Genomic DNA, 134,742 nt, shown 5'->3' with positions numbered 1-134,742 from the left:
TTTTCAGCACATTTAAATTTTTGGGGTAACTGTTCCTTTAATGACATTTACATTCCACTCCACTGATCTGAAATGAACACAGATACAAGCACGTCAGGAGGAGTTAAATGCTCTTCTCTTGAAACGTCTCATTGGTTATAGTCACTTGTAAGGGTTGATCTTTCAATCGACTGTCTAAACTGTTCTGATTGGAGGATTGAGAAGAAGCGTCAGATAAGCTCCGCCCACACTGGTTTGATTGGCAGGTGTCCAGGCAGCTCTCAGGTGGATATAGAACCGTCTGTGAGATATTCATCGCTTCCTTCAGCTCTCTGGAGATGATGGAGGACACCTGCGCTCCCTCTCCGTCCATGCAGTGGAAGCTGTTCTGTCCCTGCGGCATCTGAGAGCCAATCTTACAGAAGAGACACTCGATGTTCTCGATCACCTTCGAGAGAACCGCTTTACGCAGCAGGATGTAGATCCAGGGATCTAGAATGGGGTTGGTCGAGGCAAATCGGATCGCCAGCAGATCTGGATTTTTATCTAAACGTTTCTCCACTGGCGTCTTGTAAAGTTGGTTGAGAAACACCTGGACCTAAAAAATGAGATGATTTGGTTACCAACTTTACATGCACTTGACAAAATAAGATGCTCTTCAAAAAAATTTCAATCTTTCTATTTCAAAATACAAATCTAAGGAAAGCATTTATTGCCTTTTTGTAAATATTTGTGAACTTTACTAGCAATTTCTGAGTAAAACAATTTTCTACACCATTTTTATTTAAGTGCAATACTAAGAAATCTGTGCACATTTTTAATGAAACATTACTTTGCTAATATAATTAAGAGTTATTATACGTGTTACATGTTCATAGCTTTTTGTGATTTTCATTTCATTAAAATAAACATTAAATTTTCTATAAAATGTACTCAAATTTTTTTTATTTACAACTTCAATCATCAAAACAAATCAAATCATTCAAACAATTTTTTACAGTGTTGCCAAGTGGATTTTATTTATTTCTGGTAGATGTTCTTCAGGTTTGTACTGGACACTAAACTAATCTGATCCATTTTTAATGACATTCAATTATGACTCCCATTTTTGCACTAATTTGGTCAAAAAACAAACAAACATATTAATATGCAAATTAGATACAGTTTATAGATACATTGTATATAATGGGAAAACGCATTTGTGGCCAGTTTACACACATTTAGCATAAAGAAAAATGTTTTTTTTTTTTTTAAATATCTTTCATAAAATAATTGAAAATCATCTTTATATAAAGTTTGGTATGAAAAATAAAAATTGGTTTGTGATTAAAAAAAAATTAATAAATAAAAATCCCGCTGTTTTTGCTTATTGTTTAAAAACTAGCTCTTAAGACAAGAGTCTTAACATGGTGACTAATTATGCAACTAGCCTCAGATATGTCTGTAGAGGACATAGCATAATAATATATGAATAAAACAGTTTTTGATTATTTTTTTTTGCAGTCTAAACAATGTAATGGCATGAAGAAAACAAAAAAGAAAAAAAAACTTTTTTTTTTTTTTTAATCACAAGAACTCACAACGAGCGGAATGGAGCAGATGAGCACGACGGCGGAGGTGGCGATGAGCAGAATCACCATCTGGATCTCCGCGCCAGCGAGGCGGCTAAAGCTGCGGCTCCTGCCGGGATCAGACGCTCTGCCCGGGTCTGTACCGAGCGACGTGCGCCTGACGAACCCCCGGTGCATCCGGATGAGCGCGGCGCACACCAGCACGTTACACACCACCGTCACCAGGATCAGCAGCGAGCTGCAGCCCGCGTACATGAAGGAAAACGCGGCGTGCGTGCTCACGTTGGTCCGCCACTCGATGAAGCACCAGGTTTGAGGGTACTGCATCTTCACCTCTCCAAACCCCGCGCTCGGGAGCGCGCAGAACAGTATGTTAGACGCGTAAATAGCGAGCAGCGTGACTCCCGCGAGCTTCTGATCCACGTGCTCGTTGTAGAAGTACGCGTGATTGATGGCGATGTATCTCTCGATGGACATGGCGCAGATGATGCTCAGTCCCGCGAGGGAGAAGAAGAGCAGAACGAAGCCGAAGTACTGGCACAGGGGGTCTCCATCCGGCCACGCGCCCTTCACATAAGTGGCGATGGTCACCGGACTGGCGAGGACGGTTCCCAGGAGATCCGTGACCGCCAGACCGCAGACCAGCGTGTAGAAGGTGGTCTCCTTCTGCTCCCTCCTGGACTTGCAGAGCACCACGATGGCGATCAGGTTGCTGATGACTCCAAAGATGAACATGATGGCCGGGATGGTGGGCTCCATCCTGCGCGCCGCGGTAATGTTGTCCATCTTCAACTTCTCCAAGTGTCATTTTGCAGGAGTTGCTTCCCTAAATCCTGCTGTGAAGCGAATAAAGTGATGACTGAGTGATCCGCCCCTTCTGCCTCACACGTGTCCCTGCAGCACAGAAGCAGTCATCAGGAGCACAGATGTATATTTGTAGAAATAGACAACAATACACTGTATGAGTCACAATTATACATTTCTCTTTTATGCCAAAAATCATTAGGATATTAAGATAAGATCATGTTCATGAAGATATTTAGTAAATCTCCTACCGTAAATATATCAGAACTTAATGTTTGATTAGTAATATGCATGGCTAAGAACTTCATTTGAACAACTTTAAAGGCAATTTTTGTAATATTTTGGAATTTTTTTATTTTTTTATTTTTTGGCTGAACAGACCATACATCAATGGAAACCTTATTATGATGCATAAATCTACATTAAAAAAAAAATTAACTTATGACGGGTGTTGTGGTCATTTATATATGTGACACCAAATCTGAAAGAATAAATCATCTCTCCAGTGATGTCTGGTTTGTTAGGAGGACAATATTTGAAAATCTGGAATCTGAAGGAGCAAAAAAAAAAAAATCTTTAAAGTTGTTCAAATGAAGTTCTTAGCAATGCATATAACTAATCAAAAATATACCTGTGCTACTGATGATGACTGCTTTTGTGCTGCAGGGTCATACATATGTCAAGTCACCTTTATTTATATAGCGCTTTAAACAAAATACATTGCGTCAAAGCAACTGAACAACATTCATAAGGAAAACCGTGTCAATAATGCAAAAATGAGAGTTAAAGGCAGTTCATCATTGGATTCAGTGATGTCATCTCTGTTCAGTTAAATAGTGTCCGTGCATTTATTTGCAATCAAGTCAACGATATCGCTGTAGATGAAGTGACCCCAACTAAGCAAGCCAGAGGCGACAGCGGCAAGGAACCGAAACCCCATCGGTGACAAAATGGAGAAAAAAACCTTGGGAGAAACCAGGCTCAGTTGGGGGGGCCAGTTCTCCTCTGACCAGACGAAACCAGTAGTTCAATTCCAGGCTGCAGCAAAGTCAGATTGTGCAGAAGAATCATCTGTTTCCTGTGGTCTTGTCCTGGTGCTCCTCTGAGACAAGGTCTTTACAGGGGATCTGTATCTGGGGCTCTAGTTGTCCTGGTCTCCGCTGTCTTTCAGGGATGTAGAGGTCCTTTCTAGGTGCTGATCCAGCATCTGGTCTGGATACGTACTGGATCCGGGTGACTGCAGTGACCCTCTGATCTGGACACAGACTGGATCTGGTGGCCACGGTGACCTCGGAACAAGAGAGAAACAGACAAATATTAGCGTAGATGCCATTCTTCTAATGATGTAGCAAGTACATAGGTTGTTATGGGAAGTGTTCCCGGTTCCGGTTTACCTAATTAATGCAGTCTAAAAATCCTTTAACGGATTTGGATATTAAAAGCATATTAGTATGTTATGTGTAAGCCAGGTTTAAGAGATGGGTCTTTAATCTAGATTTAAACTGCAAGAGTGTGTCTGCCTCCCGAACAATGTTAGGTAGGTTATTCCAGAGTTTAGGCGCCAAATAGGAATTTAATATATTAATACATTTAATATATTGATATTCTAGGTATTATCTGAGTTTTGAGAACGCAGTGGACGTGGAGGATTATAATGTAAAAGGAGCTCATTGAAATACTGAGGTGCTAAACCATTCAGGGCTTTATAAGTAATAAGCAATATTTTAAAATCTATACGATGCTTGATAGGGAGCCAGTGCAGTGTTGACAGGACCGGGCTAATATGGTCATACTTCCTGGTTTATTCAATCAATTCTTTCAAAAGTGGTTTTTATGAGTGGTTCACAGGAACACTGACTCAAAAACGCAAATTCATTCATGAAGGAAACATTTGTTCTAATGTTTAATTTGTATGTACTTTGGCTTTAAACATGCACAAGTAAATCAATAATGTATAACAAATGCATGTTTATCAGATATCATTTTACCAAAATGCTGAAGACTGCTTTACACAGATACATGCTTAGTGTACAAGTTTATACTTGTGTAACCTCAAAGATAATATTCAAATTAATAAAGTACCTCTATAATGTGGTGAGTTTAGATATGAATGTGTGATCATAAGCCAATCTCGACTGCACGCTGAGGTTTTGGCTCATCCCTCGAGTTCTTGTTTTTATTTCTAAACAACATCTACCTTACAGTAACAGCACAATCCCCTTTACAGCAGGAACAAGCAGAGACTCGCCTGTTCGCCAGTGAACCAGCCGAAAATCACTCTTTCTTTCCAAGCGTTTGTAGCTTCACATTTATTTTGAGATACATTTTTAACCGATGCTGCATTATATTTAAGATTAATATTCTATGCATAAGAGATAAATAGTAAAAACTAAGTAGTTTAACGTTAGCTAAAACCAAAAAAAAAAAAACTTTTGTTAATTTAAATAAAATTAACTTAAACTGAAATACAATTGTACACTTATTGCCAATGCATCATTTCTAATTTTCATTGAATTTAACTGGAAGTACTAAAATAACTATAACTTTAATAAAAAAAAATATGTAAAAAAATATATATTAAAAAAGAAATGCAAAAAATAAATGATCAAACCACTAAATTGAATATGAAAATAGAATATTTAAAAAATAATTCAAAATATTATTAAAAACAATAAGTGTCTCAATGCTTGAAAAAAAATTATTTAATCTAGTTGCCAAGGCAACATTTCTAATTGTTAGTAACTTTAAAATGACTAAAACTAAAATTAAAATAAAAATGAATAAAAATAGACATATTAAACAAAACAATAAAAATTACAAAACTACACAACAAAATTATTATAATTCAGATTAAAACAGAAAATGTTAAACTATATAAAACTAATTCAAAACATCCATAAAACTATAACAGTATCTAAATAATACTAACATTATGTTACTTGAAATAAAATAAAGTTGCTAAACAAACAAAATAAGTAAAACGGAAATAAAAATATAAACAAACATAAAAAAAATAAAAAAAACACAAAACACAACAAAAAATACTCAAACAACTAAAAATAACATGAAAATAGAACATTTAAAAACTGATTCAAATTATTATTCAAAACAATAATAGTATCTCAATGATGCTTGAAATAAAATAAACAGAAATAAAAAATAAAACCTAAAACTTATTTTATTTAATCTAGTTTCTAAGGCAACATTTCTCATTTTATTAACTTTAAAATGACTAAAACTAAAATAAAAAATAAACATTTATTAAAATTAAAACTGATAAAAAAGACAAAACTACACAACAAAATTACCATTTTTTTTACCATAATTAAAATTAAAACAGAAAATGTTAAATAATTAATACTAAAATTTTGTTACTTGAAATTCTAACTAAAAATAAAAAGAAAACATGATATAAAAATATAATTGTGTCTGATGTGTAAAATAAAATAAACAGAAATAAATAAAAATAAAACCTTAAACTTATTTTATTTAATCTAGTTGCCAAGGCAACATTTCTCATTTTTATTAACTTCAAAATGACTAAAACTAAAATAAAAAATAAACATGCAAAAAAATGACAAAAATACACAACAAAATTATTACAATCAAAATTAAAACAGAAAATGTTAAATAAATAATACTAAAATGTTGTTACTTAAAATAAAAATAAAATATTATATAAAAAAACTAATTCAAAATATTAATAAAAACAATAATAGTTTCTGATGTGTAAAATAAAATAAACAGAAATAAATAAAAATAAAATCTTAAAATTATTTTATTTAATCTAGTTGCCAAGGCAACATTTCTAATTTTTATTAACTTTAAAATTACTAAATATAAAAAATAAAAAAATAAACATAAAAATGAATACAAAATTATTAAAATTAAAAAAGAAAATGTTAAACTATATTAAAACTAATCCAAAACATCCATAATAATATCTAAATAATACCAACTTTTTGTTACTTCAAATAAAATAAACAAAATAACTAAAGCTGTAGCAAAATAAATAAAACGAAAACAATAATCTTAAAATATTAACAAAAATTATAATAGTATCTGTTTTCTGGGGATTTCTTCTATGATTGTTAATGTTAAAAGTGTGATGTGAGGTCATACTGTACATCCATCTATGATTCACAAATGATCTTTCTATCTGCGGAGGACAGGATTTGCTCATGATAACAGTGAAGGCTCTTAAACAAAAGCATCTCAGTGTTGTCTGGATGAGAAGTAAACTGTTTAGATTGGCAGAGGCTCAATATCTCAGCCAAAACACAGAAATCATCACACATCAACAAAACACTGCCATTTATCCAATTCAAAGAACAAAAACCACAAGTCATGGAGATTTTAAAAGCTCTTATTTGAAGACACGGTCTAATGTAGGGTTGGGTTAGCAATGCATCTTATTAAAAAAGGATGAAAATATGATTAGAATAAACCTCAGATGAAAACCTAAACAGCGTTTGATTGCCAGAAACACAATTCAATTAACATTCAGTCCTGTGCTGCATCATAATACGATTAGTGCATAAAAAGGCCCAGAATACATTCGATTGGTTTAGTAGCCGTCACTTACAGACGGGACATTTGTGATGAAATGACACATGAAACCACTTCCCGAGATATTAAATCTGACATGTCACCAATTACACAAATCAGATTTGGTGGAAAAAATTACCTCTGATTAACGTCAACTCCAGCCACGAAATATGATTGATGATCCACATTCCCGTTTCCAAAATCAAATCAAGAACAATCCTAAAAATCTGTTCAGGCATAGCCACAAAAAATGCATGACAATTAATGAAGGAACAATAAGGATGATTCAATATAATGCTGATACATAAGACTTATTTAATTATAGCAATGCACATGAAATCAAAAACATCACTTATTTTATCGGCTGATGACTGATATGGTATCCATTATTAATTCATATATATTCACAGCACGCTTGCTTATATTGTCATATATATAGCTTTTTTTCTATGTGTATATATATGTTATTTATAACTGTGATCAAAGCTTAATTTGTTTGAAATAGAAAGCTTTTGTAACATTATGAATGTCTTAACTGTTACTTTTGATCAATTTAGTGCATTGCATTAATGCATTTTTTATTTTTTTAAAGTACTCAACCCAAACGTTTGAATATTTGTTTATCAGTGTCATATGAAGATCATGTGACACTGAAGACTGGAGGAATGATGCTGAAAATACAGCGGAGCATCACAGAAATAAATTACACTTTAACAGATATTCACACAGAAAACAGATGTTTAAAACTGTAAAATATTTCAAAATTTTTACTGTATTTTTACTCAAATAAATGCAGCCTCTGTGACTTCTTTTAATTATTCCAACTTTGCTCCTGAACACCATCAAGTAGTCAGGTTCAGGTCGGATGTAGAAAGGATTGGGAAACGTGCAGCACAATGTGTTTATGAAGGAATGTTTGTGTGTTGCCAGAATGAATGCAGAAGACTTTGAATAGAGGAAGATTGGAGGAGATTGTGGTTTCATTTAACAGACCATAAACACACACACATTATTCCAGAGATGCTGATTTACAGGAAAAGAACAGGCTGAAATCACACCAATTTTAGAGCTTGTTTTCAGCAGGGCAAAAGTTCAAGAATTCGAAACAGTCACAGAATTCCTGAAAGCACCTTCAGACGCCTGGTTTTGGCCCTTTTGTCTGAGTCTCCTGATAAGCAGCGACACTCACAGAATGTGTTTTGTGCCGGGGATTGTGGGATTGTGCGAGCGCAGTCGGAAACGCTGATGCCTTGAAGAACCGTTTAAGATGTCGATGCGTAATGATCGCGGTCTGTTTGAGCTGGAAGTGGATCAGTAACAGTGTTACGGTGTAATTCATGAGATGAAACAAAGACACACACAAACACAGAGATGAGATGATGATGACGGAGAAACTGACGGGTGTGACCAATAAGAAAAAAGTACAAGTGCTGGTCAAAAGATATATAACAGTAAATACAGTAAAAATAGTGAAATATTATTCTAATGTATAATACCTGTTTTCTGTGTGAATCTGTGTTAAAGTGTAATTTATTTCTGTGATGCTCCGCTGTATTTTCAGCATCATTCCTCCAGTCTTCAGTGTCACATGATCTTCAGAAATCATGAAAATATGATGATTTACTGCTCGAGAAACATGTCGTGCCGCACAATATTTTTGTTGAAACTGTCGTACATTTCATTTCACGATTCACAGATGAACAGAAAATCAAATAGAACAGCATTTATCTGAAATCAGTTTTGATCAACTTAATGCATCCCTACTGAATAAAAGATTTTTTTAAAAGCCTTTCATACTCTAATCTTTGATAATAATCTGAAAATATGTTCATGATTTCTGAAGATCATGTGACGCTGAAGACTGGAGGAATGATGCTGAAAATACAGCGGAGCATCACAGAAATAAATTACACTTTAACACAGATTCACACAGAAAACAGATGTTTTACATTACAATAATATTTCACAATTTTTACTGTATTTTTTAATCATATCAAAGCAGATTTGGCAAGCAGAAGAGACTTTACAAACTGTGTAAATCCTGTTATTCCACTGCATACAGTATGAAAGGGCCGAGACTAAATATAAGAGTATTTTCAATGTTTATTTATACTGTTCAGATTTACAGGGCGTTGAAAAAGAATCCAAATAATATTAACACACAACCCCTCTCTCAATCAGCCCAACCAAAGACAATAAACACGACAAACAATGCTGTGTGTGTCTGGAGGACAGCGGTCACAGTTTGCTCTTCTGGTTCTTCTCTCTCGTCTCTCTTTCTCTCTGAATGAGCTGCTGGCGCTCTGCCTCCCAGACGCTCACCGTCTGCTGATATTCAGCTATATCTGCGCCTTCACAGACCGCCAGCGTCTGCTGCGTCAGAGCCGACACCAGAGACTCCAGGCTCCTCGAGTCGATCCTGTCCTGGGACACGAGTCGCTCCTTCAGCTCCTAACAAAACATCCAGCTCACAAATCAACCCTGTAAAGCCTGACATATAGTATCTACAGCTGAAATGGAACAGAAACAGATCGAGAGGTTCATGCATCATCTAAATAAATCATCTTTTCATTGATGTGTGGTTTGTTAGGAGGACAATATTTGAAAATCTGGAATCTGGAATCGAAAATCATCTTTAAAGTTGTTCAGATGAAGTTCTTAGCAATGCATATTACTAATCAAACATGAAGTTTTGTGATCAAGTTTAAAAGGCGTTTATATAAATGCATGAATGTTTAGTGCATGTAAAGTAAGAAGAACTAACGTTGAAGCGGCTGATGTACTCTGGTAGTTTCTGTGTCTCCAGCTCATCTTCGTCCTCCAGCGGCGTGTCAGAGACGTTCGGTCCATCAGCGTTCACTGACAGATCCTGCAGGATCTTCTCCACGTGATCCAGCTGGAAGACACAGACATGCTTCAGCCATCAACAACTCAATCACACCGCATTACACTTATTTATTTAGCGCTAAATCAAAACGACTCAGTGCATTCAATATAAATGAGATGCAGTCACTGTATTAGTAGCAACATGCTCTTCTAGTTTTCAAAACATTTTGTAGAAATGCAGCATTGCATCAGTGTCTCAGCAATGAATGATCCATAATAACACTTCCTCCAGTGGAAAAGTGCATCTGCTGTTGTCTCTCACAGCTGTTTAAACGCTGCTTGATCTGTGCAGATTTCTCTCCTGATTCAGACCAGAACACTTTTTCACTGGAGGAAGTGTTATTATGGATTATAGACTCTATGTGTTTGAGTTAAAAACATCTTAATGCTGGATGTGTTTCAGGTTTTGTCTTCTCCAGATGTTCACTGATGGACTGGAGTGCTGTGGATTATTGTGATGTTTTTATCAGACTCTCATTCTGACGGCACCCATTCACTGCAGAGCATCCATTGATGAGACACTGATGCAGTGCTACATTTCTACAAACCTGATGAAGAAACACACTCCTCCTGATCTCAGATGAACTGAGGGTGAGCACTTTTTTTGGGGGGAGGGGTGAATTATTATTTTAAACATTTTCCTTCAGTATCTCAGTCGTTTTATAACGTCAGTGCAGTGATCTCAAAGATTTACTTCAAAAACATTATTCATGTTGTTTTTCTTTAAACTTTTCCCTCAGATGAGATAAATCCGTACCATGTTAAGACCTCATTATGGTCAATTAGTTATCTCTGTAAATACTCACAACTTCCTCCGATAACTTGACGTCTCTGAAGTCACACACAGTGTTCATGACGGCGAGGGCTCGCCCAAGATAACCAGAGGTCCAGATCAGGGGCATCTCGTGAAACACGGCGTGAATCCCTCTGGACAGCTCGACTTTACCTGGAGACACGATCGGGAGATGAGACTATCGGACATTCAGACAGAGAACTCTAGGACGTGCAAAGCGACATATTTGCAAAATAGTGCATGAGTTTCCTGAACAGCTAGTTAACAAATCTGGAGCAAAGAGGCTAGGTGCATTTAGACTGGTTTAGAAGTGTTTTTATAGTTGACTAAAACTGAACATAAAAAATGAAAACCATTAACATTTCTTTTTTTTTTTGTAACTTGAAATAAAATAAAAACAAAGTTAGTTGCAAGGCAATAAAAAAAAAAGTAACTAAAATTAAAATAGCAACAATTGAAAAGGAAAACAAAAAATATCCAAATATTAACATTTTATTAAAGGGGTCATGAACTGAGAGACCAAAATTCCTTTGATCTTCTGACATATAGGAAGGCACTGTACTATAAAATCATCCTGTAAGCCTCAAACGTTCCTGTTAGTCTAAAAACAGCTTATATTGAAGTCAGTCTGTCGAAGCTACAGCTTGAGGAAATGTCAGGATGCATCACTAAGAACTTGATCCTTTGTTCACTTCATTTTACCGCAGATTAGTTTACAAATAAGGCACAATTCGTCATGGGTTTTTCTGAAAGACTGAAACTAAAAGATGATGCTGTACGAATAAACTGGATCTGACAGTAATCTCACAACACTAGTGTGAGTAAATGTTTTTATTGCATGATCACGATTGAGTATTTATGCATTTTAAAGATGCTGTATGTAGGATTGACACCGAGTGGTTGAACTTGGTATTGAAGTCCAACTTCAAAATATTGGAGAGGGGTTTTTTCACCCAGCTCCTCCTGAGGCGTTTTTTTTAAATTACGAGATTAAAGTCGTAATACATAGAGAATAAAGTCTAAATGTTTCGAGAATAAAGTCGGAATATTACGAGAATAAAGTCTAAATGTTTAGAGAATAAAGTCGGAATATTACGAGAATAAAGTCGTAATATTAAGAGAAAAAAGTCAAAATATTAAGAGAATAAAGTCGAAATATTACGAGAATAAAGTCGAAATGTTTCGAGAATAAAGTCGTAATATTACGAGAATTAAGTCAAAATAATTCGAGAATAAAGTCAGAATATTACGAGAATGAAGTCGAAATGTTTCGAGAATAAAGTCGTAATAGAATAAAGTCGTAATATTAAGAGAATAAAGTCGTAATATTACCAGAATAAAGTCGTAATGTTTCGAGAATAAAGTCGTAATATTACGAGAATAAAGTCGAAATGTTTCGAGAATAAAGTCGTAATAGAATAAAGTCGTAATATTACCAGAATAAAGTCGTAATGTTTCGAGAATAAAGTCGTAATATTAAGAGAATAAAGTCAAAATATTATCAGAATAAATTCGAAATATTACCAGAATAAAGTCGAAATATTACCAGAATAAAGTTGTAATATTACGAGAATAAAGTCGAAATGTTTAGAAAGTTGTATTATTTTGAGAGTATAGCCTTAATTGTGCATAAATGTCCCGGATTGAGAGCACCAGGAGAAGGTGCAGGCCACCGGGATTGATTCGAATATTTTTGCAGATCGCTGTATTTATGTGAAACAATTCACAAAATTAAACTATTTTCTTTGTGAAAATTCGAAACATTCCGACTTTATTCTCGTAGCATTACGACTTTATTCTCGTAGCATTACGACTTTATTCTCGTAGCATTACGACTTTATTCTCGTAGCATTACGACTTTATTCTCGTAGCATTACGACTTTATCCTCGTAGCATTACGACTTTATCCTCGTAGCATTACGACTTTATTCTCGTAGCATTATGACTTTATTCTCGTAGCATTACGACTTTATCCTCGTAGCATTACGACTTTATTCTCGTAGCATTACGACTTTATTCTCGTAGCATTACGACTTTATTCTCGTAGCATTACGACTTTATTCTCGTAGCATTACGACTTTATTCTCGTAGCATTACGACTTTATTCTCGTAGCATTACGACTTTATTCTCGTAGCATTACGACTTTATTCTCGTAGCATTACGACTTTATTCTCGTAGCATTACGACTTTATCCTCGTAGCATTACGACTTTATTCTCGTAGCATTACGACTTTATTCTCGTAGCATTACGACTTTATTCTCGTAGCATTACGACTTTATTCTCGTAGCATTACGACTTTATTCTCGTAGCATTACGACTTTATCCTCGTAGCATTACGACTTTATCCTCGTAGCATTACGACGTAAATCTCATAATCTTAGAAAAAAAAAACATTTTTCAACGTGGCAATAAAACAATTTGAATCAGTGAATTATTTAGCAAAGGAATCGACTCAGTTGATTCAAAGTTTAATAAAGCTTAGTTTCTCCCATCACTGAGGCATACACACCAATAAGAGCCAATCCCAGAAGCCGAGCGCTGAATCCGACGGAGTTCTCCAGCTTCAGTCCAGCCAGCATCAGAGACGCTCCCATGCTCCTCTCCTCCTGCCACTGAACAAACACAGCACAAACACTTCACTAATACAACCCTGACAGGATCTATCAGCACATCCACACACTGATCTACTCACACTGAGCTCAGGCTTGGTCGCCAGATATCTACTGAGGGCATAAAGGGACAGAATCTGTGTGGAGATTCGCTCAAACGACTCCTGAAGCATCACTTCCTCCACCACCGAACAAGCTCCTGGATTGAACACATCAGAGACTCCTCATCACTGTGTTTGTCTTGAGCAGATGTCTAGTCAGCCACAGCATTACAAACCTTTAAAGTCCTCATCTTTTATAAAGGAGTCCATCAGAAGATTGAAGGTGAAGTCATCAGGAAACATGCCAAACTGAACCTACGGGCAAATAAAGGGTTTAATATGAAAAACGGCTCTCAAGGATTTTAATGTTGTTGTTTTTTTTGTCTTCTGCTCATCGAGACTGCATTTATTTAATCAAAAGTACAGAAAAAATTTAAAATATTATTAGAATCCAAAAACGCCTTTCTGTGTAAATATCTATTAAACTGCAATTTATTTCTGAGATGCACAGATGTATTTTCAGCATCATTCCTCCAGTCTTCAGTGTCACGTGATCTTATGACGCTCATAAACAATCATTTAAAAGTTTGGGCGAATCAGTTTAAAATAATAATACTTTATACACGTTTAACGCACATGAAAGTGACACTAAAGACATTTATAATGTTAAAATAGATTTCTATTTCAAATAAATGCTGTTCTTTTCAGCTTTCTGTTGATCACTTAATCCTGAAAAATAAAATGCATCAGTTTCCACAAAAGTATGAACCGATTTCAACACTGATAATAATCATCATATTTTCATGATTTCTGAAGATCATGTGACACTGAAAACTGGAGGAATGATGCTGAAAATACATTGGAGCATCACAGAAATAAATTACACTTTAACACAGATTCACACAGAAAACAGCTGATTTAAATAGTAATAATATATCACTATTTTTACTGTATTTTTAATCAAATAAATGCAGGGTGAGCAGAAGCGAGAAAGCATAATCTGCCATCATCCAGACCTTGTTCTTCAGCGAGTAAAGGGCTTTATCTCTGGCACCGTATTTAAGACAGTGTCGGATCCAGCTGTGGATGGTCCAGTCCCGAAGATACCAGCAGTTAGGACTGTGACGAAACCTGCGGAGACCAACACATCAACAAACCCCACAGATGCACTATATAACTCAATCAATAACCTTATTAAAGAGTCCTGTAGTGATACTCACTTATATAGATAATACTGTGCTTGATCCACTTCCTCTTTTGATGATAAGTTATCTATGAACTAAACAAAATGCATGCATTAAATCATCTCTCAATGGATGTCTGGTTTGTGAGGAGGACAATATTTGAAAATCTAGAATCTGAAAGTGCAACAAAAAATCTAAATATTGAGAAAATCATCTTTAAAGTTTTTCAAATTAAATTCTTAGCAATGCACATTACTAGTTTTGATATATTTACGGTAGGAAATTTACTTAAGGAACATGATCTTTACTTAATATCCGAATGATTTTTGTCATAAAAGAGAAAAGTATAATTGTGACTCATACAATGTATTGTTGTCTATTTCTACAAATATACATCTGTGATACTGATGACTGCTTCTGTGCTGCAGGGGGACACATGTGTTTTGTGTTTATAATGTAATGTTTGTGTGTATAATGTAATGTTAGATGATGTCTCACCCTGGCGATGAGCAGAGAGCTGACCGGAAGTTTCCTCGCATATGTTCTGTCCATCAGAGAGGCCAACTGACCTGCAGAGCACAGGTTTTATAATAAACCCAGACAGAAAGAGAAATAAAGACAGACGAGCAGGTGTCTCACCCAGGTCCTGTACGTCTCCCGGTCTCTGCTCCCAGACAGTAGAGTCTGTGTACGCCGAGGACAGCAGACATCTCCTGACTGACACACAACATTCATTAACTGTTAATTAATCTTTACAATTAGTCATTTAGCAGATGCTTTTATCCAAAGCCACTTACGCGATTTATTAAATCGGTCACTTACAACGATTGTATTGTCAGTATAATCACTTGAACTGTCAGATAACGTATTTATATAATTCATATAATATTTATTTAAAAAAAAAAAACTACTAATTTGAGGGGAAAAACGCAGGTAACTTCAAACGAACGGACGCGTCTCGCGATTCACCTTCATTCCCCTCCTCACACGGCTCCAGCACAAACCACACCCGTACGCTTATATATTCATCCTGATCTGAATTTAGTGTGTATGTGTAACTATGATCAATAAATGTTGACACTCACCGATCGATGTGTAACTGACGCATTTAGTAAACGTTTTTACGGGAGACAGACAACGCTGCAGGATGGAAGCCGCCATCTTTAGAATGAACCATTCGGCGCGAAGAGGGAGGTTCGCAGAACTCCCGCGATTTGGAATCGCTTGGATGTATAACATTTAGAAATACTTTATTATTACTAACACTTATAGATGGATAGACAGGATTTGTTAGCTATATCAAAGGTATACACCTTGTATTTTATAGTACATTGGTATTTAATCAACCAACCCTGCGCATCGGCAATGGTATGGTCTACTCTGAAGATAGCGCGTTAAACGGTTAAAATTGTTTTAATTATTTTTAATAAATTAACTATTGAATTGAAAACCAAGGGTTGTTTTTGAATACTATATAAGCGCAATTCTAATATTAGTATTATTTATAACGCCCCTGGTAGTCACGTGGTGCGATGTAGGTGTGTCCGATAGAGGACGCTCTAATCTCATAATCTCCGCGGATTTGAAAACGATTTAAAAATACACCTCAGAAACACACATACATAACAAAATACACTTTCTAAACATCCGACTGATTTTACAATCGACAGAAACCAAAGACACTCACAATTTACATGAACTGAGCTCTGTGTATTAAAACTCTTTCCCTTCACTGCAGTCATTCATCTAAAACTGTTTTAGAGACCTGAAAGATGACCGAAGAAACCCAAAATATGACCTCAATATCTTTTAAATACATGCTGTAAACAGCAAAGTAAAAAAAGATAAAAAAATATTGAAATTGAAAATATATTTAGTTTCAACCATTTATTTTTTAATGTATTTTAGAGACAAGAAAACACATAAAAGTATCCTTTGTGTTATAATTTCACAAAGTGTTTTTGTGAAAGGTATTTAATTTTTATATTTTCTGCTTCCGTGTTAACTTTAGTTGAAGCCTTTTAGTTGTGTACTTTTGTCATTTTTAGTAGGTAGAATTTTAATTAACAGTTATTATTAATTTATATTTAGGTTTTAGTTGGAAAATTAGAAATGCTGCATTGGAAACAAGCTACAATAAAATAAGTTAAAGTTTTTGTATTTTATTTCAGGTATCAAACATGACTTTATCTAGGCCTGTTTATTTTATTTTATTTTTAAAAAATATGTTTTTGGATTTATTTAACCATTAGAATCCTGATGTTAATGTATTTTCTCTGATTGAAATATATACAGGGTAAAAAAAAAATATATTTAAAATAATACAAAAAAATAGCCTTAAAATTTTAGATACAATTTTTTTATGTGAACATATTTTAAAATATGTTTTTGCAAATATTTTCAAATTTATTATGATTTTTTTTTTGCCTGGAAAATGTTCTTTTAAAGGCTGCGTGAGTCTGTTCTGAAGTGTACCTGTGTCAGGGTCGGGTCATTAACCGCAGGCTCTGGTCACACAGAAGTAGAAGTGAACAGAAAATCTGTTTTTTTTTTTTGTTTTTTTTCTCTGTGTTTACAGAAGCCCCTTTGTCCTGATTCATCCAGGACTTTCAGTTCAGCAGCGACGGTTCACAGTACCTGATTCTGTGTGTTTTCATAGGCTTCAAATGAAACATTGAGGTGATCGGAAGACAGGAAGAGGATCTGAGCACTTCCTCTTTGCTCTCAGAGTTTCATCAGGACAAATCCTCAGAAGGTGTGGTGCCTAAAAAAGGCCTGAGAGTTGAATATTCTCTCACAGGGATTTGAAAACGGTCTCTTCTACTCAAAAGACTGCTTTTATTTGATTAAAATACAGTAAAAATAGTTATATATTATTACTATTTAAAACAGATGTTCTCTATGTGTGTATCTTTTAAAATGTAATTTATTTCTGTGATGCACAGCTGAAATTTCAGCATCATTAATCCAGTGTCACATGATCTTCAGAAATCATTCTTGAATTTAATTTATTTCTCAACTTATTCCACTGTTTCTACTATCAGAAAAAAAATGCATTGGATGTCTTTCAGAGATGTTCAGAAACTATAATTATGTGTGTATATGTGCTGGATGCTTTTCTCTTTTTCTATTTGCGAACTGAAAGTGTGCAACCACATTTTTTGTTGTTGTTGTAAAAATCAGATTGGTTTTTGTTCTTTTTCTTGGAAACAATAGGCATCCACAATGAGAAGTGCGTTAAAGGGCTTGGACTCGGCTTATTCTCCAACACTTCCGTTTCTTTGCTGAGGAAGTGTGTTCCTCTTTTTAAGGAAGAAAACCTGTCCAAAAGGTTGTAGAGTAAAAATAGACCACAGCTAAGTTTACTTAAGAATGTATTTTGCTTGGCTGGCTGCTCTGATATTTTACTGTAACAGTATATACTAGTCTTAAAGTTGCAAAAATTGTATTTTTGTCTCATTTTCCAGGTTCAAATGAGACTCAGAATGACTAAAGATATTACATTTTGTTTTCTGAAATATGTATTTGAATTAATTGAGTTTATGATTTTAAAAAATCTGCCAATTGGGACAGAAAAAAATATTTATTTTTATTATATTCCCTTTGAATTTTGAAGTTAGTCTTTCTCATATTTTTAGGTATAAACAATGCAAAAAAAAAAAAAAAAATATATATATATATATCCTACTCAGTATTTTTTAATTGTTACTTATTAGAAATATCCATGTACTTGAGAAGCAACTTGATTTCTTATTTTCTAAAAGAATGAATTAAATTAAGAATTAAAAAAAGAAACATACCTGTCAAAAAAGTGAGAAAAAAATTAATAAATATTTTAATTTAGAGTAAATTGTTTTATTGCACTGGATTTTTTTTCTATCTTTCTTTCTGTTTTTAAGCAAAAACGAATAAAATGTTGATAATTTCTTCCAATAATGAGACTTGTCAAGCCGTTTTGCTTCTCAATTAAATTTTTCTTTATTTAAGATTAGTTCGATATTTATACTGGCAAGAGAAGTAAAAAATAAAATAAAATAAATAAATAAATAAGTAACTAAATAATAGTAATAAAAAAAATTGATTTTTTTTTGCATTAAACTAAAAAAAAAAAAAAAAAAAAAAAAAAAAAAAAAATGATCCAAGAACCTATATTATATATATAAAATGTATTTATTTATTTATTTATTTTTTGCCGGGAACATTTCTTTTTAGTATTGTTTAAACAGTAAGATCTTCATGATGATCGCTTTATAATATATTTTCCCCCTTATATGATTCTGTGCTGTTGTCATTGCATTTAAAAGTCAAAAGTGTAATCTTAAAATGAATTTATTATACTTAAAGATTGATCAGCGTTCACACTGCAGTTGATTCAGATGCAAATAAAATCATCGATGCATTCACGAAACTATCAAAAATCATAAATCTGTCAGTTCTGCGTCAAACCATTCATCATTAATTGATCAAAGTCAGAACATTTTAGAGCAAGAACACCTCCATTGAAGGCAATTAGCAATAATGGTCAGAAATATATCAGTTTTCTTCTCTCAATTATATTAATTTCATTAAACATTATGAGATATTACCAAAGTAAACTAAACATGCTACACGTCTTCTGTAAATCAAGATACTTTCACTGCAAAAAAAAAAAATGATGTTTTGTTTCCTTTTCCAGTAAATATTCATAAATCAAGATGCATTTACACTGCAAAAAAATCATTTTCTTACTTGTTTGTTTGTGTCTTGGTTTCTGTTAAAGATATATATATATATACATTTTGTTAGTTTTTACTTAAAACAAGCAAAAATATCTGCCAATGGGGCAAGAAAAATTATATTGTTTAGCCTTTAAATTAACTTATTATTATCTTTCTTGCCCTATTGGCAGATATTTTTGCTTGGTTTAAGTAAAAGCTAGCGACATTTAGATTTTTTTTTTTTTTTAGAAAACAATAATATCTCAAATCATGCAATAATCCTAATTCAATACTTTTTAGGTATTTATACTAGAAAACAAGACACAAACATTTTTTGCAATGTCAAAATTTAACTTAAAGCAAGAATGATATCTTCCAATGGGGCAATAAAAATAAACTCGTTTCCTTTAGAATTAAGTTTATTTTTCTGAATCCAATGGTAGATATTTTGTCTAGTTCTAAGCATAAACTCATTTACTTCTGCACACGTTTCAAGACTAAAAAACTCCTCGATTCAAGAACATTTAGATATTTTCTATTAGAAAAATCATTTTTTGTCAGTGTTTGTAGATTTCTGTACATTTTTGACATGTGTCTGTGAGTCTGTGTCTCGTGCTCCCTCAGAAGTGCTCCTCTTTATCTCTGAAGAAGTGCGTGTCGTCTGGTTTCTTCTTCTCGTCCTCCTCGTCTTCTTCTGGGGTCTTGTAGAGGTCAGGACTGTCCTGGCTCATTCGGTACAGACTGTCCTCATCTTCTTCTCGGCCCGAGCTCCCGCCGTCAGACTGAGACTTCTGGGACAGATCGAAGGGCTCTTCCTGACCGATGCGGGACAGGACTCGCAGAGGAGCAGAGAGACACAGCCGTCCTCGTCTCCTGAAGACTGAGAGCATCCAGAGACACCGTCAACATCATACAAGACCAACAACAGCTTCAGAAGAGCCACAGATCTGTGTCCCTGCAGCACACAAGCAGTCCTCAGTAGCTCAGGTGTATTAGACAACTGTACATTTCAGATTTTAAGCATATTAAGATCATGTTCCATGAAGCTATTTTGTAAGTTCTCTATTGTAAATACATGTTTGATTAGTAATATGCATTGCTAAGAATGTAATTTGAACAACTTTAAAGATACGAGAACACCAGACACAAACCCTGTTCTGGCGTGTAAAGCTTCTCACCGCGAGCGTCCAGGCCTTGGTCCATGATGCCGTGTTTGACCTTCATGTGGCGCGTCAGGTTTCCCTTCAGGGTGAACTTGCTGGAGCAGTAAAGACACTTGAAGGGTTTGCTGTCAGAATGCAAGTGCATGTGGCCCATCAGATTATGCATTCTGTTAAACTCCTTCCCACACAGCTGTAAAGAGAGTAACTCTTCAGAGATCTTTCTCTCCAAGCTCTGTCAGACTCACAAATGAAACAGAAACACTTTACTGTAAGGTGTCCGAGTTACTATTATAATAACTATAAATTATTGCATGCAAGTAACCCTGAGCCAAACCATAACCGTAAAGTAAGTACATGCAGTTTATTAATATTACTCAGTAATTAAATGTATAATTGCACTGTAAGAAGGACACCTTAAAATAAAGTTTAACCGAAGCTTGTCATAAAATAAAACAATAAAAAAGGTAATTGCAACTTTGTCAGAATGCTGATTTTCTGAGTTCATATATATATATATATATTTTTTTTTCCATCACAATTCTTAAGAAAATCAGGATTGTGAGATATAAATTCAGAACTGCAAAAAAAAAAAGAAAAAAAAAAAAGTAAAAATTTACATAAGAAGAGATAAAAAGTTGCAATTACTTTATTGTTATTTATTTTTATTTTTTTATTATTTTCTTCTGAGACATAACAAAAAAATCCAAAACTGGATTTTGGGATGCAAACTTATATTTCTGAGACCACACAAAAATAAAGTTAAAATAAAATAACGGGTGTATCATATGTGACCCGGAGCTCAAAACCAGTCATAAAGATCAATTTTGGGAAATTGAGATGTATACATAATCTGAATAAATCATCTCTCCATTGATGTCTGGTTTGTGAGGAGGACAATATTTGAAAATCTGGAATCTGAGCGAGCAGAAAAAATCTAAATATTGAGAAAATCATCTTTAAAGACGTTCAGATGAAGCTCTTAGCAATGCATATTACTAATCAAACATGAAGTTTTGAGATATTTACAGTAGGAAGTTTAATAAATATCTTCATGATAATATGAAATAGATAATATCATATCTATGAAGCTAATGCAGTGACTGGTTGTCATTGAATAAAAGCTTTATCTCGTATATCTGAAAGCATTTGAAAGAGGAAAGAGAGACTGAATCATGACAGTCGTGAGTTTCAGGAATATGAAGGAGTTCCTCTCTGCTCTTTTATTTAATTAGGGTGGTCCTTTCCTTTCCTTCAGGAGGATAGAGGGACTGTAAACTGTCCGAACGGACCGTGAGAAAACAGGAAGTGCTCCTGTGCACAAGAGAAAGCGAGATGAAATCTATTTGTGGGGCTTGTTCTCGGGAGACGAGAGAGCCATTGTTACACAGTCAGTTTGTGCAGCGATATCCTTCCTATAGACGAGGAGACACTCAACTGCCAAAAACATATCTAGTCATCACACGCATGCCAAAACAACGCATGTGCATCCTTATCACGCTTTACATTCAGAATCACAATTAGCTTTATTCACACACGAGGAATACGTTGTGTGGTTCTTTTTAGGACCTCTTGGTATCTAATCCATTTATAGAAGCAGCTTTGCATTATAAATCCCAACTTTGGTTCTAGTTATTCAGGGTTTCTGCAGATCAATAGTTTTTTTTCTACTTATTAAATCAGAGGAGAAAGTCTTGCATTTTAAAGACATGGCATTAAATGTTGCATGCAATTCAAAGAAAAAAGAAGAATGTCTTTCTCAGTATTTGTGTCTTGGTTTCTAGTACGAACATTTACACATCCTTAAATCAAGAGACATTTACTGGATGAGCCAAATGAAGATGTGAAGTCTAGTTTTCTGAGAAATCAAACAAAATAGAGCTAGTTTGTGCTCAAAACAAGAACCTGTGGACGGTTTCGACATAAAACAGGCCAAAAATAAAAAAGTAAGTGTGTCTTGATTTAAGGATCTTCGGACATTTGCACTGGAAAACCAGATGAAACTACTTCTTTGCAGCATGATCAAAAAGGTGAAGTACATTGCTGGATTCTTTTTTAGGAAATTATTTCAAAAGTAATGGAGATCTGTTGGAAGTTGTAGTGCATTTTCAAAAATCTGAAGCATTTGAGGAAATGATATGGAAATGTGACCCTGGACCACAAAAGCAGATTTATACATCATAAATGCATTTTACATTGATGTCTGGTTTGTTAGGAGGACGATATTTGAAAATCTGGAATCTGAGGGAGCAAAAAAAATCTAAATATTAAGAAAATCATCTTTAAAGTTGTTCAAATGAAGTTCTTAGCAATGCATATTACTAATCAAACATGAAGTTTTGATATATTTACGGTAGGAGATTTACTTAATGGAACATGATCTTTACTTAATATCCTAATGATTTTTGTCATAAAAGAGAAATGAATAATTGTGACTCATACAATGCATTGTTGTCTATTTCTACAAATATACATCTGTGACACTGATGACTGCTTCTGTGCTGCAGGGACACATTACATTCTCTTTACATGGTCTTAAACTGGCCTTCATCAGACTGCAGAGAGCCTGGATGAATGGCGTAGAGTCGTGACGCACCTTGCACTTGTAGGGCTTGATGTCGGAGTGGACGATCATGTGAGCCTTGAGCGTCTGCTTCTGGACGAAGCTCTTGTAGCACAGCTGGCACTGATACGCTCGGATGTTGGTGTGAATCAGAACGTGTCTCTTCATGTTCGCCAGCAGCGTGAACTCACGGCCACAGATTCGACACTTGTGCTCCTTCACTCCCTGAAAGATGAGGAGGAACAGTCCATGAGAAACCCATGCATTTAGCAGACGCTTTTATCCAACGCAACATAGATTGCATTTAAAGTTTACATTTGATGAATTCCTGGGAATCGAACCCATGACCTTGGTGTTGCGAGCGGCATGATTAGGGTGTTTGAGCTACAGGAATATGAGGTTATAAAGCAATAAGTCCAATGAAGCCGTGGTTTACTACAAAGTGGTTGCCGAGCAACACACAGAAGTAAACAAAGGTGTTTGTTACATTGTAGAGTCATTTAGAACAGCTTAGAACACGGCTCAGCCAATCAGAATCAAGGACTGAACTATCTGTAAATGTGTGCTTCTAGTTTTGCTTCTATATTGTATCAAGTAATGACACATTCTTGTTTCAAAAGATGTAAAAATATATCAATCTGTTCATGCATCATTAGTCTATTTTGACTACTGCACCATGTGACTTTGAATATAAATTAGATTGATGCCACCTTTAACATTAGCAACAGGAGAAATGGGAAGTGTTTTCTTCTTCCTTTTCAAAGTAAGTCTCCATTTACCAATTCATGGTTAGTTGCATTGATGTTTCTTTACATTGTTTTGTTTTTTCACTGCTGTTTAGGAGTCGAAAACCTCTTCACATCCTCAGTATTTTTATATTGTTTTCCAGTCCAAATATATAAACATAATTAAATCAAGATACATTTACATTTATGCATTTAGCAGATGCTTTTATCTTCGATAATACCATTCATACACAGTTGTAATATACAATGCCAAGTTTATGAGACTTTTTTTTTTTTTACTTGAGAAGCAACATGACATAAGTCTTGTTTTGTTTAAAAAAATCAAAATGAATTGAGTTTATGATTAGAAAAGATAAATATTTGATTTTTGAAAACACAATATTTTAAGTAATTTTGCTTTTTAAATAAATGCATGTTGATTTATGCGTGATTAGATATTTTTACTGGAAAATGAGACAAAAAAACTGATGAATATTATTTTTTGCAGTGTAGTTACAGTAGTTAAATTTTAAAAATTTTGCATCACAATTTAGATGGATTTTATGTGAACTGCATTGAAAAAAAGTTGGTGTAAATCTAATTTTCATTAGATTTTGTTCTTTTGAAAACGACTGAAATTGTATTTTCTTGTAAAATGAATGAAAATGAACGATGATCTTCAAAAAACTTTACAGGGTTGTTTATATTTTTATTTTATGTTTTTATTTTAATATTTGTTAAAGTTTTCGTAATTTATTTTCTCCCATTTTTATTCGTTTTCATTCTGTTTAAATATTAAAGTCAGAAATTGTATTTTCTTGTAAAATGTACTGCAGTAATCTTCAAAAAATATTTTTACAGTGTATTTTTTTCCATTCTCAAATTAAAGTTAAAGTTTTAGTAATTTCTTTGCTATTTTTCCTTGTTTTCTTTTAAATATTCAAGACTCAAGTTGTGTTCCCTTTCATAGGTCACTTCGATGCTGCGGTGACGTCACCACGTATGGGAACACCTTCGGTGTGACGAATGTCTGAAGCCCTATACCATCCCGCCAATCTTATTGGCCAAATAGCGCGTGGCACCACCCAGCATGCGTAAGCATATATATACCTGGTGCCGCGCGCCATTTACCTCAGATTTCATTCCTTCAGTACGAAGCGAATCTTCTGTGCCCTATTATCTCGCGTTCTCAGCGATCATCTACGAGCAGTATACTCCTCTCCGCGGACGCGATGAGTCAACGAAAGGTAGGAGCCGTATGATGGGTTATCACGAGGAGGCACTTATGAGAGGTTCGTTGCAGCCTCTCTACAGGTTCTCTCCTTGATAGCCTATGGCTACAGTAAAATATGCATACACTTCCCCTGTGCACTAACGCCATTAGGAAGTATCCGCGCTCTGGAGTGTATTTCTTAAGTCGCCTCGCGTCTAACCCCCACCGTTTCGCTTCTGCGGTCGCCGAGGCCCCGCACGAGGTGTTGGTTAGGGGCGATATGTGCGGCTTGAATATGAATACAGTGATGCACTGGAGTTCCATGTGCTCGCTCTCCCCCACTCGAGCGCGTTAATCAACAGTTTTGCTCTTCAAATGGTGGATTACGGCTCACACAGCCGCCGCGTTTTCGCTAGCGGCTTGGCCCGATGTTATCTTGTTGGATTGAATCCTGCCGTGGATACGCTTCAGGATTATATACAACGAAACGCAGCGAGTTTGACGCACACGCTTTTCTTCATGTTAATATGCCAGGGACTATGCCCTTCACTGAGAGTGCTGTTAGACTGCTAATGCACATCTACCCTCTCACTGCAGTCCCCATACTCTAACTTTGACTGTCTCGCAGCAAGGGCACCTCGAGCGTCATTGAACTGAGCTATCATTCGCGCGCCCCCTCAGACACTCTGCACAATCCAGTCTTCAGAGTTTGAGGGACGGCACGGAGGCTGGCAAAGATGGCCAGCGTATGACGGTTCACACAGCCACCGCGTTCTCGCTAGCGGCGTGGCCCGATGTTTATCTTGTTGGATTAAATCCTGCCGTGGATACGCTTCAGGATTGTACACAACGAAACGCAGCGAATGTGACGCATGCGTTTTTCCTTCATGTTTGCTTAGGACTGTGCCCGCCTCCAGAGAGTGCTGTTGGACTGCTAATGCACATCTAAGCCTCTCACTGCAGTTTCCACACTCTAACATTTGACTGTCTCACAGCAAAGGCTCCTCGAGCGTCATTTAACTGAGCTATCATTCGCGCGCCCCCTCAGACACTCTGCACAATCCAGTCTTCAGAGTTTGAGGGACGGCGCGGAGGCTGGCAAAGATGGCCAGTGTATACGGTTCACACAGCCGCCGCGTTCTCGCTAGCGGCGTGGCCCGATGTTCATCTTGTTGGATTAAATCCTGCCGTGGATACGCTTCAGGATTATACACAACGAAACGCAGCGAGTTTGATACATGCGTTCCCTTCATGTTTGCTTAGGACTGTGCCCGCCTCCAGAGAGCGCTGTTGGACTGCTAATGCACATCTAAGCCTCTCACTGCAGTTTCCACACTCTAACATTTGACTGTCTCACAGCAAAGGCTCCTCGAGCGTCATTTAACTGAGCTATCATTCGCGCGCCCCCTCAGACACTCTGCACAATCCAGTCTTCAGAGTTTGAGGGACGGCGCGGAGGCTGGCAAAGATGGCCAGTGTATACGGTTCACACAGCCGCCGCGTTCTCGCTAGCGGCGTGGCCCGATGTTCATCTTGTTGGATTAAATCCTGCCGTGGATACGCTTCAGGATTATACACAACGAAACGCAGCGAGTTTGATACATGCGTTCCCTTCATGTTTGCTTAGGACTGTGCCCGCCTCCAGAGAGCGCTGTTGGACTGCTAATGCACATCTAAGCCTCTCACTGCAGTTTCCACACTCTAACATTTGACTGTCTCACAGCAAAGGCTCCTCGAGCGTCATTTAACTGAGCTATCATTCGCGCGCCCCCTCAGACACTCTGCACAATCCAGTCTTCAGAGTTTGAGGGACGGCGCGGAGGCTGGCAAAGATGGCCAGTGTATACGGTTCACACAGCCGCCGCGTTCTCGCTAGCGGCGTGGCCCGATGTTCATCTTGTTGGATTGAATCCTGCCGTGGATACGCTTCAGGATTATATACAACGAAACGCAGCGAGTTTGACGCACACGCTTTTCTTCATGTTAATATGCCAGGGACTATGCCCTTCACTGAGAGTGCTGTTAGACTGCTAATGCACATCTACCCTCTCACTGCAGTCCCCATACTCTAACTTTGACTGTCTCGCAGCAAGGGCACCTCGAGCGTCATTGGACTGAGCTATCATTCGCGCGCCCCCTCAGACACTCTGCACAATCCAGTCTTCAGAGTTTGAGGGACGGCACGGAGGCTGGCAAAGATGGCCAGCGTATGACGGTTCACACAGCCACCGCGTTCTCGCTAGCGGCGTGGCCCGATGTTTATCTTGTTGGATTAAATCCTGCCGTGGATACGCTTCAGGATTGTACACAACGAAACGCAGCGAATGTGACGCATGCGTTTTTCCTTCATGTTTGCTTAGGACTGTGCCCGCCTCCAGAGAGTGCTGTTGGACTGCTAATGCACATCTAAGCCTCTCACTGCAGTTTCCACACTCTAACATTTGACTGTCTCACAGCAAAGGCTCCTCGAGCGTCATTTAACTGAGCTATCATTCGCGCGCCCCCTCAGACACTCTGCACAATCCAGTCTTCAGAGTTTGAGGGACGGCGCGGAGGCTGGCAAAGATGGCCAGTGTATACGGTTCACACAGCCGCCGCGTTCTCGCTAGCGGCGTGGCCCGATGTTCATCTTGTTGGATTAAATCCTGCCGTGGATACGCTTCAGGATTATACACAACGAAACGCAGCGAGTTTGATGCATGCGTTTCCTTCATGTTCTCTAACATTGACTGTCTCGCAGCAAAGGCACCTAGAGCGTCATTGAACGGAGCTATCATTCGCGCGCCCCCTCAGACACTCTGCACAATCCAGTCTTCAGAGTTTGAGGGACGGCGCGGAGGCTGGCAAAGATGGCCAGTGTATACGGTTCACACAGCCGCCGCGTTCTCGCTAGCGGCGTGGCCCGATGTTCATCTTGTTGGATTAAATCCTGCCGTGGATACGCTTCAGGATTATACACAACGAAACGCAGCGAGTTTGATGCATGCGTTTCCTTCATGTTCTCTAACATTGACTGTCTCGCAGCAAAGGCACCTCGAGCGTCATTGAACGGAGCTATCATTCGCGCGCCCCCTCAGACACTCTGCACAATCCAGCCTTCAGAGTTTGAGGGACGGCGCGGAGGCTGGCAAAGATGGCCAGTGTATACGGTTCACACAGCCGCCGCGTTCTCGCTAGCGGCGTGGCCCGATGTTCATCTTGTTGGATTAAATCCTGCCGTGGATACGCTTCAGGATTATACACAACGAAACGCAGCGAGTTTGATGCATGCGTTTCCTTCATGTTCTCTAACATTGACTGTCTCGCAGCAAAGGCACCTAGAGCGTCATTGAACTGAGCTCTCATTCGCGCGCCCCCTCAGACACTCTGCACAATCCAGCCTTCAGAGTTTGAGGGACGGCGCGGAGGCTGGCAAAGATGGCCAGTGTATGACGGCTCGCACAGCTGCCGCGTTCTCGCTAGCAGCGTGGCCCAATGTTTATCTTGTTGGATTAAATCCTGCCGTGGATACGCTTCAGGATTATACACAACGAAACGCAGCGAGTTTGATGCATGCGTTTTCCTTCATGTTCTCTAACATTGACTGTCTCGCAGCAAAGGCACCTCGAGCGTCATTGAACTGAGCTCTCATTCGCGCGCCCCCTCAGACACTCTGCACAATCCAGCCTTCAGAGTTTGAGGGACGGCGCGGAGGCTGGCAAAGATGGCCAGTGTATGACGGCTCGCACAGCTGCCGCGTTCTCGCTAGCAGCGTGGCCCAATGTTTATCTTGTTGGATTAAATCCTGCCGTGGATACGCTTCAGGATTATACACAACGAAACGCAGCGAGTTTGACGCATGCGTTTTCCTTAATGCTTGCCAGGGACTGTGCCCTCCAACAGAGAGTGCTGTTGGATTGCTATGCACATCTAACCCTCTCACTGCAGTCCCCACATTCTACATTGTCTGCCTCGCAGCAAACGGTGCTTCGAGCAGCATTGGATTGAGCTGTAATGCCAAACGTTCCCTCAGACACTCTGCGCAATCCAGCTTTCAGAATTCGAGGGGCGATTCAAGGGTCCTGCACAGACGACCCATTTATGACGGCTCGCACAGCCGCCGTTTTTCGCTAGCGGCAAAGCCCGATGTTCAATCTGTTGGCCTAATTCCTGCCGTGGACACGTTTCAGGATTATACACAACGAGACGCAACGGCTCTTATACATACACTTCCCCTGTGCACGAACGCCACAAGCTTTTCGTGCCCGGATATTTTAACATGTATGACAGCGTTGCAGGAAGCGGAAATTTTGAGACCGCTAGTATGGTCTCGGCCGTGTGTGAACGCTTGCCCGACATTTCTCTATGGGTGTTACGCACGATTTGTCATGGATACACCATTCAGTTTCAATAAGGCCCGCCTCCTTTCCGCAGAATTCTTTCCACGGTGGCGAAGCCGATGGAAATAGCGGTGCTGCGACAGGAGATGTCAACTCTGCTGAGCAAAGGGGCTATAGAGGAAGTACACCCCTCTCAGATGGAGGCGGGGTTTTTTACAGCCGTCATTTTGTGGTAAAAAAAAAAAAAAAAAAAAAAACACTGACAGATTACGACCCATTCTGGGTTTACACCATCTGAATCTTGCACTCAGGAAGTTCCTCAGATTCGCTTTAGAGAGCAAAGCGTATCAGTATTTCTCAAAATGCATGGATGGATTTCTGGCCCCGTTGCGGCACCAGGGCGTTCGTGTTTGAACTATTTTAGGCAATTAGCTGGTGTTTAGCGCAATCGCAGACTCAAGCACACTCTCATGGGGATCTTGTGCTGAATCATTTAACAGCCTGGGCTTACGTATGGAATGTTTCACCCCGTTGTCTCCGCATCGGACGATTCCGGTGACACGGCGATGTGTGATGTCGCTTAAAAATATGTATGTCAACCGAATTCTCCTGACTGAATTCTCCTGACCGGAGTCCGGCTGGGGATTTGCGCTTCCCGAGAGACTGTCACGACGGATGCGTCTTTGACCGACTGGGGAGCTGTTTGTCAAGGGAGTTGGCACATAAACAGGTTGAAATTACTGGCTGTTTTTCTGGCTCTCCAGTATTTCTCGAATCTGCTGATCGGCCGTCATGTGCTGCTCAGATCAGACAACACAGCGGTTGTGTCATACCTGAATCATCAGAGAGGATTATTCTCTCGCCCCCTGTGCAGGCTGGCGAAACATGTTCTTTGTTTTCAGAACTAAATTCTATCGATCCGAGCTGTTCATGTCCCCGGACGTTGGACTTTGGAGCGAATTTGCTATCCAGGCAGACTCTGGAGCAAGCGGAGTGGGGATTGCACCCCCAATCGGTGAGTCTCCTATGGCAGATTTTCGGGGAAGCGAAGTGGAATTGTTTGCGTCAAACACGACTGCGCATTACCCGCTTTGGTTCTCCCTATGCCCTCCAGCACCCCTGGGCTTAGATGCATTAGCCCACAACTGGCCCAGGACCAGTTTGTATGCGTTTTCCCCCAATCTGTCTGATTTCGGCGATATTACGCAGAATACGGGTGGACAGGGTGGAACAGCTGCTGCTGGTGGCTCCGCGGTGGCACACACACAGCCGTGGTTTGTGGATCTGATCAATCTGTTAGCGGGCTCTCCATGGGAGATTCCCCTCAGACAGGATTTATTATCACAAGCACAGGGACTGATTTGGCACCCGAGGCCAGATCTATGGGATCTGTGGGCATGGCCTCTGAGCGGAGTGAGTTCATATGTCCCGGTCTTTCTGCTGAAACTACCGAGACTATACTGAATTCTAGAGCAGCTTCTACGAGACGCTTATATGCTTTCAAGTGGAGACTGTTTACGGCCTGGTGTGAAACTCATAAAATGGATCCAGTTTACTGCCCAGTGGCGTCAGTACTGGAGTTCCTTCAGGAACGTTTTTTGGATGGAGTGACACCAGCTACCCTAAGGTTTACGTGGCAGCCATTCAGCTTACCACGAATATATAAATGGTGCCTCAGTGGGCCGTCATCCACTATTTCTCCTTCATACAGGGTGCGCGACGGCTGAGGCCTTTCCGCCCCGTGCGGGTCCCTTCATGGGTTTTTCCATTGTGTTGCATGGTTTATCAGGGCATCTGTTTGAGCCCTTGGAATTGTTCCGGATAAATCCTGACTTTTACAGCACAGACTCTGTGGAAGTGTTGTTGCGACCAAGGCCTAATTATGTCCCTAGGTCGCATCTATCCCTTTCGCTTTCAGCAGGTGGTCCTGGAGGCTTTTCTCCTGCTGCGGCGGAGTCTGGGGATCTAAGTCTTTGCCCTGTGAGAGCGTTAAAGACTTATGTGGATCGTACTGCCCCATGGCGTGAGTCTGACCAGCTGTTTGTCTGTTTTGGACATAAGAATAAGGCCATGCAGTTACGAAACAGTGCATGTCCCATTGGCTGGTGCAGGTTATTTCCTTGGCCTATGAGGCGCGCAAGCTCGCTTCGCCCTTAGGAGTAAAAGGTCATTCCACGAGAGCAGTGGCTTCTTCTCAAGCCTTTCTCAGTGGATCTTCTATGGATGATATCTGTGCTGCGGCAGGCTGGTCCTCACCGAGCACTTTTATCAGGTCTTACAGTCTGGATGTGAGGATGGCTTCTGGCTCCCGGGTTCTCTCCGCTTGAGCAGATGCTTCCTTGGATCCAAGCTATCAGGTACGTCAGGCGTGATGGTATAGCGTTCCCATACGTGGTGACGTCACCGCAGCATCGAAGTGACCTATGAAAGGGAACATCTCGGTTACGTATGTAACCTTGGTTCCCTGAATAGGGAACGAGATGCTGCGGTTCTGGCCGTGCCGTACCTTGATAGCTTTCTTCTTCGTCATGAAATCTGAGGTAAATGGCGCGCGGCACCAGGTATATATATGCTTACGCATGCTGGGCGGTGCCACGCGCTATTTGGCCAATAAGATTGGCGGGATGGTATAGGGCTTCAGACATTCGTCACACCGAAGGTGTTCCCATACGTGGTGACGTCACCGCAGCATCTCGTTCCCTATTCAGGGAACCAAGGTTACATACGTAACCGAGATGTTTTGCAATGTAATAATCTTCAGAAAATATTTTTTTGTGTATGCAATTTTTATTTTTATGTGTTCCATTCTAATTTCTATTTAAGTTACAGTTTCAGTAATTTTGTTGTGCTTTTTCCATTTTTATTACTTTTTGTTATTTTTAATATTAAAGACTGAAGTTGTATTTTCTACTGTAATTATCTTCAATAATTACAGTGTAGTTTTTATTTTTAAATTTTCCATTCTCATAATTTTAGTTAAGTAGTTTAGTAATTTTTGCTGTTTTTTGTCATTTTATAAATTTTTTTACTAAGAGTAAAGTTGTGTTTTCTACTGTAATAATCTTTAAAAATTACAATGCAATGTTTTTATTTTTACATTTTAAATTCTAATAATGATTTAAGTTAATTAAAGGTTTAGTAACCTTTTGTTGTGTTTGTTGTGTTGTGTTTTGATTTTTCTTTTTTCCTTAAAATATTCAAGACTAAATTTGTGTTTCGCAGTGTAATAATATTCAGAAAATAGTTAGTGTGTGATATTTTTATTTTTATGTTTTCCATTTTCATTTCTATTTTAGTTACAGTTTCAGTAATTTTGTTACGCTTTGGCCGTTTTTATTAGTTTTTGTTCTTTTTAAATATTAAAGTCTGAAATTGTATTTGGTTGAAAAAATTTACTGCAGTAATCTTTTTTATTTTTTAATTGTCCATTGTAATTATAATTTTAGTTCTAGTTTTAGTAATTTTGTTGTGTTTTGCCATTTTTATTAGTTTTTGTTCATTTTAAAAATTAAAGTTGTATATTCTACTGTAATAATCTTTAAAAATTACAGTGAAGTTTTTATTTTTACCTTTTCCATTCTCATTATAATTTTAGTTCAGGTTTTGGTAATTTTGTTGTGTTTTGACATTTTTATTGTATTTTTTTATTCTTTTAAATATTAAAGGCTGAAACTGAACTTCCATTTCTCCCCATGCAGCGTGCGTCACCTGCGCGTACCTTGTGCGTGAGCGCGTGCTGCTTGAGATGGTGTGACTGGACGAACTCCATCCCGCACTCGCTGCAGATGAACGGCCGGATGTCCTTGTGCTTCATCATGTGGTTCTGCAGCTGGCTGGGATACTGGAAGCTCTTGCCGCATTCGCCGCAGTCGTACTGCACGGGGCCGCGGTGCGCTGTCAGGTGGCGTTTGAGCTGCGCCAGTGTGGGGAAGTCGAGCCCGCACTCCACGCACACGTTCTCCTGACCGCGCTCGTGCTTGAGCTCGTGCGCGCGCAGCTCGCTGGGATACGCGAAGCCCCGGCTACAGACGCCGCAGCTGTAGGGCTTGACCTCGCTGTGCTGCATCATGTGTCTCTTCAGGTGGCTGGTCTGCGTGAAGGCTTTGTGGCACACCTGTAGACAAGGTTGGGCAAAGATACATCTAAATGTATTTTAAATACATAAATAATCACTGTTTGTGAAAACAGTTGCCAGCGATGGCCAACGTTTTTGCAGATTTTCACTAAAATTTCATGTCCCCTAGAATATATCTGAACATTCAATACATCAAAATGAAGATCAGGGCCCATTTATTTATTTATTTTTTGTGAAATGGTCTTTTGTGCTATCATCTTTCAAAGTTGGTGCAATAAAGTAACATCATAGTCTGTTTTGGAATATCTGAAGGCCACGTGTCATAGTTCTTAACTGAAGCATTTGTTATAATGAGACTATTAATCATTACCAGGCAAATCATTATTTTTTTATTAAATATAGCATTTGATATAAAGAAACAACCACCTGCACATGCCACATTCTGTTCCCATAACAGAGTATCTAATATTAATTCTACAAGCCAGACTAAGTTTTACATAAGAAATAAATTAAACTTGTCATTGAAAAAGTCATATGTGACCCTTGAGCAAAAAACAAACAAACAAAAAACAAGTCAAAAGGGTCAATTTTTGGAAATTGAGATGTATACATCATCTGAAAGCTGAATAAATCATCTCTCCATTGATGTGTGGTTTGTGAGGAGGACAATATTTGAAAATCTGGAATCTGAGGGAGCAAAAAAAAATCGAAATATTGAGAAAATCAAATGAAGGTTCTAAAAGTTCAAAAAAGTTTAAATGTCATTTAAAGTTCAAAATGAAGTTCTTGGCAATGCATATCACCAGTTTTGGGGGTAACACATTACAAGTTTTTTCAAGTAACTAGTAAAGTAACGCATTACTTTTTTGTTTTTCAGTAGAAGTAACATAACGCATTACTTTCCATAAAAAGGTAATTAGTTACTAGGAGTAACACAATACTGTAATGAATTACTTTTAAAAGTAACTTTCCTCAATAATGCATATTACTAATCAAAAGTTATGTTTTGATATATTTACGGTTGGAAATTTAATAATATCCTTATGATTTTTGGCATAAAAGAGAAATGTATAATTGTGACTCATACAATAGCTGCTAATACACCTGTGCTACTGAAGACTGCTTCTGTGCTGCAGGGACACAGATGGCATGACTGAATAGCAGCACATATGTCTACACACCTGGCACTTGTGTGGTCGTGTGCCCTTGTGCGTCAGCATGTGTGTGTGCAGGTGGCTCAGCTGCTTGAAGAGTTTCCCGCAGAGGTTGCATTCGTGCGGCTTGATGCCACTGTGGCCCAGGATGTGTGTGATCAGGTTGTATTTGGAGGTGTAGGATTTCTCGCACATGCGGCACTTCCAGCGCTTCTGATCGCCGCCCACATCCACGTAGTAGCTGTCATCCACGTGCAGGTTCAGCTTCTCCGGTTTGCTGGCTTCTTGGCTCCTGCGGCGAAACCGTGTGGCTTCGGTGGTGTAGAAGGGGTTCGAAGAGAACTGGAGGAATGGGAACGGGACCAGACTGGGATGGAAAGATGGGAAGTATGGAGCAGGAGAGCGCAGGAGTAATGGAGGCGATGGAGGCCACAGCGGCAGAGGCTTCACCGTCTCCTGCTTCACCTTGATCACGCGATGAAGACGCAACCGGTTCAGGTCGATCATATCTGGGACGAATCGGTGAGGCTGAGGGACGACAGGGTAGAAGGGGAGAAGAGAGAGGTCAACGCTTCTGCTGGAGAAGTCCTCTGGACGCTTGCGTTCGCTCTCGGTCGGATCCATGCTGGAGGTTTCTACACGCTCAGATCTCGAGTGTGAGAATCATCCTGCGAAAACACGTCGATGGGTTACTGCTTTCATGCATTTGGCAGATGCTTTTATGCAAAGTCATGTGCATTGCATTCATGTTTGATCGGTTCATGCATCCCATCAAACACTTGACCTTGGCGATACAAGCGCCACTGCAAAAAAATTATGTTCTTACTCCAGTGTTTTTGTCTTGTTTTCCAGTACTAATATCTAAACATCCTTAAATCAAGATGCATTTACTTAAATAACAAAACAGAGTTTACATTTATGCGTAAAACAAGAAAAAAAAACCTTTTTATTAAGATGATTTTTAAGCATGAACTCACTAACCTTCAGATTTTTCATTTATTTTGTTAAGTACATGTTTCTTGGTTTAAGAATGTTTTGTACTGGATAATCATTTTTGCAGCTAAAGGAGGGCATACACTGCAAACAAGTGATTCTTTTACTCAGTGTTTGTGTCTTGTTTTCTAGTATAACTATATCTAAACATCCTTAAATCAAGATACATTTACTTGAGAAGCAATATGACTTCAGTCTGAAAAATGCATCAGAATTAAGCGAGTTTATGCATAAAACAAGAATAAATGAAATAACAGAGATAATGAATTTGAATCAAGATTATATTTATGAGCCCACTGGCAGATATCCCTTTTCAAGCAAACTCAACTTTGTATTTGTATTGGAAAACACAAGACAGCAATTTGCAGCTACATGAAGGCATTGTGACTGACTTTGTTGTAAATTAATACTACAAATCCCATTTATTGCATTCATGCATTTGGTAGAGGCTCTTATCCAAAGTGATTTGCATTGCATTCAAGTTTGATCAGTTCATGCATTCCCTGGGAATCGAACCCCTGATCTTAGTGTCGCAAACACCATACACTGCAAACAAATAATTCTCTTACTCAGTATTTCTGTGTCACTTTCTAGCACAAATATCTAAACATTCTTAAATCAAGTAAAAAATGAATAAAAATTGACTTTGTGCTTAAAACAAGAAAAAATCTGCAAAAGGTGGTCAAAAAATAATCTTGTTTTCCCTTTGAATTTCATTTTCATTCCTTGACTCCACTAGCAAATATTTTTATGTTTTAAGCATAAACTTTGATGCTCATTTTGCTTCTCAAGTAAATGCATTCAAGAATGTTTTTCTGCTGAAAGATCTTCACTGGCTTTGCTGTTAACTAGAACTAGAAATCCTGTTGTGTTCCTGTCACAAAGACTGATTCACACTGCTCCAGAAAACAGCTGATTTGTTGGTTTCATCGGATTTGTCAGTGTTTGTTGGAATAGTGTTAACCAAATCAGTCAGATAGATCCTCTCTTCCTCTCTGCTGTTCCTCTGTGTTTCACTTTCACTGCGTTTGGACTGGAACTTCTCCTTTTCATTACAAGCCATTATCTGGTGCTGTCATTCGAGCAGATTACAATCAAACAGACCAACTAATGCAAACTACACCAAACACTTCTGCTTTAAACAGATGAATGACACAAACACTGACAGAAACTATCCTCAAACTCAAACACTACATGCACTAAACACAAAGTGGTTTCCTTTGCATATTACACACATGCAATTTGCATATTAAAACATATTTGCATAAAAAAATAAATGCAGTTTAATATAAAATCAAAGAATATTTGGTGGAAATATCTAAACATCTCTCAATTAAGATGCATTGATTTAAGAAGCACAATATATTTTCTGAAAAATGTAGCAAAATGAAGAGAGTTTATGCTTAAAACAAACCAAATATCTGTCAAAGGGCTCAGACAAATCACCTGAATTCAAAGAGAAAACAGAGTTTCTTTTTCTGTCCACATTGACACATATTTGTTTTAAGCTTGTTTAAAGCACAAGTTAAGTTCATTTTGATCCTTTTTCCCGATGTTACTTATGCAAAATGTAATCTCAAATAATTATCTCTTAATTTCAGAAAAGCAAACAAAAATTCTGAAGAAGAAAATCATTTTTGCAGCATGTAGTCCATATACACTGAAAATGGATTAAATTCAGGAAATATAAAATACAAGTATATTTTATACATGTATACAGATAACTATATCATCTGAAAAACACAAATATTTGAGTTGTTATGGAGGTTACTTTTTAAATACAGGCATATTTTGAAGTCAGTTTTCAGCATGTGAGCATTTGATTATTACAGAATCCATATTGATCCATAACTGAACACCTGTAAAGCGCATCGATGTGTGTGTGTGTGTGTGTGGTCTCTTACCTGTCTCCTGCTCTGCTCTCCTCACAATGAGCTCCAGCCGCACAAACAGCATTTGAAGTGACTTAAGAAAGAGAACAGGAACAATCACTTTGTTCTCATTTTCACCTTCGCAGAGAAGGAAGGAAGGGAGGGAGAGGAAGTCAACAAGCCTGTGCTTTCCTGCTCAAAAATAAGGAAACACTAGATACACATCTCCATTCCTCTCCGAATCGCTCATCTACGCTCAGAGCAAACCACCCTGACTGATGACCTTTGACCCCTACCCATAATTCTACACGGCTGTCCTGTTTAAACGTCATCGTGTTTTATTAAGAGCAACATCAGCTCATCGTGTCTGATTAATGCATTTTAGCATGTTCTTCAACGAGAGAAGACGAGCAGCTTCAGCCTCCAGTGACCTTCTGTTTCTCTGCTTAATTACAGTCTGATTAGTGTTAATTAACACAGACGAATCTGTTCATCAGGTGAGAATATAAAACCTCTGATTGGGCCATGCAGAGACCTTTGGAGGAGCAGGTGCTCAAGTATAAAAGGGGCACATGGAACAAGGCTTTAAATAGCGCTGTTCAGAATATCAATACAGCAATATATTGTGATGCATTCCTTGCTGATTCGCGTATCGATATGGATGATCATGTATTGATACGGCAGCTAATAATAGCTCTGGGATTAGAAACTGAAAAGTCTTAAATTGTCCCAACCTGATGGCTTTTTCTTCTCTGTTCTACAGAATAAATAAGAACAGCTGTTATAGTAAAAACTGTGGAAAACACTTGTGCCTCTACATTTTCCTCTTTCTCACCAGCCTTTGTCTCCTGGCTTGCTGTTACCTGCTCTCTTTCTGTCACTTATGCCTCTACATTTCCCTCTTTTTCTTCCTCTATCTCCATCTCCTCATTTGATCTATTACTTTCCACTCTCTGTCCATCTAGGAACAAGGCTCAATTTACTATTTCAGCACTAATCGATTATTTTAACCATCACTACTACTCTTGCACCTAATCAATAAGTCCACCTTAAATATTGATACAAAACATTAAACTGATACACTGGAATATAGTGATTAATATTATTATTACTGTTGTAGTTGTTGTTGTCTAAAATTTAACACCTTTGCAATGTAAACAAATGACAGGCTACATTTGTTATTCATATCCTTCACACTGCACTTTGATGTCAGGTATATTATGCATTTTTTATTGACATTGATATTTTTACATTTATTTCCAGAGAGATATTGAGTTTACAGGCTAAAGTGGTCTTGCTGTTGAAAACACTGTTGCTATTGTAGAAAAAATATATATTTGTGTCACATTTAAAATATAATTATATTTTAATTCATTTCTGAATTTTTTTATTTTCATAATGATAATTCAGAGAATGAGAAAATCTGAATAAGCCTTAACAGTGTTTTGATAATTATTGTTAAGGCACTCTACGTGTTAAAAACAAATAAATACTGTAATATAATAATAGTTTAGTCAAATAACATAAAACGACCAGACCCCTCGATCAGGGGCGTCATGCAGTCGTGATTTTTGAGGGGGAACATTTCATCCAGAATGCAGCAGCGAGGGTTGTCTTCAATGAGCCAAAAACAGCTCACGTTACTCCTCTCCTCATCAGGTTACACTGGCTACCAGTAGCTGCTCGCATCAAATTCAAGGTACTGATGCTAGCCTACAAGACGACCACTGGCACGGCTCCAACTTACCTAAACTCATTGGTTAAATCTTATGTGCCCTCCAGAAGTTTGCGCTCTGCAAGTGATCGACGCCTTGTGGTACCATCCCAAAGAAGTTCAAAATCACTCTCACGGACCTTTTCCTGGACTGTCCCCAGCTGGTGGAATGACCTCCCAATCTCAATTCGTACAGCTGAGTCTTTACTCATTTTCAAGAAACAGCTAAAGACTCATCTTTTTCGCCTGCACTTAACCAACTAACACTAGCACTTGGCACTTGTATACTGTTGTTGTTCTCTTGTTGACCTGACTGCTTCTATTGTTCTCATTTGTAAGTCGCTTTGGATAAAAGTGTCTGCTAAATGATTACATGTAAATGTAAATATGTGTGTGAGTGTGTGTGTGTGTGTGTGTGTGTTCCAGCTGTCCTGTAGGGGGCAACCAAGTTCTCAGAAACCCTCTGACCCTCAACAGTAAGTCCAGCTCAACAACCCAGAAGATATTTATATGATGCTTTCATAATTAAACACAAAGAATTTCATCTGTTCACAACACTAAAAGATGCTAAATATTCCTTATGTAGAATTTTAGGTCAAAGGTCATAAACGGCCACATTGTGTCCTAAGCTTGGTTATTATTCTAAAACAATTACCTGAAATAAATGTTAACTGGGAAAAACAATTCAGGTATTAACTAAGGCAACATTTCATGTATCTGTACTGAAGTACCTACAATTGAAAAAGTAAAAAATAAAAACACATTTAAAATATTAATAAAAATTGTTATCATAAACGTATGAGCGTATGACTCGGGTGAGATCAAAGAACAGTGGTTTATAGCGTCTCTGATACTGCAGCGTTTAATCTGATGAGACTCATCGTGCTGTGATGTGTTTAGGTTACGGTGATGATGATGATGATGATGAAGAGCGGCAGCAACCATTCAACCATGATTGGCTGAAGAACAGAAACATCCTGCAGCTCAACAGAATCCACCAATGAGATGAGCAGGACAGACGAAGCTCCGCCTCTATGCAAATCATCATCAATACTCAATAAACTCATTTTGATTACTTGAAATAAACATTATCTGAAATAAAATAAGATATAAACTTGTTTTATTTCAGCTACTTGCCAAGGCAACTTATCTTATTTTTGAGTTTTACTTATAATATAAAATTTATAAAACTGTTTTAAAACATTTTAAAAGAAAAGCTAATAAATCTGACAAAAAAGTAAAATGTTAACTGAAATAACATCCTAAAATTGTATAACTATTTTATTTCAGCTTAATGCTCAGTCAGCAGAAAGTACTAAAATAACCGAAATAATAATTCATATAAATATATATATACATATACATACACGCACACACACACACATTTAAAAAATAAATAAAAGGCCTGACAAAAACAGAAACAAAATTAAAAATTAAAAAGAAAACATTCTAAATAATACTGTTTTATTATTATAGTTAATAGTTCAGTTATTATAGTGTATCTCTAAATAAATTATTAAATTAAAGACAATAAAATAATATTTGTATCTTTTCTCCTAAAATCGAATAAATCCCTAATGATTCGAAAACGACAGGGTCACAATCTTTTGCGTCTAATGATAGCACAGCACTAGCAGATAATAAAGTAAATAAAGTATGTCACTGTGTAGAATTTCAGATGAGGGTCAAAGGTCATCGAGGTGGTTTGTACGTCACATGGCATCCTAAGAAGGGATATTATCATCAACTAAAAGCATTAATAAAATAGAGATGATCTGTAATCAAATATTGTTTTACAGTTGACATCAGACAGGTTTTAACAGATAAGCTGTGTGAAAGGTGGTTTATGGTTGATGTGTTTGCGCGGTGTTATCTGATAATCACTCAGCTCTGAAAGATGCAGTCCAGAGTACACATGAAGTCACAGCAGCTGACCTGAGCGCTGTTCGTGATGCTGGTAATGAGACACAGAGACGCTCAGAAATCAGTTCAGTGCTTATAGATCAAGCTTACCATGCATTTGTGCCACTCTGTATTTCATCTGATGTGGCCTGAAGGTTTTGTCCTGTGGAAAATCCCACATGCCTGATTTCTGATCCGTATCAAAGGGCGTTTGACGTGCCGTTAATTATCGAAGCGGCCTCAGAAATGCTGCTCTGTGCTACTAATCACTATTTTATCAGATTCATGACAGATTCATGATCTGCAGAAAGCACAGGCATTAGTGCACGAGCATGACAGATACTTATATGTGTCACTAAAAATAAAAGAAAAAGAAAAAACATTCAATGTTATGTAATTTTTTTATATGTATATATACAAATTTTATTTCAGCTAGTTGGCACACCAACATTTCTAATTTTTTATTGAGAATTATCTTTTCATTTTGAACTCGAAATGCTAGCCTAATTTAAACTACAACTAAAATTGAATTAAAATAGTACAACTATATAGACAAAAAAAAAACCTGGTAAAACACAAAAATTAAATAAATGTTAACGGAAATAAAATTACTTATAATTTTTGTTAACTTAATAAATTTTTTGCCAGATGCCAAGCCAACATTTCTGATTAAAATGATTGATTGGTTTAATTTTAAGTTCTAAAATAATTCAGCAAACTAAGCCTGATGAAACTGGCAAAACACAATATGTTAACTGAAATAAAATAAAAAATGTAAACTCATTTTAACTAGGCAACATTACTTATTTTCATTTAGTTCAATTTGAAGTACTAAAACAGATCAAACTAAATAAATACATTAATAAAAATGAATAAAACAATATAAAAAATACAGACAAATGAACAAAAAATAGAAATGACAAAAGCACACAACAGAAGCACTAAAACTTCCACTAAAATTTAAGTGAAAGCAGAAAATATTAAAATAATAACCTAACTGAAAATATTACAAACTACAATAGTGTTTCACTGACAATAGATTGCCCTGGTGATGATGTCATGCTGATGAGGGCAAAGGTGAAGGCCAGGATCCGATCAAACCTAACCTTTTATAGTTCTGTGCCCATTCACCCCATGTGACATTTAACCTGATTTCACAGTAATCGGCCAATCAGATTTATCCAGTCCGATTAATGATTCTTCATCTGCGTGTTTGAAGATATAAAAGCATCTCTTAGACTCTCTGGACTTACTCTACATTCACTGGTCAGCATGTCGTTCGGTGGCAAATATCAGCTGGAGAGTCAGGAGGGATTTGTGGAGTTCATGAAGGCAGTCGGTGAGTGCAAAACTAAACTGAATGCTGGATGCTAATGAACTGCTGATAAAATGCCCAGCTGCATATTGCATTGAGTATTTCATGCATTGCATTGAGTGTTTCATGTATTGCAGAGTTTGTTTTATGTATTGCACTGATTATTTAATATTATGAATTATTTGTGTTATATATAATACATTCAGTGTTTTATGTATTGCATTGAGTGTTTCATGTATTGTATCGATTATTTCGTATTATTCATTATTTGTTTCATGTATTGCATTGAGTGTTTTATGTATTTCATAGAGTTTTTTATGTATTGCATTAATTGTTTTATGTATTGCATTGCTTATTTCATATTATGCATTAATTGTTTTATGTATTGCATTGCTTATTTCATATTATGCATTATTTGTTTCATGTATTGTATTGCTTATTTCATATTATGCATTATTTGTTTCATGTATTGCATTGCTTATTTCATATTATGCATTATTTGTTTCATGTATTGCATTGCTTATTTCATATTATGCATTATTTGTTTCATGTATTGCATTGCTTATTTCATATTATGCATTATTTATTTCATGTATTGCATTGCTTATTTCATATTATGCATTATTTGTTTCATGTATTGCATTGCTTATTTCATATTATGCATTAATTGTTTTATGTATTCCATTGAGTGTTTCATGTATTGCATTAATTTTTTTATGTATTGCATTGCTTATTTCATATTATGCATTAATTGTTTTATGTATTTCATTGAGTGTTTCATGTATTGCATTAATTTTTTTATGTATGGCATTGCTTATTTCATATTATGCATTATTTGTTTCATGTATTGCATTGCTTATTTCATATTATGCATTATTTGTTTCATGTATTGCATTGCTTATTTCATATTATGCATTATTTGTTTCATGTATTGCATTGCTTATTTCATATTATGCATTATTTGTTTCATGTATTGCATTGCTTATTTCATATTATGCATTATTTGTTTCATGTATTGCATTGCTTATTTCATATTATGCATTATTTGTTTCATGTATTGCATTGGGTGTTTTATGTATTGCATTGAGTGTTTCATATTTTGCATTATTTGTTTCATGTATTGCATTGAGTGTTTCATGTATTGCATTGATTATTTCATATTATGCCTTATTAGTTTCATGTATTGCATTGAATGTTTCATGCATAGCATTGCTCATCACTTGATTATGGTTTCAGGTCTTCCTGATGATCTGATTGAGAAAGGCAAAGATATCAAGAGCGTGACTGAGATCGAGGAGAATGGAGATCAGTTCAAAGTGACCGTCACCACCGGAGCCAAAGTCATGATCAACAGCTTCACCCTCGGACAGGAGGCTGAGATCGAATCCCTGACCGGAGAGAAAATCAAGGTGATGCGGCACTCAAAGACCTGCATGCAGAAGTGTACAAGCATCTCATTGCATTGAAGATAATGCTGTCGTTTGTGTTCTAGGCTGTTGTGAATAAAGAGGGAAACAAGCTTAAGTCCGTCCTGAACAAAGTCACGTCCGTCACAGAGCTGCTGGATGGAAACACACTGGTCGATGTGAGTTAGAACAGTGTTTATCATCAGCACATGTGATGTTTTCTAGAGTTTTCTAGAGTTAAACTCATGTGATTGCTGCTGTGTTTCAGACTCTGACTCTCGGCAGCCTCGTCTACAAGAGGAGCAGCAAACGCATGGCCTAAAAAGAGACCCCACTTGACAAAAAGAATAACATAATGGGATGTTTTTATTAAAGATCTCTCAAAATCAGATTTGTGTGTTTATCTGTATTATTTGAAAGAGAAGGTTTGTGTTGTGCATGTGTTCATCTACAAATAAAACGATATAATGTAATTTTCCTTATTAGAAATAAAATAAATATTAAATGAAATAAAAGGTAAAAAGTAAACTTATTTTATTTCAGCTGAAAAAACTTAAACTAATTAAACTAAAGCCAATGAATTAAATTTAATAAATACTATATAGATCTACTTAAAATAACTAATAAAAAAATTGCTAAAACTTTTACATTAACGTGAAAAAAAATACATATATATAACAAATATATGCAAACATGTCAGTGTGAAGTAATTTCTCATCAAATGATTCTAGTTCTGATTTCTGAACGATGGATAGTGATGGATATTTGAGGAGAAACTATAAAAGAAAATCTCTTTAAAATTAAAACACAAACATCATACTTCAAACCTGATGAAATTTTAATTACAAAAAACTTTAATGACACTCAAAAACATAGAAGAGTTTTAAAAAAATCTTAGAGTTGTCACACAGTCATCACGTAGAGAAATGAATCTAGAAAATGCTGAATCTGTAACTGGAGCAGCTCTGTGTGAGATTTGCTTCCTAATCTAGATGTCTAACTTTACATACACTCGTAAAAATAAAAAAAGATGCCTTAGAAGAATCATTTTTGCTTCCACAAAGAACCATTCAGTCAAAGAATCGTATCTTTCTTAACTTTTAAAAATGTGAAGAACCTTCTTTCGCCACACAGAAACTCTTCATGAAACCATTTAGACAAAAAAAGGTTCTTCTATGGCATCGTGAAGCACCTTTATTTTTAAGAGTGTATGTTCTGAATATTGCTGCTTTTGTTACTCTTTCTGATTAAAAGCGTCTGCATAGCGTCGACGTGAGTGTGTTTGTCACAGCGGAGCGCGTCGTTGTGGTTCACTTTCTACGAAACAGGTTCTTGATGCTCTCGGTGACCGGTTCTGCCATCATCCTCATGGGCTGGTTCTGCAGTGCCGCCTCACGCATGGTGTGATAGATGTACTCGTTCTGCTTGAACATGCGCAGCTCCATCTCCGTCTGCATGCGCATGGCCTGATGGGACGACACAGACATGTTCAAATGCATGTCCTTCTAAACACACATGCTGTTATTTTTTGGGGTGACACACGCTCAACAAGTCCTTTTTGGAGTTGAAAAGTCATGCATATGTTGCTTTCAAATGCACTTATGAAGCTTGTACTGTGTATCAGAGTCATGCATTGGAATAATCTTTGCATCATGTTTTCTTATATTTTATGTTTTATTCATAAAAACGGCATTATGCATTTAATATGACATTGTTGTTATACATATTCAAATTTCTATAACTTATATGCATTGTATCTCACAAAATCATCTATTTTGCATCATGCATTTTTAAAAATATATATATATATTTAATATTATTATATTTGTATATATCTTCAGTTTTTGTTACGTATTTATGCATGGCATCTAATAAAATCACTCATTGAATAAAGTAATGTGTTTTGTAAAAAGTAATGCATGCATTATTTTATACATTTTTTATTATTAAGAATATAAATATGTACATTTACTTCTTTATGCATGGTAATTTATTGTAATGCATTGTACAGAAAGTAATTAATATGGAGTATAACGCATAATTTATGACATGCTTTCAAGTTGAAAAAATATTTTATATCATCAAAAATACTGTATATTCATATTTAACATATTATAATAATATATAACAATTTACCTCCAGGTCTTTGGTGATGGGGTGTGTCGGGCCATGGGTGATCATCAGGATGGCGTAGGCTTTGCAGATCATGCCATGAGCGATCTCGATGAAGCCACCCTGCCAGTGTGTCACGCCGGCCCTCATCGTGGCCATTCCCAGCTGAGCGTTATTGGGATGGTAGAGCTTCCTAATTCAACAGACGCACACATTAGTGTGTTGAAATTAATTGTTGCATCATTGCAGTAATAGACCGTAATCAATTATAGCCTGCTGACATCATTACCAGTATTAAATAAATGCACCCACTATTTTTTAAATCCGAGATCTTTGCACATTTGGGGAAAAAATACAAGTAGCAGAAGGCTTTATTAGACAGAATGTGTGTATGCATTGCTTGACCTTCATGCATTTCAGTGTTTGACTTTAGATATACTTAATTTCTGTTGCTTTGGAGAGCAGTACGTATTAGATGCACAAAACTCACGCACCGTTAACGTGAACTTTATGCACTAATGTGCATGCCTGTTTGTTGCACTTGCATCTACTTTTAAGATACGAAATTGATGTAAACAATCAGTTATGTTTTCAGAACAAGACAAAGCATCTGATATGTCGAAATAGATCTGTGCATTAAAGCTGCCAGTGTCTCTGATCTCATCAGTAATAATCAATCAGCAATAATGCTGATGAAAAGAGAAAAACCCATAATTATGAATGTCTGCAAACTTTCAGATACTTAAGCACTCTTAGAATCACTTTTAATTACCCCCCCTCCCTTTAATATTTTATATTTGCTTGTATGTTTTGAAGCTGTATTTAGTTGGTTAACAACTTTTTTTTATTATTATTAATTTGCAAATATTTAAAAAAGCATATAATTTGATCAAATAAAAATCACAAAATACATTTGATATAATTGTGATGCATTGTGATATCGAATTGAATCAAATCGTTGACATGATACTCGTAATCTAACCGAATTGTGAAACCAGTGATGATTCACACCCCTAACACACATAAGGGTGTTTTTAAGCATGCATGACTGAATGAAGCACTCTCTCACTCATGCATGCATGCACACACACTCACACACACACACACACACACACACTCACACTCACATGTATCCCTCCTTCATCTTGCACACAAAGGGGTTTTTAAGCATGCATGACTGAATGAAGCTCTTCCTCTCTCTCATGCATGCACACACACTCACACACACACACACACACACACACACTCACAGGTATTCCTCCACCATCTTGCACACATACAAAGGGTTTTTTAAGCATGCATGACTGAATGAAGCTCTTCCTCTCTCTCATGCATGCACACACACTCACACACACACACACTCACAGGTATTCCTCCACCATCTTGCACACATACAAAGGGGTTTTTAAGCATGCATGACTGAATGAAGCTCTTCCTCTCTCTCATGCATGCACACACACTCACATGTATCTCTCCTTCATCTTGCACACATATAAAGTTGTTTTTAAGCATGCATGACTGATTGAAGCTCTTCCTCTCTCTCATGCATGCACACACACTCACATGTATCCCTCCTTCATCTTGCACACATACAAAGGGGTTTTTAAGCATGCATGACTGAATGAAGCTCGTCCTCTCTCTCATGCATGCACACACACTCACATTTATCCCTCCTTCATCTTGCACACATATAAAGTTGTTTTTAAGCATGCATGACTGAATGAAGCACTCTCTCACTCATGCATGCATGCACACACACACATACACACACACACTCACATGTATCCCTCCTTCATCTTGCACACATACAAAGGGGTTTTTAAGCATGCATGACTGAATGAAGCACTCTCTCACTCATGCATGCATGCACACACACACACACACTCACAGGTATCCCTCCACCATCTTGCGCGCGTAAGTCGCCGCATCCTCGAAGAACTGCAGGTAGGACAGCACCTCGCTGAGCGTGCTCCACATGCGCAGCTGATAGATGTGTGTGTCGGCGAGAACGTTCTCCTGCTTCTCCACACACTCACGGCAGATCTTCACCACCTGCGCACACACACTCACATCAAACACCTGCGCTTTCATCTCCAGCGGCGCAGCTCGTCTGTATCAAACTCATCAGTACCTCGTTGTAGTTGGCTTCTATCCGGGCCTTTTCCATCTTTTCCAGCATCGTCCGGCTGTATTCTGTCACTTCTTTCACCGTTTCTTCTGGCACCTGCAGAGCAGAAGATAAAATTCAACATTAAACCTGATTTTGGCTAATAGTTCTTATGCAAACAAACCCTTTTGACATCATTTGAAAAGTTTTTTCATTTTTAAAAGTTGTTAGTCTGCAACTCATTAAATAAACTCATTAACCTAAAGAAGGCAATATACTACAAATATTTTGCCAACAGTATAGCACAAAACAATGGGAATCTCAATTATGTTGTTTACGAATCATTTTTTTGTTTTTTTTGTCACTTATTTATTCATGTTATCTAAGAAAATAATTAATTTTGCATTATGCAAAGCATAAAATAACTTTACGTTTATTGTTTATAGACACTTTTGTACTTATTACTGTGATTTAAACAAACATTTTTATCCTCTTTTGCAAAATCGATTATGTTGAGGTTATTACACCAAAAAGTTAAAATAAATGTATAATAATTAAACTAAAAAGAAATTAGCAAATTAACGGATCGATTAAGTCATTCATACTTTCCCATTATTTACAGTAATTTGATAAGCAGTAATTTACATTAAATGCATATATATTAATTTAATACAAATAAACAACACCATTATTAATGTAACTAAATGAACAGCAGCACAAACACACACAAGTCCTCCAGATGATGGAAGTCCTTCACTCTTTTATAATGAGGGTCAGTAATACGAGCCTGTGTCTCAGACTGGAATTCTGCTCCTTATCTCGTGTTCTGACTGAAGGACTGCTATATTTAACCGCACTAATCTCTCCAGAACGGCAGACAGACGTGTGAGCGCTGGAAACTCATCTGTTGTGCTTCACTCACTGCACACATGACACTACACTATTCTCCTTCATGATGTGACTCAAACCAGCTTTAATGATGCTTTCACAGGACGTTCTGGTTGTTTTTATTTTTGGTCACTGTCTGCTTTCACTGCATTTAAAAAAAATCGTCTTTCTGTGTTCTGTGTATTTTTGTGGCAGGGATGCATGCTGAATCTTATTTCTGTCACACAATAAAAACATTCAGAAAATAGTGAATTTAATCTTAGAATTCAGAGAAAAAAGGTCTGTTTAGATATCTTCTGAGGAAAAAAAAAAAGTCAGAAATGTAAGATTCATTCAAAGTGGAAAACTGTTTATTCTTTTCGTTTAAAAAAATGTTTTTAATTTAAATATATATATTAAATATGATAATATTATGTAACATGAGCTATGCATGGAATCTTATAAAATTATACATTTTGCATCAAGTAATTTCCATACCCTGTCAATAAGCATATTTCTTGCTAAAACTAAAAAATAAAACCATTAAAAAAAATTGTTACTTGAAAGCAACAAAGCATCTGTTACTGGAGTAAAATAATAATAATAATAAATATTTTTTCATCAAACTTTTTTTTTTATATATATATATATATATTTAAACATATATTTAAAATGTTTTAGGAAAAACTATTTAAAATGACAAAAACACAAGACATTTATTAAAAATTTAACAAAAAATGAAAAGGGATTAATAACTAATAAAAGTTATTACATCTTGCAATTCTTAGTTTTTTCTTCTTCTCAGAATTCTGAGTCTCCTCTGAGAGAAAAAAAATCTGAATAGCAGGATTTAACCTCAGAATTCAGGAAAAGAATTGCTAGAATTGAGAGATTTGGATTCAGAACTCAGAACGTTTTTATTCTTGTACTGCATGCCAGAAACAAGCATTACCATTCACATTTAGCAGAAGCTTTTATCCAAAGTGACTTACAAATGAGCAAGCAATCAATATAGCGAGTGATACACAAGTGCTATAACAAATCTCAGTTAGTCTACACGAAGCAAGGCTGCTTTTGTTAATTGCATGATAAATAAATGGATAGAACACAAACAGATTAGAGCTTCCACGCTTGTGTGATGTTAGTGCACATGTGACCTGTACTCAGAGAGACTGGATTCACCTTCTCTCCCTCCAGAAGCGCTCCGGCCATCTTCAGGTCGTCGTTGGTTTTGTTGGTGCAGTGTTCGCAGGTGCAGTCGAAGAAATACTGCTGCTTCAGCAAACGCCTGCGATCTTCAGACAGGTTCAGATAGTCCACATACGACACGGTCACTTCTTCTCCAGGGCTGATCTTTCCCAGCGCTCGCAGCTCAATTCTGCGACAGTGGGAGTGTGATGATTAGAAACAGATCCAGAACTCAGAAGCCCTGCAGATCAAGTAAGTTAACATGAAGAAACACTAACTACTGAGTCGTATAGATCATATACAACATCTTCACTTGATCTGACAGCAGACACAGAAACAATGGGTCTTTTTCACTTTCTCGTGATTGTGTGGATCGTTCAGATTCATATTCATACGCAAAGACGACACATTTCACAACACACAGATTCATTTTTACAAATTTAGAAACTCTCTGCAAATGTGATGTTCACTGAAGACACGCCGCAAGACGTTTGTCGTCCTCAAAACCATCTCAAACTCAATAAAACCCTTTAAATACAGGTCACTGCTTACATTTAAAATAACACACATTTTCATGAATACTGCATGTGGTTGACGTGTATCAGTGGTTTTAGTTGTTCTCACATTTACTACATTTAGAATAACATTTCAGAATTGTTTTTACTTGTTCGTGAAGCGCAGGTTTCACACACAAATTCGCTGCACAAATATCTTTTACTTTGTATTTTTTTGTCTTGTTTTCATTAAAACTACCTAAAAATACCTAAAAAAAAAATGAGGATGCATTTACTTGCCAACCAAGAAAGGGGTCATAAAAAATAAACTTAGTAAAAAAAAAAAGAAAAAAAAAATGTATTTATTTTTTTGACGCCACAAAATTTTTTCCACCTTGTTTTAAGCATAAACTCTTTTTTTATTATTATTATTATAAAAAAAAAACAAGACTTACGATCATGAGTCATTTTATTTCTCAATTAAACATATTTTTTAAAAAATCTGAAAAATGCATCAAAAAGAAAAATATCAAACGGTGGGCTCAGAAAAACTAACTTGTCTCCCTTTGAATTAAGTTAATTTTTCCGTCCCCACAGCAGATATTAGTTCTTTTTCAAGCTTAAACTCACTTCATTTTGATGCATTTTTTAATTAAAAAAGACATTTTGCTTCTCAAGTAAATGTGTCTTGATTTATGAATGCGTAGATATTTCACTAGTAAACAAGACAAAAATATTTAACATAATTCAATGCAATTTTTTGATTTAGATAAATTAATAAATGCATGTAAAGTATGATTTAAGATCATTAATTTAGATTTTATATATATTTCTGCAGTGTTTGCATGCTAAGTGAATGAGACCCAATGCCACACAGACACACAGACAAACCTGACAAATGTGGTTTGAGACGAGTGCAGGAAGTCGTAAACTCACAAGTATTTGCATATTAAAGAGTGATTAGTTGTGGCAGCTGTCAAGACAGAAATGTGTCGGAAGAATCTTCCATTAGGTGTGAAAGAGATTAGAAGAGAATGAAGACAAAAGGACCAACCACCCATCAGCATTCGCCTTACAAACACCAGGGAAGAAAATCTTTTGCACTTTTTTGCACTTTTGTATTTGCAGTGTACATAGTATGAAATAAATGTATTTTTCGTCTATCTATCTTTGACTCTGTGGTGTGTTTTGGCTGTGTTTGGGTAGTTGGAGTGCTGGATGTGATGACAGAAAGCGGAGAGATGAAGATCTGATGAAGATTTAGAGGTAGAGCTGAACAGACCCACCTCTTCTGAGAGTGAAACATAGAATCAACAGCCGACTGACTGAAACACAAAGCAAGAAGCCACTGAATCTCAGGATACTGTTCTCAATCAAGTCCTGTTCTGGTTTTCACATTAAACAACTGCATTTTAATTCATTGCATTTAATCATGCACATTACGCCTCTGAAAGTTGATTTTATTATAAATACAGTAAATACACTAACACTTTTTTAATGCTCAACGAGGATGCATTTATTCGATTAAAAATACAGTAAAAATGTGAAATATTATTCTGATTTAAAACATCTGTTTTCTATGTGAATATCTGTTAAAGTGTAATTTATTTCTGTGATGCTCCGCTGTATTTTCAGCATCATTCCTCCAGTCTTCAGTGTATATAAATATAAATATACCGATTGCAGAAAACACTTCTGAAATGGAAATCTTTAGTGACTGTCTGTACTGACACTTTTGATCAATTTAATGCATCCCTTTTTTTTTTTTTTTTTATAAACTCAAATAAATCTGAGCGCGAATCTTTTGCATGCTAGATGCCACGCATGTGAGTGATTTAAAGGTAAATTAGAAGACATCATGAGTTGAATGTGACATTGGCTTTTCATGGAAACCTGCATCACATGAGCCGCAGGGTTATTCCCTTCCTGACTCTTTCAGTTCAGACTCTCACTTCCTCTGCCATCTTCTCTCTGATTCCTCTCCCACCCACCGTACTTTCACCTGTCTGCTCTCACGCTCCTCCAGAGGATGTGAAGACCGGGGTTTCTGCACTTACTTGCCGTTGTTGAGGATGACGGTGCAGTTGGGCCAGCAGTCGTGATTGACCAGACACAGGTTCGGGAACAAACCCACGCCGACGGCCTGCAGCCCTCGCTGATCGCTCACCATAAACCCGTTACAGTTGATCTGACACACATGAGAGAAGAGCTGAACAGAGCTGGGCCATTGCACTGGAACATTTGCAAGTTTAATTAAGAGGATGCTATTTGAATCATGTTTTAAACAAGCATCCAACACGAGGAGTGTAATACACGTACCACTCCGAGGATGTGGGAGACGCTGTCCACTGTGTGTGGTTTACTGGAGCGAGGCCAGAAGTCTAGGAAGTTGTGTATGTCCACTTTGAAGTCCTTGAGGTCGTCTTCGGAGATGTCATAGAGGTGGTCCTCCAGCTCCTCCAGCGTGGTCAGCTGTGTGTCCGAGACCACGCTGCCCTCCTTATCCTGACGCCACAAGATACGAGCGGCGAGACTAACACACACAACATCATGTGTGTCACATATGAGCATGAACATGTGCAGACTGTTAATCCATGACATAAAAATAGATTGAAAACACCAGCGTAAATGTGCATGCGCTGCACAAAATGAACAGGTTTTGTGTTTGTGTTTCAAGCTGATTGATTGTAGGCTTCATTGATCTGAGTTCATGCACCTCAGTTTTTTTATTTTTAGTTGAAAAGCATTTTTTGATAATTTTGGCTCAATAACTGAGGTTTAATGAGGCCTACGATCAGTCAGCTCAAAAATAAGACACACAAAACCTGTGCTAAATGAAAGAAAACAGGATTATATAAAGATTAAAGACAGTATTTGGATAGACCAGTCCTTTTAAAATGTAACAAGGTAGGGGAAAAAAAACAAAACAAAAGCATAAAGTTATAAAAAATTGTTTGTGAAGTTGTTTTATGCAGCATGTGAGCAAAGTCAGTATGTTTTAGTATGATTATTAGTCCAACAAGGATTTTGGGAATAATGAAAGCATTAACTATCGATAGTTTTGGCAATATTCACTCAAAACCCGAGGTTAATGAGTTAATGAAAACAGCACAAATGAAACTACACTCTTGAAAATAAAGGTGTTTGAAAGGTTTTTCACAGCGATGCCAAAGAAGAACCATTTTTGGTTCCACAAAGAACCATTCAGTCAAAGAACCATATCTTTGTGAAACAGACGTTAAAGGATCTTTATAGAACCATTTAGACATCAAAGGCTCTTGGCATCGTGAAGCACCTTTATTTTTAAGAGTGAAGGTTATCAAAAATTGTTTGTGAAGTTGTGTGAGCAAAGGAATGTGTCACACACACACACACACACACACACACACACACACACACTCACACACACACACACACACACACACACACAAGACCAAATGACCCAAAAACAACCTTTTAATGGTAAACTTTTTTTGTTATTTTTTTTATTTGATTTATTTCTGATTCTGGTCAGCCACTGAAGCTTTAAGTCATGAGCATCTTGAAGATGCATGTGTAAGACAAGCTTGGTGAAGCGTTTCTTACCGGACGTTTTCATTGGGCGCTTTGCCGTAGCTCTTGATAGCAGCACACTCCTGCTTGTGCTCTTCCCAAGCGGCACGCTGACAGGTTCTGTCACAGTACTGAGCAAACCTGCACTGACCGCAGCGCTGCAGCTTCTCCTGCCGCCGGAAACAGCTGTGACAGATGCTGGAGGCGTGACTGCAGCACACAGAGCAGATTCACATTCACTTCTGACTGATGTCTTTCATGATCATCTCTCTCATGCAATGCTATTTTTATACAGAAAGTTTAAATGGAAAAACCGATTCTTCATGGAGAGACAGTGACTTTCTGAGTTGCTTGAATCTAATCTGGATTTTACAGGCTGTTTTTAGACCGTTTTGGGTCTGGAACTGCTTCACTGATTATCTTTTAGTTATATATAGATCATCAGCAGCCACAGAGCATAGGACACGACTGAACTGACCCCAGCGATCACTTAAACATCAATCCCAGTCAGTGCATCACTGATAGATAGTAGAAATTGATTTTAGAAACGATTTATTTTATTATTCATTAATTTTCACTAAGAAATTGCTTGTAAGTTTCACAATTACAAAGAAACACATTGAATTAAATGTGGATTTTTCAAGTAGAAAAAATACAATGTTACTTTCTTGTAAAATGCACAAAATCTTTGTTTCTTTTACAACTTCCAAAATAAAAATATTTAATTTATTAATTTAATTTAATTAATTTTTTTTATTTAATTAAGGTTTTAAGAAATGTTGCGTATTTTTAAAAATATTTTATTTATTTATTTATATAAATTCTTAAGTTCAGTTCCCGTTCTAGTTATTTTTCTAGGTATAAACATTAATTTAAGAAAAAATAAAATAGACATATTGTTTTGGCAACAAGATAAAATAAGTTAAAGTTTTAAACTTTTTTTTTCCAGTTCAAATTTTCTTGATTCCATTTAACGATTTAATGATTTTTTTAAGGTTTTAGTTTAGTTTTTTTTTTAGTTTTTTTTATTATTATTTCAAATAATATAAATATTTATTAATTTTTTTAAACATTTAAACATTTATTTTAATTATTTCAAGTAACAAAAATCTTCACAGTTTTAGTTTTAGATAATAATATTATGATCATAATACAACTTCGACTCTCTTTAATTTTCTTGAAGAACTTATTTCAGTTTATTTCATCTCCATATCTGAAATCTGATTATTTTTCTTGCCCCATTGTCAGATATTTCTGCTTGTTTTACGCAAAAACTCACTTAACTTTGATGCATTTTTACAGAAAACAAGACTTAATATCTTAAATAATTAAATTTTCAATGCATCTTGATTCATGAATGTTTAGATATTTATACTAGAAAACAATTCACTAAGTAACAAAATCATTTTTTTGCAGTGAACTCTTACCTGTCAAACACGACTGAAGCGAAAGGCGGTTCAGCGAACAGAACGTCTCCGGCCCAAACCTCTTTGATGGCCCGCAGACCCCTGCCTTTCCCCGGAGAGTCAAACACTTCCACAAACTCCATGTCTGCCGTCTTCCCCGATGCCGATGAGCTTCTGTATGGCAGCTGGGATTCACCAGCTCTTACTAAAATAGCCCAAGCCTCAGCTGTACCATGTTGGGGGTTCACAGGGGGTCCGAGGCGTCGATGCACGACTACAGACGGGATGCATCTCAATCAAACCCAGAGCTTTGAGAAGAGAGCAGAAAGTATTGCATGCAACAGTTAAATCTGGAGAAGATTCAGCACTCATATAGCTATCAAACATTTGCATGCTTCTCATATAAATGTGACTTTTACCTCGACGTAAAAGCCTCGTTCAGGATCCAGCAGGATATTTTTGGCCCTCAGTTGGAGCCGCCAATCAAGAGAGGAGAAGAGACAGCTGGACGCATGTGTTCTAGCACTTTCCTCAACCCTGACACATTCTGGTGCCTTCGGACACAAATCCAGAACAATGCTAAAGAAGAAAAATATTACCCTGCTTATTTGTAGCAATAGCCAACAATACATTGTATGGGTCAAAATGATCAATTTTTCTTTTATGCCAAAAATCATTAGGATATTAAGTAAAGATCATGTTTCATTAGGAACTTAATGTTTGATTAGTAATATGCATTGCTAAGAACTGCATTTGAACAACTTTAAAGATGATTTTCTTAATATTTAGATTTTTTCACTCCCTCAGATTCCAGATTTCCAAATATTGTCCTCCTCACAAACCACACATCAATGCCAAAATTATTTATTCAGATGAGGCATAAATCTAAAAAAAATTCAAAAAACTGAAAGTTATGTCTGTTTTTGTGCTCCAGGGTCACAAATGTGAAAAAGCACAATCAATTCACAAACACTGGGATGAAATAACCTGATTTTGTTACTTGATCTGAGCTTAATTTACACAACTAATCAAACTGGACACATCTGCTCAGTAATGACTGCTAACAGAAAATTAAACTGATTACTGTAAAGCACTAATGAAGGTTTGGAATCATGTCGTTATCACGTGACACGAAGAAAAACTCTCTTATATCTGAGGTTCTTCGTTTAGATCGCAGCTCTGCTCAGTCTGGATGAATGCTCATTAAAATTAAACTGTGTGTGTGCGAGTGTGTGTGTGTGTGTGTGTGTGTGTGTGTCATACTTGGCCTAAAGCACATTTTTCTAGTCATCTGACCAAACATTTTTCTAGTGCACTCCAAAACAAATCCAGAAAATTGAATTTGTTTCCCGCTGTATTTGGAATTCTGCATTGCATTATTTAAAGGTTAAAAGAAAGCAAATTTTTTAAACAATAAAAAAAATCTTCCTATGGATTAATATTATTTCTCTAAAACCGAATGACCGACTGGAATTGTGTTGCATGTGTCATCTGTTTTTTAATTCACAGATTGATATGTGACAACATCACGTGACAGGAAGACCATCACTTACTGACCGTATCTTGTCCTCCTGACCATCTCATGAGAACACATGGACATCTGCTGCTCTGACGATTAGTGATGGACATTAAATACTGTATTTGACACACACAGCCGTCTTAAACAGATGATGTATTTCATATATCATAATTAATATACAGTAGTTCTGCTTGTGTAACCAATGAAAGAGAATCTCTTTTCTGTCCTGTTCCGCATTTACACTTCTGCTCTGGATGTTATTCTGCTTCACTCTTTTTGTGGGTTCCTGTATAATAAAATGCTTGTCGTTCTCGTTTGAAAGAGTTTCAGATGAAACTCGGTGGTTTTAAACAAATTACACTGCTAGTTAAAAGTTTGGAGTAGTTATGATTTATTTAATGTCTTGCAATAAGTCTCTTCTGCTCACGGAGGCTGCATTTATTGGAACAAAAATACAGTAAAAATGTAAAATATTATTCTAATTTAAATCAGCTGTTTTCTGTGTGAATCTGTGTTAAAGTGTAATTTATTTCTGTGATGCTCCGCTGTATTTTCAGCATCATTCCTCCAGTCTTCAGTGTCACATGATCTTCAGAAATCATGAAAATATGATCAGAAGTGTTTCTTGAGCAGTAAATCATCATATTTTCATGATTTCTGAAGATCATGTGACACTGAACACTGATGCTGATGCTGCATCACAGAAATAAATTACATTTAAAATGTATTACAATAGCAAACTATGGAAGCTTGTTTCTTTCTAAAACAATAAAAAAATCCTAATTTGTTCCATCTCTAGGCCATACACCACATGCTGTACTCTTCTATCACACAGAACTCATTGTATTTTACGGACTCATGCATGATTAAACAGCATTGACTCTGTTTTTATGAATGATCTTTTGTGACTCAGTGGATGAAATGCATTCGTTCCTCTCAGTGTCACTTGATATAAAGCACACATGCTTCTGAGATGCATCAACACCCAACATCCAGCGTCTCTGAAGCTTTCCGCAGCATCCCCACATGGAAGACGAGATCATTTCAGAGTCCAGGGATCTGGGCAGAGCTCTGTGCATCATCACAGGAGCGTCGAAAGGCTTCGGCCGGACGCTTGCGTTTCAGCTCAGCTGCCTGCTGAAGCCCAGATCCATCCTGATGCTGGTCGCTCGAACCGCAGAGCAGCTCAACCAGCTGAAGGAGGACATCATAACCCTGTACGGTGGACAGAACCAACTGGACGTCCGCTGTGTGCAAGCTGATCTGGAGAAGAAGGACGGCGTGGAAAAAACAGTTCAGGCAGCTAAAGAGACTTCAGTGTCAGAAATGGACCACATACTCCTGATCAACAATGCAGGTGCGCTGGAGTGTCATTCCACTGTAAAACAAAATTTGATTAATAATATTTATTTATTTATTTATTTATTTTTACAAATATCTAAACAAAAATATTAAAAAATAAATCAATAATAATAATAATACAAAAAGTACTGTATTGGTAGATGTATTATATATTAATTTATTTCAATCTACCTTATTTTTATTTAGCATAAACTTAATTACTTAAAATTAAAATCATATGTCACAATGTAAATTTAAATTGATGACAAGAAAATAAAACAAAACGAAAAAACTGTAAAATAACAATAAAAAATAAAATTCTATAAATTATTTCTATAAATTAAATCCTTAAAATTTCAAACTAAGTTCTAACTTAATAAAAATAAAGTCATTAAAAGATAAAAAAAATAATAATAGTATTTTTGTCTTGTTTTCCAGTCCTAATACTGAACCATTATTAAATCAATATTTTTTTTTACATTAAATTTGTGTCCTGTACTTTATTATTTATTCATTTAAATCTAATTATAATTTATTTTATAACGTAATTCTTTAAAAAATATTTTATTTAGATTTTTATATAAATAATTGTTTTTTTAATAAAAATATGTATTTATAAATATATTATACAATTATAAAAATAATGTAAATATATTTATATTATAGTATATTATACTATTTTTTTATATTTTTATTGATTTATGTACACTGCAAAATATGATTTTCTTATTCATTATTTTTCATTCTTCATTCATTCTTCTTTTCCAGTAAAAATATTTACATTTCAAGTTTGTTTTCTGAAAAATTAAGTCAGTTTATGCTTAAAACAAACAAACAAACAAAAACCTACTGTCAGAAATGTGTGTCCAACTAGGTCTTTAAAATAATTTTGATTTAAAGATATTTAGATATTTGCACTAGAAAACAAGACAGAAATCCTGGGTCGTAGCTTGCATTCACTGAAAGCTGAATGTGAAGAACATGATGATAGTTTGTCCTCTTTGGTTTCAGCGTCTCTGGGTGACGTGTCTCGCTTCGCTGTGACGTTCACGGATCCGGCGGAGGTCAACCGGTATCTGTCTCTGAACGTCAGCGGAGCGCTGAGTCTGACGGCCGGCGTCCTGCAAGCGTTTCCTCGCTGTCTGGGTCTGCGGCGGTCGGTGGTCAACATCAGCTCTCTGTGTGCGCTGAAGCCCTTCCCGTCGTGGGCTCTGTACTGCACCGGGAAAGCCGCCCGCGACATGATGTTCCGCGTGTTAGCTGCAGAGGAGCCGGATGTAAGAGTGCTCAGTTACGCACCCGGTGAGTGCCGTGGATCGCACACGCGCTAATTATCACACGTTATTCAAGAAAGGAACACTGTTTCTGTCGGGTTCCCCAAATCAGGGTTCATCAGCTGATAATGATTCAATTCATACAAATGAATAAATAAGTAAATAAACAATTAAAATAAAACATTTACTGAAAATTAAATCACAAAAATGTGAAATTAAATAATTTCAAAATAATTTTAAAAAGTCTAATTAAATAGGCTAATTAATTTAAACCAATTTGAAAATCAAATATTAAATCGTAAATTTACAATTTATAAATACATTCTTATAAAATAAAATAAGACAAATGGAATCATAAAAAAGTTGAACATCAAAAATGATAAATGAACTCATAAAATGTAAAAAAAAATTTTTTTTTAAACTATTAAAATAAAAACAGCAAACATATATGTGAAATTAAAAGATGAAAATGTCAAATTAAAATTGCTATTTTATTTAAATAAAAGCAACCAAAACAAAACACACGTAAAAAAAAAACTATTAATATAAAAGGCTTACTAAAAATTTTATCAAAAAGATGTAAAAATCTAAATAACTGATTTTAAAACAAAAACAAGTATTGTAATACACAATAGTGTAAAATATCTAATTTAAAAACGTAATAAAAATAAAAATTTAAAATAAATGTAAAATTACATTTAATACAATTAAAATGAACACTTAAATTAAATCAAATACTTAATTTTTAAATTAAAGGTACATCTCAAAAAACATCCCAAGGGACTTTTTAAGACTATTTTAGCTCAGATGTGTTTGGTTTGGGGGACAGTGAGACAATAGGAAAACACACAGCTGAGGACAGACAGATAACAAGCAGACGTGTCAGTGATCTCTACACTGAGTCAGTCAGCTTTCATGAGATCAGTGTGTGGTGTTCTGCAGGTCCTCTGGACACAGACATGCAGCTGCAGGCGCGCCGTTCCTCCGGAGATCTGCAGCTGCGGCGTTCCTTCTCCTGCATGTTCTCCGAGGGCCAGCTGCTCTCCTGCGAGGAGTCCGGAGCCAAACTCATCAAGCTCCTGCTGGACAACGACTTCCAGTCCGGTGCGCATCTGGACTTCTATGAGCTCTGATGCTCACAGCTCTCATACTGTACATACTGTGCACAGAGGTGTATAATCTTATTGATTGATTTGTATTCTTTTTAGATCTGTTTAGAAATGCTGTGTTTTTATAAAAGGAATAAATGAGTGAATGTTCAGGTATTCACTGTGTTTTACTGTGGCTGCTGTGGAGTTCTATAAAGCAGCTGAGGACATCTAGTGGGGTTCCTGCACAAATACACAGAGAGACATAGGAAATAATTTAGTTTTTCAATTTACATGATTTGGGTAGATTCTAGTGGTGTCAAAGAATGTAACTTTTATTTTGGATGACAGCACTAGTTGATGCAGATAATATAATTGATTAATTTGGGTGTCCACCTGATTATGATATAATAATCTAATAAAAAAACATTCTTATAAAAATGTTAATGTACAGTCGTGGCCAAAACTTTTGAGAATTATATAAATATTGGAAATTGGAAAAGTTGCTGCATAAGTTTTTATAATAGCAATTTGCATATACTCCAGAATGTTATGAAGAGTGATCAGATGAATTGCATAGTCCTTCTTTGCCATGAACATTAACTTAATCCCAAAAAAACCTTTCCACTGCATTTCATTGCTGTCATTAAAGGACCTGCTGAGATCATTTCAGTAATCGTCTTGTTAACTCAGGTGAGAATGTTGTCGAGCACAAGGCTGGAGATCATTATGTCAGGCTGATTGGGTTAGAATGGCAGACTTGACATGTTAAAAGGAGAGTGATGCTTGAAATCATTGTTCTTCCATTGTTAACCATGGTGACCTGCAAAGAAACGCGTGCAGCCATCATTGCGTTGCATAAAAATGGCTTCACAGGCAAGGATATTGTGGCTACTAAGATTGCACCTAAATCAACAATTTATAGGATCATCAAGAACTTCAAGGAAAGAGGTTCAATTCTTGTAAAGAAGGCTTCAGGGCGTCCAAGGATGGTCTCCTAAAGAGGATTGAGCTGCGGGATCGGAGTGCCACCAGTGCAGAGTTTGCTCAGGAATGGCAGCAGGCAGGTGTGAGCGCATCTGCACGCACAGTGAGGACAAGACTTCTGGAAGATGGCCTGCTGTCAAGAAGGGCAGCAAAGAAGCCACTTCTCTCCAAAAAAAACATCAGGGACAGATTGATCTTCTGCAGAAAGTATAGTGAATGGACTGCTGAGGACTGGGGCAAAGTCATATTCTCCGATGAAGCCCCTTTCCGATTGTTTGGGGCATCTGGAAAAAGGCTTGTCCGGAGAAGAAAAGGTGAGCGCTACCATCAGTCCTGTGTCATGCCAACAGTAAAGCATCCTGACACCATTCATGTGTGGGGTTGCTTCTCATCCAAGGGAGTGGGCTCACTCACAATTCTGCCCAAAAACACAGCCATGAATAAAGAATGGTACCAAAACACCCTCCAACAGCAACTTCTTCCAACAATCCAACAACAGTTTGGTGAAGAACAATGCATTTTCCAGCACGATGGAGCACCGTGCCATAAGGCAAAAGTGATAACTAAGTGGCTCGGGGACCAGAATGTTGAAATTTTGGGTCCATGGGCTGGAAACTCCCCAGAACTTAATCCCATTGAGAACTTGTGGTCAATCCTCAAGAGGCGGGTGGACAAACAAAAACCCACTAATTCTGACAAACTCCAAGAAGTGATTATGAAAGAATGGGTTGCTATCAGTCAGGATTTGGCCCAGAAGTTGATTGAGAACATGCCCAGTCGAATTGCAGAGGTCCTGAAAAAGAAGGGCCAACACTGCAAATACTGACTCTTTGCATAAATGTCATGTAATTGTCGATAAAAGCCTTTGAAACGTATGAAGTGCTCGTAATTATATTTCAGTACATCACAGAAACAACTGAAACAAAGATCTAAAAGCAGTTTAGCAGCAAACTTTTTGAAAACTAATATTTATGTAATTCTCAAAACTTTTGGCCACGACTGTAATAATATTAATTAATTAATAACCAAAAAACAGTACACAGAATCTAGTAGACGTAGATGTACTATTCCTCTTCAGTCAAAAATCTGGGTGTTATATTGGACAGCAACTTGTCTTTTGAAAATCATATTTCCAATGTTACAAAAACTGCATTCTTCCATTTTAGAAACATTGCCAAGCTACGAAACATGTTATCTGTTTCTGATGCAGAAAAGCTAGTTCATGCTTTCATGACCTCTAGACTGGACTATTGTAATGCACTTCTAGGTGGTTGTCCTGCTTCGTCAATAAACAAGCTACAGGTCGTCCAAAATGCAGCAGCTAGAGTCCTTACCAGGTCAAGAAAATATGATCATATTACCCCAATTTTACAGTCTCTGCACTGGCTACCTATTAAGTTCCGTATCAGTTACAAATTATCATTACTTACCTATAAGGCCCTAAATGGTTTAGCTCCTGCGTACCTAACTAGCCTTCTACCACGCTACAATCCATCACGCTCCCTAAGGTCACAAAACACTGGACTTTTGGTAGTTCCTAGGATAGCAAAGTCCACTAAAGGAGGTAGAGCTTTTTTACATTTGGCTCCCAAACTCTGGAATAGCCTTCCTGATAATGTTCAGGGTTCAGACACACTCTCTCTGTTTAAATCTAGATTAAAAACGCATCTCTTTCGCAAAGCATTCGAATAAGTCATCTCATAATTTGTAACTGCATTTATATCAGATCAAAATGTGCATTCTTATTCTTTAGCTTGGGTTAAACTAATTAATTTCACTTACAGAGTTCACAAATTTTGTTATAAGTTTGATTGCATCATATAATAATTACTGTTAATAGTGTTCATTGTCTGTTTGATTATGCCTTTAATAGATGTTTCGTACATTTCTGTCATATGCAACTAAACTAATCGTCACAAATGATAAGTGACTACTAAATATTATAGAAACGTAATTTTCTGTAAAGTTGCTTTACAATGATTTGTATCGTAAAAAGCGCGATACAAATAAACTTGAATTAATTATGTAAACAAAAACTTTTATTTTGGATGCGATTAATCACGATTAATCGTTTGACAGCACTCCTACAATACAGTTTAAAGTGGCTTCATAAATTAATTTAAAAATACAAAAATTAATGAATTTTTCAAGAACGACCCATCACTATTCTGTATTGGAATTAGTTTACCTGTTTCAAGTATCCGGGTTTTTCCGAGTTAAAATGAAAATGACTCAAAAAAAGATTCATTAATTTTGCTCAACAAGACTCAAAAGCCCGAGTCCGTAAAATGAGCCGAACTTCCCATTACTAGAATAAACCTGACAGGAAGGTGTGGCTAGAAGGGGTACATTATTTTCAGAAAGGGCTAATCTGGCCCATGTACCCGTTAATTTCCGACTCATGTCCTATGTATTTCACTCCGCTTCGACTCTTTCTGTAAGTTACGTCATTCCGCCACTAGCGGCGACAAGCGACTGTCTCGCATTTCATGAGTCATTTGAATCATTTACACCGAATCATTCCAAACTACCGATTTATTCAGAAACATAACTACTGTGTGGAAAAACCCAAATTTGCCACTTTCATTTATTTATCTAAATATTAGCGGTGACGAATCGCCCTCATTAAGAGCTCTGTTTTGAACAATAGCTACATCAACTAATTATTAAAGACTATAAAATATTACGATTATTTTGAACCCCTTTTATAAAGACTTGGGGTAGGCTATCGAAACAACAATTATTAAATTCTAAAAACCTAAACAACATATGTTGAGGAAACACATAAATATTCTTACTGATGGTTACTGATGATTTTGCAGCTCCCTCTGGAGGATCACGCAGTACGCATGCGCGTAGTACAAACGCCTGACTGAATAGAGTGCTATATACTACGCGCATGCGTAGTGTCGTCGGCGTATGGGGGGCGTTTCTGGCGAGCGGCAGAGGGGCGGGGCGAATGTGGGTGTGTGGCTCAGCTGATGCTGACTATCATCATCATCCTCCTCATCATCACCACCCGAGACCTGTTCCTGTCAAGATACACTCCGCTCGGTTTTATGGACGCGACGCGACCGGCTCGGTGAATGAACGCGGCTGACGCGACGCGCGTCGCTGTCCGCGGTGCTGAAACAGTGAGTACGATCGCACTCATGTGGATGTCATACGCGAAACGACAACGATTATAGAAGGATATATATAAAGAGAGAGAGAGAAACCCCACTATCACTGCGACTCACTCGACTGGAAGTAAACCAGTGAACGGATCTCCATTCTCTCTCGCAGATAAAGCAGCGAGGACGCATTATGTAATGCACTGATAGTGGGAAGAAGGGGAAAAAAACAACCCATCTCCTGGTTTCCATCTTCATGGTGCGTCTTTGTTTGTGTGGAGAGCAGAAAATGGAGAGTGTGTCTGTATTAAGATGCAGTGTTTTGATGCTCAAAGGGATCCGCGCTGTCAGAAGGGGCTGCAAATGTCCATTCAGATGTGCGATAACAACAGCGCGTGCAATCTTTTGTGCAGATGCACAGGCTCAGGGTTTGGAGAGAGTTGTTCGTCTGAGGTTTCAGATGATTGTGCAACTTGTTGTGCATTCGTTTGCGTGAAGGTTAGTGGCCTTGTGGAGCCAATAAAAGTTTAACTATATCTTACCTTACACACAAAGACACACACATTAATCTCGTGGCCCATAACAAGCCGAGGTGCCAATGCAAATGTGCGTGAGATGTGTAAGTGCGAGAACAGATGAGGTAATGACAAAGCACTGGAGTGTGAACCCTCTGTTGGCCGCTCATGGTGCTGCAGCTCGTTGTGAGATCAAACAGCTTCTGTCTTTCATGGTGTGTTTTCATGCACATGGTGTCACGTTACCCGTGTCAAACACAAGCCTGGATCAATCTGGCTGCTGCTCACATGACGCTGATGCTTGTATACGGTTGCTGTAACACGTTTTAGTAAGTGCATTTGTTTATGTTGTGGATCATGCAAAAATGCACAATTGTTAATGCACTGAAGCTTTCCATTGTTTTGCTGTTGTCTCATCTATATCTCTTAAACCTTTCTCAACAATTTATGATGTTACTACCTGTGTTTATGAATGCAAAGTTGATAATCAAATAATTCCTATTACTATCAAACTACTTTCATATTTGCACAGTAATATTTAAGGTTTGGGATTGATGCTTTCAATATTTGTGAAATAATTCTCTTCTGCTGATAAAGGCTACAGTTATTTATTCCTGTGATCAAATCTGAATTTTCAACATTAATAGAAATAGGGTTAGTAAGATTTAAAAAGAAAAAAATAACCAAATTGATATTTGTATGATGCAAAGATGCAGGATCAAAAGTTAAAGACATAATGTTGCAAAAGATTTCTATTCCAAATAAATGCTGAAAACAAATGTATCACTGTTTCTACAAAAATATTGTGCAGCACAACTGTTTTCAACATTGATGATAATCAGAAATGTTTCTTGAGCAGTAAATCATCATATTTTCATGATTTCTGAAGATCATGTGACACTGAAGACTGGGGGAATGATGCTGAAAATACAGCGGAGCATCACAGAAATAAATTACACTTTAACACAGATTCACATAGAAAACAGATGAATTAAATTACAATAATATTTCAGTTTTTTAATCAAACAAATGCAGACTTTTTGAGCAGAAGACACTTCACGGATGAGAAAACTTTCACAGTTCTTTGTACTGTAGCACACAGCCTCAAACTAGTAATCGTTGAATTGATTTGTAGCCATACTGTATTTGTGTAGAACTGTGAGTCGACTATCTAGGTGAGGCAGAGAAAGTCTTTTGTCAGAAAACAAAGAAACTGCTATAGTATAACAAATAAGGATATTACTAATACTGTAATGCAGCTTGGCAGAGGATGCTGTATTTATTTATCTATTTATGTGTTTACAGTAATTTACAGTACAGTATATTGCAATGTGTGTTTACTTTATATTCTGTTGTTTGGTTTTGATCTTCACTTCTAGTGTTTCATCTACTTCAGAGGAGTGAAATTAAAGTAAAGTTTATTGGTGGGTTTTACTGTATCTGTACCGCTCCATTTATGCTGCATACTGTAACAGACACCAACTAGCAAAAGGATTAATATTTTCCAAAAAAAAGTAGGTTTCTGTAACAGTGTTTTGGATTGATCCCACTAGTGTTTTCTAGGCAGGAAAAAAGTCTGTGTATCTGTCAGGTTTGTGTGTCATTAAGGTCAAAGAGAGAATGTGTTTTTGATTGAAGTGTTTGATTTGGAAGTTTAAAGCTTGCACAAGTTGGTGTGTATATTTGAGATCGTGTGAGAAAATGGTGAATTGTGTGTTAGCAATCGAGAAAACTTGTAATATGCACAAATCTCCATTCTCTGACTGCAGTGTGTGTCTGGAGGTCGGGCAGCTGTGACGGCCCATGTGGAGGCTTTCGACGCTGAGTGACGCTCTGGTTCCCCAGCATGGGCAGTGTAGGCAGCGGGGTGGCCGGTGAGCAGGAGTTTGCCATGAAGAGCGTGGGCACTCGCACCACCCTCCCTCGTGGCCCTCCTCTGTCCCATCTCCACGCTCCTCCCTCCGCTTTGAACGGCTCCAGCGACAGCACTGCCACAGATCGAGGCCAGCTCAACATCGCCTCGTCTCGGCCCAGCAACGGGGACAAGGCCGCACACAGAACCGGAGGAGTGTCTCTGGATGCTTGCGGTAACGTGGTGGGTCACGGCGCAGAGAAGAACCATGAGGTAAAGAGCAGAGATGTGAACAACAGCAAGAGAGACAGTCGCACGCCACCCAAGATCCTCACTGTGTCCGGCAAACTCGAGCAGGTACGACTGACGCAGCTCGGCTAATGTTACTGCATTAAAGCGGTCATCGGTTGCAAAATTCACTTTTACATGTTATGTGAACTAAAATGTGTGTTGGTAGTGTGTGTACGCAACTACCCTTTTGTTCAGATGGGGGTTTTTATCTCAATTCAGTATCAATTCATATATCTTTTGTTGAAGGCCTTTTTAGCACTTTTTTATTCTTGGGATAAATTCAGTATTTGCTTGCAAATCATTGTGTGTAGTTGTACGAGTATCATTTAAAGAAGGATATAAGTTATTCACTTTAAAAATGTAAAAGTGTAAGCATTACTACTGATTTTTTTCAGACCACAAAATGACTCAATTTTCTCTGTTTTAACCTTAAATACTACACTAAATACTTATCTAGACAGACAGACGGACGGACAGACGGACGGACGGATAGATGGATGGATAGAGAAATAAATAGATAGATAAATAGATAGATAGATAGATAGATAGATAGATAGATAGATAGATAGATAGATAGATAGATAGATAGATAGATAGATAGATAGATAGATAGACAGACAGACAGGTTACATAAATTAATGAAGGCCGTTTAACGATGTATCATTGTAAGAACCTGTTTTATTATCCTCCTTCAGAATAATTCTGCTCTGGTCCGACCGTCTGCCTTCAAACCTGTGGTGCCCAAGAGTTTTCACTCCATGCAGAACCTGCTGGGTCAGTCCAGCGGAGGACCATCTGCTTGCTCCGACGCTCCGCAGTCCCTCTGCGAGGAGGACAGTCTGGATCAGGATCCTTCGGCCAGAAACGACGGCCCGGCTGGCATGACCGACTCTGGGAGGAACTCGCTGACCAGCCTGCCTACCATGAGCTACGGCCCCGCTCAAGCACTGGGGCCCCTCAGCGCTTCCACCAGCCACATCAACAGACTGAGCAGCACAGTGGCGCCGCTGGAGAAACCAGACAAACCCAGCTATCAGAACGGCCTGAGCGTGTCCGACAGCGGACAGTCCTCCTCCGGGAAGAGCTGCTTGTCCTATCAGAGACTCTGTCATTTGACAGACACAAGTGCCACCGTCCAGCCATCACCCTCCACTGATGACATTATCCAGGACCTGGAGGACCGACTCTGGGAGAAAGAGCAGGAGGTGAGGAGCATATACAGGCCTCAATTATGTGTCCCTGGAGCACAAAAGCAGTCATAAGTAGCACAGGTATATTTGTGGCAATAGCCAACAATACATTGTATGGGTCGAAATTATCTAATTTTCTATTACGCCGTATTCATCCTTCTGTCTCTGATTGATAGTCAGTGTTGGGGAGTAACTAGTTACATGTAACAGAATTATGTAATTTGGTTTAAATTTATATTAGGTGGCCTTAACTACTATGTACTGACATCAGAAAATAAGTGCAATGTATTTATTGCGTTCATAGTGTATTGCAAAACACTATAAAAACATATTTACAGTTACTTCTGAAAATGTCAACAATTACAAAAGAGTTACATCTGAATAGTTTCACACACACACAGATTTAATGGATTTCTTTCCCAAACTGCACAGACTTCTTTAAAATAAGGCACCAATGTTTTCTCAGGACAAAGAATAGGACCAGAGGTGGGTAGAGTACCCAAAAACTGTACTCCAATGGTAAATGGACTGCATTTATATAGCGTTTTCAACAGACCACATGGCCATCCAAAGCGCTTTACAATTTTGCCTCACATTCACCCATTCATACACCGACTGCGGTGTCAGCCATTCAAGGCGCCATCCAGTTCGTCGGGAGCAGCTGGGGTTAGGTGTCTTGCTCAAGGACACCTCGACACTTGGTCAGGTGGAGCCGGGGATCGAACCACCAACCTTCCAGTTTGTAGACAACCTACATGAACCACTGAGCCACTGACGCCGCTTTCTCAAGTAAAAGTAAAAGTACTTCTAGAAATATTTACTCAAGTAAAAGTAAAAGTACTAGTCTTGAATAGTTACTTGAGTAAGAGTAAAAGAGTATCGGATAAAAAATCTACTCAAGTAGTTAGTTACTAGTTACTTTGGGTCATATATACTGAGCCTATTTTTATTTAGATATATAGATAAAATGTATGTAATGTATGTGTGCGTGTATAAATGTATATATTTCATCAGCCTTTACTCCAATTTATGTAATTTATTATAAAACCCTGTCTGTTTACTTAAGTAACAGATATAGGTGTCATGCCATAACATATTTTTAATACGACTGACTTTATATTAAATGTGAATCTAACATTGAAAGTTAATGTGATATAAATATTGCTACTAATCTTTCATTGTTCAGAAAGAGAGCAAATAACATTTACATTATTAAAGATCATTTTCACTGAGAGTCTAGATTTCAATCACTCTCAGAAACTCCCATTAAAATCACTGAAACTGTTAACACTGTGAAATCAATATCCTATTTACAGATTCGTACACACATCTGCACTTTGTTGTTTCTGACGAGAGAATTCGCCAGAAAGAGGTATTCAGTCAGTGAGCGAGTGAAGGAAGCACCGGTATTTTAGCGATGACTCATCTGAACGCCTCTGATTGGCCAATGCTTTAATCAGCTCAAAAGAATCATGTGTGATTGGTTATAATGCGCAGCGCTGTAAAAACACATCTATCTCTGGCTCAGCGCCAGCAAGCAATCACAGATCTGAATTTAGCAGCTGATGATATGACTTGCTGAACGTATTCGCACCGGTGTGACTGTATTAAAATTAATAAAATCTTAATCGGCTATTTTTTGTCTTTTGGAAGCTTCATTCAACTTGACTCCCCTCTGTTATAAGCCACACACGTACAACAAACTAATGTCACAGTGGTATCGTGTACTGTAATCGAATGTAGCCCAAGTTATTACCTGTTAAACAGTAGACAGCACACGCGGTGTTCATCTAATAAGGATCTCCATCGCTAGCAAATAATAGCCTTTGCAGATTTTCAATTCAATGCAGTTCCAGCCACGTTTTCAACGCTGCTGATGATGTTAAACTTTACAACTCTGAGTGAACCACTTCAGACGCTCAGCGCGTGCGGCAGGGAACTGAACGACTCATTCAAACTGATTCACGAACTAATTCTCTGGTTTGCCAATTGGTTTGATCAAGCCTTTAAAACAGAATTGACTCAAAAGGATGAATCATACGCGAATGGGCATCGCTCATTGCCCAGAGAAAAGTAGACGGCGCGTTTGGAATAAACTGAACCATTTATAACATTTATTGCATTAAGATAAAGTAACGAGAGGAGCCTGTATGTCTTATTTTTTTAAGATTAACAGTTTTTTTTCCCAAGGCTCTGTTAGGTGCAAAAGTCTGGTTTTGTGATGGCTGTGCTTAAAACATGAAATTATTTGTGATAAATTATTTGTGAAATTAAGTGATGAAGCATATTGAAAGTCTGACATTAAGGTTAACCCTGCAGCTTCAAAGACACTCCAGTGAGGTCAAAACTAGCTTGTAAATCACTCTCTGCTTCATTAGTCCATCTTTTAATAGTCCTTAATAGAGGTTTAGTTGATTTCAGTTTCTGCCTGGAGGTCGGTCGGTATAAGATGAACCAAACAGTGATCGGAGAGCCCCAAAGCTGAGTAATATATATATAATACTCTCTCTGGTGGAAACGAGATGTGCTGCTTGTATTTTGGCAGTTCACAGGAGAGATTTGATTGGTTAAAATCTCCAAGAATAATTTAAATAGAGTCTGGGTACATTTGCTCCATTTCTTATTGCTTATTTGCTCATTTTAGGTAATTATGGCTTATTGCTTTATTTTAAACTCATGAAGTTTCTAGACTTTTACGGTTTTGGTAACACTTTACAATAATGGTCTTAAATAGAATCCTGTACCTGGAGACATGACTGTGATTGTTCCTCAGGTGATCCACATGCGGCGTAACCTGGACCAGAGCGAGGCGGCGATCGTGCAGGTTTTCGAGGAGAAGCAGCACATCTGGGAGCGAGATATGGAGGAGCTGAGGCAGAACTACGCCGGCCGTCTGCAGCAGGTGACCCACCGAGCCCAGCACACACAGCAGGCTCTGCAGACCCACATCGGCCATCTGCAGCAGGACAAGGGCCGGCTCCAGGAGGAGATCAGCACCCTGCTCGCTCAGAGAGAGGAGCTGGAGAGGAGGTGTCTGGATTACCGTAAGGAGCAGGCAGATATCCTGCCTCGCCTGGAGGAGACCAAGTGGGAGGTGAGAGGAGCAAAACAAAGGCTCCGTAAGATTGCATTTGTGGCTCCTCAAAGGAACCTTTCAGTGATCAGGACAAAACATTTTAGGTAATTTCATGTCTTTACATTGTTTAGAGCATTAAAAAAGAATTGTAAATGATATAAGTTATGCTACGTCCTTGGTAGAGGACATCGTGACTCAATTTAAAATAATAATAATAATAATAAAAAGACATGAATGAACATGCATAGGCAAAAACAATAGTTTTTATTTATTTATTTTAAATCACCAATACATTTTTCATTTTCAGGATTTTTTTTTAAACAGAATGCTTTTATATATAACTTTTCTTAATGCAAAATCTGTATAAAATGTCCATAAAAAGTTTTTTTCTTATTATATATTATGTATATATAAACAAAATCTAGTTTGCATATTAATATCTTTTTGGGGCAACGTGTAATGTCTGACAAGATTTTCATAATAATATATAATATTTCATAGTAATATTGTAATTTAATTTCTTTCCCTATTTATTGTTTGTGTCTCCAAAAATGCGTAATAAACATGCGTTTAGTCCCGGTGTCCTCTTAAGAGAACAAATCAATGTCCTGTTTCGAAACAGAAAGTCATATTTGATTTGAAACCCCATAACATTTGTTAATGTTTATCCTCACCCCAAAGCTGAATTTATTTAATTAAAATAATATTAAAAACACATCAATATTGTGAAATATTATTAGAATTCAAAATACCAGATTATAACCAGAAATGTTTCTTGAGCAGCAAATCATCATATTTTCATGATTTCTGAAGATCATGTGACACTGAAGACTGGAGGAATGATGCTGAAAATACAGCGGAGCATCACAGAAATAAATTACACTTTACTCTTTATTAAAATAGAAAGTAGCTATTTTAATCTGCAATAATATTTCAAATTTTTACTGTATTTCTGATCAAATAAATGCTTCCTCGGTGATCACGAAAATGTGTTTTTTTATTATTCCTAACTTTTACCCAGTAGTGTTTGTTATTCATTACACTGACTGAAATTTCGAGGAGTATTTCAAGTAAACAGTTGAAGTGTAAGGAGATCATGAGCTGATAGAGCATCATACAGCAGACTGAATGGCTTCGTGTTGATCAGCTGTGTCAGAAGGCGGGCGAGATCTCTCTGCTGAAGCAGCAGCTGCGAGAGAGTCAGAACGAAGTGACTCAGCGCGCCGGAGAGATGGTGGCCCTCAGGGGTCAGCTGAAGGAGCTCAAGGGCCAGATGAAGGAGCGTGAGGAGACCATGATCGGCCTGAAGGACTCGTACACCAACAAGAACCGCGAGCTGGAGAGATGTGAAGGAGAACTGAAGAGAACGCTGACAGAGGTGTGCAACAGAAACACACACACTCATATTCAACGCTCCACACTTACACGATCGTATTTAATAATAACGAACAATAAAACTATTACTAATGCTGATGCATGAGGTTAGCGTATTAAAGTTGACTGTGTGTTTGTGATAGAAGACTCAAGTCAAAATGAGTCACGAAGACTGCATTTATTTGATCAACAAAATAAGCAAACAAATAACTTACCGTATTTTCCGGACTATAAGTCGCCCTTTTTTTCATAATTTGGCTGGTCCTGCGACTTATAGTCAGGTGCGACTTATTTATCAAAATTAATTTGACATGAACCAAGAGAAATGAACTAAGAGACATGAACCAAGAGAAAACATTACCGTCTCCAGCCGCCAGAGGGCGCTCTATGCTGCTCAGTGCTCCTGTAGTCTACACTGAAGACACAGAGCGCCCTCTCGTGGCTGGAGACGGTAATGTTTTCTCTTGGTTCTAAATAAATGCGACTTATAGTCCAGTGCGACTTATATATGTTTTTTTCCTCATCATGACGTATTTTTGGACTGATGCAAGATAATGCATGGCTTTTTAATGCACTTCACGTTGAGTGTTTCTTGGCCTCCACCTCGTGAATTATCCCTTACTTAAAAAGTGAATAGATGAGGAGTGAAATACCATAGATATGTATATATTTACATATATGTAAAATCATCCATTTTTCTTTTATGCCAAAAATCATTAGGGTATCACGTAAAGATGATGTTCCATGTAGATATTTATATCAAATATATCAAAACTTAATTTTTGATTCGTGATATGCATTGCTAAGAACTTAATCTGAACAACCTTAAAGATGATTTTCTCAATATTTAGATATTTTGCACCCTCAGATTCCATTTTAGTTGTATCTCGGCCAAATATTGTCCTATCATAACAAACCACACATCATTGGACAGATTATTAATTCAGCTTTCAGATGTTTTGAGAAAATTTGACCCTGGTCCAAGTCAGTAAATGTCATATTCCGCACACACTGTAAGCGCTGGTTTGGTTTCTCCGCAGGTGTCGATGTTGCGTGACAAGCTGGTGGTGTTCGAGGCCGAGGTTCTGGGTCTGAAGCGGGCTCTGAGAGAGCTGAGCTGCAGGAGCGATCACGCCGTGTGTCTGAGGGACATCAGCGGCGGCAGCAGCTTACCGTGGGCCGGCCTGCACTCGCCCCGAACGCCTGAACCCATGTCCATGGACAGCTTCCTCAGCCTGCAGAGCGACGAGGCCAAAGCGCAGCGGCAGGAGGCCGGAGAGCTGCGGCGACAGCTGGAGCGACTGCAGGACGAGCTGCACCTGGAGCGACAGCAGAGAGAGAGGCAGGCGCTCACCTTCGCTCAGGAGAGACACACCTGGCAGGACGAGAAGGAGCGCGTGCTGAAGTACCAGGCGCAGCTGCAGATCAGCTACGTGGAGACGCTGCAGAAGAACCAGGCGCTGGAGGAACGGGTCGGACAGCTCGGAGCCAAACAGGACACCACGCCCGGATCGCCCGTGACCCTCTCCATCCCCGTTCTGGTGACCCTCACTCTGTCCACAACCTTTATCATCAATGTTGAAAACAGTTGTGCTGCCCATATTTTTGTTGAAACTGTCATGTGTCGTTTTTTTGCTTTTCTTTTCCAATAAATCATCTCTCCATTGATGTGTGGTTTGTTAGGAGGACAATATTTGAAAATCTGGAATCTGAGCGAGAAAAAAAAAATCTAAATATTGAGAAAATAATCTTTAAAGATGTTCAGATGAAGTTCTTAGCAATGCATATTACTAATCAAAAATTAAGTTTTGAAATATTTACGGTAGGAGATTTACTAAATATCTTCATGAACATGATCTTATCTTAATATCCGAATGATTTTTGGCATAAAAGAGAAATGTATAATTTTGACCCATACAATTGTTAGCTATAAATAAATTAACAGTTTTATTTGTCAAAGACACATTAAATTGGTCAAAAGTGAGAGTAAAGGTATTCCTACCCTGACATTTATGTAAAAATTGAGTCAACGTATTTGCTTTATGTGATAGATTTTTAAATGTTGTGTACATTTTGGGACTTTTAATATATATATATATATATATATATATAAATATATATAAGTTCTATCTACACAGTCGAATGGAATGCAAAAACTTTAAAGCTCAATGTCTCAAAATTACTCGGAATGCAGATAGAACCTTATAATTCCAAGGGGGCGATTTATAATGTTACATAAAAACAAATAAATGCTGTTCTTTAGAACTTTCTATTTATCTGTGAATCCTAAAAAATACAATGTATCACAGTTTCCACAAAAATATCGCACAGCACGACTGTGTTCAACATTGATAATAACCAGAAATGTTTCTTGAGCAGTAAATCATCATATTATTCTGATTTCTGAAGATCATGTGACACTGAAGACTGGAGGAATGATGCTGAAAATACAGCGGAGCATCACAGAAATACATTACACTTTAACACAGATTCACACAGAAAACAGATGATTTACATTGTAATAATATTTTAAATTATTACTGTATTCTTGCAGGGTGAGACAGAGCATGTGCTGAAGTATCAGGCGCTGGAGGAGCGGGTCGGAGCTAAACTGGGCACCCGGCCCGGATCGCCCGTCGGTCTCTCCATCCCTGTTCCTCTGACTGTGACTCTGTCTTCGACCGCCGACGATCCCAAACCGATCCTTCATCAGCTGGCACCTCCATGGCCTGGACCTACTCGCCTCGAGCGGATCGAGTCCACAGAGATTTAGACAATCATCACGAGACTAAAGAGGACCGAGATCAGCTTGTGTTACTGCAACACATGAAAGAATTATGCAGTTACGAATTAAAAGTGATGCACATTTCTCCAGATTTTAAACTTCTGAAATCTCTTTTGGTTATCAGTGATAATGAGGGAAAATTTTCATTTAAAGCTTTGGAATAATTACAATTGATGTTTTTTAAAAAGAAGTCTCTTCTGCTCACCAAATCATGAAATATTACCATACATTAAAATACCTGTTTTCTATAGAAGCTTGTTTCTGTCATGGAATAAAATATATATATATAAAGTTAATTGCAACTTTTTTCATCATGTTTCTGGCTTTTATCTTGCTATTTCGATTTTTTCAGAAATTTTTTCATAATTTAGACTTTTTTCCTTGCAATTTTTTCCATTATTAAGACTTTTTTTCTGTTCTGAATTGAGATATAGACTGATATAGACTGAGATATAGATTAAGCTGCACATCACAGAAATAAATTACACTTTAACAGAGATTCACACGGAAAACAGCTGATTTACATAGTAAAAATATTTCACATTTTTACTGTATTTATGATCAAATCAGTGCAGCCTTGGTGAGCAGAGGAGACTTCTTTCAAAGAAATGTTACTTATTCGACACTTTTAACCCACAGTGTGTCTCCCAGATAGAGCTGTTTTGTATCTGAAGGAATCTGGTGTTGGTTCAGTGATGTTTTAATGTTTCAGGGATGTTGGGGAGCATCAGTTCTGTCTGCGGAAACTAAACATGGACAGCAGGGGTCATTACACTCTTAAATATAAAGGTGCTTCAAGATGCCATAGAAGAACCTTTTTTGTCTAAATGCTTCCGTGAAGAAACTTTGACATCTGAAGAACCTTTCTGTTTCATAAAAGCTCCTGTGTGGTGAAACAAGGTTTTTCAGATTATAAAAAGGTAAGAAAGATATGGTTCTTTAACTGGATGGTTCTTTTATGGAACCAACAAATTGCTCTTCTATGGCATCGCTGTGAAGAACCTTTTAAGCATCTTTATTTTTAAGAGTAGATGACAAACAGAGGGCTCCTATCTGCAGGCAGAATTACTTGAAGAAAAAATAGAAAAGCTCTTTTTTTTTTTTTTTTATTAAATCTGAACCAAACTTGCTTTTCTTATTCTACAGCGATGTTTCTGGAAGATTCTGAGAGTTGCTGCTATGTTCTGATGTGATGTTGTGGATAGACAGGCAGGCTGTGAATATGATGGTTATTTATGTGAAATCGTTATTACATGCGTGTGAATATTTTGAGAAGATGAAAATTATTGTTATTTCATCATTCTGATTATTGTGAATAAACCTGATATTTTAGATTTGTTTTTCTGTAACATGACATGTAACACTTTTCACAGATGAAACAGTTTCCAGAACCATATTCCTTTTGATGTACTTCTAGTGTAATTATCTGATTTGATGATGTAATGAATTGATTTAGAGATCAAATGCTATGTTTTTATACTTCTATTGTTTGTATTTATGTTACTGTAATCATTTGCATAATAGCATATCTGATCGAAAACACATTAAATGAAAAAGACACAAATGAATCAGCACGGTCATCTTTGAGATGTTTGATAAAAAAATAAATAAATAAATAAAATAAACATTACTAAATTCTACACCCTTGAATATCATAGCAAGCGATGACTTTGGAAACTTTCTCTCCTTAATTATAAAGAGCTCTAACAGCAGATTAATGAATGAATCCAAATTTCACAAAAAGCTTCTTAAGTAATAGAAACATTTTTAAAGACAATAGACACACTGAGACATTTTGGTCAGATTTATTTAATGTTCATCCGATCTAATTTTGTTAGTTTTCTGATTTCTGTGGATGGTTTTAATATTTTAGACAGATATAACTTTAGCTGTGTTTCCTGCTAGCTAAATTTCACAAACATAAACAAAAATCTGGATCTAAATCTTTCCTTACTCAAAGTTTATCTAGACAAGTACATCTTGTTCCGAAGTTCCGTTCTAGATCAAAAGATCCACAAGCACGCTCCGAAGTCCCGTTCTAGATCAAAAGATCCACAAGCACGCTCCGAATTGTCCCGTTCTAGATCAAAAGATCCACAAGCACGCTCCGAATTGTCCCGTTCTAGATCAAAAGATCCACAAGCACGCCCCGAAGTCCCGTTCTAGATCAAAAGATCCACAAACACACTCTGAAGTCCCGTTCTAAACCAAAAGATGCACCAACACTCTCAGAAGTGCCGCTTTAAATAAAAAAATCCACAAACATGCTCTGAAGTCCCGTTCTAAATCAAATGTTCCACCAACACGCTCCAAAGTCACATTCTAGATCAAAAGATCCACAAACATGCTCCACAAACACACTCCAAAGTCCCGTTCTAGATAAAAAGTTCCACAAACACACTCCGAATTCCTGTTCTAAATCAAAAGATCCACCAACACGCTAAAATAAACATTACTAAATTCTACACCCTTGAATATCATAGCAAGCAATGACTTTGGAAACTTTCTCTCCTTAATTAAAAAGAGCTCTAACAGCAGATTAATGAATGAATCCAAATTTCACAAAAAGCTTCTTAAAGTAATAGAAACATTTCCCGTTCTAGATCAAAAGATCCACAAGCATGCTCCGAAGTCCCGTTCTAGATCAAAAGACCCACAAGCACGCTCTGAAGTCCCGTTCTAGATCAAAAGATCCACAAGCACGCTCTGAAGTACCGTTCTAGATCAAAAGATCCACAAGCACGCTCTGAAGTCCCGTTCTAGATCAAAAGATCCACAAACACGCTCCGAATTGTCCCGTTCTAGATCAAAAGATCCACAAGCACGCTCTGAAGTCCCGTTCTAGATCAAAAGATCCACAAGCACGCTCCGAAGTCCCGTTCTAGATCAAAAGATCCACAAGCACGCTTCGAAGTCCCGTTCTAGATCAAAAGATCCACAAGCACGCTCCAAAGTCCCGTTCTAGATCAAAAGATCCACAAGCACGCTCCAAATTGTCCCGTTCTAGATCAAAAGATCCACAAGCACGCCCCGAAGTCCCGTTCTAGATCAAAAGATCCACAAACACACCCCGAAGTCCCGTTCTAAACCAAAAAATGCACCAACACTCTCAGAAGTGCCGCTTTAAATAAAAAAATCCACAAACATGCTCTGAAGTCCCGTTCTAAATCAAAAGTAACATCAACACGCTCCAGTCACATTCTAGATCAAAAGATCCACAAACATGCTCCACAAACACACTCCAAAGTCCCGTTCTAGATAAAAAGTTCCACAAACACACTCCGAAGTCCTGTTCTAAATCAAAAGATCCACCAACACGCTCCGAAGTCACAATCTGGATCAAAAGATGCACCAGCACGCTCCGAAGTCCCGTTCTAAATCAAAAGTTCCACAAACATGCTCCGAAGTGCCATTCTAGATCAAAAGATCCACAAACACAATCCACAAACACACTCTGAAGTCCCGTTCTAAATCAAAAGATCCACAAACATGCTCCGAAGTGCCGTTCTAGATCAAAAGATCCACAAACGCTCAGAAGTGCCATTCTAGATCAAAAGATCCACAAACACGCTCCACAAACACACTTCAAAGTCCCGTTCTAGATCAAAAGATCCACAAGCACGCTCCGAATTGTCCCGTTCTAGATCAAAAGATCCACAAGCACGCTCCGAATTGTCCCGTTCTAGATCAAAAGATCCACAAGCACGCCCCGAAGTCCCGTTCTAGATCAAAAGATCCACAAACACACTCTGAAGTCCCGTTCTAAACCAAAAGATGCACCAACACTCTCAGAAGTGCCGCTTTAAATAAAAAAATCCACAAACATGCTCTGAAGTCCCGTTCTAAATCAAATGTTCCACCAACACGCTCCAAAGTCACATTCTAGATCAAAAGATCCACAAACATGCTCCACAAACACACTCCAAAGTCCCGTTCTAGATAAAAAGTTCCACAAACACACTCCGAATTCCTGTTCTAAATCAAAAGATCCACCAACACGCTAAAATAAACATTACTAAATTCTACACCCTTGAATATCATAGCAAGCAATGACTTTGGAAACTTTCTCTCCTTAATTAAAAAGAGCTCTAACAGCAGATTAATGAATGAATCCAAATTTCACAAAAAGCTTCTTAAAGTAATAGAAACATTTCCCGTTCTAGATCAAAAGATCCACAAGCATGCTCCGAAGTCCCGTTCTAGATCAAAAGACCCACAAGCACGCTCTGAAGTCCCGTTCTAGATCAAAAGATCCACAAGCACGCTCTGAAGTACCGTTCTAGATCAAAAGATCCACAAGCACGCTCTGAAGTCCCGTTCTAGATCAAAAGATCCACAAACACGCTCCGAATTGTCCCGTTCTAGATCAAAAGATCCACAAGCACGCTCTGAAGTCCCGTTCTAGATCAAAAGATCCACAAGCACGCTCCGAAGTCCCGTTCTAGATCAAAAGATCCACAAGCACGCTTCGAAGTCCCATTCTAGATCAAAAGATCCACAAGCACGCTCCAAAGTCCCGTTCTAGATCAAAAGATCCACAAGCACGCTCCGAATTGTCCCGTTCTAGATCAAAAGATCCACAAGCACGCCCCGAAGTCCCGTTCTAGATCAAAAGATCCACAAACACACCCCGAAGTCCCGTTCTAAACCAAAAAATGCACCAACACTCTCAGAAGTGCCGCTTTAAATAAAAAAATCCACAAACATGCTCTGAAGTCCCGTTCTAAATCAAAAGTAACATCAACACGCTCCAGTCACATTCTAGATCAAAAGATCCACAAACATGCTCCACAAACACACTCCAAAGTCCCGTTCTAGATAAAAAGTTCCACAAACACACTCCGAAGTCCTGTTCTAAATCAAAAGATCCACCAACACGCTCCGAAGTCACAATCTGGATCAAAAGATGCACCAGCACGCTCCGAAGTCCCGTTCTAAATCAAAAGTTCCACAAACATGCTCCGAAGTGCCATTCTAGATCAAAAGATCCACAAACACAATCCACAAACACACTCTGAAGTCCCGTTCTAAATCAAAAGATCCACAAACATGCTCCGAAGTGCCGTTCTAGATCAAAAGATCCACAAACGCTCAGAAGTGCCATTCTAGATCAAAAGATCCACAAACACGCTCCACAAACACACTTCAAAGTCCCGTTCTAGATAAAAAGTTCCACAAACACACTCTGAAGTCCTGTTCTAAATCAAAATATCCACCGACACGCTCCGAAGTCACATTCTGGATCAAAATATGCACCAACACGCTCCGAAGTCCCGTTCTAAATCAAAAGATCCACAAACACGCTCCACAAACACACTCCAAAGTCCCGTTCTAGATAAAAAGTTCCACAAACACACTCCGAAGTCCTGTTCTAAATCAAAAGATGCACCAACACGCTCCGAAGTCCCGTTCTAAATCAAAAGATCCACAAACATGCTCCGAAGTGCCGTTCTAGATCAAAAGATCCACAAACGCTCAGAAGTGCCATTCTAGATCAAAAGATCCACAAACACGCTCCACAAACACACTTCAAAGTCCCGTTCTAGATAAAAAGTTCCACAAACACACTCTGAAGTCCTGTTCTAAATCAAAATATCCACCGACACGCTCCGAAGTCACATTCTGGATCAAAATATGCACCAACACGCTCCGAAGTCCCGTTCTAAATCAAAAGATCCACAAACACGCTCCACAAACACACTCCAAAGTCCCGTTCTAGATAAAAAGTTCCACAAACACACTCCGAAGTCCTGTTCTAAATCAAAAGATGCACCAACACGCTCCGAAGTCCCGTTCTAAATCAAAAGATCCACAAAGGCTCAGAACTGCCATTCTAGATCAAAAGATCCACAAACACGCTCCACAAACACACTTCAAAGTCCCGTTCTAGATAAAAAGTTCCACAAACACACTCCGAAGTCCTGTTCTAAATCAAAAGATCCACCAACACGCTCCGAAGTCACAATCTGGATAAAAAAATGCACCAACACGCTCCGAAGTCCCGTTTTAAATCAAAAGTTCCACAAACGTGCTCCGAAGTGCCATTCTAGATCAAAAGATCCACAAACACGATCCACAAACACGCTCCGAAGTCCCGTTCTAAATCAAAAGATCCACAAACACGATCCACAAACACGCTCCGAAGTCCCATTCTAAATCAAAAGTTCCACAAACACGCTCCAAAGTGCCATTCTAGATCAAAAGATCCACAAACACGATCCACAAACACGCTCCAAAGTCCCATTCTAAATCAAAAGTTCCACAAACACGCTCCGAAGTCCCATTCTAAATCAAAAGTTCCACAAACACGATCCACAAACACGCTCCAAAGTGCCATTCTAGATCAAAAGATCCACAAACACGATCCACAAACACACTCTGAAGTCCCATTCTAAATCAAAAGTTCCACAAACACGATCCACAAACACGCTCCAAAGTGCCATTCTAGATCAAAAGATCCACAAACACGATCCACAAACACGCTCCGAAGTCCCATTCTAAATCAAAAGTTCCACAAACACGATCCACAAACACGCTCCAAAGTCCCATTCTAAATCAAAAGTTCCACAAACACGATCCACAAACACACTCTGAAGTCCCGTTCTAAATCAAAAGATCCACAAACACGCTCCGAAGTGCCGTTCTAGATCAAAAGATCCACAAACGCTCAGAAGTGCCATTCTAGATCAAAAGATCCACAAACACGATCCACAAACACACTCTGAAGTCCCATTCTAGATAAAAAGTTCCACAAACACATTCCGAAGTCCTGTTCTAAATCAAAAGATGCACCAACACGCTCCGAAGTCCCGTTTTAAATCAAAAGTTCCACAAACATGCTTCGAAGTGCCATTCTAGATCAAAAGATCCACAAACACGATCCACAAACACACTCTGAAGTCCCGTTCTAAATCAAAAGATCCACAAACACGATCCGAAGTGCCGTTCTAGATCAAAAGATCCACAAACGCTCAGAAGTGCCATTCTAGATCAAAAGATCCACAAACACGATCCACAAACACACTCTGAAGTCCCGTTCTAAATCAAAAGATCCACAAACACGCTCCGAAGTGCCGTTCTAAATCAAAAGAAAGGATTTTCTTTAGAAGAATAAATCACTTTTCTTTGACAACTGGTTTAAAAACTATCTTCTTTTAGTTGGACAGCTTTTTAATTCACAAGGCAGACTTTACAACTATTCAGATTTCTTATAGAAATATAATATCCCTGTATCTGCTGATGATGAATGTGCTGTTGTTTTCAATGCCATTCCCTCTGGTGTGCTTTTTTCTCTTGCAAGGTACTACATTTCCATGGCCATGTTCTTACACTCTGAATTTAACTGACACAATGATCAGAAGTGTTTGCTTTTCTGCAGATCAACAAAAAATAACTGTAAAATTAGAGCTCTATAAGACCTTACTGGAAAAGCATTGTGGAGAATACACCTTGGGAGAAAGTATGGACCTTGCCTCATAGATATCTGCTTACCAATAAAGTGAAAGAAATAACATTTAAGTACATTCACAAATGTTACCCAACTGAAGCCTTTCTTAGGAAATATAAGTCAGACATTAAAGTGAGTTGCTGAAAAAATTTAATGACTTTTTGGTTTATTCAGTCTTATTTTGTAAGTGACTTCTCTTTTTGTTTTAATGATGCTTTCTTTGGATTGTTTGACTATTCAAAAGATAATACTGGAAAATATAACATAATTTATGTTTCCCCTTAGCTAAATTTGACATTCATAATCAAAAGCTTACTGTTTCTAAACCTCTTTTTTCTTTATTCAAGCTTGACTTAGACAAGTATGTGGACACTATCCAAAGTTATGTTGCTATGAAAACAGTGTCTTTATGCGTCTTTTGTGTCTTCTTAAGATGTAATTTTATTACCTTGTTTTTGTTGTTGATACCCTGGCAACAAACCTGTGTGTATAATAATTTGTATTTTTTTTGTCTTTATTATTTTAAGTGTACTGCCTTAGTATTTTAATGTTTGTATTGTTTAATAAAAAACATTTTTAAAAATGCGTCGAGGTCCCGATTTGAAACAAATGATTCACAAACCCTCACCGAAGTCCCAATCTGAATCAAATGATTCGCAAACCCGCACCGAAGTCCCGATCCGAATCAAATGATTCACAAACCCGCACCGAAGTCCCGATCGGAATCAAATGATCTCGCGAACTCGCACCGAAGTCCCGATCTGAATCAAATGATTCGCAAACCCGCACCGAAGTCCCGATCCGAATCAAATGATTCGCAAACCCGCACCGAAGTCCCAATCTGAATCAAATGATTCGCAAACCCGCACCGAAGTCCCAATCTGAATCAAATGATTCGCAAACCCGCACCGAAGTCCCGATCCGAATCAAATGATTCACAAACCCGCACCGAAGTCCCGATCGGAATCAAATGATCTCGCGAACTCGCACCGAAGTCCAGATCTGAATCAAATGATTCGCAAACCCGCACCGAAGTCCCGATCCGAATCAAATGATTCACAAACCCGCACCGAAGTCCCGATCGGAATCAAATGATCTCGCGAACTCGCACCGAAGTCCAGATCTGAATCAAATGATTCGCAAACCCGCACCGAAGTCCCGATCCGAATCAAATGATTCGCAAACCCGCACCGAAGTCCCAATCTGAATCAAATGATTCGCAAACCCGCACCGAAGTCCCAATCTGAATCAAATGATTCGCAAACCCGCACCGAAGTCCCGATCCGAATCAAATGATTCACAAACCCGCAGCGAAGTCCCGATCGGAATCAAATGATCTCGCGAACTCGCACCGAAGTCCCGATCCGAATCAAATGATTCACAAACCCGCACTGAAGTCCCGATCGGAATCAAATGATTTGCGAACCTGCACCGAAGTCCTGATCCGAATGAAATGATTCACAAACCCGCACCGAAGTCCCGATTCGAATCAAATGATTCGCGAACCCGCACCGAAGTCCCGATCTGAATCAAATGATCCACAAACTCACTCCGAAGATCTGAATCAAATGTTTCTTGATAAATGTTCTGAAGTTCCCATCTGAATCAAAAGATCCACAAAGCTGATCATATTTTTAAGTAATGTTAAAAAATAGCCTATATACTTTTATTGATCAAGGATGCATTAAATTGATCAGTAAAGACATTTGTAATGTTACAAAATATTTCTATTTCAAATAAATGCTGTTCCTTTTGACTTTCTGTTCATCAGACAACCCTGAAAAATCAAATGTATCAAGTTTACTGATGATATTTAACAATTTTCTATATTTGTGACTAAATAAATGCAACTCTAGCAGAAAAAGCTAACTTCTTTCAAAGACATTAAAGTAATTATAATTATTCTAAATATTTGACTGGTAATCAGTATATTTACTTTATTATCACGACAAGCAGCTTGTTAGGAAATTAGGAAATGTCCTAATTTGTACTTTGGTCTTAATTAAATTTCACACACTGCAAGCGCTGGTTCGTTTCTGTAGGTTTACTGGAATAGCATTGTGGAGAACATACCTTGGGAGAAAGTATGGACTTTGACTTGCCTCATAGACAGTGTTGGGAAGGTTACTTTGGAAATGTAATAGGTTACAGATTACAAGTTACCCTGTTTAAAATGTAATAGTAGTGTAACTTTTTCAATTACTTTATTAAAGTAATGTAACTAATTACTTTTGAGTACTTTTTGATTACTTTTCTAAATTTGTGAAAATTAAAGAATAATAAATAAAAGCATATACATCAACTTAAATACAGTTATCTAATAAGCATGTGACGTATTCTGTGTAATAAACTCCTGAAACATTGGTGTTTTTTTGAAACTGCTGTCTCTGTATATGATGATAGTTTTCTCAAAATAAGTAAAATGCACATGAAGTGACACAGAGCAGTTCTAGAAATTATGTTTATGTGCTCGTGTACTCCTATATTGAGATGGCAGAGGTTGAAAACACTGCGAGCTTCAGTAGGCCTATGTGTAGTAAATGAAACCATGTCTTTGCCATTAATTTACAGGAGGGGCGGACTGGGAAAAAAATTCAGACTGAAATATTCAAACTCATACAAACGAATTCATGGACAAAACTATTTTTTGTGTGGACCTGACATAAAAAAGGTTTAAATCTTTAATTTGGGGACATGCAAAATAATTAAAAGTTCTCTCCTGAACTGCACCTTCACTTCCATTTTTCTCTTCAGTCTCTTTATTTTGCCCTGTTATCCATCTCTCTCATGACTTTAATACTCAAGATTGAACAAAACTATACTTTACAATACAATACTCTACAATACTACAATATCTTTATAGAAAAATCCTAATATTGTACACGAGTCATGTTTTTCCCTTACAAAAAATTACCATGCTTTTATTAGCCTATATAAAAGTAAAATAACCTTGTTTCATTTTTTGTTTTTTTTGCAAATGGATAAATAAATAGATTTGTAAAATAATTTTACAAATTTGGTTATCACAGTTAAACAATAGTAAACATTTTCTCTGGATTTATAGTTAAATATTAAAATGTTAATTTTCGTAAGGGTTGTGTTGTTGTCTGTCGTAGCTCCCCCTAAACCTTTAAAAAAAATCTGAATTTTTTTCAGCTAAATTACTACTGTAACATTACAACAGATAATAATGATGTCCTTTATATAGTATTTTGAGTGATGACTGATGAGCAACCCCGCACCGAAGTCCCGATCCGAATCATATGATCCACAGACTCACTCGGAAGATCTGAATCAAATGTTTCTTGATAAATGCTCTGACGTCCCAGTCTGAATCAAATGATACTCGATACATGTTCTGAAGTTCCCATCTGAATCAAAAGATCCACAAAGCTGATCATATTTAGTAATGTTTAAAAATAGCCTATATACTTTTATTCATCAAGGATGCATTAAATTGATCAGTAAAGACATTTATAATGTTACAAAATATTTCTATTTCAAATAAATGCTGTTCTTTTTGACTTTCTGTTCATCAGACAACCCTGAAAAATCAAATGTATCAAGTTTACTGATGATATTTAACAATTTTCTATATTTGTGACCAAATAAATGCAACTCTAGCAGAAAAAGCTAACTTCTTTCAAAGACATTAAAGTAATTATAATTATTCTAAATATTTGACTGGTAATCAGTATATTTACTTTATTATCACTACAAGCAGCTTGTTAGGAAATTAGGAAATGTCCTAATTTGTACTTTGGTCTTAATTAAATTTCACACACTGCAAGCGCTGGTTTGTTTCTGTAGGTTTACTGGAATAGCATTGTGGAGAACATACCTTGGGAGAAAGTATGGACCTTGACTTGCCTCATAGATATCTGCTTACCAATAAAGTAAAAGAAATAATTAATTCACAAATGACACCCAACTAAACTTTTTTTTGTCTTTATTATTTTAGGTGTACTGCCTTAGTATTTTAATGTTTGTATTGTTTAATAAAAAACCTTTTTAAAAAATGCGTCGAGTTCCCGATCTGAATCAAATGATTCGCGAATCCGCATCGAAGTCCCGATCTGAATCAAATGATTCACAAACCAGCACCGAAGTCCCGATCTGAATCAAAATTTTTTTTTACTTTTTTTAATGTATTCTCTTTTCATGGTAATGCAACATGAAATGCCACAACAACAATCCAACAAACACAACAAAAATACATTCAATGACGAGAAAAATAGGAAAAGGATGAAAAAAAAAATACTTATAAACTCCTACCCCATTCTTTATATTAAGAAAGTTACAAAAGAAGGAGAGTTGATGGGGTTCTGCGCCAGATGACCTGGCCTCCACAATCACCGGACCTGAACCCAATCGAGATGGTTTAGGGGTGAGCTGGACCGCAGACAGAAGGCAAAAGGGCCAACAGGTGCTAAGCATCTCTCGGGGAACTCCTTCAAGACTGTTGGAAGACCATTTCAGGTGACTACCTCTTGAAGCTCATCAAGAGAATGCCAAGAGTGTGCAAAGCAAAAGGTGGCTACTTTGAAGAACCTACAATATGACATATTTTCAGTTGTTTCACACTTTTTTGTTATGTATATAATTCCACATGTGTTAATTCATAGTTTTGATGCCTTCAGTGTGAATCTACAATTTTCATAGTCATGAAAATAAAGAAAACTCTTTGAACGAGTGTGTCCAAACCTTTGGTCTGTACTGTATATATAATAAAAAATAACCCAAACCAGATGTAATCTAATTTAAATTATAATAGTTTTTTCTTATTATTATTAATTCTGCTTAAACAACAATAAACAAACAAAAACAACGATGTGATAATGACAACTCTAGCAACGACGAGACCATCATTGTTATAGTTTTAACAATTTTCACATTCATCTTTACACAAGTTAAATATCTTCTGTTTATACTTATATCTAAATTGAAGAATATTTGAACAACATTTTAGATCATTTTCTAGAAAATTCCATCTTTTCACACCAGAAACTGAAACACACATTTGTTTGAGGGTATTTCCAGCAAAAGGTTGTTTTAAAATCATAATTTATTCTGCTTTTCTCACTATTTACAGTAAAAAGGGTTTGCAATCCATGCGGTAACAGACAGTGTTTTGCTTTATGAACAACTAATAAAGTTTGTAAAGAAACCAAGTCCTTCAATTTGAGTAGTCCTGACCTCAGAAACAGTCCTGTAGTATGTTCTCTTGGAGCAACTCCATTAATTATTCTTATAACCTTTTTTTTTTGCAAAATAAACAGGGGCATTAAATTACCCTCCAAACAATACATCAAATATGGCAAAATAAAGGAACAATATAGGATTCTCATTGCTTTATAATTTAACATAAACTTTACTTTGCTCAAAACGGCAATGTTTTTACAAATTGTATTTCTTACATAAGTTATGTGTGACTTCCATCTAAATTTTTCAACGATGAGTACTCCTAAAAACTTAAATTCTGACACTCTCTCGATAATTATTCCATTTAAAGTCAAACGAACATTATCAGGACATTTTTGATTTGTAAACAACATAAATATTTTTAAATTCTTCAAAAATAATTTGTATCGTCTGCAAAAAGAACAAAACGTAAAATCTTTGATTCATCACAGAGGTCATTAATATATAAAGTAAATAATTTAGGCCCCAGTACAGAGCCTTGAGGAACTCCACACTGTATTGTTTCCAACTTAGATTCATGGCCTATATACTCTACATATTGTTGTCTATTTTCTAAGTAACTAATAATCCAATTTAATACTACACCTTTAATTCCATATGTCTGTAATTTAGATATCAATATGCCTTTCTAAGGTCAATAAAAACTCCAACTGTGTGATTTTTATTTTCCAATTCTGTAGTAATGTCCTCTGTGATTTTCATCAAAGCCATAGCTGTTGAGCGGGTACTTCGAAACCCAAACTGATTATCATGTATTAAAGAATGTTTTTCAAGAAGATAATCAAATTTCTTAACAGATTTAAAAAGGGGAATAATTTTAGCCACCCTAATTTTATCTGGGACGAAACCTGTATTAAAAGACAAATTAATTATATATTTTAATGGTCTAACAATACAATGTATAGTTTCTTTAACTATATACATATCTAAGCCATCACTATCGCATGGAAATTTACTTTTTAATTTAGAGACAGTGGAAATAATTTCACTCTCACTAACTTCATTTATAAAAAGGGATTGCATGACTCTGCTTTCACCTGTCCAGCATTTGTTTTCATTATGTAGTGGTATAGTTTTGGCAAGATTTGGACCAACATTGACAAAAAATGAATTAAATTCATCAGCCATTTTTTCACCACTTATCTCAACATTCTGTTCATTCATTAAATATAATGGCTGACTATAATTCTTTTTACTGCCCATAACCTCCCTTAAGACTTTCCACATTCTTTTGGTATTACTTTTGTTTTCCATAAACAAGTTGGTATAATATTCTTTTTTTGCACGTTTCATTATAAAAGTCAGCTTATTTTTATAGGCTTTATTTTTTTTTTCTGCATTTACTGTCCGATATTTTACAAAGTCCCGATAAAGCTTATTCTTCTTTTTACAAGATTTCAATATACCCTTCGTTAACCAAGGTTTATTATTTCTTGCTTTATCATTCAATATTTTTATTGGGCAATTTTTATTATATAACCATAGATACTTAAAAAAAATAATTCATAAGCCTTATTTACATTATTTATACTATAAACATTCTCCCAGTGTTCTTTCATAAGATCATCCCTAAATCCAGGGGCGATTCTGCCTGGGCCAGATATGGGCCAGTTCTGCTTCATTCGTTTTTTTTATGGCTGACATGCGGCATTGCTATGGCTTAATTGTGGCCCAAATCTGTCAAACAGGAGCGGATCGCCCAAGTGCCATCATTCCATGCTGTACGTGGGCCAGATGAAAGTGTCAAGTGTGGGCCAGATCTGTGACAGATTTGGGCCACAGTTAAGCCATAGCAATTCCACATGTAACCCAACAACAAACCAAATAAACCACACCTGGCCACAGTTGATTTTTATACAAACCCTGGTCTTTCCCAACATTCCTCATTTAGCATGGAATGGTGGCACTTTTGCAATGCACTCCTGTTTGCCAGATCTGGCCCACAAGCAGGCCATTTGTTCAGCCACATGTTAGCCAAGAATTACATAAATAAACCATAACTGTGTGTTTTTGTGTGCATGCTGTGCCATATCACTTACACTAAGAGAAATATAAACTAAAGAGAAATTTAAAAATGGCCAATTTTATGTTAAGATAAGTTACAACAGATGATTTAAACACATTTCAAAAAACATTTGCATCATTTATTAATATTGACAAAGAACAACCAAGTGCAAGTTTCCATTTTCAAAACTGGAAAAGCAATAAAATAAATAAATAATAATAAACAAACACAAAATATGTACATATAAAGCATCTTAAACACACTAGAAAACATTGGAAAATTTGACCTCCTTGACTGGGCCCATCTGCGTCATCATGGCAATATTGCAAGCTTTTATTGGATACACAAAAAAAAAAAAAGACTCAGTAACAGAATGCTGATTTTACAACAGTGTTTTAATAGCAATAGCACATTGTAATACTGAATGGGGAAATATGGGCTGGAACTACCAGTGCATTAAAGAGTTTGGTAACTCTAAGGTCTTAATTGTTAATGTTAATTATTGTATTAACTAGTATTAACTAACATGAACTGCATTATTTTTAAAGCTTTTTTAATGTTACAGTCATTCACTGTTTGTTCATGTTAGTTCACAGTGCATTAACTAATGTTTACAAATACAACTTTTTATTTGAATAATGCATTAGGGAGCATCACAATGAACATTAACTAAGATTAATAAATGCTGTAAAAGTATTGTTCATGCCTCATGTCAACTAAAGTAGTTAACTAATGTTAAAGTTTTACCAATGTTTTAATGTATACCTTGCAGCCAATCAGAATCATGTATTAAGACAGACCATGGTATTATACACATATAGCAAAAAAACTATGTACATGTAACTGACTTACAGGTGTCTTGGGACCTCCTCTGTTTGTCCCTTTCTCTTCTCCCTCAGTCTCGGTCATTTTTTAATAAATGTTTCAATTTCTTCATCGGTTGCCGCAGCTGTCAGTATGTTGTTTCTGACAGTTCCTAAAAATATATAACATTGTAAATGCAAGGATGGATTAGACAACTTATAATTTGGACTTATTAGACTGAAGATGCAATGTACTGTAACACTTACCAGTAATGACATCTTTCAGCTGCAGTTTGTGGAAAGCTGTTTTGCCATTGATGCCACGCCAGTTGAGTTGTTTGCCAAGGGAGTTGGTAATACAGTGCCCAATAACCCGCCAAACACTATCCTTAATGTCAACTCCTCCAATGAAGCTCAATGCAGTAATCTAAAAAAAGATAATTTAAAAACATGGATAAATGATTTGAAATGACAAGATTTAACACTACTGTAAAACAAAACAAAACTGCTTCAAGTCTAATACCTCAATGATCCCCAGTTTAAAATATCAATTTTAGTTTCCCATGGTCCAATAAAGTGGAATATTAATATATTGTCTGATTAAGTTTAGTCAAACTGAATGTATGTCTGAGTTAGTGTTGGGCAATATGGTCATTTTTTAAATCTTCATATCATCTTTCTGATTCACAGATTGGTGGCAAAACATAGCTTGAATTAACTACTCCATTTTCAACACTATGCTCTTCATAAGTACAATCCCTACTGTCCTCATCATTCAAAGATTTAATAAACGGGGTGACTCTTTTAACAGCCCTTTTCTTTAAATTGCTGCAAGTGATATTCCTCTTTTCTCTCTCCATGACACAGTAATTACACCTACAATTACATGAAGTACAGTTAACAACCAGGTGCACTGAAAAAAAAACCCCGACAAAAAAAAAACACAAACATTTTACAGTGACACTTTTTTATTTTGTACCACATAAAATGTATCAGCAGCTTACCTTAATGATGACAGTGAAGTCTAAACTGTAGGCTATTTTATTCCCACAAGCAGTTTTCTGTAACAAATCACATTGACACGTGTGAAAAACATTGTGACTCAAAACAGTAAATGAAAAAAAAAAACAAAGCAGGCAAACTAATTTTAAAATTACTAGGGTACACTAAAAAGGTGAAATACACAGAGTAATAATACCTGAACCTACTTGCTCAATAATATCTATTAGGCTATTGTTACTTTGTAACTTAATCTTCTCATATAAGCTTTTATTGTAAGAAAAAGCATGTAACTCACTCCGAAGATCTGAATCAAATGATTCGCGAACACGCACTGAAGTCCCGATCTGAATCAAATGATTCGCAAACCCGCACCGAAGTCCCGATCTGAATCAAATGATTCGCGAACCAGAAGTCCCGATCTGAATCAAATGATTCGCGAACCAGAAGTCCCAATCTGAATCAAATGATTCGCGAACCAGAAGTCCCGATCCGAGTCAAATGATTCGCGAACACGCACTGAAGTCCTGATCTGAATCAAATGATTCGCAAACCCGCACCGAAGTCCCGATCCGAATGAAATGATTCGCGAACCCGCACCAAAGTCCCGATCTGAATGAAATGATTCGCGAACCCGCACCGAAGTCCCGATCCGAGTCAAATGATTCGCGAACACGCACTGAAGTCCTGATCTGAATCAAATGATTCGCAAACCCGCACCTAAGTCCCGATCCGAATGAAATGATTCGCGAACCCGCACCGAAGTCCCGATCTGAATCAAATGATTCGCGAACACGCATCGAAGTCCCTATCTGAATCAAATGATTCGCGAACCAGAAGTCCCGATCTGAATCAAATGATTCGCGAACCAGAAGTCCCAATATGAATCAAATGATTCGCGAACCAGAAGTCCCGATCCGAGTCAAATGATTCGCGAACACGCACTGAAGTCCTGATCTGAATCAAATGATTCGCAAACCCGCACCGAAGTCCCGATCCGAATGAAATGATTCGCGAACCCGCACCAAAGTCCCGATCTGAATGAAATGATTCGCGAACCCGCACCGAAGTCCCGATCTGAATCAAATGATTCGCGAACACGCATCGAAGTCCCTATCTGAATCAAATGATTCGCGAACCAGAAGTCCCGATCTGAATCAAATGATTCGCGAACCAGAAGTCCCGATCCGAGTCAAATGATTCGCGAACACGCACTGAAGTCCTGATCTGAATCAAATGATTCGCAAACCCGCACCAAAGTCCCGATCTGAATGAAATGATTCGCGAACCCGCACCGGAGTCCCGATCTGAATCAAATGATTCGCGAACACGCATCGAAGTCCCGATCTGAATCAAATGATTCGCGAACCAGAAGTCCCGATCTGAATCAAAGGATTCGCGAACCAGAAGTCCCGATCTGAATCAAATGATTCGCGAACCAGAAGTCCTGATCCGACTCAAATGATTCGCGAACACGCACTGAAGTCCCGATCTGAATCAAATGATCCACAGACTCACTCGGAAGATCTGAATCACATGTTTCTTGATAAATGCTCTGACGTCCCAGTCTGAATCAAATGATACTTGATACTTGTTCTGAAGTTCCCATCTGAATCAAAAGATCTACAAAGATGATCATATTTTTAAGTAATGTTTAAAAATAGCCCATATACTTTTATTCATCAAGGATGCATTAAATTGATCAGTAAAGACATTTATAATGTTACAAAATATTTCTATTTCAAATAAATGCTGTTCTTTTTAACTTTCTGTTCATCAGACAACCCTGAAAAATCAAATGTATCAAGTTTACTGATGATATTTAACAAATTTCTATATTTGTGACCAAATAAATGCAACTCTAGCAGAAAAAGCTTCTTCAGAAAAAACTTCTTTCAAAAACATTAAACTAATTATAATTATTCTAAATATTGGACTAATTTTTTTGCATTTTGTGTTTTTCAATTGAATAAGACACATTTTCCATATATATTTTATCATTGAGGATTTCTTTAAAAAAAAAACAGCATAAAAATCTCGTCTCGTGAACCCAGTCTCGTGTCTCGTCTCGTGGGATAAGTGTCTCGTCACACCCCTAGTAGCCAGACCAAGCGATACAATAGATTTCTTTTGCATATCTGACAGTGTATATTGTTGCAACACCTCCGCCACGACCAGTCTGACGGGGCTCATGCTTATAACAGTAGTTTGGTGGAGTAGACTCATTTAGACCAAAATAATCATTTGGTTTTAGCCAGGTTTCAGTCAAGCAGAGTACATCAAAACTATTATCTGTGATCATTTCATTTACAATAACTGCTTTGGGTGTGAGTGATCTGATATTTATGAGGCCAAACTTAAATCTTTTTGTTTTGTTTATTAATTTAGCATTTTTCTGGTTTAATAACAATTAGAATTTTTTTCTAAAGCCTGCATTAAATGTATATTTTGACCTCACTATTCGGGGAACAGACCAGTGTGAATTGTTTTCAACGAAGACGATGACTAAAAATATTTGTAAAAGAACATTTTTCTGTAACTAAGATGAGACATTAACGAGCTAAAACTAATATCTGATGATAAAAACTATGACAAAATTGATGCTGCGTCTTCGTTAATAAGATTAGACCGGAATATACCATTACTCCATGTCTGTGTGTGTGTTCACTGCTGTGTGTGCACTTAGGATGGTGTAAATGCAGAGCACTAATTCTGAGTATGGGTCACCATACTTGGCCACATTTCACATCATTTTTTATGTATTTTATGTATCTGAAAAATGAGTTTAATATGTTTCTCTTTTGTATTTGTCTTATTGTCTTATTCTGCTGCTTTCAAAAATGATAAATTATATATATTATATACAAACAACTATATTTTTTTATAGGTTGCTCCCTTTTCACTACTGTTAAAGGGATAGTTCACGACTTCTATTTAAGCGGGTGGAACAAAACTCATCATAATAGTTATTAGAGAATTGTCTTACTAGTCACATGGAGCGAAGTGTCCTGGAGATGTTGTCAGAGAGCAGCTCCGCTCCGATTCTGCTGGGGTGTAATCCATCAGCGCGAAACAGCCTAGGACGCTCCCAGAAAAGATTCCAGTTATTAACAAATAGCAGTTTGTGTTCTTTACACCATGACAACAACCATTCATTTAAAGCAAAAAGTCTACTGAACCTTTCGTGTCCTCGTCGATACGTGGGCAGTGGTCCTGACACGACGATCATCGCCGCGGGCGTCGTGCTGCGAACCGTCTCGATCAGGCTCCTGAAGTCCCTCTTCAGCGTCTCCGTCTGCCACCGCGTGGTGTCGTTAACCCCGGCGTGAAGCACGACCGCTCTGGGGCTCTCGTCGGCCTTCAGGATCGCGGGTATCTGCGCAGAAACATCGAGAACACGAACACCAGGCAAACAATGAGTGTGCACTTTACCTTCGGCTAACATAACATGAACGTGCCTGATGATGGAGTCGATCACAGCATCGTGTTCTGTCTCGCGAAGTGGAGCGAATCGGGTTCTGGTGGAGATCCTGAAGACCGGAGGTGGCGGAGGGAGAGAGGTCGTCGCCCAGGGCCTGGCTCATGTCTCACACTGTGGCACCAGGGTGAAGGACATCTGGGAAGATCGCGTCCTGGGTGCACCGGGACTGTGCAGAGAACCACATAGAGTAGAGTGGTGGGAGAGTTAGCAGTGTGCTGTATACTTACCCCGGACTTATGAGCGTCAACCCCTGAATGCTTCCAGCACGGCTCTCCGCTCTCTCAGCTGGGCCTGCTTCTCCACAAGGTCACAGATCTGCTTCTCCACGACCTCCAGCTCCTTATTAGAAATAAACAAACTAGAGAATAGGGGAAATGCAGAATAGAAAAATTGTAAAATGGAAAACATACAAAAAAAAACCTTAAGATTTTTTTTATTTTCCAGATGCATGATGATATATTGTAAAAAAACAAATATTACGTTATTTAATAAGCTTTCTCGAATCACCTGTGTTTTCTATCTCTGTCAGCAGCTTCCATTAGAAATTTTCTTGGAACTTCCCCTCTGTTTTAGAGGGTTTTTAAGACACTCCTGAAATCATAGTACAATTTTAATCAATATTTGTTTAAAATGAAAAATCAAAACGAGCTTGAAACTGGTTCGAAATAGTTTCAGCCCATTTTTGACTGCATGCAAGTGACGTCACTGATAGACTCAACAGTGCAGACATTTAGGTTTAATTAATTAACTTACTTCCATTTATCTATTGACAAATTATCATCAAAAACATTTACAAAGCTATCAAAACCGCTCCTTTACGCATAAGATGTGATTAAAAGACCAAACTTTCATTAATAAGAGCTCAAATCTATTATGCTATACTTACGCTTCTACGCTAGCGTTATACTTGCTAACAGACATTTCAGATAATTAAGGAAAGCTACTATAATCACAGAGGTATAAATATTAACAAAAGTACTTAAAGTAGACTGTGGATAATAAAAACATATGTTACTTAACCAATCTTTTGCAGTTGTTGAACTTTTCTTTGGTATAACTGACGAGAAACAGAGAAACCCTATCCAGCAGCTGATGTGTCCGCGGTTGCCATGGTAACTCCAAACGGCTAGTAGGCTAATAAAAACAATAATATTAAAAAAAGCTTTTAGCGTCTTTACGGAGATCAAGACTTTTGTTTTTATTTTGTTTTATTAATTTTAACAACCTCTTTATTTATTATAAATTGTAAGACTCACCTCAGAAAAGCTAATTCTCCTGTCAGATACTGTTGAAGTGAAAAGTGCCTCAAACAAACGCGCTGTCCTCCTGATAATTTATGAGTTGTGAGTTGGTAATGTGATGGCCATAAAATTACGGGCATGCAACGTCGTAGTTACGTTGTCAGTTGGTAAGTCATGGAATTACCAAAAATTACCAATACGTTACGTAACTGTAACGTCGTGTGTTAGCAGGGCTTGCCTCATAGATATCTGCTTACCAATAAAGGGAAAGAAATAACATTTAAGTTAATTCACAAATGTTATCCAAGTACCAGCACCAGGGCTGCCAACTTTTGCAAGTAGGGGTAACTGCAGCTTGGAGCAATGGGCGTGGCCAAAGGTGGGCGTGTCGAAAGGTTTCTCATTGGTGGAAATAAAGGTAGGGGGCGTGGCAAAAGGTTTAGCGAAAACTGGCTGTTCCGTCTAAAGGCGAGCCATACTCTTAATCGCTATTGGCCTATAGATTAATTCATAATCCTATAAAACCAATTGAAATTCATCCAATGTAAAAACATCGTTAATGATGTAAAGAATATTATTTTAAATTACTTTCGAAAGTACCTTCAAAACGGCTTACTGACGTAATCACCAGGTCTTAGTTTATCAATAATTAAAAACAGATTACAATTATTTTTGTATTAAGTTAAAGTAATTTAAAGTAATTTAAAGTCAGCTGTATTTGTTAACATTAGTGAACTAACAAGAACAAACAAGGTACAGCTGTATTTTTATTAACTAAAAAAGTTTAATAAATACTATATCAAATGTATTGCTCATAGTTAATGTTAGTTAATACATCAGTCAACAAATGAAACTTTATTGTAAAGTGTTACACTAGAAAACTAGGTTTTGCCTGATAGAGAAAAATAAATATGACAAAACCATTAAATTATCACATTTAAAAATTAGTCAGAAGAGTTAAGTAATCTTGTTTTAAGTGACATTAACTAATTAAGCAAACAGACACAACTTTATCCACTAAAACATTTATTTAGCTTTCAGTTTCAGTCACCAATTCAAGTAAAAGGATAGATAGATAGATAAGATAGATAGAATGATAAATAAACCACTCATTCATTCATTAATTCATTCATTCTGTAGTAGCAGTCCATAGAACAGAATCCAGCAAACTCTTTGTCTGAATAGAAAGCTGTGAAGACCACAGTATCTACAGCATCACACATCTGCTGAGCTCCAGCTCCACTCTGTGTGTCCTCCTCACATCTGGACTGACAGAGCCAGTCAACCATACCTACAAAAGAGAAAAACAAATGTTGAGAGATTCAAAAAAGAAGTAACCAATAAGTAGAATAAAATATCCAATAAAACAAGAAGCACAAGTGTCTGAGAGTGCAAGATTGCAGCCAGACCCTTCTCCATTATACAACCCGAATTCCGGAAAAGTTGGGACGTTTTTTAAATTTTAATAAAATGAAAACTAAAGGAATTTCAAATCACATGAGCCAATATTTTATTCACAATAGAACATAGATAACGTAGCAAATGTTTAAACTGATAAATTTGACCCTTTATCCACTTAATTAGCTCATTTAAAATTTAATGCCTTCTACAGGTCTCAAAAAAGTTGGCACGGGGGCAACAAATGGCTAAAAAAGCAAGCAGTTTTGAAAAGATTCAGCTGGGAGAACATCTAGTGATTAATTAAGTTAATTGATATCAGGTCTGTAACATGATTAGCTATAAAAGCTTTGTCTTAGAGAAGCAGAGTCTCTCAGAAGTAAAGATGGGCAGAGGCTCTCCAATCTGTGAAAGACTGCGTAAAAAAATTGTGGAAAACTTTAAAAACAATGTTCCTCAACGTCAAATTGCAAAGGCTTTGCAAATCTCATCATCGACAGTGCATAACATCATCAAAAGATTCAGAGAAACTGGAGCAAATCTCTGTGCGTAAGGAACAAGGCCGGAGACCTTTATTGGATGCCCGTGGTCTTCGGGCTCTCAGACGACACTGCATCACTCATCGGCATGATTGTGTCAATGACATTACTAAATGGGCCCAGGAATACTTTCAGAAACCACTGTCGGTAAACACAATCCGCCGTGCCATCAGCAGATGCCAACTAAAGCTCTATCATGCAAAAAGGAAGCCATATGTGAACATGGTCCAGAAGTGCCGTCGTGTCCTGTGGGCCAAGGCTCATTTAAAATGGACTATTTCAAAGTGGAATAGTGTTTTATGGTCAGACGAGTCCAAATTTGACATTCTTGTTGGAAATCACGGACGCCATGTCCTCCGGGCTAAAGAGGAGGGAGACCTTCCAGCATGTTATCAGCGTTCAGTTCAAAAGCCAGCATCTCTGATGGTATGGGGGTGCATAAGTGCATACGGTATGGGCAGCTTGCATGTTTTGGAAGGCTCTGTGAATGCTGAAAGGTATATAAAGGTTTTAGAGCAACATATGCTTCCCTCCAAACAACGTCTATTTCAGGGAAGGCCTTGTTTATTTCAGCAGGACAATGCAAAACCACATACTGCAGCTATAACAACAGCATGGCTTCGTCGTAGAAGAGTCCGGGTGCTAACCTGGCCTGCCTGCAGTCCAGATCTTTCACCTATAGAGAACATTTGGCGCATCATTAAACGAAAAATACGTCAAAGACGACCACGAACTCTTCAGCAGCTGGAAATCTATATAAGGCAAGAATGGGACCAAATTCCAACAGCAAAACTCCAGCAACTCATAGCCTCAATGCCCAGACGTCTTCAAACTGTTTTGAAAAGAAAAGGAGATGCTACACCATGGTAAACATGCCCCGTCCCAACTATTTTGAGACCTGTAGCAGAAATCAAAATTGAAATGAGCTCATTTTGTGCATAAAATTGTAAACTTTCTCAGTTTAAACATTTGCTATGTTATCTATGTTCTATTGTGAATAAAATATTGGCTCATGTGATTTGAAAGTCTTTTAGTTTTCATTTTATTAAAATTTAAAAAACGTCCCAACTTTTCCGGAATTCGGGTTGTATTATAATACAACTTTACTACCGACTCTTCACTGAGTACCACAAGTACATATGCTTCCTGTACATGGTTTCTAAAAGAATGGAATCAGAAAAAAGTTGACTGGCACTCATCTATACCACAGGTTATACTAATATTTACATTTACATTTATTCATTTAGCAGACGCTTTTATTCAAATCGACTTACAAATGAGGACAGAGTGGAAGCAATCAAAAACAACAAAAAGAGCAATGATATATAAGAGCTATAACAAGTCTCAGTTAGCTTAACACAGTACACGTAGCAAGGGCTTTTAAATAATATAATAAATAAAAAGAAAACCGATAGAATAGAAAAAGAATAGAGCAAGCTATTTGGTTCATGTGCATGTACCACTCCAACATGTTGAATTAACTTCAGAAGAGTGAATGTTCTTCGAGTACACTTTGGGCTTTGCACTTTTATTATTAGGATCTAATAAAAGAGGCTTATCATTCAGAGGAAAGTTACTGACAGTGCTTGTCTCCATCTTCTAAAGTTGACAATGTGCCTCTGAAGGAAAGTCAGTGTCTTTCTCAGGTGTGGTGGATATGCAATGTTGAAAGCAGAATACACACAGAAGGCTGTTCTGAAGCTTCATCAAGGCTGGTGCACGGACACACATCTATTCCATCTTCTGTCACCACACTGAGCCCTCCTCCTATGATTGACATTTTACAGTCAGTATCCATCAGGTGTATGGTAGGAAAGGTGTAGCCGGGTCCCCCTTTCATAAAATAAATAAATAAAAAGAATAACAACAACAATAATAATAATAATAACAAGAAAAAAAAGAAAACTCTTTTCAGATTCATCAGATTCTGTTGCATCCTCTTTGGCTCAGACGGTGTAGCTACATACACTGCAGAACTGCAGATACAATCAGAAGCTAATGTATAAGGTTCACAATACGATGCATTTCATGTTCTTGTCTACACTGATAAATCTTACATTGTTTTCTAAAACTATTGCTTTAAATTTTTAACAGATGGGCTAAAAAGGTACAGAAGAATAAAATATTACCTGAAAAGATTTGAAACAAAGATATTTTACAGTTGATGAGTTTTTTTTATATATATATGTAACGGGATAAATATTATAGATGAGGGTTCTTTAAGTAAATCCTGCTGTAATGTGATCGCGCTTCCTATTGGTTGCGCTGGTGGCGCTATAGCGCACGGAGTTCGAAGGAACTGCAGCAGAGCTAGAGAGAACTGCTGTGGGTGAGTCGTTTCTGTTGCAGCTCCACATTAAAAGTAAAAAATATTGCTTTCATATCGAATGTTAGAAGATGTATGTCAGGGATTGCACACAGTGGACATTAATTGATTTTAGAGTGTGTTTTCTGTTCGTATTTCTGGGTAGTTTGATAGTTTTATTTCTGTTTGCACGAACTCAATCTTTTAATGTGCGCCATTTTTCCATGTGCTCTCTAAACAGCTGAAATCATTTCTCGAACAGATGGAGCTGTATTAGCGTGACTCACAATTCTCTTCTTTCCACTGCTCTGTGTGCAGGTAATTGTTTTCATAAACAGGTCTCTCAAGTCTCACGCATTGGGCGTGAGACTCACGCATTTCAACCCGTTCACACGCTCACACGCCACACATTGTATTTCTCACGCAGAGACATTACGGGGAAAACGCCCAAGTTGCGGCGCTATTTTTTAAACCGTGAAACAGGTAGAGGAATCAAGTGAGTTCCCCGACGGCCCTGACACGCACCAGCTAATCGAATAAAAAAATATAGCTACCGATCAGCCAATCAGAAAATAGCATTGCTGTATCTGGGTAAGATTTCCACAGGCTCGTGCGCAACGCCGATTCAGACTCTCACTGAAGTAGGTAACATAACGGTTACAGAAGAGGACAGTGGCTGCCACATTTTAAATGATTTACACCTCGCCGAACTAATTTCTACAGATTGATCAACGTGGGAGAAGAACATCCTATGAGTACAGTAAGTCATCGCACCATTGCTGGGGAATGTAGCCCCCCCCCCCCCCCCCAGTTTTTGTCCAACTCCATTGACTTGCCAACACAATGACCCCTATTTTCACTATATGATTTTTTTTATCAATATATGAATTTAAAAAATTTTAAAAACAGATATATTTTGGTCTGATGGTTATTCTGACCCCGACACACACGCAATGTTGGCCCTTGTACGTGGTCGGCTGTAGCTTTTGCGCCTATTATTAGCCCACTATAACTTTTTTTATAGCTAATGTCACACGTTGAAGAGGATGCGGGGCTACTTTGACAGTTTTATATAAGAGACTAATATAATACGCCTATCCATAATACTTGTTGGCAGTACCCATAATAGTTTAAATTATTTGTAGTTTTTTCTTTCCTTTTATTTTTACTGCACAACATCCTGGTCCCCATTTTGAAAACGTTTTTGCCTAGGCTATTTCATTATATTTTATCCAATGTATAATATTGATTATTGCATTCGTCTATTTCAAAGATGTCAGGGTAAGAGGCAAAGGAGCTTTCTTTCATGCTTTGCTCTAAAAGATCAGCTCCCTAAAAAGGTGGCTAGGTCAGAGGAGGAGACTGTGGAGAAGACAGTGGAGGATGCAATTAGGGTGCCAGTAGAGGATGGGTCCATGGAAGAGACTGAGGAGGACACCAAAGAGGAAACAGTGGAGAACCCACTGGAAACAGGGAAAAAGAGAGGGTTAAGTAGAGCAGCCACCTATGTGTTCCTTTAAGAAGGTGTGGTCAACCCTATGGCCATTCATCACAATGGGAACCACCAGCTCTTTTTACTGGTGCTTAGTCTGCAGACGAGAACTCCTGTGTCCATCAAGGTGTGAGGGACATAAGCAGGGAGGCTTTCTAAAATAGCTGCATTGGTGTTAGTGCTCCCGCATTCAAATGCCTATGATGAGAGGGTTTTTCTCCATGGTGGGATTAAACAAGACCAAAACCAGGAACAGCTTAGCACTTGATGGAACCCTGTCATCCATCATGACCGTAAAAATGGCTGGCCTGGAACCACAGTGCTATAATACAATAAACAACACTGACCATTTTCTCGCTCACCCACTCATTCACACACACACACACACACACACAAAGAAATGCTGAATTAAATAAATATTATTTTATTTGTAAGAATATGTGTCATTTATGTGATCAGACATGGCTGGACTGGCCATTGGGCATACCGGGCACTTGCCCGGTGGGCCAACGTGCTTTTTGGGCCGATATCTCATACTCATACTTTTTTTCTTTTTTTTCCTTTTTTTTTTTGACGGCCCATAAAATTTGTACATCGGCGGCCCATTCGTTTTGTTTTGTTTTGCTTAATTGGCGGCGCTGGGTTTGTGCCGGTGTAATGCATTGGTCAAAGTCAGTGTTAGTTTTTTTTTCTGACAGACCAGCCCATGAAACACGTAGATCAGCGGCCCATTGGCTCTTTTCTTGATTGACACTGGGCTGGCCCAATCACAACTTTAAACGAGTGAGCGAGCGGCAGCAGTGTCAGTGTGTATCTGTAAAAAAAGATGGAAAAGAAACGCAAGGAATGTGCAGATAAAAAGCGTGAAAAAATAGAACCAGGCCCTTAAAGCGGACACTGTAAACTGTGTCAAAATATATGTTTTCTGACCTTCATCAGCTCCTGTGGCAGATGATCAGGAGATCAGGAGGATCAGGAGAGAGATGAGAAAGTGTAGAGCCTGCGGTAAGCATAACTACTTTCAAAACACTTAGGCCATGTCATGAGTGTAGATTATTTCCACATCTGCATAAATGACGATTACCGCAATTCACTAGAAATTTAATAAGAGGCGTTTGTAAACCATGTTTTCCGCCAAAATAAAAGCTTGATGCAGTTTGCGTCAAAATAAAAGATAATGTGCTTATCTCTTTCAAGTATAGAAATTGCTACAACTAATTAAACATTAAAATGCACAAAATTTTCTCACGGGGGGGTGAGGGGGGGCATGCCCCTGAACCCCCTAGAAGGACCGAGGACACACCACCATAGTTTTAACAAAAATCCTGTAAGAAACACTGGTATTGCTATGCCAGAGTCGCTTATAGCTTGTTTTAGGATTCACCGCTGTGGAATATAGTTCAACTGTATTAATAAATATAAAATTTTGACTTATTTCATCTGTTAACTCTCACTCGTTCCTATACTCACTCATTACATGGCATTAGTGGTTTTAATGAATAGGAGTTGGTATGCATATAATTAAGGGCGTGCAAAGATGGGTGGTGTTCATGATCATATAGTGGGCCGGTCTGGGCAAAAATGCCCAGGCCGATTTTTTGTCCCAGTCCAGCCCTGTGATCAGACACCCATCCCCATCAAACCCCTGTCGCCATTGCGGCCGCCGCCAAAATCTCACTCTGAACTCAGTTCAAAACTTGAGAGCCCTGCATAAAGCATTTAAGAATTTACATTTGTTTAGAATGTTTATTGCAAACTGTATTTTGTAGAGCTCTCAATTCGTTGTTGTACTTAATGTTTTCCATTTAATTTTATTCTACGGTTACCATAAAATGGATGATTATGATTTTGTACTCTGTATATTATATGATCACAAAACATTACATTTAGAAAGAGTATTGGCAAAAGTTTGTATAATTTCCTGGAGGAATTACATTTCAAAAATTGCTTTACTTTTGTTTGTTGTTTTAAGTACAACAATGTGAGTAAACTGTTATACTGAGAACAGCAGAGCTAGAGAGAACTGCTGTGGATGGAGCTGTATTAGCGTGACTCACAATTCTCTTCTTTCCACTGCTCTGTGTGCAGGGAAATAAATTTCAATATCATCCACAATCTGAGTGTGTGTGAGTGCTGTGGAAGAATGGGGCAAACCGGGCCAGATTAAACCAAAGGTCACATATATATATATATATACACACACTCCAGCAGGTGTCCTGAAGTATGAGTATTTTTTGAGTACATCCTCCACAGAGATTCCTTCCGTGCTTTCTCAGCGTCTCCAGGAGCATGTTCCTGTCGTGTGGTCTTTGACCGTCGAGGGGTCTGGGTGTGTTTTCTGATACTCACTTTATAACACATTCACATGATTCTCAACAGACACTGAATCCTCCCCAACACAAGCTTCCTTCATCAGAACAACAGAAACAGATCGTGCTTAGACCGTGATATGAAAAACATCTAAATACTGACTGAACAAGGTGCTTAAGATATAAAAAATAATAAAAAACATTAAGATGATGGTCAGGCAGTGAAGAAGTGGAGGACATACAAAAAGGATTTAAATATCTGTAGTACAGTATCTTCCTTACATTAACCTGCACTAAATGAAAATGTAAAATTGATTAACAGTGCAAAAATAAATGATGCATATGGCAGTGTGCTTCCATATTCTACAATAACCTGCCAGTGGAGCACGTTCTGCTTTACATTTCGGGTTTAGGGATGTGTCAGATGTGCTCAAAACACAAACAAATTTTTTCAGCAAATAAAGATGACAACATCTTGTTACTACAATATTGTGTGTGATTATGTTGATGGAGATAAATCAATGGTTTAAAAACAATGTAACTTACACAGTCATTTCTTTCTATATTTCTCTGGAAAGGGTTCTTCACAACCAGTGTGTTGGCAGCTTGAATATACTCTGCATTAGTTGGACACCTGGCAGAAAGATAGAAACAAACTCTAAATTAGAGTTTTTTATTTTATTTTTATTTTGTCTTAATCGTCTTCAGATTGTGAATTGATCATAGTACAGTTGCAATAGAGGTGGTAATAATTATTATACTTACAGGATGTATTCTGTACTCTATTGTACAAAAAGGACGTAGATATAAACTATCATCTCTGAAGGATTCGCCGTCGATGAGAAACCTTTTGGCACGCCCATTGCTCCAGGCTGCAGCTACCCCTGTCAAAACTTTTGAGTTCAGCTCATAGACTGTATAAAAACAGGTTCAGCTTAGAGTGAGATTCTTTGTTATGGGGGAGGGGCTTATGGAGGGGCGTGGCTTGATATGGAAAAAAATACAAACACAAAATCCTTGCATTAGCAGAAGTGTGGACGGCTGATACAAGCGTTCTTCTCTTGCCTGTTCCTGACACTTTAGATAACATCCTATAACAGGAAATTCAAATTTATCCATACTGACACCACCAAATATCAAATATCTGGACATGATTGATGAGTTGTGATTGATATAAATAAAATCATTTTAATATGGGATGTCGTTGACTTGACATTCTGTTCTTAGAAAACAATAATTAACATTTACTACATTAGGGCTGTCAAAATGGCTGAAAAACTAAATTCGAATTTTTTAATTATATATTATCAAAATTCTAATTATATTCGAACTTAAAATGCATAATTTCAGTTAGGGTGAAGAGAAACGTTTTGCTTCTATCCTGATGCCACAAGAGGGCGCATCGAGCAAAATATTACTAATGCACGTTTAATAAATGCATTAGAATACTTGTTGTGTCTTCACTTAACAAGCAATAATGAACTCTGACGACTCGAATTAAAACAAAGAACTGGTTTACTGTAGTTTCAGACAGTTTTACAGAGAATGAGTTTGCTTTAGCAGTATACACATACAACGTTCACTTCTAGTGAGCTCTCAACCTGAATAGCATTATGGGCAATGAATTCTTAAAGGGGAACAGCCCAATTAATTACTATATGTGTAGTTAATGTTCTTATTATTGAACAATGAATTAAACATTGTACTAAGAATTTATGATTCTCAATCTCATTTAAGTTACAACAATACTAGCCTGGCCAGCCAGACTTACATCAAGATGTTTAGTCTGGAAACTCTCCATAGACGAGGCTTACTCCGAGGGGCGGGATAAACGGCTGTCTCTCAAAATCCCTCTGCACGCAATAGGATAGCGCTACAACCAATCAGAGCAACGTATCCAGTCGGCAAAACTCCAAACACATCTTCCTTTTTTAAAAATGACTTAAGTGCCGTTCTTTGCCCTTTTTTCCTAAAGAGAAACTTAACTCCAAGTCCTCCAGAGTCGCGGCCAAAGCCGATTCAAAAGATCGTTGTTCGACAGCTGCAGCCGCCATTCTTTGTTTTCAAGTGGCAGCCGTCGCAACTCTCTGTCATCATATGTTAAGCCCGCCCCGCCTGCTCTATACACGACGTGATTGGCCTGACCCAATCTGGGTTTTTGCTGCTAGAAGGTGTATTGAGAGTTGCTAGACTGTACTCTAGGCTGCGAAATACATTTTGCTGCCGCTAGGGTGCGTCTAGATTTCTAGGCTATTAGAATACATGACTATTAAGTGAATAATATTTTTTTTTTAAATGTTATAAACCAATTATAATTAAGTTGCTTAAACAACTATAAACAAAACAGCATCATGTATATGCATAGTTTAATACAGAGCGCGGAAAGCCAATCACAGAGTCCATTTTACATTTAAAAACATGAGATGCAGTGGGATGGAAAAAACCCACCATAAATTCTCGAGATAAGTTTTTAAAAAGTTAATTTTACATGGCTTTCTAAATATCCGGCTCTCTTGTGAGAGACACGAGTGTGCGAAATGCGTTCTATGTGAACAGCTTGATTTAGCTTTTGATGTTAACAACGTCTTCTCCACATTGTTGTTCTTTTTTTTCGCAATATTTTGAAAGAACATCGCTGCAGCACTGCATCTAGTGGCTTTAACTGGAAAGGCTAAAAAGAAAATTATAATGCAATGAAACTTACATTGTCATCGCATCTCGAGCTGCACTGATAAAGGCCAAAATATACTTGGGCCGTCCACATCCACGCTGCAATATGTCAATTCCATCATCAAGAGGGCTCGCGAACAGCTGCACCCCCCGCCCGCGTGCAGGCAATTTATGAGACGTACAACAGTGCACGCACGAGGTGAATGATGAGACAGAAGTGGTACTGCGTGTCGAGCTCATCCGTCTTTGGAAAGCTTGGAATGTGAAGTATACCCGGGCAGGGCCTTAAAGCAGCCTCCTTAACGCACACCTAAAAATGTGGATTTTTATTTAAAATTTGACGAATATTCAAAAATCTTTTTTTTTTTTTTTTTTTTGACAGCCCTAATGTCCAGATACTGTTTTTTATGATAAAGTTGTGTAAAATAACTGCTCAGTGCTGCTGCAACAAACAACTCTGCTAATGCTAACTTAATTCTATATAAACTACAGTATATAACCGCATAGGCCTATTAGTTACTAGCCTAAACTGGATGGAGACAAGAAGCGCCCTGTAACTCACTGACCTGCCAGCGTTCACAAGGAGAACGGCTGACTACACAGTTTATGGGAATAAATTGTGTATTTCCCTCACAATTGTCACAAAAAAACTAACTAAACTGTCTGTCTGGTCTCTCTGCGAGTTGCTTTGCGAGATCATGCGGTGCAATTTTTTTCTCACTGCTGCACGAGTCTGCGTGAGTATATGGGGGTGTGGCGTGAGAGCGTGAGAATTGGGTCAATTGCGTGAGTCTCACGCTGAATGCGTGAGAGTTGGCAGCTATGCCAGCACCGAAGTCCCGTTTTGAATCAAATGATTCGAGAACCCGCACCGAAGTCCCGATCTGAATCAAATGATTCGCGAACACGCACCGAAGTCCCGATCTGAATCAAATGATTCGCAAACCAGAAGTCCCGATCTGAATCAAATGAGTCGCGAACACGCACCGAAGTCCCGATCTGAATCAAATGATTCGCAAACCAAGTCCCGATCTAAATCAAATGAGTCGCGAACACGCACCGAAGTCCCGATCTGAATCAAATGATTCGCGAACACGCATCGAAGTCCCGATCTGAATCAAATGATTCGCAAACCAGAAGTCCCGATCTGAATCAAATGATTCGCAAACCAGAAGTCCCGATCTGAATCAAATGATTCGCAAACCAGAAGTCCCGATCTGAATCAAATGAGTCGCGAACACGCACCGAAGTCCCGATCTGAATCAAATGATTCGCGAACACGCATCGAAGTCCCGATCTGAATCAAATAATTCGCGAACACGCACCGAAGTCCCGATCTGAATCAAATGATTCGCGAACCAGAAGTCCCGATCTGAATCAAATGATTCGCGAACCAGAAGTCCCGATCTGAATCAAATGATTCGCGAACTCGAAGTCCCGATCTGAATCAAATGATTCGCAAACTCGAAGTCCCGATCTGAATCAAATGATTCGCGAACACGCATCGAAGTCCCGATCTGAATCAAATGATTCGCGAACCAGAAGTCCCGATCTGAATCAAATGATTCGCGAACACGCATCGAAGTCCCGATCTGAATCAAATTATTCGCGAACCCGCACCGAAGTCCCGATCTGAATCAAATGATTCGCGAACACGCACCGAAGTTCCGATCTGAATCAAATGATTCGCGAACCAGAAGTCCCGATCTGAATCAAATGATTCGAGAACACACATCGAAGTCCCGATCTGAATCAAATGATTCACAAACCCGCACCGAAGTCCCGAACTGAATCATATGATTCGCGAACTCGCACCGAAGTCCCGATCTGAATCAAATGATCCACAAACTCACTCCAGGATCTGATTCAAATATTTCTTAATAAATGCTTTGACGTCCCAGTCTGAATCAAATGATACTCGATACATGTTCTGAAGTTCCCATCTGAATCAAAAGATCCACAAAGCTGATCATATTTTTAGGTAATGTTTAAAAATAGCCTATATACTTTTATTCATCAAGGATGCATTAAATTGATCAGTAAAGACATTTATAATGTTACAAAATACTTCTATTTCAAATAAATGCTGTTCTTTTTAACTTTCTGTTCATCAGACAACCCTGAAAAATCAAATGTATCAAGTTTACTGATGATATTTAACAATTTTCTGTATTTGTGACCAAATAAATGCAACTCTAGCAGAAAAAGCTAACTTCTTTCAAAGACATTAAAGTAATTATAATTATTCTAAATATTGGACTGGTAGTCAATATATTTACTTTATTATCATGACACGCAGCCCTAATTTGTTAGGAAATTAGGAAATGTCGTAATTTGTACTTTGGTCTAAATTAAATTTCACACACTGCAAGCGCTGGTTCGTTTCTGTAGGTTTTGATGGTAGATATATATATTATTTTTAAATGTTTGTCACATTAAACATTCTATGTACTACAATAAACTTCATCATTTGATATGTGCTCTTTATTCAAAGTACATATTGCTTCTGTGTAAGGAACTGTTAGATTAAATTGCATTGAATCCAGTCTCTGTGGTCTCCAAAACCAGCGCTCATCTGACACCTAAAACGTATTACTAAAGTTTTAGCTCTGCTTGAGAGTTTAACCAAAGAAGCCAAAGAAGAGCAGAAAGCAAGAGGCAAAGTGTTGATGATAAAAACAAGCCAGGTTTATTGAAGAATCCTAATTGCTTGAGAGATGCATGACATGGTTTGTCATTGTAAAACCCCTCCCTGAGATTCCTTTAAATAACCTGATGGTGAGTAATACGAGAGTTTATCTCTGTATTGTGTCTTGTGTGCGTCTGAGCTGACCTTGTAAAGTTCTCTACCAAGAAAACACGTCTGTGACAATCTTATATGTGTTCTTGTCATTCATTGGTCCTTCCACATCTTTCCTTCAGGTCTGTATGGAAGCTGCTACAGAATAATAAAATAAGATAATGCTACTTTTTCGTTCACAATTCAGACTTTTTTGTTGCAATTTTTGGTTTACATCCCATAGTTTGAATCTTCTTCTTGCGTTTCTAAGAAAAAAAAGTGAGAATTATGAGTTAAAAAGTTGCAATTAACTTATTTTGTGTGTGTGTGTGTGTGTGTGTGTGTGTGTGTGTGTGTGTGGGTTAAAATGTTACAAATGAAAAAATCCAAAGCAACTTGATGCTTTCAGATTTTTACATTCTTGCAACTATTGTGTTATAATTAAACTAAGTAACACTGCTTTTGTTTTGTCGGTTCATTCTTTCAATAAAAACAAAATGCCTCTTTTAGCCAAAATATTTGTCAAGGCAATATCAATTCAGCATATTTTAACTTAGTAACACAAAATATAAATGTATTTTGTTAGCCATATATATATATACAGTATATATAGATTTATAGGACACTAATATCTGAAGTGAACCATGCTATCCTTGTTTGTAAAGGACCAATCATCCTCCACAGCGAAGCAGATCATAATTGACCTCCTTTCTAATTGTTAACATTTTACTAATTTACTAATTTTTTCTCAGTACCTGTAACTGAATACAATTACATTTATTTTCTAATTAAATTATGTAATAGTTACTCCCCAACACTGGCGCCATCATAGTTACTTTGTCTGCAGTTCATGAAATTAGGCCTAAACAATATATTTATTTATTTTACATAACTATAGTTATATAATTTAATAGCATTTTTTTTTCACGCCTTATTTCACGACTAAATGACATGTGGGAGACCATTTTCAGGATAATTTGTATATGATTATAAGAGTGAATATTGTAATACAAAAGTATTTGTAAATAGTTTCACAAGACACATTTTTTTACAGTGTTTTCTTCTTTTTCTAGATTCCCTGAATTGGTCTGTTCATAAAGTCGTGGCATTAAATGTTGCATGCACTGCAAAAAGAAAAAAAAAAAGATTTTCTTTATCAGTATTTTTTGCCTTGTTTTCTAGTATCTAAACATCTATAACTCAAAACACTTCAGAAACAAAATGAATGCACAAAGTCTTATTTTCAGAGTACCTGAACAAAAAGAGTTTATGCTTAAAACAAGAACAACTCTCATCTGTCAGTGACCAATGATATTTCTCTTTTAATAAAGGTTATTTTTTTTTTTATCCTAAATGTTGACAGATTTGTGGTAATGCATGATGTTTGTCAGGTTTTGCTGTCGTGTTTCAGTAAATGTTCTTTTAGTGTTCACAATGTTTCAGTATGATTTATAGTACAGTAACGTCTGATCTTTATCACTATGCATTCAAAGTGATTGATGAGTTTGCTGTAATTTGTTCTTCGTGTTCTTTCCAGGTCTCTTCTGTGTGTTCTGCTCTTGTTCTCTGACGGTTAACTCTCTGCCCTGCGCTCATCTCGGAGAAACACACATCTGATCCTCATAGACTGAAGATTAAATGCCTCCAATCGAGTGCATTCAATCGTATATTACACTGAAAGAAAATTGCTAGTACATTTCAGTGACAATGAATTGCACAAAGTTTGAAGCAGAAACACTGAAATAGTATTTTCTGGCAAAACGGGTTTTCCAAAAATCATTGTTTTATGTGCAACTTCAATATTTTGTAGTTTATATACACTACTGTTCAAAAGACTTTTTAAGGGTTCTAAAACAAACTGCTTACCAAGGCTGCATCTATTTGATCAAAAATAGAGTAAAAATAGTGAAATATTATTCTAATGTAAATCCGCTGTGTTCTGTGTGAATCTGTGTTAAAGTGTAATTTATTTCTGTGATGCTCCGCTGTATTTTCAGCATCATTCCTCCAGTCTTCAGTGTCACATGATCTTCAGAAATCATGAAAATATGACGATTTACTGCTCGAGAAACATTTCTGATTATTATCAATGTTGAAAAAAAAAATGTTGTTCATATTTCTGTGGAAACTGTGAAAAGAGGATTCACAGATGAACAGAAAGTTCAAAAGAACAGCATTTATTTGAAATAGAAATCTTTTGCCACATTATAAATGTCTTCACTGTCACTTTTGATCATTTTAATGCATTCTTGATAAATAATTTTTTTTGTTAATCATTTGAAAGGTAGTTGAATTATTTTCAGTATCATTAATAATAATCAGATTGTTTCTCAAGCAGTAAATCCGTATATTAGAATGATTCCTGAAGATCATGTGACACCGAACACTTAAAATTCAGCTGTGCATCACAGAAATAAATTATATTTTAAGAGATTTTCCCACAGGAACAGCTGTTTTAAATAGTAAAAACATTTAATTGTTTTACTTTATCATAAATGAAATAAACACATTCAGGGTGAGTGGAAAAAATGCTCACTTTTGATCAATTACATGTATTCTTGATTAATAAATAAATGTATTCTTTTTTTTTTATAATTGTTAAAATGATATATCTCAAATCATTTTCCATAGGAAGCTGTTGAATGTGAATGCCGTTGTCTGGAGAAGTGAATGAAGAATCCTTGAGCTCGCTGTGTTCGGTGGAAATGATTGGCAGGAGATTGAAGAAGCAGCACAAGGCTGAACTCTCTTTGTGTGTGTGTTTGAAAAGCTCTGACCCCACTGTAACGATAAACCCAAGTCTTCCACACACTCCTGAAGGACACACACACACACACACACAACTACTATAGATGCTCACTATAAACATCCAGCAGAGAACCAGTCCTGAGTGGAGTCAGACGGGGATGCTGTCGCCATACAAACCAGACCATAATAACCTAAACAATAAACTTCAATGCCAGCCCACTGTCTTCAACAATCTCATGTATTCTGAGGGGTCAAAAAAATATTCTGATGCAAATGTAGAAAGGCCTAAAGTGAAAATGTACTTGATGTTCTCAGGGAATGACGAACGTTGCACAGCTCAACAACATTTCCATTTACTGAATGTGCAGCATTTGATTATGAGCATTATTAATGCACTGCTTCTAAATAAGGTGAGTGATCTCTGTGCTGTCTGATTAGGCCTCATTTGCGTCGGGACGCTGATGAGTTTATTATCACTCATATTCTTAGATTTACAGACGCGATGCTCCTCAAAGCACGTCTGACTTCTCCAGCTGTTATTGGATGAAATTGTTCTTTTGTTGAGCTGTGTGCGCATAAACAATATGGAAATGCTGGATTATATTAGTGTTTGTGAGCTGTGAATACTGAGCAGGCATTTCTGCTGTTTAGTCCTGCGTTCAGATGAATCTCATATCTGTTATTTCTCAGCTTTGACCTTGCACCCGCTCGTATTACACATTAACCCTTTCAGTCCCGAGACAGACACGCCATGAGTCACTTACCATTTAGATTAGTTTTATTTATGTGTGTAGAATTAGTTTTAATTCAATTTATAATATATAAAAAATGTATTTTAAATATAGATTTGATTAGAATAAATTTTTAACACAAATTAAAAAATAAATAAAAAAATTAGCAAATTATATATATATATATATATATATATATATATAAACGAAAATTAAGTCAAGTGGGAAAATAAACATACATATTGAAAAAAATAAAAATAAATAAAGTTTAAAAATAATATTAATTTTTTTATTTAGGTTTTCATGATAGTAACTAAAATTAACTGAAATAAAAATTAATAAAATGTAATTTTTCTAAAAGTGAAAACTATTGAAAAAAATAAAAAACACATACAACAAAATTACTAAACCTTTCACAAGAATATAAAAATAAACCGGAAAGTATAAAAATAAACACTTAGAATAATAATAATAATTGAATTTTTAATGTATTGATTTAAAAAAAAAATTATTTCTATATAAAAAACTATTTTAGTACATTTTTTTTAACATTTAATACACTTAATAAATGTGTTTTTATTAAACATTTTCTTTTTACAATCAGTGCAAGAAATATATATTTAAATATGACGTCTTCATAGCAGCAAAACAGTAATATTATATTAACCCTCTGATGAACAGCTGTTCACACTGTGACCTTTGACCTTTACCCAAAGGACTGTCTTCTGTTTAAGATGATGGATGTGTAACTCATGTTGGAACAAAAAGACTGAAAGCGATTATTAAATTCTAGTTCTGAGGTTATAATACAGATTTAGGACTGAATTCATGCATCAGAAACACGTTCTTGAAGGTGAAGGTGTAAATTATTTTGTCAGGATCAGTTTGTCAAATGATGTTGTTCAGCCAAATTCTCATTAAACGTCACTCCTAATAATTTCTCAAGCAGAAACATGATGTTATGAACAGAGTTATTATAGTAACTGAAAGTAAAATGAATACCATTAAAGGAGTTCTTACTGGAAAATAAAATAAACATTAACTGAAATAAACCAAAATAAAGCTTTACATGCCTAAATTAACCTAAACTATACAGACATATTGAAAGAAGTAGATACTAAAAATGAGAAGAATTTTAAAACTTACTAAAAATAACATCAAAAAATAAAAAAATAAAATAAGTAAATAAATAATTTGATGCCGTTTTATGTTTATATATATATATATATAATATTAATATATATAAATTATTTTATTTCCTTTTCATGAAGGTTATCTTTATGTACTAAAGTAACTAAACGGAAATAAAAATTAATAAAATGTAGAGTTTTTTTAAGTGAAAACTAATGAAAAAAATAAATAGAAAACACACACAAAAACATAAAAAACACAATAAAAAATTATTATATAAATAAATGTTAAGTGAAATAAAATAAAATAATATAAACAAAAATGTAAGCTGATATTTTTCTAAAATACAAAACGTGTGTAAAACATTAAACCATTTCAAAAGTGTTTTCATTACCCAAGATACCCAAAAAAAAAAAAAAGGTCATAAATGTCTGAATAAATCATCTCTCCATTGATGTGTGGTTTGTGAGGAGGACAATATTTGAAAATCTGGAATCTGAGGAAGCAAAAAAATATCGAGAAAATCATCTTTAAAGTTGTTCAAATGAAGTTCTTAGCAATGCATATTACTAATCAAAAATTAAGTTTTGAGATATTTACACTAGGAAACGTACTAAATATCTTCATGAAACATGATCTTTACTTTATATCCGAATGATTTTTGTCATAAAAGAGAAATGTATAATTTTGACCCATACAATGTATTGTTGTCTATTTCTACAAAGTGAAACTTAAAGGGTTAGTTCACCCAGATAGCAAAATTATGTCATTAATAACTCACCCGTGAGATCTCCGTTTATCTTCTGAACACAGTTTAAGATATTTTAGATTTAGTCCGAGAGCTCTCAGTCCCTCCAAAACGACGACTTTATTCAGCATTGTCTTCTCTTCCGTGTCTGTTGTGAGAGAGAGTTCAAAACAAAGCAGTTTGTGATATCCGGTTCACGAACGAATCATTCGATGTAACCGGATCTTTTTGAACCAGTTCACCAAATCGAACTGAATCATTTTAAACGGTTCGCGTCTCCGATACGCATTAATCCACAAATGACTTAAGCTGTTAACTGTTTTAATGGTTTTTTTTACTTTTTTAAAATGACGCCATTACGTCGAGCGCAAAAGAACCGGTGAACCGTTTTCTTCAACCGGTTTATTGAATCGAACTGTCCGAAAGAACTACTTCGATTTGGTGAACTGGTTCAAAAAGATCCGGTTACATCGAATGATTCGTTCGTGAACCGGATATCACAAACTGCTTTGTTTTGAACTCTCTCTCACACCAGACACGGAAGAGAAGACAATGCTGAATAAAGTCCTAGTTTTTTTTGCTATTTTTGGAACAAAATGTATTTTCGATGCTTCAAAATATTCTAACTGACCCTCTGATGTCACATGGACTACTTTGATGATGTTTTTCTTACCTTTCTGGACATGGACAGTAGACCGTACACACAGCTTCAATGGAGGGACAGAGAGCTCTCAGACTAAATCTAAAATATCTTAAACTGTGTTCAGAAGATGAACGGAGATCTCACGGGTTTGGAACGACATGAGGGTGAGTTATTAATTACATAATTTTGCTATTTGGGTTAACTATCCCTTTAAGACTGCTTTTGTGCTCCAGAGACACATATAGACATATTTAACAAAAACAATAATAATTCAAAAGAGCAAATGGCAGATATGAAAGTGAAAACTTTAAAAAAGTGGAAACTGAAAGTGTTAGTAATGAGACTGGAGCAGCGGTGATGAGGAGGAGCTCCTCTGGTGCTGATGCTGCAGCTCTATATAAGCGTCCGAGAGCATCAGAGCATCAGTGTGTGTCGAGATGTCCGACTCTCTGCTGCCCACCTGTGTCCTCTGTCTGCTGGCACTCTCGGCGCTCTCATCCGCCTGCTACATCCAGAACTGCCCTCGAGGAGGCAAGAGATCCCAGCCAGAGCCCGTCAGACAGGTACAGACCAGACCTTCAGCACAAATACTGCCCTCATTCACTGAGGCTTTTGAAGACGTTTGACATAATTCAGAATGTCTTTTATTTCAAGTTCATCTGCTAGACTTCGTGCAGCGAAATGTTTCTTTAAATGAGATGAAACATTCATATTCACATATTCAAAATTATAACATGCACTATTCGCAGCAAAATATTCATCAATATTTCATGTATTACAGTGTCTGTTTCATGTTTCACTCTTGTATTTACTAAAACTAAAACCATAACATTTATGTTTTTGTTACTTGGAATAAAATAAAACATTATCTGAAAATAGAATAAATAATAAAAAAAAAGTAATCTTTTTTATTTCAGCTAGTTGCAGAGGGAAACATTTCTAAGATATATTTAGTTTAACTTAATGCATTAAAATAATACAATTTTAAATAAAATTAATAAAAATTGTGTGACATTTAAAAAATGGAAATAATAAAAAAACTAATTAAAAATGTATTCAACAACAGCCTAACATAAACTATGGAACATAAAAGAAGATGATTTGAGAAACATCTCGTTTGTTCATGCATTGAAACTCATTACTCATTAGAAACTCATTATCGAAATATCCGTTTAATGTTTTTATTATTAATATTATTATTATCATTGTTAATGATACTTTAAATAAGAAACTAAATCTGCCAGCAGATGGCAGTAAATGTATCATTTGATTCGTTCAAACGACTGATTCATTCAGGAATTAAGTAAATGGCTCTCTTTATGAATGGGCTTTGAATCATTGATTCACTCGATTCGTTCAAAATTATTTTGATTAATTCAGAAACTAAACACCGCTGTGTTGCACAGAGATACACAACAGTTCTGCTGTGGCTTTAAAGGTAACTATGCAAAACTGAGCAAAACAAAAAACAAAAACAACAACATAATAATTTTGTGTTTAAAATATAACCCAACATCAGCTTTTAATAGCTGAAATGTGGTATAAAATCACGTTTAAAGCTGCAATCCGTAACTTTTGATGCTCTAGCAGTTAATAAACAAAACTCTCGGAGGGTCAAAGGTCAAAGTCTTGCAGAGGAGCATTGTAGCCGGAACTACTTCTCTCAGTTTAAGTCAATGGCGAATCACACAGGGACTGTGCTCCTCCGAATCCAGTCTAAATAGTCCTAATATAAACACTTATTAAAGGTGTACAGTAGTGATTCAGGACAAGCCAAATACAGAGTTTAGAAAATTGATTCATGGTGTACTCGCTTATGATAGAAATTGTTAACACAAAAAAGTCACAGACTGCAGTGATATTCATAACAAACAGCCCTCGTGTAATACTGCTCTCACTGCTCGTATGATATCGCTTATCATTTCATGATATAAATATGAGACATATATACATACGGGGAATTTCTGCACCAAAATCTTGAATTTTTGGGCATAACTGCATTTATGGAGTTTTTGCTCTTCATTATATTTGTCAGCTGTATCTATATGTACTATATGTATATGTGCATATGTATATGTATATGCATATGTGCTATATGTATATGTTCTATATGTACTATATGTATACGTATACGTATATGTATATGTATATGTATATGTACTGTATATGTATATGTACTGTATATGTACTATATGTATACGTATATGTATATGTATATGTATATGTATATGTATATGTACTGTATATGTATATGTATATGTATATGTATATGTACTGTATATGTATATGTACTGTATATGTACTATATGTATACGTATATGTATATGTATATGTATATGTATATGTACTGTATATGTATATGTATATGTATATGTATATGTATATGTACTGTATATGTATATGTACTGTATATGTATATTTATATGTATATGTATATGTACTGTATATGTATATGTATATGTACTATATGTATATGTATATGTATATGTATATGTACTGTATATGTATATGTACTGTATATGTATATGTATATGTATATGTACTGTATATGTATATTTATATGTATATGTATATGTATATGTACTGTATATGTATATGTATATGTACTGTATATGTATATTTATATGTATATGTATATGTATATGTATATGTACTGTATATGTATATGTATATGTATATGTACTGTATATGTATATGTACTGTATATGTACTATATGTATACGTATATGTATATGTATATGTATATGTACTGTATATGTATATGTATATGTATATGTATATGTATATGTATATGTACTGTATATGTATATTTATATGTATATGTATATGTACTGTATATGTATATGTATATGTATATGTACTATATGTATATGTATATGTATATGTATATGTATATGTACTGTATATGTATATGTACTGTATATGTATATGTATACGTATATGTATATGTATATGTATATGTACTATATGTTTATGTACTGTATATGTATATGTATATGTACTGTATATGTATATTTATATGTATATGTATATGTATATGTATATGTACTGTATATGTATATGTATATGTATATGTACTGTATATGTATATTTATATGTATATGTATATGTATATGTACTGTATATGTATATGTATACGTATATGTATATGTACTATATGTTTATGTACTGTATATGTATATGTATATGTACTGTATATGTATATTTATATGTATATGTATATGTATATTTATATGTATATGTATATGTATATGTATATGTATATGTATATGTACTGTATATGTATATGTATATGTATATGTATATGTATATGTATATGTATATGTATATGTATATGTATATGTACTGTATATGTATATTTGTATGTGTAGTGTCCGGCGTGTGGTCCGGGGAATCAGGGCCGCTGTCTGGGCCCCAGTATCTGCTGCGGAGCCGGTCTGGGTTGTCTGCTCGGGTCTCCAGAGACACTGAGCTGCATGGAGGAGAATCTGCAGCCGGGCCCCTGTGAGACAGGGGGGGTGTCCTGTGGGGCCCGGGGCCGATGCGCGGCTCCTGGAGTCTGCTGCGACTCTGGTGAGCAAAACATCCCATCATGTGACATTACACACAAACTGCAGCTCCTCTAATGCTCCAGTGCATGTCTTCTGTTTTCCAGAGAGCTGTGTTCTGGATCCAGATTGCTCTGAAGACGTGGGATCTCATCTGACTGAAGACAGCGAGGCTCTGAAGGGTGTTTCTGGAGAAATGCTGCTGCGTTTGCTCAATCTAGCCACTCGGAGACAAAGACCCTTCTGATTCGATCATTCATCCAGACAGACACATGTGTCACTCAGTGCTGTGTAAATACTGTATGTAATAAACTGACGTGAAAGTCAATTTGTTTTGCTCGTTTCTTATTTCAACTGTTTTGGTGTAAGTTTATTGAGCCGTTTCTTCCCTTGTGTGATGATAATACAGAGATTTCTGAGAGTATTTACTCAACTAACATATAATCTCCAGCCCAAACCAGCTCCTAATTCCTCCAACTGTATTTCTGAGCCTGAGAGATCCTGCAGATCAGCTTCGAAACCCTTTTATTAAAGAAGAATTGAGTATACACTGTATTTAGCTTTATGCTTTAATCACTGTAAAACCCTTCAGATGATTTAAGACAGCTGTCAGAAAACCAGAGGAAGGAGTTGCATACAAAAAGAAAAGTAAATTTTTTATTTTCAGATATTTTCAAATTATATATAATAAGTAACCTAAAAAACTCACTCAAAAACTGCACGTAAATTTCAAAAATAATTGTTTTTTTATTATTAATTGTTAACATTTTTCAATAGTCTTTGTTATATATTTCTATATAACAAAATTCTGACATTTTTCTCAGTTGCAAGCAAAAAAAAAACTAAAGTCAAAATTGTGAGATAGAAAGTGAATTAATTTTTTTTTTCATGGCAGAAATAAAAAAAAAAACACAATTGCAAATTGTAAACTCAGAAACTCAATTAAACCATATATAATAAATCAGTTAATTGATCCCTTTAGATGACTCGCTCTTCTGCACCCATTTTTTGACCTGAATATGATTTTCATATTCTAATAAGTGGGATTTCTTGTAAGGTCAAGGGTGAAACTAATGTAACAATATCAAGAAAGAAAGTAAAATAGACAAGCTTGAACATCCAGAGCAATTACTGAACACACCCAGAGACAGTGAAGAACAGCACAAATCAACACACTCCTAATGACAGTGTCACGCATAACCTGCAGCAAAAAGATTTCACAACCGATTCGTAAAATAGTTTTCTTTGGTGTAATTGGTGATGAGTCCGGGCAAGCCTGGCGATGAGGGCAGAACAGCCTTTAAATGAGCTTTCCTCTGTTCATTCACACTCAATGCTGTTCAACCATGGAGCTCAAAGCAACATCTGTGCTGCTGCTCGTCTGCGTCACCTTCATCATCCTCACCAGCACTGAAGGTCAGAATCTGCTAAATCTCAATCAGGTTTACCACTTTATGTTGATGCAAACTGCAAAATGTAATACTGACTTTTATTAAATGTTTAGGTTTTGCAATTTTGGGTTATGCATTTGCTGCTTTTACTTAAAGGTGCTCTAAGCGATGCCGGGAGTCGTAACTTCTTGTTGACGTTCAAATTGTTGTCAAACAAAACGGAGGCTAGCTAGACCCTCCCTCCTCCTCATCCGTGCACTAACCCCCCAAACCCATCCCCCAAATCTTTCTTGTCGGTTATTGGCTGGAACAGTTTGTTATGTTTTGTTTTTCTTGTTGTTTGTGGAGCCTGTGGTGTCTAGAGAGACCCCGTTTTTTTACAGTATGTTCAGGGGACAAGCAGCTAGCGGATAGTGAGGAGATGTTTGCTGGATGTGACAAAAAAATTTTGGCCTAAAAAATGTGTGACATCACTTAGAGCACCTTTAAGGCCAGTAGCATTTATTTTTATAATGCTTCACACAACACAGATTCTGTTCTGCAATAGCTCTAAAAATACAATTATTGTATGCCAAGCACATTTTTGCTCATGTGAAGAGGATATTATTTGTCTATATACGAAAGTACAAAGCCTCTAAATTATAAATAATAGTTTAATTAAAATACATTAGGATTTGTGCCGAATGAGAAGTAGGCGAGCACAATTAATGCCTGGTACTTTCAGTTTCGCTTTGTTTTGGTTTCTTTAGGTTTATATGTATATATCTAAAATAAATAAACAAACAAATAAATAAATTGGAACTGGGAAATAAAGTTAGGCTAACTTTTCATTATTTTTTTTAGAATAAATAAAAAACAATTGCAAACTCATTCACTGTAACTGCAAGATATAAACTTTTTTTAATCTTGCAATTCTCTATTACATCCTAATGAGTTTATATATCATAACTTATATTATAAATCATTTATGTTATATAAAAAATAAAGGTAATTGCAACTTTTTGACTCACAATTACAACTTTTTCCATCAAAACTATGAAAAAAGTCAGAATTTAGATAAAATAAAAAAATAAAATAACAAATCACAATTGACTTTTTTTTTCATTTTTTTTTTCATGGCAGATGCCTAATACCTCCAAATACATAAAACTGCAGTCGCTCATATGCACACACGCACTATCACAACTGCTACAGCATCTGTAAGCTCCTGTCAGTAAAGTCATTTGTTTGATTGCCAGAGACACACATACCTTTAGCAGCTTGAATAGATGGTGAGTCACTGTGGAAAGCAGAGACACTGTTGTGACATGCATCTCTCTGCTTTTTGGGAACATCAGACATGCCCTCTATATAAAACAAGACTTGTCTGTCTCTGTCCTTCTTTCCTGAACTCAAATCATTCTACATTTAAGGAGACTATTTAACTTTCATTCAATGGCAGATGTTTCTTTTGTTCCAGCGGATGCCATTCCAAATTGCTGTCTGAGAGTTTCAAAGCACATCCGTAATGACCAGATCCGTTCTGCTTACAAACATAAGATCCAGCACAAATCTGGTGTCTGTGACATCGATGCAGTGATGTGAGTGTTTAACACACAAACACAAACACAGATCAGTCCTGTGCTGCTGCTTTAACTGTGTTCACTTCTCTACAGACTATACGTCGGAAAGAAGCAAATCTGTGCTGATCCCAGAGTCTTGATTCGTATGAAGAAACTCGAGAAGAATCACAAACCCAAACGGACTTAAGCGAAGACTGAATAAACATCATCATCTGTTTTATAATGCATGAATCTACCAGCAGTTTCAGTACTTATTGATTGCATGTTTTAAAATTCCTTTTTTATTTTTTTTTTCTACAATATACTGTATATATCCTTTGTATGCTCTGCTTTTTAATGCAATAAAATGTCTTTTTCCAGTTTTGACTCTACATTGGTTGATTTTTCACATGAACCCAAACAAATAAAAGAACTAATGTGAGATAGCAAATGCTTTAAAATAAATGTTTTGTTTTTATTTTGATTAGAGCATTATATGTTTATATTCTAAACACTTTTCTGATACTATATTATTCAAGTCTTATTTTTAGACACTGGTCTATTTTGGGCTGAGATTTAAAGCGAGCAGAGATGTATAAAGTACTAGAGACCCAGGCTTGAGTAAAAGTATGCTCTATCAAAAAAATGACTTGAGTAGAAGTTGAAGTGCTCTTTAAGCACCACACTTAAGTAGAAGTAATAAAGTATTCAACATTTGTTGTACTTAAGTATTGCAAGTAGTCTATTTGAAAATTTACTACTCAAGTACTGAAAGTAAAAGTACAAGTATTGTGTTATGTAGTTATTAAAGAAAGTAGTCAAAAGTTTGAACATATTGTTTTTACTATTTAAAATGATTAACCTAAAGGACAATCACAATTCCTTTGACTGTAACTTTTTGTAAACAAAAAAACAGATTGAAGGGTTAGTTCGACCAATTTGCAAAATTATGTCATTAATAACTCACCCTCATGTCGTTTCAAACTCGTGAGATCTCCGTTTATCTTCAGAACACAGTTTAAGATATTTTAGATTTAGTCTGAGAGCTCTCAGTCCCTCCATTGAAGCTGTGTGCACGGTCTACTGTCCATGTCCAGAAAGGTAAGAAAAACATCATCAAAGTAGTCCATGTGACATCAGAGGGTCAGTTAGAATATTTTGAAGCATCGAAAATACATTTTGGTCCAAAAATAGCAAAAACTACGACTTTATTCAGCATTGTCTTCTCTTCCGTGTCTGTTGTGAGAGAGAGTTCAAAACAAAGCAGTTTGTGATATCCGGTTCACGAACGAATCATTCGATGTAACCGGATCTTTATGAACCAGTTCATCAAATCGAACTGAATCGTTTTAAACAGTTTGTGTCTCTAATACGCATTAATCCACAAATGACTTAAGTGGTTAACTTGTTTAATGTGGCTGACACTCCCTCCGAGTTAAAACAAACCAATATCCCGGAGTAATTCATTTACTCAAACAGTACACTGACTTAACTGATGTGAAGAGAGAGATGAAGATGAACACCGAGCCGAGCCAGATAACGAACAACAGACTGACTCTTTCAAAAGTCAAGAACACTGATCTATATATATATATATAACGTATTATAGATCAGTGGTCAAGAACCGTTTCTGTCAGACGTGTCCGATTCGAGAACCGAGGAGCTGATGATACTGCGCATGTGTGATTCAGCGTGAAAGCAAACCGACACACAGAGCATCTGAACCGAACTGATTCTTTTGGTGATTGATTCTGAACTGATTCTATGCTAATGTTATGAGCATGGGTAAACCGAAGGCTTGCAGTCAACGCCACTGACGCCATTACGTCGAGCGCAAAAGAACCGGTGAACTGCCTGTTTTCTTCAACCGATTTATTGAATAGAACTGTCAGAAAGAACTACTGGTGATTCGAAAACCGACGCAACCGGTTCTTGACTCGTGAACGAGTCATTATCTGGCTCGGCTCGGTGTTCATCTCTCTCTTCACAGCAGTTCAGTCAGCACGCGCAGTCTTCTCAATCGCTTGATTCGCTCAATGATGTGCCAGCTTCATCAAACCTGCCATCTACAGTTCTGTTTGTAATGGAATGATTCGTAACATTTTTATAATTGTAACGAGTAACGATATAGCACATAAAAAAAATATCGGAGTAAAAGTATTAAACTCATCGAAAATATGTACAGAAGTAAAAGTGGAAGTAGGAGAAAAAAATAATACTCTAGTAAAGTACAGATACCGCCTTTTAGTACTTAAGTACAGTAGTGAAGTAGTTCTACTTCGTTACTATACATCTCTGAGAGCGAGACACCTGGGTCCCCTTTCAATAAGGAGTTCAACCAACTCCGAGTTAAAGCTTGAATGCTGTTGACTTACTCTGAGATGGATAACTCTTTCAGGTTTTCAGGTTCAGAACAGAACAGCTGAATTGTGTAAGTTCAGTCAACTCTTGAGTAGGTTGACTGAGTATAGCACGAGCACCACAACAATGAAAAGCCATAATCAATGGAGCTCCGATATTACGATTCACCATGGTAACAGACGTCTGCTATGACTCTGGTGAGCAAACCATCCCATCAAGTGACATTACACACATACTACATCTCTTCTATAAACATAATCTAGATGTGTTCTGTTTGACAGAAACCTAGCTAAAACCTGATGATTACATTATTTTAAATGAGTCCACCCCCCAAGATTACTGTTATAAACACGAGCCACCAGGGCACCATACAGACTTTATTAAAGAGTTTGGTGATTTTACATCCGAGTTAGTTCTGGCTGCAGATAAAGTTTTAATAGTTGGTGATTTTAATATCCATGTTGATAATGAAAAAGATGCATTGGGATCAGCATTTATAGACATTCTGAACTCTATTGGGGTTAGACAACACGTTTCAGGACCTACTCATTGTCGAAATCATACTCTAGATTTAATACTGTCACATTGAATTGATGTTGATGGTGTTGAAATTATTCAGCCAAGTGATGATATCTCAGATCATTATTTAGTTCTGTGCAAAATTCATATAGCCAAAATTGTAAATTCTACTTCTTGTTACAAGTATGGAAGAACCATCACTTCTAACACAAAAGACTGCTTTTTAAGTTATCTTCCTGATGTATCCAAGTTCCTTAGCATATCCAAAACCTCAGAACAACTTGATGATGTAACAGAAACTATGGACTCTCTCTTTTCTAGCATTTTAAAATACGGTTGCCCCTTTACGCTTAAGGAAGGTTAAGGAAAACAGTTTGACACCATGGGATAATGAGCATACTCGCACCCTAAAGAGAGCAGCCCGAAAAATGGAGCGCAGCTGGAGGAAAACAAAACTAGAGGTATTTCATATTGCTTGGCGAGAAAGTAACCTATCCTACAGAAAAGCATTAAAAACTGCAAGATCTGATTACTTTTAGTCTCTTTTAAAAGAAAACAAACATAACTCCAGGTATTTATTTAATACAGTGGCTAAATTAACGAAAAATAAAGCCTCAACAAGTGTTGACATTTCCCAACATCACAGCAGTAATGACTTTATGAACTACTTTACTCCTAAAATCGATACTATTAGAGATAGAATTGTAACCATTCAGCCGTCAGCTACAGTATCGCATCAGACAGTGCACTATAGACGCCCTGAGGAACAGTTCCACTCATTCTCTATGTTACGACCGCTAGGGGTCAGCCGTAACAGGAAAAGGAAGAGAGTCTCAGAACCAGAGAGATGTTGAATAGACAATAATTTATTTACAAGTTGGGGCTTAGCCAAAATAACAAACAAAAAATCCTCTTTGTTAACCCTCTACACTTCCTAAATCAAAATTCAAGAAACCAAAAGAAATAAAATAGTTTCAACTTACCTGACTCCCTAAACCCAAAACAAGGTGAAAAGTGATATCAAAATAAAATGGCATCCAACCCCCTACGTCCCGCAATTTAACAGAAATTAAGATTAACAAAATGTTAACAAGATATATATACACACACACAAGTTAACAGCAAACAATTTACAATCAGAATCCAAAATTGTAGTCAATCAAGCTTAGGTCAAGTTAACCGGGAATATCACAGAATTTAGGCGAAATTCAAACAAACAACAAGGCAAACGGCAAACTATCAAATCACACACGATGGCACAATCATGGCCCCGATTGAGTGTTTGGGGCAGTCCTTATATATGGATCAGGTGAAGAGGAAAACCAATCGCAGCCTCCAATAAATTATCTCCAGGAACCGCCCATCTGAAACAAACATACACAGAGAACACAAGAGGGCAGAATGGAAACAACCAACAAATGACTTTGGCTCATAACACTCTACTATAGGAGAAGAAGAATTGTATAAACTTAAATAAATATTAGATGTTAAATCATCTAAACCAACAACATGTATGTTAGACCCTATTCCATCTAAGCTCCTGAAAGAGGTGCTTCCAGAGGTCATAGATCCTCTTCTGACTATTATTAATTCCTCATTGTCATTACAATATGTACCAAAAACCTTCAAACTGGCTGTTATTAAGCCTCTCATCAAAAAACCACAACTTGACCTAGCTAATTATAGACCAATCTCGAATCTCCCTTTTCTGTCCAAGATACTAGAAAAGGTGGTATCCTCACAATTATATTCCTTCTTAGAGAAAAATGGTATATGTGAGGATTTCCAGTCAGGATTTAGACCGTATCCTAGTACTGAGACTGCTCTCCTTAGAGTTACAAATGATCTGCTCTTATCATCTGATCGTGGGTGTATCTCTCTATTAGTTTTATTGGATCTTAGTGCTGCGTTTGACACTATTGACCACAACATTCTTTTGCATAGACTAGAACACTTTGTTGACATTAATGGAAGTGCATTAGCATGGTTTGAATCGTACATATATGACCGCCATCAATTCGTAGCAGTGAATGAAGAGGTATCATATCGATCACAAGTGCAGTATCGAGTACCTCAAGGCTCAATACTAGGGCCGCTACTCTTAACACTTTATATGTTACCCTTGGGAGATATCATCAGGAAACATGGTGTTAGCTTTCACTGTTATGCTGATGATACTATTTCTTCGCGGCACGGTGAAACACACCAATTTGAAAAACTAACAGAATGCATATTCAATGTAAAAAACTGGATGACGAGTAATTTCTTACTGCTAAATTCTGAAAAAACAGAGGTGTTAATTATAGGACCTAAAAACTCTGCTTTATTGGGTAGTTGTACTGCACGCTTAGTAAACAAACTACAGCTAGTCCAAAATGCAGCAGCAAGAGTTCTTACTAGAACCAGGAAGTATGACCATATTAGCCCGGTCCTGTCAAACTGCACTGGCTCCCTATCAAACATCGTATAGATTTTAAAATATTGCTTATTACTTATAAAGCCCTGAATGGTTTAGCACCTCAGTATTTCAATGAGCTCCTTTTACATTATAATCCTCCACGTCCACTGCGTTCTCAAAACTCAGATAATACCTAGAATATCAATATATTAAATGTATTAATATATTAAATTCCTATTTGGCGCCTAAACTCTGGAATAACCTACCTAACATTGTTCGGGAGGCAGACACACTCTTGCAGTTTAAATCTAGATTAAAGACCCATCTCTTTAACCTGGCTTAGACATAACATACTAATATGCTTTTAATATCCAAATCCGTTAAAGGATTTTTAGACTGCATTAATTAGGTAAACCGGAACCGGGAACACTTCCCATAACACCCTATATACTTGCTACATCATTAGAAGAATGGCATCTACGCTAATATTTGTCTGTTTCTCTCTTGTTCCGAGGTCACCGTGGCCACCAGATCCAGTCTGTGTCCAGATCAGAGGGTCACTGCAGTCACCCAGATCCAGTACGTATCCAGACCAGATGGTGGATCAGTACCTAGAAAGGACCTCTACATCCCTGAAAGACAGCGGAGACCAGGACAACTAGAGCCCCAGATACAGATCCCCTGTAAAGACCTTGTCTCAGAGGAGCACCAGGACAAGACCACAGGAAACAGATGATTCTTCTGCACAATCTGACTTTGCTGCAGCCTGGAATTGAACTACTGGTTTCGTCTGGTCAGAGGAGAACTGGCCCCCCAACTGAGCCTGGTTTCTCCTAAGGTTTTTTTCTCCATTCTGTCACCGATGGAGTTTCGGTTCCTTGCCGCTGTCGCCTCTGGCTTGCTTAGTTGGGGACACTTCATCTACAGTGATATCGTTGACTTGATCGCAAATGATTGCACAGACACTATTTAACTGAACTGAGATGATGAAGACGGCGAGCCTCTTAAGGGCGTTTCTGGAGAAATGTTGCTGCGTTTGCTCAATCTAGCCACCCGGAGACAAAGACCCTTCTGATTCAATCATTCATTCACACATGTGTCACTCAGTGCTGTGTGTAGTATGTAGTATGTAGTAAACCGACGTGAAAGTCGATCTGTTTTAGTCTTTTGTTATTTCAAGGGCTTTGGTTTGAGTTTACTTTCCCAGAAGCCGCATGACCCGTTTTTGCCTTTGTGTGATGATAATGCAGAGATTTCTGAGAGTAATTACCCAACTAACAGAAAAATCAGCCTGTGGCCTTTCTGGTAGCTCCTGTAGATCCTCCCAACTGTATTTCTGAGCCTGACAGATCCTGCAGATCAGGTTTGAAACCCTTTTATTAAAGATGAATTAAGTATACACTGTATTTAGCTTTATGTTTTAATCCAGTGGTTCTCAAACTTTTTTGTTCACGCCCCCTTTAAACCTATAAAAATATCTGCTGTCTAGTGTACAGTAGAGCTGTTGCACAAAGCAAGATAGCCTCATCATATTTTCTGCATTTAGTTTGTGAATGACCAGCATCTGCCTGGGTCTGTGCAACTTAATTTATAGCTTTTCTCTTCTATTTAACAAACCAATCCATATCCCATTCTAAGCTACATCCTTTGGCTGTTTACTGAGTAATTTATTATCTTATTCTGCTGATGGCCTGCGCCCCACACTTTGAGAAACACTGCTTTTTTTTCACTGTAAACCACGGAAACCAAAAGCATTCAGAAGATTCACAACACATGTCAGAAAACCAGAGGAAGGAGTTGCATACAAAAGAAAAGGAAAGTGACAGGAGCACGTGAAAGAATTAAAGCCAAACACGTGCCACCTGTATCATTCTGACAAGATATTATTTTGTTCTGTTGCAAACAACAATAACAATAATTAAAATAATGATGATGATAATAATAATAATGGTGCTTATGATAAAAAATATACATATATAATATTTTATTTTCAAATTATATACAATAATTGTCACGGTTCTCAGATATATGGTGTCATCTTGTTGTCTGTGTGTTGGTTGCAGAGTGTATCACCTGATTGTTCTGTGTGGGCGTTGCCGTTGATTACTGATCAGCGGCAGCTGCAGCTTATTACATCATGCCTTTATTAACGCCTTGTCTTTCGTTTCATGTTTGTCAGATCGTTTGTTTGGAGTCCTGGTGTTTGTTCGTGTCTCTCGTGTTGTTTCCTGCTCAGGCTTTCTCGTCGCTGTTTCCTGTTGCTTGTCTGTTCCTGTGGATTTATTCCGGATTTCCTCGTTCCTCTCGTCAGCCTCAGTACTTCACGGACTTCACTCACCACGGACACCATCGCCCATCAAGGTCCCTGTGTTGCCATCTCTTCCTGCTGCTGTATTGTCTTGTTATTTATTGTACATCTGACTTATTCAGCGTTAAGCTCTATTAAAGGAGAATTTTACTTGCAATTGCATCCAGTCTTCTTTGCCGTGACAGAACGATCTGACCGTCATCATGGATGCAGCGAGTTCAGCGGCTCTCACCGATATCATCAACCACAGCATAACTCGAATGGATCAGCAGCAGGGGAGCATCTCTTCCACCGGACGCGCCGTCCAGGCGCTGGTAACACAGGTGTCCGAGCTCTCCCAACAGATGCAACAACTTCGCGCTCCCACTGCGCCAGCCCCGCCGACCGTTTCCCCACCGCCTTCAGAACTACGGGATATCTCGGAGCCCCGCCTCCCCGTGCCACAGACGTATTCCGGTGAGCCTGATTTTTGTAGAGCATTCCTCAACAAGTGTTCTCTTCACTTTATGTTACAGCCCCGTACGTTCGAGAGGGAGGAGTCCAAAGTAGCATTCGTGCTCACGCTACTCACGGGGAAGGCGGCGCTGTGGGGAACGACGGTTTGGGAGAACCGTGATCCTTGCTGCTCCTCGTTCTCAGCACTCGCCGCCGAGATGAGGAGGGTGTTCGACCGTGCGGTGGCAGGCAAGGAGGCCAGCGGGAAACTCACCGCACTCAAACAAGGCAACCGCACGGTCGCTGATTACGCCATCGAGTTCCGCACCCTCGCGGCGGAGTGTCGGTGGAACGAGGAGGCGCAGTGGGACGTTTTCCTGCATGGGCTGGCTGATCGCGTCCACCGTGAGATCTACACCCTGGACTTACCTGAGACTTTTAATGGCCTGGTAGAGCTGGCATTACGTGTGGATTCACGCCTTCGGCGAGTGGAGGCTATGGAGGAGTCTGGAGAACGATACAGCGGTCTTCGAGCCAGTCCGGTGGATGCGGTCAGCCCAGCATCCGATCCCGAGCCCATGCAGGTGGGGAGAGCACGGCTTTCCCGGGAGGAGAAGGAACGGCGGAGGTCCCTGGGCCTTTGCCTCTACTGTGGAACGTCTGGTCATCTCGTTAGGAACTGCCCGGTAAAAGACCAGGCTCGATAGTAAACTCGAGGCTACTATCGGGCGGGATCTCTGCCGAGAAGTCCTCACCATCTACCCTCCTTCTGGTAAGACTGAGATGGGCCACCAACGATGTCACCTGCAACGCACTTCTGGATTCCGGGGCCGAGGGCAGTTTCATGGATTACCACTTCGGTCAGCAACATGGCATCTACACTTCCTCCCTCAAGCACCCCATCTCCGTCAGCGCACTCAATGGACAGTCACTACCTACTCTCTCACACATCACGGATTTCATCACACTCATCACCTCTGGTAATCACTCCGAAGAGACTCAGTTCCTTCTTATGGACTCACCTCACGCTCCCATCGTCCTGGGCCACCCCTGGCTCAGGAGGCACAATCCCCGCATTAACTGGATTCTGGGTACTGTCACTGAGTGGAGCACTCGTTGTCATAAGTCTTGTCTTTTGTCTGCTTGTCCCACGGTGTCTGTTTCTGTTTTGCAGGATGAGACTGTGGATCTGTCTAATGTGCCCAAGGAGTACCTCGACCTGAAGGAGGTGTTCAGTAAGTCCCGGGCTGCTTCTCTCCCTCCACATCGTCCCTACGATTGTGCTATAGACCTAGTGCTGGGTAAGTCTCCGCCTAAGGGCAAATTATACTCTTTGTCTGTTCCCGAGAGGGAGAAATACATTTCTGATTCTCTGGCAGCCAAGATCATTCGCCCTTCCTCTTCTCCAGTGGGGGCGGGGTTCTTTTTTTTTGATGTCTTCGGCCTTTGAGAGGTTGCAAGGAGCATCCGTCTTCACTAAATTGGACTTGCGTAATGCTTATCATTTGGTCCGCATCAGGGAGGGGGATGAGTGGAAGACCGCTTTTAACACCCCCAGAGGGCACTTTGAATACTTGGTTATGCCCTTTGGGCTTTCCAACGCGCCTGCGGTCTTCCAGGCACTCGTCAATGATGTGTTGAGAGACATGGTTGATCAGTTCATATATGTCTACCTGGATGACATATTGATATTTTCTTCGTCTCTCCAGGAACATGTTCAACACGTCAGCGAGTGCTTCAGCGGCTGTTAGAGAATGGTCTTTTTGTCAAGGCGGAAAATTGCGAATTTCATGCAGAATCTGTTTCCTTCCTAGGGTACATCGTCTCGTCTGAGGGAATTCCCATGGATTCGGACAAGGTTAAGGCTGTGGTGGATTGGCCAAATCCAGATTCCCGTAAGGCCCTACAGCGGTTTCTGGGGTTCGCCAATTTCTACCGGCGTTTTATTCGCAACTTCAGCCAACTAGCCGCGCCTCTGACTGCCTTGATCTCTCCCAGAACGGCTTTTAGGTGGTCAGATGCAGCCGAGGCTGCATTTGCTAAACTGAAGAGTCACTTCGTTTCGGCTCCCATTCTGATTGCCCCTGATCCATCACGTCAGTTCGTGGTGGAGGTCGATGCGTCAGAGGTGGGGGTAGGAGCAGTTCTTTCCCAGCGGTCTCCCTCAGATAAGAAGATGCACCCTTGCGCGTTTTATGCTCACCGTTTATCTCCCGCGGAAAGTAATTATGATATTGGTAACAGGGAGTTGTTGGCGGTCAAATTAGCGTTAGAGGAGTGGCGTCACTGGTTAGAGGGTTCGGGGGTTCCCTTTATCGTCTGGACTGATCACAAGAACTTAGAGTATATACGATCAGCTAAAAGGCTCAATTCCAGGCAGGCTCGGTGGGCACTTTTTTTCGGTCGTTTTGATTTTACTCTATCGTACCGCCCGGGCTCCAAAAACATCAAGCCCGATGCTCTTTCTCGCATTTGTGGTCCGTCCGAATGCCCGTCTACTCCCGAGTGTATTCTTCCTGAGACATTAGTGGTCTCCACTCTGACATGGGAGGTCGAATCGAAGGTCCTGGTGGCCTTAGAAGGGGTAACACCTCCGCCCGCATGCCCACCGAACCGTTTATTTCTGCCTGAGGAGTTAAAGTCCTGCGTCATTAAGTGGGGTCATTGCTCTAACATTGCTTGCCATCCAAGGGTTAATCGAACCAGGTGTTTGGTCAAGCAACGATTCTGGTGGCCAGGTATGGCTCGTGACATCCGCGATTTTGTTTTGGCTTGCTCGGTTTGCGCCACTGGTAAGACTTCCAACCGTCCTCCAGATGGGTTACTCCAACCGCTGTCTGTCCCTTCGAGACCCTGGTCCCACATCAAGCTAGATTTTGTCACCAATGGTCAGACCGAGAGAGCCAACCAGGATTTAGAGCATATGTTGCGATGTTTGGCGTCCAAGAATCCTTCCTCCTGGAGTCAACAACTCTCTATGATTGAGTACGCACATAACTTGTTACCAGTGTCTTCTACGGGCCTCTCCCCGTTTGAATCTAGCTTAGGTTACCAGCCACCTGTTTTTACCAGTCTGGAATCCGAAGTCGCGGTTCCCTCTGCCCACGCCTTTGTCCAGAGGTGCCACCGCACCTGGAACAGAGCCCGTGAGACTCTGTTGCAGGTGAGGGCGCGCACCAAGGCTAAAACCGATCGCCACCGGTCAAGGCCACCCGTATACGTCGTTGGTTAAAAAGTGTGGCTTTCTACCAAGAATATTCCGCTCCGCTCCGTTGCTAATAAACTTGCTCCCAAATTCATTGGCCCGTTTACTGTCACCAAAATCATTAGTCCGGTGGCAGTCCGCCTCAAATTGCCTCCAGCGTACAGGAGGATTCATCCCGCCTTTCATGTTTCCAAAATTAAACCAGTTTTTCATTCACCGCTTAATCCGCCTGCCCCGGTTCCTCCACCGCCGCGACTCGTAGACGGGGAACCAACCTATTCGGTTAACCGTATTCTGGACTCGAGGCGGAGGGGACGTGGATTCCAGTACTTGGTGGACTGGGAGGGTTACGGTCCGGAGGAGAGAAGTTGAGTACCTGCCCGGGACATTCTGGATCACTCCCTTATCGATGATTACAATCGACAGGTAAGGGGTGGTGGGAACGCCAAGAGGCGTTCCTAGGAGGAGGGGTACTGTCACGGTTCTCAGATATATGGTGTCATCTTGTTGTCTGTGTGTAGGTTGCGGGGTGTATCACCTGATTGTTCTGTGTGGGCATTGCCGTTGAGTTTCCTGCTCAGGCTTTCTCGTCGCTGTTTCCTGTTGCTTGTCTGTTCCTGTGGATTTATTCCGGATTTCCTCGTTCCTCTCGTCAGCCTCAGTACTTCACGGACTTCACTCACCACGGACACCATCGCCCATCAAGGTCC

General features: G+C 37.5%; 9 protein-coding genes and 2 long non-coding RNA genes across 14 annotated transcripts; 5 read left to right on the top strand and 6 right to left on the bottom strand.

Moving 5' to 3' along the window:
* Positions 1-17: 17 nt before the first annotated feature.
* On the bottom strand, positions 18-2,573 carry ptger4a (prostaglandin E receptor 4 (subtype EP4) a). The gene is made up of 2 exons (XM_059502888.1): positions 1,560-2,573; positions 18-577 (listed from the first exon to the last, which is right to left on the bottom strand). Exons 1-2 carry the CDS (start codon positions 2,334-2,336, stop codon positions 104-106), a joined length of 1,251 nt encoding a protein of 416 aa, XP_059358871.1. The 5' UTR covers positions 2,337-2,573; the 3' UTR covers positions 18-103.
* Positions 2,574-8,987: 6,414 nt separating this feature from the next.
* mrps27 (mitochondrial ribosomal protein S27) lies at positions 8,988-15,648 on the bottom strand. Its single transcript, XM_059504320.1, has 11 exons — positions 15,503-15,648; positions 15,057-15,134; positions 14,916-14,986; positions 14,454-14,512; positions 14,250-14,364; positions 13,470-13,548; positions 13,276-13,391; positions 13,093-13,195; positions 10,595-10,734; positions 9,667-9,798; positions 8,988-9,353 (listed from the first exon to the last, which is right to left on the bottom strand). Exons 1-11 carry the CDS (start codon positions 15,576-15,578, stop codon positions 9,141-9,143), a joined length of 1,182 nt encoding a protein of 393 aa, XP_059360303.1. The 5' UTR covers positions 15,579-15,648; the 3' UTR covers positions 8,988-9,140.
* Positions 15,649-19,513: 3,865 nt separating this feature from the next.
* On the bottom strand, positions 19,514-37,322 carry znf366 (zinc finger protein 366). 2 transcript variants are annotated; one of them, XM_059504323.1, is made up of 6 exons: positions 37,221-37,322; positions 34,351-34,991; positions 32,813-33,208; positions 22,871-23,062; positions 20,293-20,467; positions 19,514-19,994 (listed from the first exon to the last, which is right to left on the bottom strand). In XM_059504323.1, the coding sequence occupies exons 2-6, from the start codon at positions 34,945-34,947 to the stop codon at positions 19,735-19,737; spliced, it is 1,620 nt and encodes a 539-aa protein (XP_059360306.1). In that variant the 5' UTR covers positions 34,948-34,991; positions 37,221-37,322; the 3' UTR covers positions 19,514-19,734. The 2 variants fall into 2 exon arrangements, with proteins under 2 accessions (XP_059360306.1, XP_059360307.1); XM_059504324.1 differs by having other exon boundaries at positions 19,776-19,994; positions 20,293-20,402.
* Positions 37,323-42,062: 4,740 nt separating this feature from the next.
* Positions 42,063-43,908, top strand: LOC132098162 (fatty acid binding protein 1-B.1-like). Its single transcript, XM_059504333.1, has 4 exons — positions 42,063-42,142; positions 43,355-43,527; positions 43,611-43,703; positions 43,793-43,908. The coding sequence occupies exons 1-4, from the start codon at positions 42,076-42,078 to the stop codon at positions 43,844-43,846; spliced, it is 387 nt and encodes a 128-aa protein (XP_059360316.1). The 5' UTR covers positions 42,063-42,075; the 3' UTR covers positions 43,847-43,908.
* An 885-nt stretch (positions 43,909-44,793) lies between these two features.
* Positions 44,794-55,443, bottom strand: smyd1b (SET and MYND domain containing 1b). 2 transcript variants are annotated; one of them, XM_059504325.1, is made up of 10 exons: positions 55,272-55,443; positions 53,878-54,054; positions 52,612-52,825; positions 52,350-52,480; positions 51,579-51,617; positions 49,793-49,988; positions 47,768-47,860; positions 47,525-47,688; positions 45,661-45,829; positions 44,794-44,990 (listed from the first exon to the last, which is right to left on the bottom strand). In XM_059504325.1, exons 1-10 carry the CDS (start codon positions 55,391-55,393, stop codon positions 44,835-44,837), a joined length of 1,461 nt encoding a protein of 486 aa, XP_059360308.1. In that variant the 5' UTR covers positions 55,394-55,443; the 3' UTR covers positions 44,794-44,834. The 2 variants fall into 2 exon arrangements, with proteins under 2 accessions (XP_059360308.1, XP_059360309.1); XM_059504326.1 differs by lacking the exon at positions 51,579-51,617 and having other exon boundaries at positions 55,272-55,442.
* Positions 55,444-57,795: 2,352 nt separating this feature from the next.
* sprb (sepiapterin reductase b) lies at positions 57,796-60,643 on the top strand. Its single transcript, XM_059504331.1, has 3 exons — positions 57,796-58,126; positions 59,122-59,412; positions 60,327-60,643. Exons 1-3 carry the CDS (start codon positions 57,796-57,798, stop codon positions 60,515-60,517), a joined length of 813 nt encoding a protein of 270 aa, XP_059360314.1. The 3' UTR covers positions 60,518-60,643.
* Positions 60,644-64,422: 3,779 nt separating this feature from the next.
* lzts3b (leucine zipper, putative tumor suppressor family member 3b) lies at positions 64,423-75,973 on the top strand. Of its 2 annotated transcripts, none has more exons than XM_059504321.1 (7): positions 64,423-64,593; positions 66,857-67,296; positions 67,926-68,435; positions 71,194-71,514; positions 72,644-72,874; positions 73,911-74,411; positions 75,425-75,973. In XM_059504321.1, exons 2-7 carry the CDS (start codon positions 66,934-66,936, stop codon positions 75,641-75,643), a joined length of 2,145 nt encoding a protein of 714 aa, XP_059360304.1. In that variant the 5' UTR covers positions 64,423-64,593; positions 66,857-66,933; the 3' UTR covers positions 75,644-75,973. The 2 variants fall into 2 exon arrangements, with proteins under 2 accessions (XP_059360304.1, XP_059360305.1); XM_059504322.1 differs by lacking the exon at positions 64,423-64,593 and adding an exon at positions 64,722-64,831.
* Positions 75,974-95,598: 19,625 nt separating this feature from the next.
* Positions 95,599-96,323, bottom strand: LOC132098166 (uncharacterized). Its single transcript, XR_009422841.1, has 3 exons — positions 96,100-96,323; positions 95,820-95,950; positions 95,599-95,703 (listed from the first exon to the last, which is right to left on the bottom strand). It is a non-coding gene; the product is annotated as an uncharacterized LOC132098166 (long non-coding RNA).
* A 4,022-nt stretch (positions 96,324-100,345) lies between these two features.
* Positions 100,346-105,719, bottom strand: LOC132098167 (uncharacterized). Its single transcript, XR_009422842.1, has 4 exons — positions 105,642-105,719; positions 105,423-105,510; positions 104,771-104,974; positions 100,346-100,603 (listed from the first exon to the last, which is right to left on the bottom strand). It is a non-coding gene; the product is annotated as an uncharacterized LOC132098167 (long non-coding RNA).
* Positions 105,720-116,679: 10,960 nt separating this feature from the next.
* avp (arginine vasopressin) lies at positions 116,680-120,214 on the top strand. The gene is made up of 3 exons (XM_059504332.1): positions 116,680-116,889; positions 119,698-119,899; positions 119,982-120,214. The coding sequence occupies exons 1-3, from the start codon at positions 116,764-116,766 to the stop codon at positions 120,119-120,121; spliced, it is 468 nt and encodes a 155-aa protein (XP_059360315.1). The 5' UTR covers positions 116,680-116,763; the 3' UTR covers positions 120,122-120,214.
* Positions 120,215-121,196: 982 nt separating this feature from the next.
* Positions 121,197-123,184, top strand: LOC132098164 (C-C motif chemokine 28-like). The gene is made up of 3 exons (XM_059504335.1): positions 121,197-121,290; positions 122,725-122,845; positions 122,921-123,184. Exons 1-3 carry the CDS (start codon positions 121,221-121,223, stop codon positions 123,012-123,014), a joined length of 285 nt encoding a protein of 94 aa, XP_059360318.1. The 5' UTR covers positions 121,197-121,220; the 3' UTR covers positions 123,015-123,184.
* The last annotated feature ends 11,558 nt before the right edge of the window (positions 123,185-134,742 follow it).

This window comes from Carassius carassius, chromosome 21, assembly GCF_963082965.1.
Source record: "Carassius carassius chromosome 21, fCarCar2.1, whole genome shotgun sequence".
Classification (NCBI taxonomy): Eukaryota; Metazoa; Chordata; class Actinopteri; order Cypriniformes; family Cyprinidae; genus Carassius; species Carassius carassius.
Note: the sequence above shows the minus strand (reverse complement) of the source record. Positions and strands in the feature narration are given on the sequence as shown.

Bases quoted from the DNA above. Each gene is read 5' to 3' on its own strand.
- znf366 (XM_059504323.1), bottom strand. From the start codon at position 34,947: ATGGATCCGACCGAGAGCGAACGCAAGCGTCCAGAGGACTTCTCCAGC. The intron at 23,063-32,812 runs GTACGCGCAGGT...CTCATCTTTCAG, and splicing joins AGCACGCGCTCACGCACAAG to GGAGTGAAGGAGCACAAGTG. The intron at 19,995-20,292 runs GTGAGAAGCTTT...GGATGCTCTCAG, and splicing joins CCAAGGCCTGGACGCTCGCG to TCTTCAGGAGACGAGGACGG.
- avp (XM_059504332.1), top strand. From the start codon at position 116,764: ATGTCCGACTCTCTGCTGCCCACCTGTGTCCTCTGTCTGCTGGCACTC. The intron at 116,890-119,697 runs GTACAGACCAGA...TTGTATGTGTAG, and splicing joins AGCCAGAGCCCGTCAGACAG to TGTCCGGCGTGTGGTCCGGG. The intron at 119,900-119,981 runs GTGAGCAAAACA...TCTGTTTTCCAG, and splicing joins TGGAGTCTGCTGCGACTCTG to AGAGCTGTGTTCTGGATCCA.
- sprb (XM_059504331.1), top strand. From the start codon at position 57,796: ATGGAAGACGAGATCATTTCAGAGTCCAGGGATCTGGGCAGAGCTCTG. The intron at 58,127-59,121 runs GTGCGCTGGAGT...CTTTGGTTTCAG, and splicing joins ACTCCTGATCAACAATGCAG to CGTCTCTGGGTGACGTGTCT. The intron at 59,413-60,326 runs GTGAGTGCCGTG...GGTGTTCTGCAG, and splicing joins AGTGCTCAGTTACGCACCCG to GTCCTCTGGACACAGACATG.
- lzts3b (XM_059504321.1), top strand. From the start codon at position 66,934: ATGGGCAGTGTAGGCAGCGGGGTGGCCGGTGAGCAGGAGTTTGCCATG. The intron at 71,515-72,643 runs GTGAGAGGAGCA...CGTGTTGATCAG, and splicing joins TGGAGGAGACCAAGTGGGAG to CTGTGTCAGAAGGCGGGCGA. The intron at 74,412-75,424 runs GTGACCCTCACT...GTATTCTTGCAG, and splicing joins CCCTCTCCATCCCCGTTCTG to GGTGAGACAGAGCATGTGCT.
- LOC132098162 (XM_059504333.1), top strand. From the start codon at position 42,076: ATGTCGTTCGGTGGCAAATATCAGCTGGAGAGTCAGGAGGGATTTGTG. The intron at 43,528-43,610 runs GTGATGCGGCAC...TTTGTGTTCTAG, and splicing joins TGACCGGAGAGAAAATCAAG to GCTGTTGTGAATAAAGAGGG. The intron at 43,704-43,792 runs GTGAGTTAGAAC...GCTGTGTTTCAG, and splicing joins ATGGAAACACACTGGTCGAT to ACTCTGACTCTCGGCAGCCT.
- mrps27 (XM_059504320.1), bottom strand. From the start codon at position 15,578: ATGGCGGCTTCCATCCTGCAGCGTTGTCTGTCTCCCGTAAAAACGTTT. The intron at 14,987-15,056 runs GTGAGACACCTG...TGTGCTCTGCAG, and splicing joins GGGAGACGTACAGGACCTGG to GTCAGTTGGCCTCTCTGATG. The intron at 10,735-13,092 runs GTGTGTATGCCT...TCGTGTCTCCAG, and splicing joins TCTGGGATTGGCTCTTATTG to GTAAAGTCGAGCTGTCCAGA.
- LOC132098164 (XM_059504335.1), top strand. From the start codon at position 121,221: ATGGAGCTCAAAGCAACATCTGTGCTGCTGCTCGTCTGCGTCACCTTC. The intron at 121,291-122,724 runs GTCAGAATCTGC...CTTTTGTTCCAG, and splicing joins CATCCTCACCAGCACTGAAG to CGGATGCCATTCCAAATTGC. The intron at 122,846-122,920 runs GTGAGTGTTTAA...ACTTCTCTACAG, and splicing joins TGTGACATCGATGCAGTGAT to ACTATACGTCGGAAAGAAGC.
- ptger4a (XM_059502888.1), bottom strand. From the start codon at position 2,336: ATGGACAACATTACCGCGGCGCGCAGGATGGAGCCCACCATCCCGGCC. The intron at 578-1,559 runs GTGAGTTCTTGT...CTCATTTTTTAG, and splicing joins TCTGCTCCATTCCGCTCGTT to GTCCAGGTGTTTCTCAACCA.
- smyd1b (XM_059504325.1), bottom strand. From the start codon at position 55,393: ATGGAGTTTGTGGAAGTGTTTGACTCTCCGGGGAAAGGCAGGGGTCTG. The intron at 47,689-47,767 runs GTACTGATGAGT...GTGTGTGCGCAG, and splicing joins TAGAAGCCAACTACAACGAG to GTGGTGAAGATCTGCCGTGA. The intron at 45,830-47,524 runs GTGAGTGTGTGT...CTGTTGAATTAG, and splicing joins AAGATGGTGGAGGGATACCT to GAAGCTCTACCATCCCAATA.